At 45.6% G+C, this 144179-nt stretch overlaps 1 protein-coding gene across 2 annotated transcripts; it reads left to right on the top strand.

Moving 5' to 3' along the window:
* The first annotated feature begins 38170 nt into the window (after positions 1–38170).
* LOC141230288 (caspase-1-B-like) lies at positions 38171–141914 on the top strand. 2 transcript variants are annotated; one of them, XM_073667583.1, is made up of 10 exons: positions 38171–38312; positions 90029–90289; positions 91016–91066; positions 93243–93260; positions 96920–96984; positions 99004–99183; positions 102869–103124; positions 108801–108935; positions 110160–110269; positions 139626–141914. In XM_073667583.1, the coding sequence occupies exons 1-10, from the start codon at positions 38306–38308 to the stop codon at positions 139713–139715; spliced, it is 1173 nt and encodes a 390-aa protein (XP_073523684.1). In that variant the 5' UTR covers positions 38171–38305; the 3' UTR covers positions 139716–141914. The 2 variants fall into 2 exon arrangements, with proteins under 2 accessions (XP_073523684.1, XP_073523683.1); XM_073667582.1 differs by lacking the exon at positions 38171–38312 and adding an exon at positions 73401–73503.
* Positions 141915–144179: the final 2265 nt, after the last annotated feature.

Here is a 144179-nt window from a genome sequence, read left to right as displayed (position 1 = left end):
TAGTGTCTCCCTGATTTTTCAGACACAAATATATCTGTTGAAAATAGTCTGGTGTAGGCCCGAGAAATACAAGTGTGGTTTTGCAGTTCCACGGTACAAACCTCTGTATTATCCACTTTTGGGCCATTTGTATCTAAAAAAAACAGTTTGAGTGTGTCGCTCACTGTTCAGCCGCAAATATATATATATTTTAAAAAGCCTGGTATACACCAGTAAATTATTACTGTGGTTTTGATGTTCCACGGTAAAACATCTCTATTATCCTGTTTTTGGCATTTTTTGCTGTATAAAAATAATAATAGTGTCTCCCTGATTTTTCAGACACAAATATATCTGTTGAAAATAGTCTGGTGTAGGCCAGAGAGACAGAAGTGTGGTTTTGCTGTTCCACAGTAAAAAATCTCTATTATCCTGCTTTTTGAATTTTTTGCTGTAAAAAAAAAAAAAAATAGTGTCTCCCTGATTTTTCAGACACAAATATATCTGTTGAAAATAGTCTGGTGTAGGCCCGAGAAATACAAGTGTGGTTTTGCAGTTCCACGGTACAAACCTCTGTATTATCCACTTTTGGGCCATTTGTATCTAAAAAAAACAGTTTGAGTGTGTCGCTCACTGTTCAGCCGCAAATATATATATATTTTAAAAAGCCTGGTATACACCAGTAAATTATTACTGTGGTTTTGATGTTCCACGGTAAAACATCTCTATTATCCTGTTTTTGGCATTTTTTGCTGTATAAAAATAATAATAGTGTCTCCCTGATTTTTCAGACACAAATATATCTGTTGAAAATAGTCTGGTGTAGGCCAGAGAGACAGAAGTGTGCTTTTGCTGTTCCACGGTAAAAAATCTCTATTATCCTGCTTTTTGAATTTTTTGTTGTAAAAAAAAAAAAAATAGTGTCTCCCTGATTTTTCAGACACAAATATATCAGTTGAAAATAGTCTGGTGTAGGTCCGAGAAATACAAGTGTGGTTTTGCAGTTCCACGGTACAAACCTCTGTATTATCCACTTTTGGGCCATTTGTATCTAAAAAAAACAGTTTGAGTGTGTCGCTCACTGTTCAGCCGCAAATATATATATATTTTAAAAAGCCTGGTATACACCAGTAAATTATTACTGTGGTTTTGATGTTCCACGGTAAAACATCTCTATTATCCTGTTTTTGGCATTTTTTGCTGTATAAAAATAATAATAGTGTCTCCCTGATTTTTCAGACACAAATATATCTGTTGAAAATAGTCTGGTGTAGGCCAGAGAGACAGAAGTGTGCTTTTGCTGTTCCACGGTAAAAGATCTCTATTATCCTGCTTTTTGCATTTTTGTTGTAAAAAAAAAAAAAAATAGTGTCTCCCTGATTTTTCAGACACAAATATATCTGTTGAAAATAGTCTGGTGTAGGCCCGAGAAATACAAGTGTGGTTTTGCAGTTCCACGGTACAAACCTCTGTATTATCCACTTTTGGGCCATTTGTATCTAAAAAAAACAGTTTGAGTGTGTCGCTCACTGTTCAGCCGCAAATATATATATATTTTAAAAAGCCTGGTATACACCAGTAAATTATTACTGTGGTTTTGATGTTCCACGGTAAAACATCTCTATTATCCTGTTTTTGGCATTTTTTGCTGTATAAAAATAATAATAGTGTCTCCCTGATTTTTCAGACACAAATATATCTGTTGAAAATAGTCTGGTGTAGGCCAGAGAGACAGGAGTGTGCTTTTGCTGTTCCACGGTAAAAAATCTCTATTATCCTGCTTTTTGCATTTTTTGCTGTAAAAAAAAAAAAAATAGTGTCTCCCTGATTTTTCAGACACAAATATATCTGTTGAAAATAGTCTGGTGTAGGCCCGAGAAATACAAGTGTGGTTTTGCAGTTCCACGGTACAAACCTCTGTATTATCCACTTTTGGGCCATTTGTATCTAAAAAAAACAGTTTGAGTGTGTCGCTCACTGTTCAGCCGCAAATATATATATATTTTAAAAAGCCTGGTATATACCAGTAAATTATTTCTGTGGTTTTGATGTTCCACGGTAAAACATCTCTATTATCCTGTTTTTGGCATTTTTTGCTGTATAAAAATAATAATAGTGTCTCCCTGATTTTTCAGACACAAATATATCTGTTGAAAATAGTCTGGTGTAGGCCAGAGAGACAGAAGTGTGCTTTTGCTGTTCCACGGTAAAAAATCTCTATTATCCTGCTTTTTGAATTTTTTTGCTGTAAAAAAAAAAAAAATAGTGTCTCCCTGATTTTTCAGACACAAATATATCTGTTGAAAATAGTCTGGTGTAGGCCCGAGAAATACAAGTGTGGTTTTGCAGTTCCACGGTACAAACCTCTGTATTATCCACTTTTGGGCCATTTGTATCTAAAAAAAACAGTTTGAGTGTGTCGCTCACTGTTCAGCCGCAAATATATATATATTTTAAAAAGCCTGGTATACACCAGTAAATTATTACTGTGGTTTTGATGTTCCACGGTAAAACATCTCTATTATCCTGTTTTTGGCATTTTTTGCTGTATAAAAATAATAATAGTGTCTCCCTGATTTTTCAGACACAAATATATCTGTTGAAAATAGTCTGGTGTAGGCCAGAGAGACAGAAGTGTGCTTTTGCTGTTCCACGGTAAAAGATCTCTATTATCCTGCTTTTTGCATTTTTTGTTGTAAAAAAAAAAAAAAATAGTGTCTCCCTGATTTTTCAGACACAAATATATCTGTTGAAAATAGTCTGGTGTAGGCCCGAGAAATACAAGTGTGGTTTTGCAGTTCCACGGTACAAACCTCTGTATTATCCACTTTTGGGCCATTTGTATCTAAAAAAAACAGTTTGAGTGTGTCGCTCACTGTTCAGCCGCAAATATATATATATTTTAAAAAGCCTGGTATATACCAGTAAATTATTTCTGTGGTTTTGATGTTCCACGGTAAAACATCTCTATTATCCTGTTTTTGGCATTTTTTGCTGTATAAAAATAATAATAGTGTCTCCCTGATTTTTCAGACACAAATATATCTGTTGAAAATAGTCTGGTGTAGGCCAGAGAGACAGAAGTGTGCTTTTGCTGTTCCACGGTAAAAAATCTCTATTATCCTGCTTTTTGTATTTTTTGCTGTAAAAAAAAAAAAAATAGTGTCTCCCTGATTTTTCAGACACAAATATATCTGTTGAAAATAGTCTGGTGTAGGCCCGAGAAATACAAGTGTGGTTTTGCAGTTCCACGGTACAAACCTCTGTATTATCCACTTTTGGGCCATTTGTATCTAAAAAAAACAGTTTGAGTGTGTCGCTCACTGTTCAGCCGCAAATATATATATATTTTAAAAAGCCTGGTATACACCAGTAAATTATTACTGTGGTTTTGATGTTCCACGGTAAAACATCTCTATTATCCTGTTTTTGGCATTTTTTGCTGTATAAAAATAATAATAGTGTCTCCCTGATTTTTCAGACACAAATATATCTGTTGAAAATAGTCTGGTGTAGGCCAGAGAGACAGAAGTGTGGTTTTGCTGTTCCACAGTAAAAAATCTCTATTATCCTGCTTTTTGAATTTTTTGCTGTAAAAAAAAAAAAAAATAGTGTCTCCCTGATTTTTCAGACACAAATATATCTGTTGAAAATAGTCTGGTGTAGGCCCGAGAAATACAAGTGTGGTTTTGCAGTTCCACGGTACAAACCTCTGTATTATCCACTTTTGGGCCATTTGTATCTAAAAAAAACAGTTTGAGTGTGTCGCTCACTGTTCAGCCGCAAATATATATATATTTTAAAAAGCCTGGTATACACCAGTAAATTATTACTGTGGTTTTGATGTTCCACGGTAAAACATCTCTATTATCCTGTTTTTGGCATTTTTTGCTGTATAAAAATAATAATAGTGTCTCCCTGATTTTTCAGACACAAATATATCTGTTGAAAATAGTCTGGTGTAGGCCAGAGAGACAGAAGTGTGCTTTTGCTGTTCCACGGTAAAAAATCTCTATTATCCTGCTTTTTGAATTTTTTGTTGTAAAAAAAAAAAAAATAGTGTCTCCCTGATTTTTCAGACACAAATATATCAGTTGAAAATAGTCTGGTGTAGGTCCGAGAAATACAAGTGTGGTTTTGCAGTTCCACGGTACAAACCTCTGTATTATCCACTTTTGGGCCATTTGTATCTAAAAAAAACAGTTTGAGTGTGTCGCTCACTGTTCAGCCGCAAATATATATATATTTTAAAAAGCCTGGTATACACCAGTAAATTATTACTGTGGTTTTGATGTTCCACGGTAAAACATCTCTATTATCCTGTTTTTGGCATTTTTTGCTGTATAAAAATAATAATAGTGTCTCCCTGATTTTTCAGACACAAATATATCTGTTGAAAATAGTCTGGTGTAGGCCAGAGAGACAGAAGTGTGCTTTTGCTGTTCCACGGTAAAAGATCTCTATTATCCTGCTTTTTGCATTTTTTGTTGTAAAAAGAAAAAAAATAGTGTCTCCCTGATTTTTCAGACACAAATATATCTGTTGAAAATAGTCTGGTGTAGGCCCGAGAAATACAAGTGTGGTTTTGCAGTTCCACAGTACAAACCTCTGTATTATCCACTTTTGGGCCATTTGTATCTAAAAAAAACAGTTTGAGTGTGTCGCTCACTGTTCAGCCACAAATATATATATATTTTAAAAAGCCTGGTATACACCAGTAAATTATTACTGTGGTTTTGATGTTCCACGGTAAAACATCTCTAGTATCCTGTTTTTGGCATTTTTTGCTGTATAAAAATAATAATAGTGTCTCCCTGATTTTTCAGACACAAATATATCTGTTGAAAATAGTCTGGTGTAGGCCAGAGAGACAGAAGTGTGCTTTTGCTGTTCCACGGTAAAAAATCTCTATTATCCTGCTTTTTGCATTTTTTGCTGTAAAAAAAAAAAAAAATAGTGTCTCCCTGATTTTTCAGACACAAATATATCTGTTGAAAATAGTCTGGTGTAGGCCCGAGAAATACAAGTGTGGTTTTGCAGTTCCACGGTACAAACCTCTGTATTATCCACTTTTGGGCCATTTGTATCTAAAAAAAAACAGTTTGAGTGTGTCGCTCACTGTTCAGCCGCAAATATATATATATTTTAAAAAGCCTGGTATACACCAGTAAATTATTACTGTGGTTTTGATGTTCCACGGTAAAACATCTCTATTATCCTGTTTTTGGCATTTTTTGCTGTATAAAAATAATAATAGTGTCTCCCTGATTTTTCAGACACAAATATATCTGTTGAAAATAGTCTGGTGTAGGCCAGAGAGACAGAAGTGTGCTTTTGCTGTTCCACGGTAAAAAATCTCTATTATCCTGCTTTTTGAATTTTTTTGCTGTAAAAAAAAAAAAAAATAGTGTCTCCCTGATTTTTCAGACACAAATTTATCAGTTGAAAATAGTCTGGTGTAGGCCCGAGAAATACAAGTGTGGTTTTGCAGTTCCACGGTACAAACCTCTGTATTATCCACTTTTGGGCCATTTGTATCTAAAAAAAACAGTTTGAGTGTGTCGCTCACTGTTCAGCCGCAAATATATATATATTTTAAAGAGCCTGGTATACACCAGTAAATTATTACTGTGGTTTTGATGTTCCACGGTAAAACATCTCTATTATCCTGTTTTTGGCATTTTTTGCTGTATAAAAATAATAATAGTGTCTCCCTGATTTTTCAGACACAAATATATCTGTTGAAAATAGTCTGGTGTAGGCCAGAGAGACAGAAGTGTGCTTTTGCTGTTCCACGGTAAAAGATCTCTATTATCCTGCTTTTTGCATTTTTTGTTGTAAAAAAAGAAAAAAATAGTGTCTCCCTGATTTTTCAGACACAAATATATCTGTTGAAAATAGTCTGGTGTAGGCCCGAGAAATACGAGTGTGGTTTTGCAGTTCCACGGTACAAACCTCTGTATTATCCACTTTTGGGCCATTTGTATCTAAAAAAAACAGTTTGAGTGTGTCGCTCATTGTTCAGCCGCAAATATATATATATTTTAAAAAGCCTGGTATACACCAGTAAATTATTACTGTGGTTTTGATGTTCCACGGTAAAACATCTCTATTATCCTGTTTTTGGCATTTTTTGCTGTATAAAAATAATAATAGTGTCTCCCTGATTTTTCAGACACAAATATATCTGTTGAAAATATTCTGGTGTAGGCCAGAGAGACAGGAGTGTGCTTTTGCTGTTCCACGGTAAAAAATCTCTATTATCCTGCTTTTTGCATTTTTTGCTGTAAAAAAAAAAAAATAGTGTCTCCCTGATTTTTCAGACACAAATATATCTGTTGAAAATAGTCTGGTGTAGGCCCGAGAAATACAAGTGTGGTTTTGCAGTTCCACGGTACAAACCTCTGTATTATCCACTTTTGGGCCATTTGTATCTAAAAAAAACAGTTTGAGTGTGTCGCTCACTGTTCAGCCGCAAATCTATATATATTTTAAAAAGCCTGGTATACACCAGTAAATTATTACTGTGGTTTTGATGTTCCACGGTAAAACATCTCTATTATCCTGTTTTTGTCATTTTTTGCTGTATAAAAATAATAATAGTGTCTCCCTGATTTTTCAGACACAAATATATCTGTTGAAAATATTCTGGTGTAGGCCAGAGAGACAGGAGTGTGCTTTTGCTGTTCCACGGTAAAAAATCTCTATTATCCTGCTTTTTGCATTTTTTGCTGTAAAAAAAAAAAAAATAGTGTCTCCCTGATTTTTCAGACACAAATATATCTGTTGAAAATAGTCTGGTGTAGGCCCGAGAAATACAAGTGTGGTTTTGCAGTTCCACGGTACAAACCTCTGTATTATCCACTTTTTGGGCCATTTGTATCTAAAAAAAACAGTTTGAGTGTGTCGCTCACTGTTCAGCCGCAAATATATATATATTTTAAAAAGCCTGGTATACACCAGTAAATTATTACTGTGGTTTTGATGTTCCACGGTAAAACATCTCTATTATCCTGTTTTTGGCATTTTTTGCTGTATAAAAATAATAATAGTGTCTCCCTGATTTTTCAGACACAAATATATCTGTTGAAAATAGTCTGGTGTAGGCCAGAGAGACAGAAGTGTGCTTTTGCTGTTCCACGGTAAAAGATCTCTATTATCCTGCTTTTTGCATTTTTTGTTGTAAAAAAAGAAAAAAATAGTGTCTCCCTGATTTTTCAGACACAAATATATCTGTTGAAAATAGTCTGGTGTAGGCCCGAGAAATACGAGTGTGGTTTTGCAGTTCCACGGTACAAACCTCTGTATTATCCACTTTTGGGCCATTTGTATCTAAAAAAAACAGTTTGAGTGTGTCGCTCATTGTTCAGCCGCAAATATATATATATTTTAAAAAGCCTGGTATACACCAGTAAATTATTACTGTGGTTTTGATGTTCCACGGTAAAACATCTCTATTATCCTGTTTTTGGCATTTTTTGCTGTATAAAAATAATAATAGTGTCTCCCTGATTTTTCAGACACAAATATATCTGTTGAAAATATTCTGGTGTAGGCCAGAGAGACAGGGGTGTGCTTTTGCTGTTCCACGGTAAAAAATCTCTATTATCCTGCTTTTTGCATTTTTTGCTGTAAAAAAAAAAAAATAGTGTCTCCCTGATTTTTCAGACACAAATATATCTGTTGAAAATAGTCTGGTGTAGGCCCGAGAAATACAAGTGTGGTTTTGCAGTTCCACGGTACAAACCTCTGTATTATCCACTTTTGGGCCATTTGTATCTAAAAAAAACAGTTTGAGTGTGTCGCTCACTGTTCAGCCGCAAATATATATATATTTTAAAAAGCCTGGTATACACCAGTAAATTATTTCTGTGGTTTTGATGTTCCACGGTAAAACATCTCTATTATCCTGTTTTTGGCATTTTTTGCTGTATAAAAATAATAATAGTGTCTCCCTGATTTTTCAGACACAAATATATCTGTTGAAAATAGTCTGGTGTAGGCCAGAGAGACAGAAGTGTGCTTTTGCTGTTCCATGGTAAAAAATCTCTATTATCCTGCTTTTTGAATTTTTTTGCTGTAAAAAAAAAAAAAATAGTGTCTCCCTGATTTTTCAGACACAAATATATCTGTTGAAAATAGTCTGGTGTAGGCCCGAGAAATACAAGTGTGGTTTTGCAGTTCCACGGTACAAACCTCTGTATTATCCACTTTTGGGCCATTTGTATCTAAAAAAAACAGTTTGAGTGTGTCGCTCACTGTTCAGCCGCAAATATATATATATTTTAAAAAGCCTGGTATACACCAGTAAATTATTACTGTGGTTTTGATGTTCCACGGTAAAACATCTCTATTATCCTGTTTTTGGCATTTTTTGCTGTATAAAAATAATAATAGTGTCTCCCTGATTTTTCAGACACAAATATATCTGTTGAAAATAGTCTGGTGTAGGCCAGAGAGACAGAAGTGTGCTTTTGCTGTTCCACGGTAAAAGATCTCTATTATCCTGCTTTTTGCATTTTTGTTGTAAAAAAAAAAAAAAATAGTGTCTCCCTGATTTTTCAGACACAAATATATCTGTTGAAAATAGTCTGGTGTAGGCCCGAGAAATACAAGTGTGGTTTTGCAGTTCCACGGTACAAACCTCTGTATTATCCACTTTTGGGCCATTTGTATCTAAAAAAAACAGTTTGAGTGTGTCGCTCACTGTTCAGCCGCAAATATATATATATTTTAAAAAGCCTGGTATACACCAGTAAATTATTACTGTGGTTTTGATGTTCCACGGTAAAACATCTCTATTATCCTGTTTTTGGCATTTTTTGCTGTATAAAAATAATAATAGTGTCTCCCTGATTTTTCAGACACAAATATATCTGTTGAAAATAGTCTGGTGTAGGCCAGAGAGACAGAAGTGTGCTTTTGCTGTTCCACGGTAAAAGATCTCTATTATCCTGCTTTTTGCATTTTTGTTGTAAAAAAAAAAAAAAATAGTGTCTCCCTGATTTTTCAGACACAAATATATCTGTTGAAAATAGTCTGGTGTAGGCCCGAGAAATACAAGTGTGGTTTTGCAGTTCCACGGTACAAACCTCTGTATTATCCACTTTTGGGCCATTTGTATCTAAAAAAAACAGTTTGAGTGTGTCGCTCACTGTTCAGCCGCAAATATATATATATTTTAAAAAGCCTGGTATACACCAGTAAATTATTACTGTGGTTTTGATGTTCCACGGTAAAACATCTCTATTATCCTGTTTTTGGCATTTTTTGCTGTATAAAAATAATAATAGTGTCTCCCTGATTTTTCAGACACAAATATATCTGTTGAAAATAGTCTGGTGTAGGCCAGAGAGACAGGAGTGTGCTTTTGCTGTTCCACGGTAAAAAATCTCTATTATCCTGCTTTTTGCATTTTTTGCTGTAAAAAAAAAAAAAATAGTGTCTCCCTGATTTTTCAGACACAAATATATCTGTTGAAAATAGTCTGGTGTAGGCCCGAGAAATACAAGTGTGGTTTTGCAGTTCCACGGTACAAACCTCTGTATTATCCACTTTTGGGCCATTTGTATCTAAAAAAAACAGTTTGAGTGTGTCGCTCACTGTTCAGCCGCAAATATATATATATTTTAAAAAGCCTGGTATATACCAGTAAATTATTTCTGTGGTTTTGATGTTCCACGGTAAAACATCTCTATTATCCTGTTTTTGGCATTTTTTGCTGTATAAAAATAATAATAGTGTCTCCCTGATTTTTCAGACACAAATATATCTGTTGAAAATAGTCTGGTGTAGGCCAGAGAGACAGAAGTGTGCTTTTGCTGTTCCACGGTAAAAAATCTCTATTATCCTGCTTTTTGAATTTTTTTGCTGTAAAAAAAAAAAAAATAGTGTCTCCCTGATTTTTCAGACACAAATATATCTGTTGAAAATAGTCTGGTGTAGGCCCGAGAAATACAAGTGTGGTTTTGCAGTTCCACGGTACAAACCTCTGTATTATCCACTTTTGGGCCATTTGTATCTAAAAAAAACAGTTTGAGTGTGTCGCTCACTGTTCAGCCGCAAATATATATATATTTTAAAAAGCCTGGTATACACCAGTAAATTATTACTGTGGTTTTGATGTTCCACGGTAAAACATCTCTATTATCCTGTTTTTGGCATTTTTTGCTGTATAAAAATAATAATAGTGTCTCCCTGATTTTTCAGACACAAATATATCTGTTGAAAATAGTCTGGTGTAGGCCAGAGAGACAGAAGTGTGCTTTTGCTGTTCCACGGTAAAAGATCTCTATTATCCTGCTTTTTGCATTTTTTGTTGTAAAAAAAAAAAAAAATAGTGTCTCCCTGATTTTTCAGACACAAATATATCTGTTGAAAATAGTCTGGTGTAGGCCCGAGAAATACAAGTGTGGTTTTGCAGTTCCACGGTACAAACCTCTGTATTATCCACTTTTGGGCCATTTGTATCTAAAAAAAACAGTTTGAGTGTGTCGCTCACTGTTCAGCCGCAAATATATATATATTTTAAAAAGCCTGGTATATACCAGTAAATTATTTCTGTGGTTTTGATGTTCCACGGTAAAACATCTCTATTATCCTGTTTTTGGCATTTTTTGCTGTATAAAAATAATAATAGTGTCTCCCTGATTTTTCAGACACAAATATATCTGTTGAAAATAGTCTGGTGTAGGCCAGAGAGACAGAAGTGTGCTTTTGCTGTTCCACGGTAAAAAATCTCTATTATCCTGCTTTTTGTATTTTTTGCTGTAAAAAAAAAAAAAATAGTGTCTCCCTGATTTTTCAGACACAAATATATCTGTTGAAAATAGTCTGGTGTAGGCCCGAGAAATACAAGTGTGGTTTTGCAGTTCCACGGTACAAACCTCTGTATTATCCACTTTTGGGCCATTTGTATCTAAAAAAAACAGTTTGAGTGTGTCGCTCACTGTTCAGCCGCAAATATATATATATTTTAAAAAGCCTGGTATACACCAGTAAATTATTACTGTGGTTTTGATGTTCCACGGTAAAACATCTCTATTATCCTGTTTTTGGCATTTTTTGCTGTATAAAAATAATAATAGTGTCTCCCTGATTTTTCAGACACAAATATATCTGTTGAAAATAGTCTGGTGTAGGCCAGAGAGACAGAAGTGTGGTTTTGCTGTTCCACAGTAAAAAATCTCTATTATCCTGCTTTTTGAATTTTTTGCTGTAAAAAAAAAAAAAAATAGTGTCTCCCTGATTTTTCAGACACAAATATATCTGTTGAAAATAGTCTGGTGTAGGCCCGAGAAATACAAGTGTGGTTTTGCAGTTCCACGGTACAAACCTCTGTATTATCCACTTTTGGGCCATTTGTATCTAAAAAAAACAGTTTGAGTGTGTCGCTCACTGTTCAGCCGCAAATATATATATATTTTAAAAAGCCTGGTATACACCAGTAAATTATTACTGTGGTTTTGATGTTCCACGGTAAAACATCTCTATTATCCTGTTTTTGGCATTTTTTGCTGTATAAAAATAATAATAGTGTCTCCCTGATTTTTCAGACACAAATATATCTGTTGAAAATAGTCTGGTGTAGGCCAGAGAGACAGAAGTGTGCTTTTGCTGTTCCACGGTAAAAAATCTCTATTATCCTGCTTTTTGAATTTTTTGTTGTAAAAAAAAAAAAAATAGTGTCTCCCTGATTTTTCAGACACAAATATATCAGTTGAAAATAGTCTGGTGTAGGTCCGAGAAATACAAGTGTGGTTTTGCAGTTCCACGGTACAAACCTCTGTATTATCCACTTTTGGGCCATTTGTATCTAAAAAAAACAGTTTGAGTGTGTCGCTCACTGTTCAGCCGCAAATATATATATATTTTAAAAAGCCTGGTATACACCAGTAAATTATTACTGTGGTTTTGATGTTCCACGGTAAAACATCTCTATTATCCTGTTTTTGGCATTTTTTGCTGTATAAAAATAATAATAGTGTCTCCCTGATTTTTCAGACACAAATATATCTGTTGAAAATAGTCTGGTGTAGGCCAGAGAGACAGAAGTGTGCTTTTGCTGTTCCACGGTAAAAGATCTCTATTATCCTGCTTTTTGCATTTTTTGTTGTAAAAAGAAAAAAAATAGTGTCTCCCTGATTTTTCAGACACAAATATATCTGTTGAAAATAGTCTGGTGTAGGCCCGAGAAATACAAGTGTGGTTTTGCAGTTCCACAGTACAAACCTCTGTATTATCCACTTTTGGGCCATTTGTATCTAAAAAAAACAGTTTGAGTGTGTCGCTCACTGTTCAGCCACAAATATATATATATTTTAAAAAGCCTGGTATACACCAGTAAATTATTACTGTGGTTTTGATGTTCCACGGTAAAACATCTCTAGTATCCTGTTTTTGGCATTTTTTGCTGTATAAAAATAATAATAGTGTCTCCCTGATTTTTCAGACACAAATATATCTGTTGAAAATAGTCTGGTGTAGGCCAGAGAGACAGAAGTGTGCTTTTGCTGTTCCACGGTAAAAAATCTCTATTATCCTGCTTTTTGCATTTTTTGCTGTAAAAAAAAAAAAAAATAGTGTCTCCCTGATTTTTCAGACACAAATATATCTGTTGAAAATAGTCTGGTGTAGGCCCGAGAAATACAAGTGTGGTTTTGCAGTTCCACGGTACAAACCTCTGTATTATCCACTTTTGGGCCATTTGTATCTAAAAAAAAACAGTTTGAGTGTGTCGCTCACTGTTCAGCCGCAAATATATATATATTTTAAAAAGCCTGGTATACACCAGTAAATTATTACTGTGGTTTTGATGTTCCACGGTAAAACATCTCTATTATCCTGTTTTTGGCATTTTTTGCTGTATAAAAATAATAATAGTGTCTCCCTGATTTTTCAGACACAAATATATCTGTTGAAAATAGTCTGGTGTAGGCCAGAGAGACAGAAGTGTGCTTTTGCTGTTCCACGGTAAAAAATCTCTATTATCCTGCTTTTTGAATTTTTTTGCTGTAAAAAAAAAAAAAAATAGTGTCTCCCTGATTTTTCAGACACAAATATATCAGTTGAAAATAGTCTGGTGTAGGCCCGAGAAATACAAGTGTGGTTTTGCAGTTCCACGGTACAAACCTCTGTATTATCCACTTTTGGGCCATTTGTATCTAAAAAAAACAGTTTGAGTGTGTCGCTCACTGTTCAGCCGCAAATATATATATATTTTAAAGAGCCTGGTATACACCAGTAAATTATTACTGTGGTTTTGATGTTCCACGGTAAAACATCTCTATTATCCTGTTTTTGGCATTTTTTGCTGTATAAAAATAATAATAGTGTCTCCCTGATTTTTCAGACACAAATATATCTGTTGAAAATAGTCTGGTGTAGGCCAGAGAGACAGAAGTGTGCTTTTGCTGTTCCACGGTAAAAGATCTCTATTATCCTGCTTTTTGCATTTTTTGTTGTAAAAAAAGAAAAAAATAGTGTCTCCCTGATTTTTCAGACACAAATATATCTGTTGAAAATAGTCTGGTGTAGGCCCGAGAAATACGAGTGTGGTTTTGCAGTTCCACGGTACAAACCTCTGTATTATCCACTTTTGGGCAATTTGTATCTAAAAAAAACAGTTTGAGTGTGTCGCTCATTGTTCAGCCGCAAATATATATATATTTTAAAAAGCCTGGTATACACCAGTAAATTATTACTGTGGTTTTGATGTTCCACGGTAAAACATCTCTATTATCCTGTTTTTGGCATTTTTTGCTGTATAAAAATAATAATAGTGTCTCCCTGATTTTTCAGACACAAATATATCTGTTGAAAATATTCTGGTGTAGGCCAGAGAGACAGGAGTGTGCTTTTGCTGTTCCACGGTAAAAAATCTCTATTATCCTGCTTTTTGCATTTTTTGCTGTAAAAAAAAAAAAAATAGTGTCTCCCTGATTTTTCAGACACAAATATATCTGTTGAAAATAGTCTGGTGTAGGCCCGAGAAATACAAGTGTGGTTTTGCAGTTCCACGGTACAAACCTCTGTATTATCCACTTTTGGGCCATTTGTATCTAAAAAAAACAGTTTGAGTGTGTCGCTCACTGTTCAGCCGCAAATCTATATATATTTTAAAAAGCCTGGTATACACCAGTAAATTATTACTGTGGTTTTGATGTTTCACGGTAAAACATCTCTATTATCCTGTTTTTGGCATTTTTTGCTGTATAAAAATAATAATAGTGTCTCCCTGATTTTTCAGACACAAATATATCTGTTGAAAATATTCTGGTGTAGGCCAGAGAGACAGGAGTGTGCTTTTGCTGTTCCACGGTAAAAAATCTCTATTATCCTGCTTTTTGCATTTTTTGCTGTAAAAAAAAAAAAAAATAGTGTCTCCCTGATTTTTCAGACACAAATATATCTGTTGAAAATAGTCTGGTGTAGGCCCGAGAAATACAAGTGTGGTTTTGCAGTTCCACGGTACAAACCTCTGTATTATCCACTTTTTGGGCCATTTGTATCTAAAAAAAACAGTTTGAGTGTGTCGCTCACTGTTCAGCCGCAAATATATATATATTTTAAAAAGCCTGGTATACACCAGTAAATTATTACTGTGGTTTTGATGTTCCACGGTAAAACATCTCTATTATCCTGTTTTTGGCATTTTTTGCTGTATAAAAATAATAATAGTGTCTCCCTGATTTTTCAGACACAAATATATCTGTTGAAAATAGTCTGGTGTAGGCCAGAGAGACAGAAGTGTGCTTTTGCTGTTCCACGGTAAAAGATCTCTATTATCCTGCTTTTTGCATTTTTTGTTGTAAAAAAAGAAAAAAATAGTGTCTCCCTGATTTTTCAGACACAAATATATCTGTTGAAAATAGTCTGGTGTAGGCCCGAGAAATACGAGTGTGGTTTTGCAGTTCCACGGTACAAACCTCTGTATTATCCACTTTTGGGCCATTTGTATCTAAAAAAAACAGTTTGAGTGTGTCGCTCATTGTTCAGCCGCAAATATATATATATTTTAAAAAGCCTGGTATACACCAGTAAATTATTACTGTGGTTTTGATGTTCCACGGTAAAACATCTCTATTATCCTGTTTTTGGCATTTTTTGCTGTATAAAAATAATAATAGTGTCTCCCTGATTTTTCAGACACAAATATATCTGTTGAAAATATTCTGGTGTAGGCCAGAGAGACAGGGGTGTGCTTTTGCTGTTCCACGGTAAAAAATCTCTATTATCCTGCTTTTTGCATTTTTTGCTGTAAAAAAAAAAAAATAGTGTCTCCCTGATTTTTCAGACACAAATATATCTGTTGAAAATAGTCTGGTGTAGGCCCGAGAAATACAAGTGTGGTTTTGCAGTTCCACGGTACAAACCTCTGTATTATCCACTTTTGGGCCATTTGTATCTAAAAAAAACAGTTTGAGTGTGTCGCTCACTGTTCAGCCGCAAATATATATATATTTTAAAAAGCCTGGTATATACCAGTAAATTATTTCTGTGGTTTTGATGTTCCACGGTAAAACATCTCTATTATCCTGTTTTTGGCATTTTTTGCTGTATAAAAATAATAATAGTGTCTCCCTGATTTTTCAGACACAAATATATCTGTTGAAAATAGTCTGGTGTAGGCCAGAGAGACAGAAGTGTGCTTTTGCTGTTCCACGGTAAAAAATCTCTATTATCCTGCTTTTTGAATTTTTTTGCTGTAAAAAAAAAAAAAATAGTGTCTCCCTGATTTTTCAGACACAAATATATCTGTTGAAAATAGTCTGGTGTAGGCCCGAGAAATACAAGTGTGGTTTTGCAGTTCCACGGTACAAACCTCTGTATTATCCACTTTTGGGCCATTTGTATCTAAAAAAAACAGTTTGAGTGTGTCGCTCACTGTTCAGCCGCAAATATATATATATTTTAAAAAGCCTGGTATACACCAGTAAATTATTACTGTGGTTTTGATGTTCCACGGTAAAACATCTCTATTATCCTGTTTTTGGCATTTTTTGCTGTATAAAAATAATAATAGTGTCTCCCTGATTTTTCAGACACAAATATATCTGTTGAAAATAGTCTGGTGTAGGCCAGAGAGACAGAAGTGTGCTTTTGCTGTTCCACGGTAAAAGATCTCTATTATCCTGCTTTTTGCATTTTTGTTGTAAAAAAAAAAAAAAATAGTGTCTCCCTGATTTTTCAGACACAAATATATCTGTTGAAAATAGTCTGGTGTAGGCCCGAGAAATACAAGTGTGGTTTTGCAGTTACACGGTACAAACCTCTGTATTATCCACTTTTGGGCCATTTGTATCTAAAAAAAACAGTTTGAGTGTGTCGCTCACTGTTCAGCCGCAAATATATATATATTTTAAAAAGCCTGGTATACACCAGTAAATTATTACTGTGGTTTTGATGTTCCACGGTAAAACATCTCTATTATCCTGTTTTTGGCATTTTTTGCTGTATAAAAATAATAATAGTGTCTCCCTGATTTTTCAGACACAAATATATCTGTTGAAAATAGTCTGGTGTAGGCCAGAGAGACAGGAGTGTGCTTTTGCTGTTCCACGGTAAAAAATCTCTATTATCCTGCTTTTTGCATTTTTTGCTGTAAAAAAAAAAAAAATAGTGTCTCCCTGATTTTTCAGACACAAATATATCTGTTGAAAATAGTCTGGTGTAGGCCCGAGAAATACAAGTGTGGTTTTGCAGTTCCACGGTACAAACCTCTGTATTATCCACTTTTGGGCCATTTGTATCTAAAAAAAACAGTTTGAGTGTGTCGCTCACTGTTCAGCCGCAAATATATATATATTTTAAAAAGCCTGGTATATACCAGTAAATTATTTCTGTGGTTTTGATGTTCCACGGTAAAACATCTCTATTATCCTGTTTTTGGCATTTTTTGCTGTATAAAAATAATAATAGTGTCTCCCTGATTTTTCAGACACAAATATATCTGTTGAAAATAGTCTGGTGTAGGCCAGAGAGACAGAAGTGTGCTTTTGCTGTTCCACGGTAAAAAATCTCTATTATCCTGCTTTTTGAATTTTTTTGCTGTAAAAAAAAAAAAAATAGTGTCTCCCTGATTTTTCAGACACAGATATATCTGTTGAAAATAGTCTGGTGTAGGCCCGAGAAATACAAGTGTGGTTTTGCAGTTCCACGGTACAAACCTCTGTATTATCCACTTTTGGGCCATTTGTATCTAAAAAAAACAGTTTGAGTGTGTCGCTCACTGTTCAGCCGCAAATATATATATATTTTAAAAAGCCTGGTATACACCAGTAAATTATTACTGTGGTTTTGATGTTCCACGGTAAAACATCTCTATTATCCTGTTTTTGGCATTTTTTGCTGTATAAAAATAATAATAGTGTCTCCCTGATTTTTCAGACACAAATATATCTGTTGAAAATAGTCTGGTGTAGGCCAGAGAGACAGAAGTGTGCTTTTGCTGTTCCACGGTAAAAGATCTCTATTATCCTGCTTTTTGCATTTTTTGTTGTAAAAAAAAAAAAAAATAGTGTCTCCCTGATTTTTCAGACACAAATATATCTGTTGAAAATAGTCTGGTGTAGGCCCGAGAAATACAAGTGTGGTTTTGCAGTTCCACGGTACAAACCTCTGTATTATCCACTTTTGGGCCATTTGTATCTAAAAAAAACAGTTTGAGTGTGTCGCTCACTGTTCAGCCGCAAATATATATATATTTTAAAAAGCCTGGTATATACCAGTAAATTATTTCTGTGGTTTTGATGTTCCACGGTAAAACATCTCTATTATCCTGTTTTTGGCATTTTTTGCTGTATAAAAATAATAATAGTGTCTCCCTGATTTTTCAGACACAAATATATCTGTTGAAAATAGTCTGGTGTAGGCCAGAGAGACAGAAGTGTGCTTTTGCTGTTCCACGGTAAAAAATCTCTATTATCCTGCTTTTTGTATTTTTTGCTGTAAAAAAAAAAAAAATAGTGTCTCCCTGATTTTTCAGACACAAATATATCTGTTGAAAATAGTCTGGTGTAGGCCCGAGAAATACAAGTGTGGTTTTGCAGTTCCACGGTACAAACCTCTGTATTATCCACTTTTGGGCCATTTGTATCTAAAAAAAACAGTTTGAGTGTGTCGCTCACTGTTCAGCCGCAAATATATATATATTTTAAAAAGCCTGATATACACCAGTAAATTCTAACTGTGGTTTTGCTGTTCCACGGTAAAAAATCTCTATTATTCAGGTTTTGGTAGTTTTTTCCGTAAAGAAAAACAGTAGTGTCTCCTGACTGTTGTGACACAAAAATATATCTGATGAAAATTGTCTTGTGTAGGCCCGACATCCCAGTGTGGTTTCGCAGTTCCACGGGTCAAATCGCTGTACTATCCAGTTTTGGACCTTTGGTATCTAAAAAAAAAGCAGTTTGAGTGTGTCGCTCACTGTTCAGCCGCAATATCTCTATTTAAAAAAGTATGGTATACCCCAGTAAACAATAACTGTGGTTTTCCTCTTCCACGGTTCTAATCTACTCTTTATTACCCTTTTTCCATTGATAGTGCAAGTGTAAGCTATTTTACTTCATTTACAATGGGCAAGGCGCGTGGCAAGGGACTTGGAAGTGGACTTTCTGGTGATGGTTCGTGCAGAGGACGGGGCCGTGGCCAAGGTGAAAATGTGCCACAACCAACAGCCACATCTTCTCGCTCCCACTTCTTGACCGAATTACTAGGGAAGCACAGAACAACACCAGTATTGAGAACTGATCAGTGTGAACAGGTTATTAATTGGATAGCAGACAATACTTCCAGTTACCTGGGCACCACCACCTCCGGTCTGTCTTCCACACGGTCAACTCTTAGTAGCCGTGAGTCTCGACCGCATACTCCTCCTCACCCTGATGCTCCTTCCTCCCACCATGCCGAGTGTCGTCAGACAGCAAGTGATCCCACACTTGGACACTCTGAAGAGCTGTTCACTGGTCCATTTCCATATTTGGGCCCCTCGCCTGATACGCTTGAAGTGGTGGAAGAGGAGATCCCATGTTGCGATGCCCAAATATTTGAACAGCCACGGCCATAGGAAGTCGACGTTGGCAATCTGTCACAAGAGGTGGACGATGACGAGACACAATTGCCAGGAAGTGAGGAGGAGGATCGTGGTGCGCAAGTGGAAGAGGAGGAGGTGGTGGATGATCTAGTAACTGACCCAACGTGGAAGGAGGACATGCAGAGTGAGGCCAGCAGCACACAGGGGGAGGGAGGCAGAGTACCCCAACAGGCAGGAAGAAGCAGTGTGGTGGCCGCAGACAGAAGGCAGGCAACCGTTCCCCGTAACACCAACACGAGGGACGTTGCCAGTGCAAGCGGTAGGTCTTCCAGAGTCTGGAATTTTTTTAAAGACTCTGCTGATAACCCCAAAAAGGCCATATGTTCCACCTGCCATGCCAGCATCAGCAGGGGTGACAAAACTACCAGCCTGACCACCACCAGCATGATCAGGCACATGGCAGCAAAGCACCCGACTTTGTGGGGCGAACCCCAGGGTCCACGACCAGTGTCAGCGGGTGTCACCACTGCTTCTTCCACTGTTGTGCGTGCAATAGAACCCCCTGTTGTGTGTGCAAGGCAATCCCCTGTCCATACTGCATGTAAAGATGCCCCCTCCTCTCAGTCTTCACTTGTTATGGCAGTTTCTCAAGAAACAGCATCAACGTCCACGTCCACGTCCCACCGCAGCGTTCAATTGTCCATATCCCAGACCTTTGAACGAAAGCGGAAATTCGCAGCTAACGCCCCACAGGCCACAGTCCTAAATTCGCAGATTTCACGACTGCTTGCATTGGAAATGCTGCCTTTTAGGCTGGTGGAGACGGAATCCTTCCGCAATCTTATGGCGGTGGCCGTCCCTCGGTACTCGGTCCCCAGCCGACACTATTTTGCCCGGTGTGCCATCCCCGCATTACACAAGCACGTGTCCCAAAGCATCTGCCGTGCCCTCAACAACGCAGTTACTGGGAGAGTCCACCTGACAACGGACACGTGGACAAGTGCTTGTGGCCAGGGACGGTACATCTCTCTGACGGCACACTGGGTAAACATAGTGGAAGCTTGGACCCAGTCGGACCTTGGGACGGAACACATCCTCCCCACACTGAGGATTGCGGGCCCTATGTCAGTCAGAGTTGCCCCCACAGGGCACAGCTCCTGCGCATCCTCCTCTTCCTCCTCCTCCTCATGTTCAGCCTCCATCTCAGATATCACCACATCAGTTACAAGCTGGAAGCATTGCAGTACTGCCTTCGCCAAGCGGCAACAGGCTGTGCTGAAACTCATAAGCTTAGGTGATAAACCTCACACTGCTTGTGAGTTGTGGACAGCTGTGAAAGAGCAGGCAGATCTGTGGCTGAGACCGCTGAACCTACATCCCGGCATGGTCGTGTGTGACAATGGCCGTAACCTGGTGGCGGCTCTGAGGCGAGGTGAGATCACACACGTACCATGCCTGGCTCATGTGCTTAACCTCGTAGTTTAGCGGTTTCTTAAATCGTACCCCGAGTAGCCAGATCTGCTCGTGAAAGTACGCCGCCTGTCAGCTCATTTTCGCAAGTCGGCTACAGCTTCCGCCGCCCTTGCTGTGTTGCAGCAGCGTTTGCAGCTTCCGGCACACCGACTGGTGTGTGATGTCCCCACACGTTGGAACTCTACCCTCCACATGTTGCAAAGGATTTGTGAGCAGAAGAGAGCAGTTGTGGAGTACCAGCTGCAACAAGGCCGTCGATATTCAGGTCAGACTCCACACATAAGACCTCAGGAGTAGACCTGGATGTCTGACATATGTACCATCCTGACAAACTTTGAGGAGGCCACCAAGATGGTGAGTCTGGCCTGCCCTGCCGCTAGCGTGTTATCGGAGTGTGTTTTTAGTGCCGCTGGGGGAATTATAACTGATAAGCGCACTCGCCTGTCAACTGACAATGCTGACAAGCTGACCCTTATCAAAATGAACAAGGGCTGGATTGGGCCAGACTGCTCATCACCACCAAATGACAGCAGAGTAACATAAAGTCAAATCCACTGTGTTATTTCGGGAGGTGTATTCACATGCACCGCTTCACACCCACACATGGGTATACGCTTCCTCGTTTCGGCTGTTTAATCTTCTTCTCCTTATCTTCAGCCTCCACCACCACTATACCACCAGGGTGCCAGCATTGCAAGTTCCTCCGTCCTAATTTTTGGCAGCTTTTGCTGGGAAAGCATAAGCAAATACCATGGGACACCCACTCCCCAATAATGGGACTTGTGTTTGTAATATGCTGTACTGCATGGCTCTTGTAAGGGGCATTGCAAGTTGCTCCGTCCTAATTTTTGGCAGCTTTTGCTGGGAAAGCATAAGCAAATACTATGGGAGACCCACTCCCCAATAATGGGACTTATGTTTGTAATATGCTGTACTGCATGGCTCTTGTAAGGGGCATTGCAAGTTGCTCCATCCTAATTTTTGGCAGCTTTTGCTGGGAAAGCATAAGCAAATACTATGGGAGACCCACTCCCCAATAATGGGACTTATGTTTGTAATATGCTGTACTGCATGGCTCTTGTAAGGGGCATTGCAAGTTGCTCCGTCCTAATTTTGGGCAGCTTTTGCTGGGAAAGCATAAGCAAATACTATGGGAGACCCACTCCCCAATAATGGGACTTATGTTTGTAATATGCTGCACTGCATGGCTCTTGTAAGGGGCATTGAAAGTTGCTCCATCCTAATTTTTGGCAGCTTTTGCTTGCAAGGCATAAGCAAATACTATGGGACACCCACTCCCCAATAATGGGACTTATGTTTGTAATATGCTGTACTGCATGTGACGCGCCCCCTGGGCCGTGTGTACACGTGTGTGGGATACCCGGTGCCGGGTCTCTGCGGTCTGTAGTCTCCGTGGCGGTGACCCGGTCCCGTGGCTCAGGCTGGTCAAACCAGTGGCAATCTTTCTTAGGTTTTGAGGTTAATTGTCCGACTGCGCCACCCGTGGATTGCGGTCAGGGAGTACCACCGCTGCGAGGCAGACCGCTGAGGCTGGTGTTGTGTGCGCAGCATAAAATGGGATAACTCCCCTCGGGAGGAGTATAGCCTCAGGGCAGTGAGTGTGGATGATGGGGGTGATGGTGCACGAGCGCAGCAGGAATGACTCAGAGTCTTTGCAGTGCAGTTCAGGGTCTTTACTGATGATTATAAGGTAGACCCTCCCGGGAGTACTGGCTAGCATAAGAGGCCTGGTCAGTCTGTGAGCAAGCAGGAGTTCCCCTGGCCAGGTGGAGTTGTAGGCCTCCCCGTCTGTCTGCACTCTTCCTGGCTACCTTGCTGTAAGCGGGTAGAAGTAGCCCACGTCCCTGAGTGTACCGTGTAGTGCTCACCCGTATGGCTGGTGACTTGGGGCCTTCTGTTAGCCTCCGCTCCACGACGGCGGTGCTGGTCCCTTGCTTGTGACTGAGCCTCCGGGCTTCTATGGCCAGAGGACCTGAAATCCCCTGCCGGCTGGTTTCTGCTGCTGGATATATAAGTCCTCACAGCTTCGGACTCCTGTGTCCGGTTCCTATTGTCTTCTGCCAGGGCGAGCTCTGCTCAGCTTCCAGCCCCTCGTCTTTAGCTCCTAGCTCCTACAGAGCTCCTTGCTGTTACTTTCCGTTGCTCTCACTCTGACTCTGACTGTTCTCTGTTCTCTGACTCACTCAACCCCACCCCAGATCCAGTTTATAAGGGCAGAATTCTCCCCTCCCAGGACTGGGGCAGGAGGATGTTGCATGTTTAAGGGATCCTGACCAGGAAACCTCCCACTTGCTCTCCGACGTAATCTCTATTACTGTGGTGACCAGACCCCTGGGGTGCCACACATGGCTCTTGTAAGGGGCATTGCAGTACCTCATAATTTTTGGAAAGCATTCCATTCACTGCTTAGGCCAACAGTGCACAGGAGACCCAGTTGCTATAAATGGAAAAAAAGGTTTAGTTAACGCCCTCTGACCTCCATGTCATTTCCAAGGGGCATTGGAGTGCCTCGAAATTTTTGGTAGGCATTGCACTCACTGTATGCCCTATAACTGTGTAGCCGAACCGCTCCTTTTGTTACAGAAACATATCCTACAAGACATATCTGGTTGACTGGCCTGATATTGATGTGAATGGTCCCTGTTCCTCCTGCTCTTTCTCCTTTGCCACTACCTCATCCATCATTTATCACCTGAAGCTTTGTTTTAACGGGAGTCATAGAACTTGGATAGTAGCAGGAAAACATCCAGCAATCCTCGGAGGAGGTAGGATATGCGCCAAAACGCTGACCTCCTCAGGCCTAGCCGCTACTACATACATGCGCTTGCATTACAACAAAACAAAGCAGATGCTAACTTCTATCATCCTCATCATGCTCCTCACCTTGGCACTCTCAACTCCCCTGATGGAGAAGCCAGGGCCCACCGGAGGAGTCTGATAGTCCGGTGGGCTCGGCCAATGCTGCCCTAAAGCAGGCCAGGCTAAGAAAAGTGTGGGAAAGGTTACCGGTACAAATAGGGGTGGCTGGGGACCGAGTATGGACACCCAGCCACCCCCTGGAGGCTGGGGAGCAAGCGGGGACACCCGGCCACCAGGCGGCTGGGGACTGAGTATGGATACCAGGCCGCCGACACAGCCATGGCGTGGTGGCCAGATTCCGCCTCTACATGCCTAAATGGCCCAATTTAAAGTGCAAGCAAGCAAGCAGTATGGTATTGCAGCCTGGGGGTGGGTGGGTGGCAGGCTGCATACTTGCGCTTGCATTGCAAGGAATGGGAGAGGTACAATTAAACACTGCCCTGGGACAAGGACTTGAATGGGGATAGTTGCAAGTCTGCAACGACAGGTGCAAGGTGGGAGGCATCTTTGCATGTACCATGAACAGGGGTTTGGCATGCACACACTACAGCGGAATAGGCTCTCCTTCCCACTAAATGCACTGGGGAGGGCACAGGTAATGTTTTGGTATACGCGCTTAATCTTATGTATAAGGCACACCAGGACAAATAGGGGCGGCTGGGGACTGAGTATGGATACCTCGCTGCCGAAGCAGCCATGAGGTAGTGGCCAGCTTCGGCCTCCTCTAAACTAAAAGGCCCCATTTCAAGTGCAAGCTAGCAGTATGAATTGCAGTCTGGGGGTGGGTGGGTGGCAGGCTGCACACTTACACTTGCATTAAAAGAAAACATAGCAGATGCTAACTTCTGTCATCATCATCATGCTCCTCACCTTGGCACTCTCAACTCCACCGATGGAGAAGTCAGGGCCAACCGGAGGAGTCTGGTTCTCTGGTGGGCTCGTCCAATGCTGCCTAAAGCAGGCCGGGCTAAGAAAAGTGTGTGCGGGGATGTTCCAAGGAGAAATGGGGGCGGCTGGGGACCATTTATGGACACCCGACTGCCCCCAGGCGGCTGGGGACCGTGTGGACACTCGGCCGCGGGGCGGCTGGGGACTGAGTATGGACACCCGGCCGCCGGTCGGCTGGGGACTGAGTATGGATTCCAGGCCGCCAACACAGCCATGACGTGGTGGCCAGATTCTGCCTCCACATGCCTAAAAGGCCCAATTTCAAGTTCAAGCAAGTAAGCAGTATGGTATTGCAGCCTGGGGGTGGGTGAGTGGCAGGCTGCATACTTGCGCTTGTATTGCAAGGAATGGGGGAGGTACAATTGAACACTGCCCTGGGACTAGAACTTGCATGGGGATAGTTGCAAGTCTGCATCTTCTGATGCGGCAAGGATCACTTATGATGGGCACACTTTTAGACAGTGACCTGGAAGTCAGAGATGCTTCCAGGGGTCTTCCCCATGTTGTTCCCATGTCTTTTCAGCACTTCATGCATGTGTCACACAGCACATGGCCAGATAAGGTTGTAAAATGTTAAAATGACATTTCCCGGTGAATGCATTTGTCATAGTTGAAAGCAATACAAAAGTGCAAAAACGCATAAAAAATGCTACTTGTGAACATAGCCGAAGGTGTGGAGGAGTATTTTTGTTTTTGGTAATTTATTTTAACTTATACACAAGTCTTTTCCCTGGAAAGGATGTTCCTTAACATATTTCACAGGAAAAAAGTTTCACTTTCGTTTTATTGTGAGCCTGTAAAAGTGGCTTAATACCTCTGACCACGCTGTTGACAGCAGTGACCTGGGGGTCAGAAATGCTTCCTGGGGCGATCCCCATGCTGTCCCCATGTCATTTGAGCACTGTCACTATCGTTTTGGGCACTTGTTAGGCTTTTAAAAGACTGCCGGGGGTGCCACCGCAAAAATGCTCGAGTCTCCCATAGACTAACATTGGGCTCGTTGCTCGGGTCGAGCACCCGAGTATCACGGCGAGCTCGGCCCGAGCTTCGAGCACCCGAGCATTTTAGTGCTCGCTCAACACTAATTATAAGCATTAGCAGGTTATTACAAACTGAAATCAAACAGTTTCCAACTCAAAACTTTATTCTAGGTGATGTTACATTTGCACATAGGACCCCTTGTTCGAAAGGAGCTTCTGAACTCTCTCGTCCATTGAATGTCAGGTTTTGCATGGTTTCTGCTTCCAATTGTTTTGCATGAGGACAGAATACCCTCCCAGAGCTGTTGCTTAGATGTGAACTGCCTCCCGCCATCATAGACACTCCTTTTGATGATGCTCCAGAGGTTCTCAATGGGGTTGAGGTCAGGGGAGCATGGGTGCCACACCATAAGTTTGTCCCCTTTTATGCCCATAGCAGCCAGAGATGCAGATGTGTTATGTGCAGCATGAGACGGGGCATTATCATGCCGCAGTAGCATGCGGCCTCAGATAGGCCAGGGGCCATTGAACGTCACTGCTATGCGCCTGGGCACTGACATCAGTGCGCGGCGCATAATAGTGACAAAAATTGGCCGCTGGCCTATCAGAGGCCACACACTGATGCGCACAGCCTTTGATAGGATGGCAGTCATTCAATGTCATTGCTATGCACGGCGCACTGACGTCAGAGCACAGTGTTATGTTCTGCTACCAGAGCTAAGGAAAGAGAGGAAATCTGTCCCTACGATAGAACTCAGCTGAATCCCTACGATGTAACAGGGAACCTGATCCTGCGATCAGACCTGCTAAAGTCCTAAGCTAGTCTGTACGGAGACCTATAGATGTGGGGAAGGAATCCCTACAAGTACTAAGGACTGGGAGGAAAATGGGACACCTCCTAACAGAAATAGTAGCAGACAGACAAACAAACAAAATATATAGAACACTGAGGTCCGTAGACCAAGCAAACTAACAGAGTTAGATACAGAGCACAGGCTAGCTAGAAAGTAGTTATACAATGAAGTCCAGCAAAGCCAGAAGGGCGGAGCAGGATTAAATAGGCCAACGAGGTCATGTGACCAGCAGAGGAAAAAACCTAAGAGCAAGGTTCTAACAGTACCCCCCCTTCTAAGAGGATCCTCCGGATCCCCTAGGACCAGGCTTATCAGGAAATCTCCTGTGAAACGCTCTGAAAAGTCTGGACGCGGAAACATCATCTGACCTCACCCAAGAGTTATCCTCGGGTCCGAAACCTTTCCAGGCCACCAGATACTGCAAACTACCTCTATACCGTCTAGAGTTAAGGATGCGAGAAATTTCATATTCCCCGTCCTCCACCACCGGAGGAACAGAGGCAGAGGCGTCACCATCCGACACAACAGCTTTTTTTAACAGAGAGACATGAAATACCGGATTAATTCTCCAGGAGGTAGGAACCTCCAACCTAACAGCAGATTGGTTGACAACCTGAAGCACCTTAAAGGGCCCTACAAACTTGGGACCCAATTTCTTAGAAGGAATCCTCAACCGCAGATTCCTAGAGGACAACCAAACCATGTCACCAACAGCGAACAAAACCTCCTGTCGTTTCCTATCAAAGTAGTCTTTAGATTTTCTGTTGGCCTCCTGAAGATTACCACGCACATCCGTCCAAACTCTCTCCAAATCACCGGAAAAATTCTCCTCTTCAGGCACGGCAGATCCCAACTTGGAGAACGACCCAAACGACGGATGTCTCCCAGAACAACAAAAAAAAGGCGAACAACCAACAGTAAGTCCAGCCTGCAAATTCTCTAAGGAAAGATTTTTCTGTTCCATCATGGTGTCGGTTCAGAATTTGGCTCATCGCCTGCAGGGACTCTCTCTGGAGGTGGTCGAGCTCCGTCAGCACGTGAGTAACTGTCCTGGAGCACATTTCTTGGAGCCTAAGGTATGTTTGCCGGATTTATTTTTTGGTGAACACCGAGAATTTTTTTCATTTAAAAATGCTTGCTTATTGTATTTTCATTTGAGACCCAAGTCCTCTGGGGATGAATCCCAGCGCATAGGGTTCATAATGTCACTTTTGCGCAAAGAGCCTCAGGAGTGGGCCTTTTCTTTGCAACCTAGTGATACATGCTTCAGATCAGTGGATAGTTTTTTTTCTGCTTTGGGACTATTATATGATGATCCTGACCGTGTCGCATCAGCTGAGACTGAGTTAAGACGTTTGAGACAGGGATCAGGTAATGTGGAAAAATATTGTACTCATTTCCGTCGTTGGTCTACTCAAACAGGGTGGAACGATTCTGCTCTGAAAAGTCTATTTCTTGCTGGGCTCAATGAAAGGGTTAAAGACCTGCTAATTGCTTATCCTACACCTGAAGATTACTGTTATGTTCTGCTACCAGAGCTAAGGAAAGAGAGGAAATCTGTCCCTACGATAGAACTCAGCTGAATCCCTACGATGTAACAGGGAACCTGATCCTGCGATCAGACCTGCTAAAGTCCTAAGCTAGTCTGTACGGAGACCTATAGATGTGGGGAAGGAATCCCTACAAGTACTAAGGACTGGGAGGAAAATGGGACACCTCCTAACAGAAATAGTAGCAGACAGACAAACAAACAAAATATATAGAACACTGAGGTCCGTAGACCAAGCAAACTAACAGAGTAAGATACAGAGCACAGGCTAGCTAGAAAGTAGTTATACAATGAAGTCCAGCAAAGCCAGAAGGGCGGAGCAGGATTAAATAGGCCAACGAGGTCATGTGACCAGCAGAGGAAAAAACCTAAGAGCAAGGTTCTAACACACAGCTTCTGATGGGCCGGCGGCCATTTTAATGACTGCGCTGGATATAAAGCCTCAAGAGGACGCCGGGGGGGGTGCAGGAAGGTGAAAATAATCTTTTTTTCCCCTCCAGGATAGTGGACATAGGGACTCAGGACGGGGGAAACACAGGGGCCCAGGATGGGGCAACATAGGGACCAGGATGGGGGAACATACGGGTGTAGGACGGTGGTACATAGAGGCCCAGGACAGAGGGACATATGGGTCCGGGATGGGGAACATAAGATCCTGAGACGGAGGGAAATAGGGGCCCAAGATGGGGGAACATAGGGGCCTAGGCTGGGGACATTATTAAATAAAGGGGCCTAAGATCTGGGACATTATTAAATAAAGGGGGCCTGGATGGGGGACATTATTAAATAAAGGGGACAGGATAGGAATTATTATTAAATAAAGGGGTGCCAGGATGGGTGATATAATTACTGTACTGTGGCCAGGATGAGGAACATACATTATTGGTTTATGGCAAGTGGGGGACATAAATACTGTAGGGGTCAATCAGGGGACAATATTACTGCTGTAATATAATTTGCATTTGAGGATACTGTTTTCCATCGGGGGGACAAAATGGAGGTCCTGTTATTATGGAGGGTGGCACTATGTCACTTTTTTTCTTGATCTGACGTAGTGTAGAAGTCGTGAAAAAAATGGGGACTGTGCCCTGAAAGAGATCAGCTATAGATATCCTGGAAGGAAGAAGTGATAGAGGTCTGCGCCGGATGAAGAAGAAAAGCGAATATTAATTACTTCAACTAGAGACGTCACTGGTGAATCAGTGTATTACACGTACTGTACATGTGTATAATGTCACTGGTGATCCTTGTATTACCTGTAAACTGACACTATATAGAGATCTCCTGTGTACTGTATATTGACATTATACACAGGAGCTCTGTATATAGTGTACAGATAATACAGTGATCACCAGTGACGGTATACACAAGAGCTCTGTACATAGTGTAATGTCACTGGTGATCACTGTATTACCTGTACACTGATACTATATACAGAGCCCCTGTGTATAATCTCACCAGTGGTAATATTAGTGTTATTAGCATTGTGTTTTTTATTAATGATCAATTTTGTACTATTTTTCAGTCACTAAGAGGTGGTAACATGTAGTCTGGTCATGGTGTGGCAGTATTTGTCTCTTATATGTGGTATTATTCAGTCACTATGTGGTGGTGATATGCGGTCTGGCCATGGTGTGGTGGTATTTGTCCCTTGTATGTGGTATTATTCAGTCACTATGTAGTGGTGATATGCGGTACGGCCATGGAGTGGCATTTGGTATTATTTAGTCACTATGTGGTGATAATATGTTGTCTGGTCACGGTGTGGTGGTATTTCTCCTTTGTATGTGGTATTATTGGTTTTGGTATAGTGGATTGTATTGTGTATGGAGGTCACTTGTTCTCTCTGATATTAATAAGAAAAGATTTTTTATTTCCAATAGAGATTAATTACTTGAACGTTTAACCCCTTCCTGTCCTGTGTCTATTACACAGTAGCAAATATGCACTTACAGAGGTTCTCTGGTGAAAACAAGTAATCGCCTATCCTAAGGCCACGTGCACACGTTCACAAGTATTTGGTCAGTATTTTAGCTCAGAATGTGTAAGCCAAAACCAGGAGTGGGTGATAAATACAGAAGTGGTGACGTGTTTCTATTATACTTTTCCTTTGATTGTTCCACTTCTGCTCTTGGCTTACAAATACTGAGGTAAAATACTGACCAAATACTGAACGTGTGAACGTGGCCTAACTATAAGTGATAAGTTTTTGATTGGTGGGGGTCCAACTGCTGGGATCCGCACCGATCAGCAGAATGTGCACCATTTATCCCATTACTATGGAGCGGCATGTAAGACTCGACCACTGATCCATTCATTCCCTCAGTGGCTGCGAGTGCTGCACTTGGCTTTTTCTGGAAGCCCCAAAGAGGATGAATGGAGCTGCGGACAGATGTCCCACCTGCAGCTCCATTTTAAAATGGGGATAAAAGTGCCCTGTCAGGGATAAAAGTTCCCATTCTTCCGATCGGTGCAGTTTCCAATGGTCGGATTCCACCGATCAATAAGTTATCACCTACCTAACCTGTGGATTGGTGATAACTTGTTTTCATCAAAGAACCCCTTTAGTGCAAACTACCATAATTGTGCATCCCAGTTATGGTGTGCACACAGTAGATGTGCAGGATAGTCCTGAGTTTTACAGTCAACGCTCCACTATAAGGCCACGGCTCCACTATCAGTATTTGGTCAGTATTCAGGTATTCGGTCAATATTTTTTCTCAGGAGTAGGAGCCAAAACCAGGAGTGGGTGATAAATGCAGAATTGGTGACTTTTTTCTATTATACCTTTTCTCTGATTGTTCCTCACCTGGGTTTGTCTCCCACTCCTGAGAAAAAATTCTGACCGTATACTGACCAAATACTGATAGTGGGGCCGTGGCCTTACAGGGATAACGAATTACAGGTATTTTCATATAGCTGTAGGGTGGGCCCCTAGAGTCAATTCCTCCTGTGGGCCCCAGACACCCCAGTCTGACCCTACACACTTGTGTAAGTACTAATGGTGCACTGTGCAGACCTCTCTGGATTCTCCATATTTACTGGAGAGAGCTATGTGCAGACAGGAGTCAGAAGACCGCAGCGTCTTAGTTCACATACTCCTGCATTGAATCGAAGCACTTCTCCCTCGTATTAAATGGTGCTAGTTTCTTTCAGCAGCGCAGGAGTTAATCTGCTCAGTTTTGGGTCTCTGTAGCTTCTATTTGGAAGTTCTCAACTGAGCAGCATCAGCCACTCCCCTCTCCTTTATAGTCTCTGCTCTGGCTATCTGGGATTGCCAGTGAAATGTCTCGTACAGGCTGGTGAGGAGTGGAGGATTCGGTGTTTGGTAGAGGCGTTTAAGGAAAGTTTTTCTGTGACTGTTTCTTGGAGTTTTGGTTCTGTGCATAGTCCCATCCTCTTCTATTTTTGTTTACCTTCCTAATCCCTGTGAGTGTTTCCCGTTGTTGCGTGTGAGTGCATATTTTGTATGTTTGGTATTTTCATTTGTCCCTGTATGTACTTCCTTGTTTGTCTGGTTTGTGTATATACATACACTATTCCTCCCAACTCCCCTGGGTGGGGGAGGGGAAGGATAAGGGCTGATTCAGGAGAACAGCAAGGTACGTGGCCCCAGCATCTTCGCCATGTGAACTAACCTGGGGAACAGGGATAGATAGGGCGTCCCTAGTGTTAGGGACAGGGTAGGAGCCCCTGGTCCCGGGTTGTCAGACAACAGCAGCATGACAGAACCCATTCAAGTCCACAGTTATAAAACGTGTTTAAATATTGCACTGATGTAAATGCATTTAGATCCCAGTGCAATTTCTTGCAGAATTTTATGCAGTGTGCATATACAGTTGCTTCCCACTAAATTAGAATATCATCAAAAAGTTCATTTATTTCAGTTCTTTAAGACAAAAAGTGAAACTCATATATTATATAGAGTCATTACAAACAGAGTGATCTATTTCAAGTGTTTATTTCTGTTAATGTTGATGATTTTGGCTTACAGCCAATGAAAACACAAAAGTCATTATCTCATTAAATTAAAATACTTTATAACACCAGCTTGAAAAATGATTTTAAAATCCGAAATGTTGGCCTTCTGAAATGTATGTTCAGTAAATGCACTCAGTACTTGGTTGGGGCTCCTTTTGCATCAATTACTGCATCAATGTGGCGTGGCATGGAGGCGATCAGCCTGTGGCACTGCTGAGGTGTTATGGAAGCCCAGGTGGCTTTGATAGCAGCCTACAGCTCGTCTGCATTGTTGGGTCTGGTGTCTCTCATCTTCCTCTTGACAATACCCCATAGATTCTCTAAGGGGTTAAGGTCAGGCGAGATTGCTGCCAATGAAGCGCAGTGATACTGTTGTTTGTAAACCAGGTATTGGTACTTTTGGCAGTGTGGACAGGTGCCAAGTCCTGCTGGAGAAAGAAATTTCCATCTCTAAAAAGCTTGTCGGCAGAGGGAAGCATGAAGTGCTCTAAAATTTCCTGGTAGACGGCTGCGCTGACTTTGGTCTTGATAAAACACAGTGGACCTACACCAGCAGATGACATGGCTCCCCAAACCATCACTGATTGTGGAAACTTTACACTGCACCTCAAGCTGCTTGGATTGTGGCCTCTCCACTCTTCCTCCAGACTCTGGACCTTGATTTCCAAATTAAATGCAAAATTTACTTTCATCTGGAAACACCTTGGACCACTGAGCAACAGTCCAGGTCTTTTTCTCCTTGGCCCAGGTAAGACGCTTCTGGCGTTGTCTATTGGTCATGAGTAGCTTGACACAAGGAATGCGACACTTGCAGCCCATGTCCTGGATACGTCTGTGTGTGGTGACTCTTGAAGCAATGACTCCAGCAGCAGTCCACTCCTTGTGAATCTCCCCCAAATTTTTGAATGGCCTTTTCTTAACAATTCTTTCAAGGCTGCGGTTATCCCGGTTGCTTGTGCACCTTTTTCTACCACACTTTTTCCTTCCACTCAACTTTCCATTAATATACTTGGATACAGCACTCTGTGAACAGCCAGCTTCTTTAGCAATGACCTTTTGTGGCTTATCCTCTTTGTGAAGTGTGTCAATGACTGCTTTCTGGACATCTATCAAGTCAGCAGTCTTCCCCATGATTGTGGAGCCTACTGAAACAGCCTAAGGGACCTTTTCAAATGCTTAGGAAGCCTTTGCAGGTGTTTTTTGTTAATTATTCTAATTTACTGAGATAATGACTTTTGTGTTTTCATTGGCTGTAAGCCATAATCATTGACATGAACAGAAATAAACACTTGAAATAGATCACTCTGTTTGTAATGACTCTATATAATATATGAGTTTCACTTTTTGTATTGAAGACCTGAAATAAATTAACTTTTTGATGATATTCTAATTTTGTGAGAAGCACCTGTATATATGTCTGAAAGCACCAGCGTATATTCTCTCATCCGAGAGAATCAGGTTGATTATACAATCCAATTCTCTCAGTTGACTAGAAGATGGAAAAAAATTCAGTCCATGGAAATCGGACTGCACTCAGATGTAATCCGAGTGCATTCCGATGTTCTCCATTGACTTGCATTAACAAGTATGATATTCGGATCAAACTTGGGCATGCTGTTGTGGCGCCCAGCTGCGCTTGGTACCACAGATCCTAGAGGGTTGCATAGAAGGATTTCTCCACAAGAGGCCCCCACAGCATACACACACCTCCACCTTCCACCTCAGACCACCAGAGGGAGCCCGTTAGGGATATAAATAGGGAAAGTGGAGCTAGGCAGTTCAGTTCCTAGCCTGCTGGAGTACAGAGCTGCTAGGGAGTTCCTGCTCAGACACAGAAGGAGTCAGTGCAGTTGAGCCAGAGCCTAGCAGTTCCTGCAGAAAGAGTTCAGTACAGTCTGTAGAGTGAGTCCAGACTAGAACTCACAGAGCTCAGGATAGAGAGCTAGGAGTGTGCCGACGCTCTGAGAGCGGCGAAGAAGAGCAGCGTCCGGGCTGCAGTGTGTGTAGCCTAGTGAGGGCCCGAGCGGGGCCGAAGGCGAGTGGAAAGTGAGTAATATAGGGGGGCAGAGGAGCTTAACCAGCTCACCCCGAAGCTTATACCGGACACCGGGTCCGAAAGTCTACGTGGATCTTCATGACCAGTAGAAAACAACCGGAACCCCTGGCAAACTACATGTCCCAGGATCACCAAAAGCTGATACGTACCAGGTTCAGGAATCACGGAGACCCCAAAGAATAGGGAGAGTGATCTCCAACAGAAGGCCCTATCACCAAGTCAGCAGGTGCAGAACAGAAGCCAAGTTAGGCCTAGCTCCAGGCAGGTCAGAAACTTACTACAGAGAGGCAAGAGACAGGAGGCCCTACACCCGCTCACTGGGGAGAATCCAGACGTGCACCCCTCACCCTACAGTGCTCCGGGACGTGCCTGAATTTCCATCAGTAAAAGGTACTGAAGTGACTTTCGTGTCTGTCCCTGTTCTTGCTCTGACCCGGCTGGGTCTCGCCTGTCCTGCATCCCCCTCTGTGTACGCTGCCCTGAGGCCTAGCCCCACCTGTGGGGAGCTATACCATCGAGCTGCCTTATCACCGGCCTCAGTGGACTGCCGAAGCGCTGGTAATTCTCACCAGAAACCACAGGTGGCATCACGAACTTTCATAAAGTTAACCAATGATCCCCTTTTAAAAGCTGACCCCAGGGTACGGGCCCGGGAGCCGTCCACCGCGACATCCCCAAAGGCCAGGCAAAGGCCCGGGTACCGAGTCGTCCCCATTCCCCTGGACTAGTCATCTTTCCTGGCGTCACGGACAGGATCCCGTGCCCGCTGCAACGACGGAGTGTTATGCCCGTTGCCACCGGGTACTGTGCACCTTTAATTAAAAACTGCGTATGTTAAACTGTGTTGAAGATTGCCGCCATTGTTGGGCCGCCGAGCGAGAAGAAGGGCGTAACCGCGGGAAACTGAGGGGCGTACCTGCAAAAGCGCACGAAGCCCTGGACACGCCCCAAGCCTCGACGTCAAATCAGGAAGCGCCAGGTCCTGGAAGGAGCGTCCCTGAACGCTCTGACGTAGGACACAAGCGACGAAAGGTCCTGAAGACGACCGTCACCTGCGGAGCTGCGGATTACCGGAAGAAAAGAAAAGAAGGTAGGCCACGGTTCACTAGGGGGGCGCCAGAATGTCCGAGGAACAGCACAGCGCCGGAGCACCGGTTCACCGCCCTGATGTTCAACCTGAGCTCGGCCCCGAGCAGGCCTAAGCGGCCGCCCCATCAGCAGGACCGGTAACCCCTGTCATACCCATGGCCCTGAATGTCCACAAGGTGGGGGAGGAGAGCAAACCCCCGCCATCTATGGCTGATGACCCAGCTGGGCCAGCCTATCATGGACAGGTGCTTCCCCAGAAGGAGCACCATTATTGAACTGCTGAAAATGTTTTATATGTTTATAATGTTTTTGTTATGCAACGTTTAAGAAATGTGCCTCCCATAAAGGGAAGATTGTTAATGTTTATTGTTTTATAAAATGTACTTCAGCCCAGGAGTGCTGAGCTTTGCTAGGGGGGAATGTGGCGCCCAGCTGCGCTTGGTACCACAGATCCTAGAGGGTTGCATAGAAGGATTTCTCCACAAGAGGCCCCCACAGCATACACACACCTCCACCTTCCACCTCAGACCACCAGAGGGAGCCCGTTAGGGATTTAAATAGGGAAGGTGGAGCTAGGCAGTTCAGTTCCTAGCCTGGTAGAGTACAGAGCAGCTAGGGAGTTCCTGCTCAGACACAGATGGAGTCAGTGCAGTCGAGCCAGAGCCTAGCAGTTCCTACAGAAAGAGTTCAGTACAGTCTGTAGAATGACTCCAGACTAGAACTCACAGAGCTCAGGATAGAGAGCTAGGAGTGTGTCGAAGCTCTGAGAGCGGCGAAGAAGAGCAGCGTCCGGGCTGCAGTGTGTGTAGCCTAGTGAGGGCCCGAGCGGGGCCGAAGGCGAGTGGAAAGTGAGTAATATAGGGGGCAGAGGAGCTTAACCAGCTCACCCCGAAGCTTATACCGGACACCGGGTCCGAGAGTCTACGTGGATCTTCATGACCAGTAGAAAACAACCAGAACCCCTGGCGAACTACAAGTCCCAGGATCACCAAAAGCTGATACGTACCAGGTTCAGGAATCACGGAGACCCTAAAGAATAGGGAGAGTGATCTCCAACAGAAGGCCCTATCACCAAGTCAGCAGGTGCAGAACAGAAACCAAGTTAGGCCTAGCTCCAGGCAGGTCAGAAACTTACTACAGAGAGGCAAGAGACAGGAGGCCCTACGCCCGCTCACTGGGGAGAATCCGGACGTGCACCCCTCACCCTACAGTGCTCCGGGGCATGCCTGAATTTCCATCAGTAAAAGATACTGAAGTGACTATCGTGTCTGTCCCTGTTCTTGCTCTGACCCGGCTGGGTCTCGCCTGTCCTGCATCCCCCTCTCTGTACGCTGCCCTGAGGCCTAGCCCCACCTGTGGGGAGCTATACCATCGAGCTGCCTTATCACCGGCCTCTGTGGACTGCCGCAGCGCTGATGATTCTCACCAGAAACCACAGGTGGCGTCACAAACTTTCATAAAGTTAACCTATAATCCCCTTTTAAAAGCTGACCCCAGGGTACGGGCCCGGAAGCCGTCCACCGCGACATCCCCAAAGGCCAGGCAAAGGCCCGGGTACCGAGTCGTCCCCATTCCCCTGGGCTAGTCACTGTGATTTTACAACCGCACATGTGCACGATGATGTACGCAGCCCCATAGAGTAACATTGGTCTAAGTGCGATCCCAGGTTTTGTCTGATCGCACGTGAACCAAAAATACGGCCATATGCACGAACAGTGTGGTTTATATTCATTCAGTGTTTTTTTCCATAGCTGGCCCAAAAGAAACCATGATAGCAGACTTTTTCCACTTTTTCGGCCACATCAGGTAACTGGAGCTTTGCGGATAGTCTTCGCTTGTTTCCTGGGAGCTTTCCTGCCATGCACATACGTGATGAGATTATTGCCCATTGTGTCTGAAAACATTTATTGTTCTCCTATAACAGTGCTGGCGAACCTATGGCACGCGTGCCAGAGGGGGCACGCAGAGCCCTCCCGGTGGGCACGAGCGCCATCGATGCAGCAGTAGCGCTACTGGATCGGGCCCGGCGGGTGAGGACTCTGAGCCCGCTGAGTGCCGATGCCAGCCCATACTTCAGCTAGATGTGCGTTCTCGGACACACATCTAGCTGAAGTGTATTGCAGCGCACGAACTTGCCAGGCCCGTGCGCCGCAATACACGCTGCTGGCCAATCAGAGGCCAGCAGCTAGCAGCTGACGTCAGCGTACAAGCGACTGGGCGCATGGCAGTGACGTCATGCGCCCCCGTCGCTAGGACGCTGGAGTCAGCTGCCGGCTACAGGAGAGGACGCTGCGTGGGAGAAGAAGGAAGGTGAGTAGGAGTGTTTATTATGTTTTTTTTTAATATGCGATGAACAGCGGCGCTAGCAGGATGGTGGGAGCATATACACATGGACTGGGGGAGGGAATATATATATATGGACTGGGGGGGAGCATATACACATGGACTGGGGGAGGGAGCATATATACATGGACTGGGGGGAGCATATACACATGGACTGGGGGAGAGCATATATACATGTACTGGGGGAGGGAGCATATATACATGGACTGGGGGGAGCATATATACATGGACTGGGTGGGGGACATATATACATAGATTGGGGGAGCATATATACAAGGATGAGGGGAGGGCAGCATATATACAAGGATGAGGGGAGGGCAGCATATATACAAGGATGAGGGGAGGGCAGCATATATACAAGGATGAGGGGAGGGCAGCATATATACAAGGATGGGGGGCAGCATATATACAAGGATGGGGGGAGGGAAGCATATATACAAGGATGGGGGGGCAGCATATATACAAGGATGGGGGGAGGGCAGCATATATACAAGGATGAGGGGAGGGCAGCATATATACAGGGATGGGGGGCAGCATATATACAAGGATGGGGGGAGGGAAGCATATATACAAGGATGGGGGGGCAGCATATATACAAGGATGGGGGGAGGGCAGCATATATACAAGGATGGGGGCATATACCAAGGTGGTGCTGAGCACATTCTTTATTTCTGCGGTCTCATAACCCTGCTCCTTCCCGTGGCTGCTCAATGCTGCCCTCGCCTGCTCTTTGTATCAGTTGTTATTTCTAAACTAAAACCTCAATATTAAGGTTAAATTGCTGTGTTGGCACTTGGCGATAAATAAGTGGGTTTTGGATTGCAGTTTGGGCACTCGGTCTCTAAAAGGTTCGCCATCACTGTCCTATAGTTTTGCACGGCTTCCATACATTTCCATTTGCTTCTTCTGACTTTGCTCTGATACATAACATATGGTTTTACTGTTCTCCTCCTTTATCTTCCAGTCCATGTAAGGAAATCCTGTAAAAGTGAAACTGCTGTAGCTGAGGTGACGCCTCTCCAGGCTCTTCATGTACAGTGTATTTCCTACTTCCTGGTCATTGTGCACACACGCACACACACACACATACACGGCTCAGCTGTGCGCTGCAGAGTGGACATTGCTGCTACTCCTTTCTAAATGGAGGGTAACGTATCCTGTTTAGAAGTCCAAGCACTAACATGCCTACAATAGCTGTAAATTAATGTCTCACTTGGCCCTCAGTTTTTGCTACCCACCTCCTGATATACATACACACTCCCCTCAGCCAAGTGTGCATGTGTTCTCTATTGGGAAAGAGCAGTAAGTTGTTGGACATCTTTGGAGACGGCTTATCGCTCTGGAGAACAAGGGATCAAGCATGTAAAAATGTATGATGCCTGATCAGGGGTTGGGGTACCATCAGAAGGCCACTTAGACATAGGGTAGTTGGCTGAGTTATATGTATGAAGCATGATGAATTTTATATAAATTTTGCACAGTTGACGCACTCCGTGGGCCGTGTGTGTGTGGGGATACCCGGAACCGGACCGTTTGTTGATGCTGGGGGTTGTAGTCACCGTGGCGGTGACCCGGTCCCGTGGCTCAGGGTGGTCAAACTAAATGGCAGTCTATAAGCTGAATGTCCGACTACGCCACCCGTGGATTGCAGTCAGAGTGTACCGCCACTGCAGGGCAGACCGCTGAGGCTGGTGTTGGGAATGCAGCAGAGGATAGTATAACTCCCCAGGAGGAGTATAGCCTCAGGGCAGAAAGTAGGGATGTTGGTGGTGATGGTGCGCGGGAGCAGCAGTAACCACACGGAGTCTGTCATGCAATTCAGGGTCTTTACTGTTGGTGGTATTAAGGGACCCGTCCGAAATACAGGTTAACAATGGAGGCCTGGTCAGTCTGAGAGCAACTGGGAAATCCCGCTGGTCAGGGGGAGTTTGTAGGCCTACCATGCTGACTTCACTCTTTCTTGGCTATCCTGCTGTAGTGTAGTGGTAGCCCACGTCCCTGAGTGTACCGTGTTGTTCTCACCCGTATGACTGGCGACTCGGGCCTTCCGTACTTCTCACCCCTCCGGGGCAGTAGTGGTCCCTCTCGTGTGGCTGAGCCTCTGGGCTTACTTGGGCCAGAGGACTTGAAGTCCCCTGCGTGGTGGTTTTCTGCTGCTGGGCTTATAACCCTCACAGCCTCGGACTCCAGTGTCCGGCTTTGTAAGTCTCTAGGCCGGACGAGCTCTTCTAGCTCCCCTCCTGGCCTCGTGTTCCTCCTCTGCCTACAGGGATTCCTCAGCCTGCTGCTGACCTGTCCCTGCCTTGTCTCTGGCTTGTCTCTCACTGGTCTAACCCCGCCGCAGATCCAGTTTATAAAGGGCAGGTTTCTCCCCTCCCTGGACTGAGGCAGGAGGTGCTGCATGCTAATTGTCCCCAACCAGGGAACCTCCCACCTGCTCTCAGACATGACATTGCTGCCACTGTGGCGACCAGACCTGGGGTGCCACACAGTCACTTCTCCATTGTAGTGTATGTAGTTTCCATAGTTGCAGAAAGCAAACAGTTTAACTTACGCGCTTAGTATAGTGTGTCAGGTTTGTGGTATTTAGGCCATCGGTTTCCTCTTAGGCTACATTCAGTTGAACTTGTGATGAGCGAGTGTATTCGTTACTATTCGCTATTCGCACAGATAATACGGTATTCGGGTTACTCATTATATTGCGAGTATTTGTGTACTCGCCTCGCTATATTCGGATGTCCCACCCTGCCGTTTTGGCACTTCCTTTACAGCCACTGAACATGCTGGGCTTCTTAACCAATCACAGTAATGCCGCAGACATCTTGGTTGTGGAATTACTGTGATTGGCTGGCTGCCCAGCGTCATAGGGTCTTTTTAAGCCCTGCTGCCGCCATTTTGTGCACATTGCGTCCGGAGCCTGCGTTCTATAAGCATAGGGAGAGATCACTGAGCTGCTAGGGCGAGTGTTTATGCCTCGTGATAAAACAAAAGCCCTTTTAAGAGCTACCTGCAGTGTATACTAGTTCAGTGTAGAGTAGGGAGGGAGAGATACTTGAGTAGGGACAGTTTAAAGGAGCCGCTCACTAGCCCCATAATAACACCAAAAAATAGCTCTTTTCAAAGCTGAAGACACGCAACAAAGTCAGAGTACAGAGAGAGAGAGATTGTGTATTAGGTAGGGAGAGGTTAAAGTGTTCTTCCAATGTCCATCTTAAAACAGCTCTTGTCAGAGGCAAAGCAATATTTTTCCAGCCACAGAGTAGTAGCATTTTGTGCTGCCTTTTTTTTTTTAAAGCACTGGTTTATTTTCCCCACTGTTTAGGGGTCAGAGCCTGCCTTCTGCTGTCCACGTTAGTCCACTTAAAAAGGCAGTTAGTGCCCAACGCAAAGCAGTTCCTACTGCCTGCTGCCAAGCACGCACCAGGCCATTTTACCAACTATTTTGGAAGCCACCATCTCAAAGGCCACCAATCACAAATAGTAGTTAGGCTGGAGTAGGAATACTGTCCTGGTTTGTCCACTGCACAATGTGCATAGGGTTTGTAAAAATTAGCCCTATGGGCTGAGTCATTGCTGACGAAGGAAACAGGTTTTTATGGGAAGGGGGTGACGTTAACCGCAGTAACATGAATCTGCAGTAAATCTGTCTGCATTTTCCATGGAGAGGCGTGTGCATCTATCAGTGATAATTGCCCCAGGGGAACTGAAAACACGCTCTGACACCACACTAGCAGCCAGACAGGCCAGCACCTCCAAGGCATGTAAGGAGAGATCGGGCCAAGTGTTCAGCTTAGACACCTAATAATTAAAGGGAACTGAAGCGTCTGAAAGGACACACGTATGGTCATTTAAGTACCCCTTGACCATGTTCTGCAACTTATCCCTCCTTGGTATTGTTACAGACACAGATAGCCCTTGCTGTTGTGCTGGTTTATTGAAAATTGCCCAATTTGGGCACATTTTGCCCCCACCTCTGTTGGAGCTGGTGTTCGTGTCTCTCCCCATTATCCCTTGGTGTTGAAAATTGCTGGTACCTCTGCTACCAGCATTGTCTGAGGGTGATGTTTTCAGCAATTGATCCACAATGGCCCTCTTGACCGATTCCATTGTAAAACTCTTTGGTGACTCCAAAAGGAGAGAAGGAAATTTCTCCTTGTACCGTTGATCGTGAAAGGTGGCCAACCAGTATAGGTCGCTCTTGTCACCTGCACCTTAAAAACATCTCCAGAATCCGACCTTTTCTCACCTTTGAAACTGTCGCTCTTATTCACTCTCATCTGGACTACTGCAACTCTCTTCTGATCGGTCTAGCTCTTACCAAACTTTCCTCTCTCCAATCCGTCCTGAATGCGGCAGCCAGGGTCGTATTTCTATCCAGCCGCTTCACCGATGCCTCCATCTTGTGCCAGTCATTACACTGGTTGCCTATTCGCTACAGGGTCCAATATAAACTCATCACTCTCACCCACAAAGCTCCCAACAGTTCTGCACCGCCTTATATCTCCTCTCTCATCTCTGTCTATCGCCCTACACGTGCCCTCCGTTCTACAAATGGCCTAAGACTAACATCCCCCATAATCGGAACCTCACACTTCCGTCTCCAAGACTTCTCTCGTGCTGCACCAGTTCTCTGGAATGCTCTACCCCAGACGATGCCTAGCCCCCACGTCTTCAAGCGCGCTTTAAAAACCCATCTCTTTAAACAAGCCTACCACCTCAATTACTCAGTAAACCATTTTTCCCCTGTTCCCTCCTTTTAAATATTATTCAGAATCTGCACCCTACTATTCATCTGTCTCCACACCCTCCATGCACACGATAACTGCACTCAATACTTGATTATTGCACTTAATCATACTGGCTGATGACCGGATCATGCAGCTTTATATGAAAATCCCTACTTATAATTGCCAGACCTGAAATAACAAGCACTTTTCACCTATTGTGTCCACACATTTCCTTGTAGAATGTAAGCTTGCGAGCAGGAACCTCACTCCTAATGTAACTGTTTAAATTGTCTTACCTTGTATTGAATTTATTGTATGTACATGTCCCCGCCTAATTGTAAAGTGCTTCGGAATATGTTGGCGCTATATAAATAAAAATTATTATTGTTGGATAAAATGTGTATCACGCGAGGGTCTTGCCACAGACACTTACACATGAACTGTGCCATGTGGGCCAAGCTGCAAAAAGGCAAATGTTCTGTGTCCCCAACAGTAGAAACAGTATCCGTCCTCTCCTCACGCTGACTCGCCTAGTCCTCCTCCTCCACCTCCTCCTCTCCAGCCCATCCAGGCTGGACAGACATGAAGCTTGGGTTGGGTGTCCCCTCTGTAGCATTACGAGTCCCCTCGGTAGCACAGAAAAACAAGTCCTCATCCTCCTCATCACCCAATGTTGCCTCAGAGTATTGGCTGGGCTGGGTAGTATCACCCATTGGGAAATCTGACTCCATACCAACATGCTGGGCACTCAAAGCTTCCTCTTTGAGATTATGCAGTGATTGTTTCAAGAGACACAGCAGCGGGATGGTTACGCTGATAATAGCCTGATCACCGCTCACGAGGTTGGTGCAGTACTCAAAGTTCTCAAGAACCTCACAAATGTCAGCGATACACACCCACTCGACAGTTGTTATGTGTGGTGGCTGACTCTCAGTCTGACGGGCATGTTGAAGCTGGTATTGCCCTCTGCTGTTCACCAATCCTCGCCAACATATGATAGGTTGAGTTCCACCGCGTGGGCAGGTCGCAAGTGAGTTGGTGACTTGGCAAATTCAAGCACTTTTGCAGCGCTGTAAGAGCAGCAAAAGCTGTAGAGGAATGGCTGAAATGGGCGCTAATACGGCAAGTCACAGTAAGTTTTCAGAAATTTCTGAACAACTAGGTTCAGCACGTGAGCCATGCATGACACGTGTACCAGCTTGCCGACGTTTAAAGCCGCCACCAGGTTACGCCCATTATCACAGATGACCAGACCGGGTTGGAGGTGCAGCAGAGAGAGCCACTGATCGGTCTGTTGTTTTAAAGCGTGCCACAGCTCTGCTGCAGTGTGTGCTTTCTGACCTAAACAGATCAGCTTCAGCAGAGCGTGTTGACGCTTTGCCGATGCGCTGCTGCACAGGTCCCAGCTTGGCAGTAATGGGGAGGGTAATTCAGATGAGAATGAGGAGCAGGAGGAGAGGAGAGAGGAAGTGGAATATGAAGAGGCGGAAACCCTGACAGAAGTTGGGCCCGCTATTCTTGGCGTGGGTAGGATGTGTGATGTTCCAGTTTGCACCTTTGCCCCACCCTCCACCAGGTTCACCCAGTGTGCCGTGACAGAAATGTATCGTCTCTGTCCACAACAACTTGTCCAGGTGTCTGTTGTTAGGTGGACCTTCCCGGTTACGGCATTGGTGAGAGCACGGTTCAGATTGTTTAACACGTGCTTGTGTAACACAGGGACGGAACACCGGGCAAAATAGTGGCGGCTGGGAACACTGTATCGTGGGGCAGCCACAGCCAAGAGATCACGGAAAGACTGTGTTCCCACAAGCCTAAACGGCAACATCTCCACAGCTAGCAATATGCGAGTTTAGTATTTGTGCCTGTGGGTGTGTGGCTGGGTCTTTACGCTTTCTTTCCAAGCTCTCAGGCACGGACAATTGGACACTTCGCTGGGACAAAGAAGTGGATGTGGTTGTTGTGTGTGAGCAACCGCAGCTTGTGGGCAGGAGGTATGAGCGCCTGCTTCCTGAACAGCAGATTCAGAAGCACATAGCCCAGGCGACATGGCATTGGTTTGACCCGCAAACGCAGATTTGGTACCCTAGTGTTCCGCCCACCTACTCAGGTGCTTGGCTGCCATGTGGTTTCGCATACTGGTGGTGCTCAGGTTGCCTTTGGCCTGGCCTGTGCTCAACTTGGCATGGCAGATGCTACAGACTACAATGTTTTTCTCTGAAGGACTTTCGGAAAAAAATTCCACACAGCAGCTGAACGCCCCCTTGACCTGACTTGGCGCACAGCAGGGGGTACTCTTGGGAACAGTTGACCCAGTTCTCACTCTGGGCAAACCACAACCCCTTGGTGCCTGTGTTGGTACTATATATCGATCTTCCTCTGTATTGCTGTCATGGCTATGCGTGCCAACGGTCCAGGTCGGATCAGTGGACTCATCATCGACCACCTCGTCTTCCATCTCATCCTCCTTTCCAGTTGACATTGTAGGCTGACCTGATGGCAACCGTGTCTCATCATCATCAGCGTCCACCTCTGGAGACAGTAAATAACGTTCCTCCAAGTGGCTTTCTTCTGGCCATAGGTCCTCAAATACTTGAGCATCAACGCACGCCACCTCCTCTTGTCCCTCTTCAATGCTGCACGGTGATAGGCCAGAGCCAACTAAAGGATATGTACCAAACAGATCCTCGGGGTGGCCAAGCTTGGGGTCATATGTCTAATGTGACTGATAATGGCGGGAGGAAGGAGAACCAGCTTCAGGATTGGTTGGGCTAGCCTTCTGTGTATCCACAGTAGACTGTGTGGTCATGAAAGATTTGTTGCTGCTTGACAAATGCGTAGAGGCCTTGTCAGCTATCCAAATAGGAAAAGAAAAAAAGCAGTCTATGGAGCACTGAATTAATCACGGGGGAACAATATTTAGGGCTAAAAAATATATTTAATAAGCCCTCTTCACAACGTGTTTCGATAGCCAAACTATCTTCATCAGTTGGTACCATAAAGATGAAGATAGTTTGGCTATCGAAACGCGTTGTGGAGAGCGGTTATTAAATATATTTTTTAGCCCTAAATATTGTTCCTCAGTGATTAATTCAGCGCTCCATAGACGGCTTTTTTTCTTTTCTTATTTATCCCTCTCTTAGGGTTGGTGGCAGGAGCAGCTGTTGACCACTCTATAATTATCCACACAAGTCCCATCCAACTTCTTTGAGGACCTGCAGCGCCGGAGCTGCTTTCTCTAACTTTAAAGGACCTGCGGTGACGCGCCTCCAGCTTCCAGTCACATGGTCCGTGACCAGTCACGTGGTCCGCGATCAGGAATGCGGAAGTAGCGGTGGCACACCGTGGGAGCACCAGTCTCCAGTGTGCGGTGAGAACCTCCATCTCCTTGCCTCAGTGCAATCAACGGGGTTGTGCAGCGGTGCACAACTCTACCAGGTGAGTGGCCCTTCGGCCGTTCTCATTTTAATTCATCCATCTGGTCCTTCACACAACGCGCATTTTCTCCTCTCTCTTATCTGCTATCCAAGACAGAATCTGCTCTCGCTCTTCTGGCTTCCACACCTGTTTACGTTCCAGACCGGGAAATTTTTCCAGGAACATAGTGGATGCATCAAGCTTCTTCTGACCTGACACAGACTGAGTGCCTTCTCGCGCACCACTGACAACACCACGTCCACGTCCCTTAACAACAGGCTTTTTTGGCATTTTGGGTTTTGTTGACAGATTTTCAGATGTTGATGGCACAAGCCAAGCTAGCTTTCACATCCAAAATAGTGAGTCAACCATGACTCAGCCCATAGGGCTAATTTTTACAAACCCTATGCACATTGTGCAGTGGACAAACCAGGACAGTATTCCTACTCCAGCCTAACTACAATTTGTGATTGGAGGCCCTTGGGATAGTGGCTTCCTGCATCAACCATGACTCAGCCCATAGGGCTAATTTTTACAAACCCTATGCACGTTGTGCGGTGGACAAATCTGGAATGTACAGTGGTCCTACCAAACTAATATTTGTCATTGGAGGCCCTTGTCACAGGTTGTGCCACATTGTGACTGTGATAGGGGATACATGTTCAATAGAACTGTACTGTCAGTCACCTATTTGGCAAAAAAACATGCCTGGCTTGTGCCACATTGTGACTGAGATAGGGGATACATATTTAATAGAAATTTACACTGACTGTTGATGACCGACTGATGGCTCTCTGAAAACTTGAATTGAGGGCCACAACTACTACAGTACTCCATTGTAGATAATGTTTGTCAAGGGAGACCCTTGTCATGGAATCTTCCTGCACCTATGACACAGCCCCCAGCCCCAGGAGTCATTTTTGGAAATATGATGCACATTCTGCACTGGACCAAGTAGTACAGTATCAAGAAGTCTTCTCTTGCTATATAATCTGGGGAATATTGACAATCAAAATCTATGAGCCATTTAGAGAAGCTTCTCCAACCCATCCTGGAGGGGGCACCATATATCCTTTGTCCATTGACTTGCACAAGTGATATATTTGAGCTCGTCATCCAGTTGACTAGTGCAGCTTTATTTTTCTGGTTCACAGAGTTCAGCCATACCTAAGAATCGCAGGCCGCACTCACTGCTACCTTCTAGTTCTCCATGTCTCTTGGCCTTTTTCTCTGCAGTCTATGCCCTTAAATGAGTTAAATAATAGAGTGAGGGCCCTACAATATGAATAAGTGAGGGCACTCTCAAATGTACACAAGAGGCACCTCCAAAATTTCTAGAGGAGGGCACTTCAAAATGTATGTTACAGGGCCACACGAGGGCTCTCACAAAACTCAGCTTTCCTGCCTACTGCAGGCCCTCTGAACATTTGAATTTAGGGCCGCAGTATCACATGGTGGTGGAGGAGGAGGAGGAGGGTCAAGCCGAATGCTACAATGGGCACATTGTAAACTGCTATTGAATATATATTCCACTATCTGAGTGTCAATGATGGAGGGACCGCCCAAATGTCTAAGTAACATCTGTCCCTCCAAAACGCATGTTACAAAGCCACCTGAGGCCTCTCAGGTCAAAGATCAACATACCTACTGGTACGTTCTAGCTGTGCTTGTAAAGTGCTGGGGAATAGCGAACTAAAAATGATGTATGACAGAGGGACCTATAAAATGTAAAGTCAGGGCCCTACCAATGAACAAACGCTAAAAGGGATATTTTTTTGGTTTCTCTGGTTTATTTAGCCTTATATACAAGTGGTTATGCAGGAAAAAACTGTTTCTTAACCTTTTTGTCCTGTTAAATGCAATTTAGGTTAGGTTTGGTAGTTGTTCTTGTGTGTCTGTAAAATTGGCGAAACACTGCGACAAACTTATTCCCAGAAACCATATGTGAGTCAGAAATGCATGCAGGCATATTCTCCAGGCTCTTCCCATTCTGTTTCATCACTTTCCCATCCATTTCAGCCTTTTCCTCAGGCCCCTAGACCTCTTTGTACAGTCCAGCAGAAAATTACTCGCATTTCCCATTGACTTATATTGTACTCGCTATTTGGAACGAATACGCGATTATTACAAAGTACTCATTACGAGTATAGCGATTACGAATATTACGGTACTTGCTCATCACTAATCTGAACATGTTTTCGGTCAGGGTGAGGTCTGTGTGCACAGCAGGCGGCACATGGACAGCACACTGACCAGCGACAATCCGTGTGCTATTATGGTACGAATTTGTTTCGTCCATTGTACGTGTATTGATTGTCCATTATCCGGACGAGCGCACAGAGTAGCAAATGGATGCAGTAACACATCAAACCTGACTTACCGAAGAATTGCAACAGTTGTCTGAATGTAGATTTAAAAAAAAAAACTGCTGCATTTATAAATTGCGACTACAGATTTTTATATGTAGTACCAAAAAACAGTAAATGCATACAGTACAGACCAAAAGTTTGGACACACCTTCTCATTTAAACATTTTTCTGTATTTTCATGACTTTGAAAATTGTACATTCACACTGAAGGCATTAAAACTACGAATTAACACATGTGGAATTATATACTTAACACAAAAGTGTGAAACTACTGAAAATATGTCTTACATTCTAGGTTCTTCAAAGTAGCCACCTTTTGCTTTGATGACTGCTTTGCACACTCTTGGCATTCTCTTGATGAGCTTCAAGAGGTAGTCACCGGAAATGGTTTTCACTTCACAGGTGTGCCCTGTCAGGTTTAATAAGTGGGATTTCTTGCCTTATAAATGGGGTTGGGCCATCAGTTGTGTTCTGCAGAAGTCTGGTGGATACACAGCTGATAGTCCTACTGAATAGACTGTTAGAATTTGTATTATGGCAAGAAAAAAGCAGCTAAGTAAAGAAAAACGAGTGGCCATCATTACTTTAAGAAATGAAGGTCAGTCAGTCCGAAAAATTGGGCAAACTTTGAAAGTGTCCCCAAGTGCAGTTGCAAAAACCATCAAGCGCTACAAAGAACCTGGCTCACATGAGGACCGCCCCAGGGAAGGAAGACCAAGAGTCACCTCTGCTTCTGAGGATAAGTTTATCCGAGTCACCAGCCTCAGAAATCGCAGGTTAACAGCAGCTCAGATTAGAGACCAGGTCAATGCCGCACAGAGTTCTAGCAGCAGACACATCTCTACAACAACTGTTAAGAGGAGACTCTGTGCAGCAAGCCTTCATGGTAAAATAGCTGCTAGGAACCCACTGCTAAGGACAGGCAACAAGCAGAAGAGGCTTGTTTGGGCTAAAGAACACAAGGAATGGACATTAAACCAGTGGAAATCTGTGCTTTGGTCTGATGAGTCCAAATTTGAGATCTTTGGTTCCAACCACCGTGTCTTTGTGCGACGCAGAAAAGGTGAACGGATAGACTCTACATGCCTGGTTCCCACCGTTAAGCATGGAGGAGGAGGTGTGATGGTGTATCGGTGCTTTGCTGGTGACACTGTTGGAGATTTATTCAAAATTGAAGGCATACTGAACAAGCATGGCTACCACAGCATCTTGCAGCGACATGCTATTCCATCCGGTTTGCGTTTAGTTGGACCATCATTTATTTTTCAACAGGACAATGACCCCAAACACACCTCCAGGCTGTGTAAGGGCTATTTGACCAAGAAGGAGAGTGATGGGGTGCTATGCCAGATGACCTGGCCTCCACAGTCACCAGACCTGAACCCAATCGAGATGGTTTGGGGTGAGCTGTTTGGGGTGAGCTTAGCACTTGTTGGCAAAAGGGCCAACAAGTGCTAAGCATCTCTGGGAACTCCTTCAAGATTGTTGGAAGACCATTTCCTGTGACTACCTCTTGAAGCTCATCAAGAGAATGCCAAGAGTGTGCAAAGCAGTCATCAAAGCAAAAGGTGGCTACTTTGAAGAACCTAGAATATAAGACATATTTTCAGTTGTTTCACACTTTTTTGTTAACTATATAATTCCACTTGTGTTAATTCATAGTTTTGATGCCTTCAGTGTGAAAGTACAATTTTCATAGTCATGAAAATGCAGAAAAATCTTTAAATGAGAAGGTGTGTCCAAACTTTTGGTCTGTACTGTATATGAAAAATCCAAATTGTATTTGTTCAGGAATCTGCTGTGTTATTTGCAGAGTTTCCTGCTACGGTTTCGCATGCAAATTAGCTGCATTCAATGCGACTAATCTGTGTGCCATTGCCTGCTGTGGATTTCAGGTCCTTAGTACGGTGTCAGAATGAAAAATAGGACAAGTTTTATAAGTGTTTTACATGCCTAACTTTGTGATCATATCCTATCCTGTGTGATCATATCCTATAACTCTACTCATTAAATAAATTTGATATCATAATTTAGCAGGGCTCTCATAGATTATGCAAAATTGTAGATATAATAGTAAATATTTTAAATTACACAACACCCAAGTTCAAAAGTGCTTCACTAAAGAAAAATGTATACAGTGGTGTGTAAAAGTGCTTTCCCCCTTCCTTATTTCTTATTCTTTTGCATGTTTGTCACACTTAAATGTTTCAGATCATAAAACAAACTTAAATATTAGACAAAGATAACAGAAGTAAACACAAAATGCAGTTTTTAATTAAGGTCTTTATTATTAGGGAAAAAAAAATCTAAACCTACAGGGCTCTGTGTGAAAAAAATTATTGTCCCCACCCTTCTCTTTAAAACATAAATTAACTGTGGTTTATTGCATCTTTGGGAAGCTGAGTTCAATTTCCCTAGCCACACTCAGGCCTGATTACTGCCACATCTGTTCTCAATCAAGAACTCACTTAAATAGGACCTGCCTGACAAAGTGAAGTAGACCAAAAGATCCTCAAAAGCTAGACTTCATGCTGCGATTCAAAGAAATTCAGAAACAATTGAGAAACAAAGTAATTGAAATCTATCAGTCTGGAAAAAGTCATAAAGCCATTTCTAAAGCTTTGGGACTCCAGCAAACCACAGTGAGAGCCATTATCCACAAATAATGAAAACATGCAACAGTGGTGAACCTTCCCAGGAGTGGTCGGCCGACTAAAATTATCCCAAGAGCGCAGTGATGACTCATCCAAGAGGTCACAAAAGACCCACAACAACATTCAAAGAACTACAGGCCTCACTTGCTTCAGTTAAGGTCAGTGTTCATGACACGACCATAAGAAAGAGACTGGGCAAAAATGGCATGCATGGCAGATTTCCAAGACAAAAATCACTGCTGATCAAAAATAACATAAAGGCTCGTCTAAGTTTTGCCAGAAAACATCTTGATGATCGCCACGACTTTTGGGAGAATACTCTGTGGACTGGCAAGCGAGACAAAAGTTGAACTTTTTGGAAGTTGTATGTCCCATTACATCTGGTGTAGAAGTAACACAGCATTTCTGAAAAGGAACTTCAAACCCACAGTAAAATTTTGTGGTGGTAGTGTGATGGTCTGGGGCTGTTTTGCTGCTTCAGGACCTGGAAGACTTGCTGTGGTAAATGGATCCATGAATTCTGCTGTCTACCAAAAAATCCTGAAGGAGATTGTCTGGCCATCTGTTTGTGACTGAAGCTCACTTGGGTTATGCAGCATGACAATGATTCAAAACACACCAGCAAGTACACCTCTGAATGGCTTATGAAAAACAAAATTAAGGCTTTCGAGTGGCCTAGTCAAAGTCCTGACCTTAATCTGATTGAGATGCTGTGGCATGACCTTAAAAAAGTGGTTCATGCTCGGAAACCCTCCAATGTGGCTGAACTACAAAGATTTTGCAAAGATGAGTGGCCCAAAATTCTTCCAGAGCGTTGTAAAAGACTCATTGCCACGTGTACATGTACTCATTGTATGTGTATTGATTGTCCATTATCCGGATGAGCGCACAGAGTAGCAAATGCTTGATTGCAGTTGTTGCTGCGAAGGGTGGCCCAACCATTTATTAGTTTTAAAGGGCAATCACTTTTTCACACAGGGCCCTGTAGGTTTGGATTTCTTTTTCCCTTAATAATAAAGACCTTCATTTAAAAACTGCATTTTGTGTTTACTTGTGTTATCATTGTCTAATATTTACATTTATTTTGTGATCTGAAACATTTAAGTGTGACAAACATGCAAAAGATTAAGAAAACATGAAGGGGACAAACACTTTATCACACCACTGTATTACACTAAAGCTAATTGATAGCATTTATATTGAATTTGGTTTTAGATATAATAATGGATATTTTAATGTTGCACATCGCTCAAATTCAAAAATATTTCACTAATGATAAATGTATAATCAGAGCCGGGAAAGGGTACTTCAGGACCCTAGGCAGGTGAAGCCGATGGTGCCCCCCCCCCCATCCGCACGAACCCTCAGCCCCCATGTAAAGGAATGGATCAGAGACTAAGGTAACTGGACCCCTAACGCACCCCACCTCCCCCTCCGATGGGTCAGGTAACAAGCTTCGACGACCATTTCTACTAGAATTATTACCTGTTTCACCATAAAATACCAGCAAAACTTAAAAAAAAGTGTACTTTAGAGGTGAGGCTAAACAGGGAGTGTGTTTTCATCGTTAGATATGGAATCATTCATTGCTTGCAGACCATTTACACGATATCAGGGAAAAACAGTCATGGAAATTAGTGTTACTTAACAATAATGGGGGCCGTTTGGTTTCAGTTAAGGTGTGCAGCATTTGGCGGATACCTGAATGGAAGCTAAACAGTCCCCATTATAAAGGGATACTTATGATGGTCTTTATATCCATCATGCAACAAATACAGTTTGCAACAAAACTGATGGTGGTTCTGGTGCCGTATTCCTGTATGGATATTGGTTCTGGTGACATATTCATGTGCTGATGGTGGTTCTGGTCTTGTATGCCTGTACTGACGGTGATTGTGGTGACATCTTCATGTAGTGATGGTTGTTTTGGTGCTGTATTCATGTACTATTGATGGCTTTGGTGATGTATTCACATAGTGATGATAGTTCTGGTGCTGTATTCATCACCAGAACCATCATCAGTACATGAATAAGAAACCAAAATCATCATCAGTACATGAATACATCACCAGAGCCATCAACAGTACATAAAAACGGCACCAGAACCATGATCAGTAAATTAATAGGTCACTAGCACCACCATGAGTATATGGATACATCACCAGAACAACCATCAGTAGATAAATGCATCACCAGAGTCACTATCATTCATCACATTAATGCATCACCAGAACCTCCAACAGTACATGAATACTGTAACATCCCTGGCGGCATGCTGGCATGGCTTACCATCTCCCACCATGCAAGACCGCCAACTTACCTATCAGTCCAGGCTGCACACTTTGTTCCATTACTTGCTGTGTGCATGTCTCTTGTCTGATTGCTTAGGGCGGCGGCCCTGTTACTTCCTGATTCTTAATGTTACAGTGTGAACAGTCCTAATGCTTCCCCAGCCTATTGCTGTGAGTCACTGGATACTTAAACCCCCTCCACCCAGTAGGAGGGGCCTGATCTACGCTTTCTTTCAGTGTGTTCTGTGCAACTGAGTTGCCAGGTCCTCTCCTGTATCTTGTCTGTTTCCGCCACCCTGGGGGCTGAGTACCCAAGCCCGTTACCTGTATCTGTGACTTCTAGTCTGTTTCCGCCACCCTGGTGTTAGAACCTTGCTCTTAGGTTTTTTCCTTTGCTGGTCACATGACCTTGTTGGCCTATTTAATCCTGCTCCGCCCTTCTGGCTTTGCTGGACTTCATTGTATAACTACTTTCTAGCTAGCCTGTGCTCTGTATCTTACTCTGTTAGTTTGCTTGGTCTACGGACCTCAGTGTTCTATATATTTTGTTTGTTTGTCTGTCTGCTACTATTTCTGTTAGGAGGTGTCCCATTTTCCTCCCAGTCCTTAGTACTTGTAGGGATTCCTTCCCCATATCTATAGGTCTCCGTACAGACTAGCTTAGGACTTTAGCAGGTCTGATCGCAGGATCAGGTCCCCTGTTACATCGTAGGGATAAAGCTGAGTTCTATCGTAGGGACAGATCTCCTCTCTTTCCTTAGCTCTGGTAGCAAATCATAACAGTAAGTCCAGCCTGCAAATTCTCTAAGGAAAGATTTTTCTGTTCCATCATGGTGTCGGTTCAGGATTTGGCTCATCGCCTGCAGGGACTCTCTCTGGAGGTGGCCGAGCTCCGTCAGCACGTGAGTAACTGTCCTGGAGCTCATTTCTTGGAGCCTAAGGTATGTTTGCCGGATTTATTTTTTGGTGAACACCGAGAATTTTTTTCATTTAAAAATGCTTGCTTATTGTATTTTCGTTTGAGACCCAAGTCCTCTGGGGATGAATCCCAGCGCATAGGGTTCATAATGTCACTTTTGCGCAAAGAGCCTCAGGAGTGGGCCTTTTCTTTGCAACCTAGTGATACATGCTTCAGATCAGTGGATAGTTTTTTTTCTGCTTTGGGGCTATTATATGATGATCCTGACCGTGTCGCATCAGCTGAGACTGAGTTGAGACGTTTGAAACAGGGATCAGGTAATGTGGAAAAATATTGTACTCATTTCCGTCGTTGGTCTACTCAAACAGGGTGGAACGATTCTGCTCTGAAAAGTCTATTTCTTGCTGGGCTCAATGAAAGGGTTAAAGACCTGCTAATTGCTTATCCTACACCTGAAGATTTGCAACAGGCTATGCAATTAGCTATACGGGTGGATAGGAGACTGCGTGCAAGGGTTAATGAGAGCAAATCCTCTGCTATGTCAGTTTCTGGTTATGAGAATGTGTGTACTAACAGTGGTGAACCGATGGAGATTGGATCAGTGGCACCTCGCTCTCAAGAAAAAGATCGCAGATTTTCTGAAGGCTTGTGTTTCTATTGCGGAAAATCTGGTCATTTGATTAAAGGCTGTGAGCTTCGTATGAAGAAAGAAAAAAAAATGGTCAGTCATGCCCGTATTGCCTGTTTAAATTCCAAGGGTGTATTTTTAGCTGCTTCCACGATTGCTCAGGAAAAATTAATGGAATTACGGGTGTTTGTTGATTGTGGGTCTACTCTGAATGTAATTGATGGGGGATTCTTGGAAAGACTCAATTTAAAACCCGAACCTTTATCATCCCCCATTGCTGTGGTTTCTGTGGATGGTTCCCCTTTGAAGAATATTACTCTCAAGGTCTGTGAATTTCCTCTCACTATTAATGGTGTTCACCATGAGAAATTGGATTTGGTAGTTTTGAATAACTTGCCTTCTCCAGTAATATTGGGATTGCCCTGGTTAAAATTTCACAATCCTGTACTGGATTGGTCTACCAGTGAAATTAAATCCTTGAGCCATAAATGTTATGACAAGTGTTGTAACGGGCGTATTGCAGCTTTGGATAGGGGAGAATTGCCTGTTCCTATTCAGGATTTTTGAAGAGTTTTTTTCTGAGAAGGAATCGCAGGTTTTGCCTCCCCATAGAGACTATGATTGTTCTATTGAATTTGTCCCTGGAGCGACTCTTCCTAAAAGTCGTTTATTTAACCTTACTATTCCTGAGAGGAAAGCTTTGGAGGAATACATACAGACAAGTTTGGCCGCCGGTCACATTAGGCCCTCTAAGTCTCCTGTGGCGGTTGGATTTTTTTTTGTAAAAAAAAAGGACGGCGGTTTACGTCCTTGTCTGGATTTTCGTGAGATTAACAAAATTACTGTACGCAATCCTTACCCACTGCCATTGATTCCTGATCTGTTTAACCAGTTAATGGGGGCCAAGTGGTTCTCTAAAATTGACCTTAAGGGGGCATACATTCTGTTGCGCATGAAGGAGGGTGACGAATGGAAGACTGCTTTTAACAGTCCTGTGGGTCATTTTGAGAATCTGGTTATGCCTTTTGGTCTTACTAATGCTCCTGCATTTTTTCAGAATCTTATTAATGACATCCTTAGACCTTTGATCGGCAAAAATGTGGTTGTGTATTTGGATGACATTTTGATTTATTCGCCGGATCTGGAGTCTCATTGGCGGAGCGTACGTGAGGTATTACAGTTGTTAATGGACAATTCGCTTTTTGCTAAGCTGGAGAAATGTGAGTTCGCTGTACAGAGAATTAGTTTTTTGGGTTACATTATCTCCAGCGAAGGTTTTGAGATGGACCCGGTTAAAGTTCAAGCTGTACAGGAATGGCCTAGGCCTATTGGTTTGAAATCGATACAGAGGTTTTTAGGTTTCGCCAATTATTACAGAAAATTCATAAAAATTTTTTCTAGTATTGTCAAACCTCTGACCGATCTCACCAGGAAAGGTGCTGATGCGGTTCAGTGGTCTTCTGAGGCCATTGAAGCTTTTGTGTATCTCAAGGAGAGGTTCACCTCTGCTCCCATCCTTATGCAGCCTGATGTGACTAAGCCGTTTTTGGTTGAGGTTGATGCTTCCTCTGTGGGGGTTGGCGCAGTATTGTCTCAGGATAACGGGGATGGATTACATCCCTGTGCCTTTTTTTCAAAAAAAATTTCGGAGACTGAACTGAATTACGATATTGGTAATCGGGAATTATTGGCTATTAAACTCGCATTTGAACACTGGCGCCACTTCTTGGAAGGTGCGGAATTTCCCGTTCAGGTTCTTACGGATCATAAAAATCTGATTTATCTTGATGCTGCCAAGCGCCTGAATGCCCGTCAGGCTAGGTGGGCACTGTTTTTCTCGCGGTTTAATTTCTCTGTTACTTACATCCCTGGTACTAAGAATGTTAAGGCGGATGCCTTGTCTCGCAGTTTTTCTCCCATAGTCGGTGCTGAGAAAGAGGAGAACATTTTACAAGAAGGTGTTGTGATAGCTGCTTTGGATTCCGTTTTGGAAGATGAGATTCTTAAAGCACAGGAGAATGCCCCATCTAACACTCCTCATGGGAGGTTGTTTGTGCCTGGGACCTTTAGGAGAGATTTGTTTGTTGAGTGTCACGAATCTCGGTTGGCAGGTCATCCCGGAATCTCTGAGACCAAGAGACTGGTGGGTCGCAGTTTTTGGTGGCCTGGATGGCAGAAGGAAGACATTAAGTGGGTGCGTCAATGTACTATATGTGCTAGATCTAAGTCCTCACATACTCCTGCTGCGGGGTTGCTTTGTCCTTTGGAGGTTCCCAGTGCTCCTTGGACACATTTGGCTATGGACTTTATAACTGACCTTCCCCCCTCTGAGGGTTTTACTGTCATCTGGGTGGTCGTGGACCGTTTTAGCAAGATGTGTCACTTGGTTCCCTTCGTCAAACTGCCCTGCGCTAAAACTCTCGCTAAGGCCTTTGTCAAGGAAATTGTCAGACTTCATGGCGTTCCTACTGACTCGTCCGGATATCATCCTGAATCTAATGGCCAGACAGAAAGGAAAAACCAGGATGTTGAGCAGTTCTTGCGTTGTTTTGTGGCAGACAATCAAGAGGGGTGGTCTGAGTTTCTGCCACTTGCTGAATTTGCTCTGAACAATCATACATCTTCTTCTGCTGGTTGTTCGCCTTTTTTTTGTTGTTTTGGGAGACATCCGTCGTTTGGGTCGTTCTCCAAGTTGGGATCTGCCGTGCCTGAGGAGGAGAATTTTTCCGGTGATTTGGAGAGAGTTTGGACGGATGTGCGTGGTAATCTTCAGGAGGCCAACAGAAAATCTAAAGACTACTTTGATAGGAAACGACAGGAGGTTTTGTTCGCTGTTTGTGACATGGTTTGGTTGTCCTCTAGGAATCTGCGGTTGAGGATTCCTTCTAAGAAATTGGGTCCCAAGTTTGTAGGGCCCTTTAAGGTGCTTCAGGTTGTCAACCAATCTGCTGTTAGGTTGGAGGTTCCTACCTCCTGGAGAATTAATCCGGTATTTCATGTCTCTCTGTTAAAAAAAGCTGTTGTGTCGGATGGTGACGCCTCTGCCTCTGTTCCTCCGGTGGTGGAGGACGGGGAATATGAAATTTCTCGCATCCTTAACTCTAGACGGTATAGAGGTAGTTTGCAGTATCTTGTGGCCTGGAAAGGTTTCGGACCCGAGGATAACTCTTGGGTGAGGTCAGATGATGTTTCCGCGTCCAGACTTATCAGAGCGTTTCACAGGAGATTTCCTGATAAGCCTGGTCCTAGGGGATCCGGAGGATCCTCTTAGAAGGGGGGGTACTGTTAGAACCTTGCTCTTAGGTTTTTTCCTTTGCTGGTCACATGACCTTGTTGGCCTATTTAATCCTGCTCCGCCCTTCTGGCTTTGCTGGACTTCATTGTATAACTACTTTCTAGCTAGCCTGTGCTCTGTATCTTACTCTGTTAGTTTGCTTGGTCTACGGACCTCAGTGTTCTATATATTTTGTTTGTTTGTCTGTCTGCTACTATTTCTGTTAGGAGGTGTCCCATTTTCCTCCCAGTCCTTAGTACTTGTAGGGATTCCTTCCCCACATCTATAGGTCTCCATACAGACTAGCTTAGGACTTTAGCAGGTCTGATCGCAGGATCAGGTCCCCTGTTACATCGTAGGGATAAAGCTGAGTTCTATCGTAGGGACAGATCTCCTCTCTTTCCTTAGCTCTGGTAGCAGAACATAACACCTGGGGGCTGAGTACCCAGGCTCGTTCCTGTATCTTGTTCCAGGTTCAGTTCCTGTCTGAACAGTGTTCTAGCCCGTTACCTGTTTGTCTCTCTGTCCGATCCTTTCCTTTTCCTGCAGTGTCTGAACCTGCACCTAACTCCAACTCGTTGTCTCTGTACTTCTGTTTGTGAGTTTTGTGTCCACTCGTTACTTCATTGTAAGTACCTTGTGTGTATCTGGTTCTGCTTGTCCCGTTTCCCTGCCTCTGTTTCTACCTCCTGTGTTCTAGCTATCTTCCTGTGTTTCCCAGTCTGTTCCATGTGAACAGAGCCCTGTCCTGTCTGCCTGCACCTTCTGCTCTGCGGTTTCGCTCTGCCCTGTTGTGCCTCGCTTGTCCTCCGCACCTGCGGTTACGCTCTGCTCTGTACTGCCTTGCTTGCCCTCCGCACGTGCTGTTTCGCTCTGCTCTGCTTGCCCCCCCCACCTGCGGTTTCGCTCTGCTCTGCTTGCCCTCCGCACCTGCGGTTTCGCTCTGCTCTGCTTGCCCTCCGCACCTGCGGTTTCGCTCTGCTCTGCTTGCCCTCCGCACCTGCGGTTTCACTCTGCTCTGCTTGTTCTCTGCACCTTCGGTTTCGCTCTGCTCTGCTTGTCCTCTACACCTGCGGTTTCGCTCTGCTCTGCTTGTCCTCTGCACCTGCAGCTTCGCTCTGCTCTGCTTGTCCTCCACATCTGCGGCTTCGCTCTGCTCTGCCTGTCCTCCGCACCTGCAGTTTCGCTCTGCTCTGCTTGTCCTCCTCACCTGTGGCTTCACTTTGCTCTGCTTGTCCTCCGCACCTGCGGCTTCGCTCTGCTCTGCTTGTCCTCCGCACCTACGGCTTTGCTCTGCTCTGCTCGTCCTCTGCACCTGCGGTTTCGCTCTGCTCTGCTTGTCCTCTGCACCTGCTGTTTCGCTCTGCTCTGCTTGTCCTCTGCACCTGCGGTTTTCACTCTGCTCTGCTTGTCCTCCGCACCTGAGGTTCTGCTCTGCTTGTCCACCGCATCTGCGGCTTTGTTCCTGTATCCCAGTCTGTACTGGTCCCTATCCAGCCTGCGTTCCTACCTGCCTGTATCTGCCTGTCTGCATACCGGCCGTGCCTGACAGTACCCACCTGTCTGCATACCAGCCATGCCTGCCAGTACCCGCCTGTCTGCATATCAGCCGTGCGTGCTAGTACCCACCTGTCTGCATACCAGCCATGCCTGCCAGTACCCACCTGTCTGCATACCAGCCGTGCCTGCCCGTTCCTGCATTCCTCGGTGTGGGTCAACAGCTGTGACCGGGGTCTGACCTGGAGTAGCACCTGGGCCCCCTCCCATGTCCCTCCTCAGACCACGGAGTCGATTAAGCCGCCGTGTGTTCGTGGTGGGATCTGGCGAGGCCCCTAGTCACGCCCCTCCAGGCACTCCTCGATTCGTGGCCTAGTGGAACCACTAAACACGCTCATGTCAGTCAGTCCGGGCTTGAGCGTAACAGTTTTCTCAGGCCATGGTCCCCGTTGAGCCTCACGGCCCTTCGCTCTCGGAGACATTTGAATCCTTGTCTGGCGAATACGTGCACCAAGGAAAATTTTTTTCTCAAGCTGAGGTCCAGGCGATTTATGCACCAGCCCAAATGGAGCTATCAGCACTCGTTCCTGCGGATCCACCAGGGTACTATGGGGATCCAAAACAAAGCCGTGCGTTTGTGGAGCAATGCATGCTGCATTTCAAATTCTATGCTCACTATTTTCCCACCGATCGGGTTAAAGTAGCATTTCTGATGTCCTACTTAGCGGGTGATGCCTTGAATTGGATCACTCCCCTATGGGAAGCATGGGATCCTATCGTCTCTGACCTGCAGGCCTTCCTGGTGGCCTTTCTAATGGTCTTCGATGACCCTAACCCTGAAGCTTCTGCTAAAGCTTCCCTTCCCAATATCCTGGAGCAGCCCCGATGGGTGATGCGTGTAGGTAGCCCACCAGTTCCCCAGTCTGAAGAGGCTGCTGCCCATGCAGAATCCACACAGGACGACAATGCTCCGCAGAATACTTCTCTTCACAGCCTCAATAGGCAGTCCAGACGTGCAAGGCGTAGAGGTAAACCGTCACGTCAAGTTCTGTCCTCCCAAAGACCTCCTGTTCCCCAGCCTGTAGAGGCAGCTATCCGCACAGAATCCATGAAGGTTGACCATGTTCATCAGGCAAAGCAGAGGCTGGAACTCAGTCATAAAATCGGATTGCGGACCCGCTGCGGTTGTTTGGGTCATTCTGACGGTCCTTGCCCAGCGAAGGTTGGAGAGTCCCAAGACATTAGGCCTGTAGGAGAGGCTGCCCTTGGCGTTAGTGTTTCCTCTCCACAGATGACCATGACTGTCTCCGTGGCAAGTGAAGTCCTCGGATTAACCGGAAGTTTCGGGCTTAAAGCCTTGAAGAGTCGGTGTCTGATTTCTGTCCGACAACTCCAGAATCCGGTTTGGGCATTGTCAGCGGAGGGACGAGCCCTACTCAGAAACAGTCAAAATATGTCTGTACAAATTAAGCTCCAGATTGGAGCATTACACATGAAGAAGTTCACATTCCAGGTGCTGTCTGGTTTACCCACAGGTCGTCCAGAGCCGAGAGATCTAGTGCCCGCTCAGGTCTGGAGATCCTGCATGGTGTTTCCTGGGGGACTGCTGAGGTACAAGGGGTGTCCAGTCCCCATACCTTCAGGACAGTCAGCAATGTCTTCTTCTTCTTCACCAGATCTGCTAGTCGCTGACTCGCTGTGCGCTGAAGTCTCCGAAGAAAGGGAAGCGGAGGCAATGTCCCCACACTGTCTCGACGATTGTACCAATGATCTGGCTTCAGGTACTGCCCTGCCTCGCAGACGTGTCATCTCAGAAACCAGACTGAAGATGGTCCCTAAGCAAGGATCTTCCATTTCTAATAAATCTGGCAATAAGTCCATCAAGGCGGTGGCTACCTCCAAGTCCCTGCACCCCTCCAACCAGGTGGAAGACCTCCAGTTGTCTCTTGAATCCTCCGGGGTGCTACCTGATAACAAATGGAGAGAGACTTTCCTACACCCTGTACCTGGTACTTCGCCCACTTCATCCAGTAAGCTTGGCAAAGTGTACGTCAAGGCGGTGGTTACCCCGAGTCTCTGCACCCCTCCAACCCGGTAGAGGATCTCCAGTTGTCCCGTGAATCCTTTGGGGTGCTACCCGATATTAACAAATGGAGAGAGACTTTCCTGTGTCCTGTTCCTTGTACTTCACCCACTTCATCTGATGCTGAGGATGGCTCAATGGGAGGAAGCATCCTAGTCACCAAGATGGTGAGACCGGTCTCGTTCCCTCTAGTGGACAGAAGAGGTACTCTTCTTGAAGAGAAGAATGGGCCTCCAAATTCTCTGCAGAAAATCCTTGCAGGCTTGAAGAAGAGGGGGTGTAAAGGGGGGGGTACTGTAACATCCCTGGCGGCGTGCTGGCATGGCTTACCATCTCCCACCATGCAAGACCGCCAACTTACTTATCAGTCCAGGCTGCACACTTTGCTCCATTACTTGTGTATCACCCTGGCCTGGATGCCACAAAATGTATTAAAGCTGTGTCTGAGAGCAAGGGGGAGGTTCTCTAGTCAGGGGAACATTAGCATGCAATGCCTCCTGTCTCAGGCCAGTAGGGGGAGCAGGCTGCCCCTATAAAAGCTGGTACTGGGGGCAGGGTTAGGGAGAACTTGATGGCCTGTCTCAGCATTGAGACTTGTCCCAGAGCAGAACAGGGACAGACAGTTGCACTGCACCTAAGACCTAAGAGGAAGTGTGGCAGGAGGAGAGCCACAAGCCAGAGACAAGAGGCGAAGAGAGCCTGTCTTGGCAGATAACGGACTTAACTTTACCAGACTTTGGTGTCTGAGGCTGGGAGGATTCTACATCCTCCAGCAGAGAACCAGTCCGCAAGGGACTGTATATTCCTTGGCCTAAGAAGCCTGGAGGCCCTGCCACAACCGAAGGGACCAGTAAAGCCGTACAAGGCTGGGAGCAGAAAGGAACCCACGTCGCAGGCCATACAGGCGAGAATACACGGAAAGCTCGGAAACGTGGGCTGTTACCCTATCAGGAGGAGATAGCCAGAAGGAACGCAGAAAGCACGGTAGGCCTACACCCTCACCCTGACCAGGGCCAATTTCCCCGTTGCTCTCAGACATCCAGGTCCCCTCCTAGCTGGGACTGTTTATGGGTCAGTTTACCCGTTTCAGTAAAGACCCTGGACTGCAACCTATTGTCTGTGTGCTCCTTCGCGTCTCCAGCACTACCGGCACTGGGACCCTCACCACCATCACTCCCACCATCCACCACACTGCCCTGGGGCCGCACTCTTCCCGTGGGGAGTCACACCATCCCAGCTGCACACCTCATCAGCCCCAGCGGTCTGCCTTGCAGCGGCGGTACCTAATGACCGCAAATCCACGGGTGGCGTAGTCGGACATTATCAATAGAGCATAGCAGACTACCATTGGTCTGACCACCCTGAGCCACGGAATCGGGTTGCCACTACTACCCCCATCGTTCCCTATTGCCCGGATCCGAGTGCCCCACGGCCCAGGGGGCGAGTCAGCTTTGACGTAGTCGGCAGGATTTCGTGCCCGCAACCACCGGGTACTGTGTGCCTGAAAACGTCTTTTGTAACTTACCTGTGGCGAAGTTTCCCGCCGTCCGGAGTCGTTTCCCGCCATCCGGAGCCGATTCCCGCCATCAGACGCCATCTTGGACCGTTTCCCGCCGTCTTCTGCCGTCTTCCCGCCATCCGCAGCTGCTTCCCGCCATCGGACGCCATCTTCAGGACGCCGCGCGGGAAGAAGAGGGGCGTGGACGTCAAAACCGCGCGAGATCCGAAGCTCCGCCCCACGCACCGACGCTGCGCAAGGTCCTGGAAGGGAGAGAGAGTGACGCTGACATCATCAGGACGCGACGCCAGGTCCTCGTCCAGAGCAGCAGCAGCGGAGCCGCGGCCTACAGAAGAGGATCGTCGGAAGGTAGGCCACGCTTGACTAGGGGGGAGGAAGATGTCGGACACAGAGGCCCCCACTACCACCAACGCAGCTGCAGCAGCGGTGATGCCCTTTTCCCTGCCCTACATCCCTGGAGCGGCCTGGCTGCCCAAGTACTCAGGGGAGCCCCATGCCCTAACTGACTTTAAGGAAAGGCTGTACAGTTTGTTCCAGGTTTACCCCCTGACAGAGGAACAGAAGGTCAGCATATTAACAGGGCAGTTAACTGGCGCAGCCCAGAGGGAGGTAAAATCATGGCCCACTGAGGAGAAAAGGACTGTGAAGGGTATTCTGGCCCGGCTGCGGGGTACCTTTGACACACGTACCTCCACTGAAATTAAAATGAGGTTCTATGGATGTAAGCAGCGGGCACAGGACAGCATCAGAGACTATGCCCTAAATCTGCAGGAAGCCCTGAGGGCTATTCAACAAACTGACCCTGGCAGTGTGCAGGAAACGGATAAGCTGCTAACAGAACAATTCATAGAAGGTCTGCTGTCTAGCGCCCACAGGGCCCAATTGCGCCTCATGTTCTTTCAGAACCCCGACCTGACCTTTGTCCAATTTAAGGACAGGGCCATAAGGGTGCTCCGTGAATCTGCAACCAGTGGCGCTATAAACCCCCGGCGCCCTGCTCTCACCAACCACCAGGAGGCGGCGCCCTCCTCTATGGATCCCGTGGGGGCTGATGCACAGGCCCTGAACCAAGCCCCGTCGAAAGACCTGCACCACCAAGTCCAGGAGCTGACCAGGAGCGTTGCGGCGTTGACCAGGACCGTCCAGGCGTTGCAAGTGGACCCGTCAAGACCCATCGAGCTGGCTTCAAGTCCGGAGGATGTCCCGTGTCGTCGACAGAGGAGGATCCCTTCGTTCCGAGGGAGGCCCACAGACCGCTACGCAGAGGATGGACAGCCCATTTGCCGTCGATGCAACCAGCCTGGACACATTTCCAGGTACTGTAATTTAAACGGGTCCAACCTGGGGCAGAGGGCCAACCCCCAGGCATAAGATCACCAGGCCCTTACAGTTGGCGTAATAAGTACGTTGGGGGGCGCCCGGTTTTACCCGTGGTGCTGGACGGTATCCCCATGAGCGCCTTGCTGGATACTGGGTCACAAGTAACCACTATCCCTTATGTACTTTTTAAGCAGTATTGGACTGATGCTGATATCACACGGGTATCCGGAACAGGTCCTGACAGACCAGGGTCCAGCGTTCGAGGCTGAAATCTTCCAGGAGTTCTGCAACCTCTATGGCTGTAAGAAGATTCGGACAACGCCTTACCATCCACAAACCAACGGGATGTGTGAGAAGATGAACAATATAGTTATTGATCTCCTGAAGACGTTGCCCCTGGAGGAACGCAGCCTGTGGCCAGAAAAACTGCCGGACCTAATAGACCTATACAACAATATCCCGGTGAATGCTACAAACTGCACCCCGGCTTACCTGATGCGAGCTAGACCAGGTAAGCTGCCCGTAGACCTGGAGATGGGAGTCCTAATACCTGAGGACACCTCCCCGGATGCGGACTGGGATACGGAAAGGCAACTGCAGTACAAGAAGGTACAGGAGAGTGTGGAGAAGAGCCTGGCCCAGGTGAGAGAGAGGCAAGAAAAACTCTTCAATCAACACGCCCCTGCTGGTCCCCTAGAACCTGGTGAGCAAGTCCTAAAGCGAAAAAGAAGGCTACATAAGTTGGACGACCAGTGGGAAAGGGAACCCTACACCGTACTGCAGTCTGATCACGACAACCCGAAGGTGTGCGTGATCACCAAGGACGGAGGAGAAACCACTAGTGTCGTCTCCAGAGACCACCTCAAAAGATGCCCCGAGCAACTCCGTAGTGCAGAAGAAGATCAGAGTGACCTTGAACCCGCAGAGGACAAGGAAGAAATGATCAGCACCGTTCTCGGAGAGTTCCCTCAGTCCTGGACTCGCATAAATGATGCCATAGTGGTACCCGTCCTGCATTTCCTGCAACCGGCACAGCAACAACCAACACCAGAGCCGGAAGGTGAAGAGGAGCAAGCGGTTCCAGAGGCAGAAGAGCCTGTACCAGCAGCCCAGGAGAGTCAACCCTCTGCTGACAGTGAGCCTGCCATGCCTGCGGTAAGCCAAATGACCCACAGACAGCTGCCTGCCCTACCTGTACACCCAGCTGGTAGCTGTACCCCTAACGCTAGTGGGGAAAGCCAAGTCGGTCCACCACCAGACAGTGGGCTACGTAGATCAACCAGGAGCACAAAGGGGCAGATACCCGCTCGCTGGAGAATATAGAGCGCACTAAGATTGTAAATGACCTTGTTGCCAAATGTTGAATTGTTTGCCAAGTTACATGCATGTTTGGTAATTCTGTGTTTCAGTTTCTTGCAGCTACCGTAAGGACTCACAGGTTATGGACTTTTTATAACCGGGACCTTGTATGGACTGCGTTCGGAGCCTAACCCAGGAATGAACTAAGACTGTAAAGGACTTGGGGTAGGACAGACCCCCACCTGGTTAAGGCTCCCCGTTGTGTTGGTGATATGGACACCCGGTCACAGACCACACTGTGACCTTAAGAACTCAATTTGTGCGTCGTCTGTCTATTAATGTCTATTAATGTTTTATTGTCTTTGTTTATTGTTTAGTCCCGGAGTACTAAATTTCACTAGGGGGGAATGTATCACCCTGGCCTGGATGCCAATTTCCCCGTTGCTCTCAGACATCCAGGTCCCCTCCTAGCTGGGACTGTTTATGGGTCAGTTTACCTGTTTCAGTAAAGACCCTGGACTGCAACCTATTGTCTGTGTGCTCCTTCGCGTCTCCAGCACTACCGGCACTGGGACCCTCACCACCATCACTCCCACCATCCACTACACTGCCCTGGGGCCGCACTCTTCCCGTGGGGAGTCACACCATCCCAGCTGCACACCTCATCAGCCCCAGCGGTCTGCCTTGCAGCGGCGGTACCTAATGACCGCAAATCCACGAGTGGCGTAGTCGGACATTATCAATAGAACATAGCAGACTACCATTGGTCTGACCACCCTGAGCCACGGAACCGGGTTGCCACTACTACCCCCATCGTTCCCTATTGCCCGGATCCGAGTGCCCCACGGCCCAGGGGGCGAGTCACTTGCTGTGTGCATGTCTCTTGTCTGGTTGCTTAGGGCTGCGGCCCTGTTACTTCCTGATTCTTAAAGTTACAGTGTGCGCAGTCCTAATGCTTCCCCAGCCTATTGCTGTGAGTCACTGGATACTTAAACCCCCTCCACCCAGTAGGAGGGGACTTAGCAACGCTTTCTTTCAGTGTGTTCTGTGCAACTGAGTTGCCAGGTCCTGTCCTGTATCTTGTCTGTTTCCGCCACCCTGGGGGCTGAGTACCCAAGCCCGTTACCTGTATCTGTGACTTCTAGTCTGTTTCCGCCACCCTGGGGGCTGAGTACCCAGGTTCGTTCCTGTATCTTGTTCCAGGTACAGTTCCTGTCTGAACAGTGTTCTAGCCCGTTACCTGTTTGTCTCTCTGTCCGATCCTTTCCTTTTCCTGCAGTGTCTGAACCTGCACCTAACTCCAACTCGTTGTGTCTGTACTTCTGTTTGTGAGTTTTGTGTCCACTCGTTACTTCATTGCAAGTACCTTGTGTGTATCTGGTTCTGCTTGTCCCGTTTCCCTGCCTCTGTTTCTACCTCCTGTGTTCTAGCTATCTTCCTGTGTATCCCAGTCTGTTCCATGTGAACAGAGCCCTATCCTGTCTGCCTGCACCTTCTGTTCTGCGGTTTTGCTCTGCTCTGTTCTGCCTTGCTTGTCCTCCGCACCTGCGGTTACGCTCTGCTCTGTTCTGCCTCGCTTACCCTCCGCACGTGCGGTTTTGCTCTGCTCTGCTTGCCCTCCGCACCTGCGGTTTTGCTCTGCTCTGCTTGCCCTCCGCACCTGCGGTTTCGCTCTGCTCTGCTTGCCCTCCGCACCTGCGGTTTCGCTCTGCTCTGCTTTCCCGTCGCACCTGCGGTTTCGCTCTGCTTGCCCTCCGCACCTGCGGTTTCGCTCTGCTCTGCTTGCCCTCCGCACCTGCAGTTTCGCTCTGCTCTGCTTGCCCTCCGCACCTGCGGTTTCGCTCTGCTCTGCTTGCCCTCCGCACCTGCGGTTTCGCTCTGCTCTGCTTTCCCGTCGCACCTGCGGTTTCGCTCTGCTTGCCCTCCGCACCTGCGGTTTCGCTCTGCTCTGCTTGCCCTCCGCACCTGCGGTTTCGCTCTGCTCTGCTTGCTCTCCACACCTGCAGTTTCGCTCTGCTATGCTTGCCCTCTGCACCTGCGGTTTCGCTCTGCTCTGCTTGACCTCCTCACTTGTGGTTTCGCTCTGCTCTGCTTGTTCTCTGCACCTGCGGTTTCACTCTGCTCTGCTTGTCCTCTGCACCTGCGGTTTCGCTCTGCTTGTCCTCCGCACCTGCGGTTTTCGATCTGCTCCGCTTGTCCTCCGCGCCTGAGGTTCTGCCCTGCTTGTCCACCGCACCTGCGGCTCTGTTCCTGTATCCCAGTCTGTACTGGTCCCTATCCAGCCTGCGTTCCTACCTGCCTGTATCTGCCTGTCTGCATACAGGCCGTGCCTGCCAGTACCCGCCTGTCTGCATACCAGCCGTGCCTGCAGTACCTGCCTGTCTGCATACCAGCCGTGCCTGCCAGTACCCGCCTGTCTGCATACCAGCCGTGCCTGCCAGTACCCGCCTGTCTGCATACCAGCCGTGCCTGCCAGTACCCACTGTCTGCATACCAGCTGTGCCTGCCAGTACCCACCTGTCTGCATACAAGCCGTGCCTGCCCGTTCCTGCATTCCCCGGTGTGGGTCAACAGCTGTGACCGGGGTCTGACCTGGAGTAGCACCTGGGCCACCTCCCATGTCCCTCCTCGGACCACGGAGTCGATTAAGCCTCCGTGTGTTCGTGGTCGGATCTGGCGAGGCCCCTAGTCATACCCCTCCAGGCACTCCTCGTTTCGTGGCCCAGTGGGACCACTAACCACGCTCACACCAGTCAGTCCGGACGTGAGCGTAACAAATACATCACAAGAACAACCATCAGTAAATAAATACAACACCATTATCATCATCAGTACATGAATATGTCACCAGATCCACCATCAGTACAGGAATCACCATCAGTACATGAATACATCACCAAATTTAGTACAGCAATCAATTGTAATGTTAAATCAGACCCATATACATTTGTATCTGAGGAACCTACAGCTCCCAGTATGTCCTTAACAATAGTAAGGAGATGCTGGGAGTTGTTGTTATCGGTCATTATTCGATTGTGGACCATACAGGAACCAAAGTACTGATGAGACATAGTCAGTATCAACATGTAAACATTTACATCCAGGTACCTTAAGGGTGACATCTTCTCTGATTGAGTAGATTCTTTCTTTTCATCTCCATCTTGTCCAGATGACATGGTGACTCTTCTCTGCAGACTTCCCTCTTCTCTTGTGTTCTGCTGCACATCCCAAGATGGTGCCCTTAAAAATAAGAGTGTTATTAAAATGTCCTCTGCATAAAAATATCTTTCCATATTATGACCTAAATAATCGTCCTATGGTATATGGCCTCCACACTGCCTCCCCTTATGAGCTACACCCGCCACACCGTCAGCCTTAATGAGGTATAACCGCCCCACTGTCTGGAATTATTAGCTATAACCGCCACACTATCTGCCAGTATGAACTACGACCTTTACCATGGCTGTTCTTTCTCCACTGTTTTCTCTTACACTCTCTATAGCTCCACACTGTCCCCCTGCCATGCTAACCTCTCTCCATACTGTGCCCCCATTTCACGCTGCCCCCTCTCCATACTTATACTGTGCCCCTTTTTTACACTGTTCTCATCCTGCTCACCACTTTATCCTCTCTAAACTGTACCCCCTCCTCACACTGTCGTCCTACACAGTATGATGGTCACCACAACTGCACATACAGTATAATATCCACAACAGCCCCCAATATACACTATGATGTCCACCACAGCCTTCAATTACATAGTTTGATGGTCCCCACAGCATCCCATACAGTATTATGTCACCGATACAGTATAATGCCCCACTGTCTCTTATATACAGTATAATATCCCCCATGGCACCCCACACAGTATGACATCCACCACAGTCCCCTAATATATAGTATAATATCCACAACAGCACCCAATATACACTATGATGTCGATCACAGCCCCCCATGCAGTATGATGTTCACCACAGCCCCCCATTATATAGTATGATGGCCCCCACAGCACTCCATACAATATTATGGTCCCCCAGTCACCGACACAGTATAATGGTCCCACAGCCCATTATATACAGTAGAATGTCCCCCACAGCACCCCACACAGTATGTTATCCACCGTAGCACCCTAATATATAGTATAATGTCCCGCACAGCCCCCTATACAGTATGGTCACCACAGCCTCCAATATAAGGTACCCAACAGTATGGTCACCTTCTTGTTATGTCCCCACAGCCCCTATTGTAATGTCCCCATAGCCAGCCTCCTCTTGTAATATCCCCATAGCCCGCCCCTTTTGTAATGTTCCCATAGCCAGCCCCTTATGTCCCCATAGCCAGCCCCTTTTGTAATATCCCCATAGTTATGTCCACATAGCCAGCTACTTATGTCCCCATAGCCAGCCCCTTATGTCCACATAGCCAGCCCCTATTGTAATGTCCTCAGAGTCAGCCCCTCTTGTGATGTCCCCAAAGCCCCTCTTATTAATTTCAAAATAGCCAGCCCCTTATGTCCCCATAGCCAGCCCCTCTTGTGATATCCCATAGCCAGCCCCTTATGTCCACATAGCCAGCTCCTATTGTAAAGTCCCCATAGTCAGTTCTTTATGTTCCCATAGCCAGGCCCTCTTGTTATGTCCCCATAGCCAGCATCTTATGTCCCCATACCTAGCCCCTCTTGTGATGTCCCCACAGCCGATCTTATGACCCCACAGCCCCTCTAGTGATGGCCCCACAGCCCCTTTTATGCCCCCATAGTCAGCCCATTATGTCCACATAGCCATCCTCTTATGTCCCCATAGCCAGGGCTGTGGAGTTGGAGTCGGAGTCGGTGTCCATTTTGGTGGAGTCGGAGTCGGAATCTGAGTCGGTATAAAATGGACCGACTCCAACTCCTAAAATATATAATAAATTGGGTACAGTAGCTCAATGCAGTTTGCGCAGAATATTTTTTTCATAAGAATTTGGGAAAGTTATGAAATGTCCTATAAATGTCTGTCCTATTCCTGATCTAAGGGCCTAGACTTTTAGCTGAGATAAATCTGTGCTACAGTAAATTGATCACTTAAACATGAGCCATGTATGAGGGAGTCGGAGTTGGAGTCGGTGTCATGGAAATTGAGGAGTCAGAGTTGGAGTCGGAGGTTTGGCTTACCGACTCCACAGCCCTGCGCCATAGCCACCCCCTTATGTCCTCATAGCCAGCTCCTCTTGTGATGTCCCCACAGCCAGACTGGTCATCTGACAATTCTGGCAATTACCAGATGGAATGGTATCTGGACTGGGCCGCTCTGTCACTTGGTGTCTCCTGGTATCTTCCGCTGTACAGGAATCAATGCAGCACCCCTTTTCCCACTGATCCTACATGATCTCCATTTCTTCACATTCACGTTATGCACGTGAAGGATGAAAGAAGAGATGACGCCTCAGCAAGTCAGCATGATCGTTACCTATGTCTAGCCAGCCTCACATGAGCAGGCTGAGGTACGAAGCTTCCACACACTGAAGAGCAGCAGCACGTTAGTGCAGGAACCTTCCCCCAGTCCAGCTGGTGAGAGCTTTTTCGGTGTGCTGGAGGACGTGTTAGGTGAAACGCTTGTCCTCTGTTCTGTCCAGCAGCTCCTGCCTCTGATCTGCTGCTTGCTACACATGAGCCATGGTGCATGATGTCACTGCTATGTCCTCCAGTCAGGGGCACGCCGATGTCAGCTGCCAGCCTCTGATTGGCCATATATGGCAGCATAGGGAGCAGACGGGTTCCCTGCTTCGCGATACATTTAAGCTGGATGTGCGTTGTTTTCGTGGGACCCCTCCAACTCCGGGCCCTGGTGCAGCTGCACCGGCGATATGTCCGCCACTGCCATTACTGATCCCTGTGATACCCCACTGTTAACTGTGATCCAATCGGAGTGTGTTCCATTAATAACCACTTTCTGTTTCCTATCACTGAGCCAGTTGTTAACCCAGTCACATATATTTTCTCCTGGTCCCATTGCTCTCATTTTATGTGGCAACCTTTTGTGTGGCACCGTATCAAATGCCTTTGAAAAGTCCAGATTGACAATATCCACTGTGTTTCCCTGGTCCAATCTAGAACTTACCTCATAGAATTGTATCAGATTAGTTTGCAGGACAGATCCCTCATAAACATATGTTGATATTGGGAAAGTAGATTATTCTTAGTCAGAGACTCCAGGATAGCATCTCTGAGAAAACCCTCAAAGGTGTTGCCCACAGTAAAGGTTAAATTCCAGGCTCAGATGTTGTCCCCTTCTTAAATATTGGTACCACATTTGATATGCGGCTGTAACACTGGTGGTGAATGTAACGCTGGTGGATGTGGACCCACTACGCCATGGGCCAATACAGCTTGGTGTAGAGTACCTTAACAGAACCTGGTGCAGAGTTCCGTAATACAGCCTGGTGCAGAGTACCCTAAGGCTATGTTCGCACATGTTTTTCAGCGTTTTTTTTTATATAAATTTTCTGCTGTGTTTTACACTACCAGCAAAGTCTATGAAATTTCAGAAATCTAATGCACACAGCTTTGTTTTTTTGTCCTCAGTATTTTGTTAAAGATATTTTTTTTTGCAAAATGCAGCATGTCACTTCTTTCAGCGTTTTTTTTTAAGCCAAGAGTGCAGGTTTTCCTGCAGAAAAATAACGCAGCAAAAATGCCACGTGTGAACATAGCCTTAGGCTATGTGCCCACGATGCAGAAATGCTCTGGATTTTTCCTGAGCGTTTCTGCATCTCCCTGGCAGAAAAAACGCATGCGGATTGTACATGCCGATTGTACATGCCGATTGTACATGCCAATTGTACATGCGTTTTTCCTGCCAGGGACAAGCGGATGTGAAGCGTTCTTCACATGCTTTTCCGCATGCAGGTTGTCAAGCGCTTTCCAAGCGATTTTAGCATCACTTGGAAAGTGCTTGACAACTTGGTCACACTGTATAAATCCATGCAACCGGCATGGATTTATATAGTGTGACCGAAAGAATGGTAAAAAAATAAAAAATAAATATTATACTTACCTTCTGATGGCCTTCTGATGGCCCCCGGTGTCTTTATTCAATGCGTCCTGGCTTGCCGGCAGCTCGCGGTAGACTAAAAGGACCGCGTGACCCATCACATGACTAAATGACGTCATGGCAGGTCCTTTTTAGACCATCGCGAGCTGCCGGCAAGCCAGGACGCATCGCTAAGGACACCGGGGGCCATCAGAAGGTAAGTATAATGTATATTTTTTATTTTATTCTTTTTTTTACAGGTACTATGGTACCCGGGTGTAGAGGAGAGTCTCCTCTTCTCCAAACACGGGTACCATTCGCACATTGAGCCGCATGATATATCCGCATCTACATATACAGTGATGTGGATATTAAGTGATCCAATGCAAGTCAATGGCGGCGAAAACGCAGTGATTCCGCAAAATAATTGGTAGTGCTGTGGATTTATCATTGGGGAACATGACAGACCTTCTACCAAGCGTTTTTTAAGCATTTCTGCAGCGGAATTACTGCTGCGGAAACGCTTAAAAAACGCATAGTGGCCTCACAGCCTAAGAGTGTAATAATCTGCTGGCCACTTTCTCTTTTTTATATGCTGATTTTCTGCATCTCATTAAAGTCTATGGGGAAAACCCGCAAATAAAACACATATTAACTGCAAGAGAAAGTGACGCTGCAGATTTCATAAACTCAATGCATTTCAAATTCTTTAGTGTTATAAAAGGCCCAGGGGTGTGAGATTTACATACATGTCAGAAGCAAAAACATGCAGTGATTAAGACAGTTGTGTGAAACGCGTTGCATAATTTTTTTAATGGTTTTTAGGGATGAAGTTGTGACGTCTTTTCTCTATTTTTGCGCAATAAAGTATGGCTTTAATAGAAGATCCTGATGCTGGATCACTGTTTTTTCCTTTTGCCTACCTCTCGCTGTATTACAAGTCTCTGTGCATGTATCTTCTTCGGGTATATGTCCACGATCAGGATTTGCTGCAGGTTTGAAGTTGCGTATTATCCACCGTCAAACCTGCAGCATCCAGATGTTACAGCATAGTGGATGGGATTTCTAGAAATCCCATGTCCACTATGCGTCTCTGCACCTGCGGATCACCCTCAGAAACTGACATGCGGCGTGTCTTTCAGATCCGCAGTATGTCAATTTCTCTTGCCGGTCTGCATGTGGACTTTCCCCACAGATTAACATCAATGAGGAAGTCCACATGTGAAAAAGAAAAAAATCGCAGCCGCTCTTTTGCATAATGACCAAGGAAGCCGTGCGGCTGTTCTGTAGTGTCAGGGCCGCAGCCCTGACACTACATACCCTTATAGGTGAGCTGACTTTTTTGCCTTTATGATAATATACATGTCATTCACTTTGCTGGTACTGTAATACGCTTTAATATGTTTTTTTGCATGAAAATATGCAGCAGAACTTAGCCTAAATGAGTGCATCTCATACTCAGATTCAGTAGCTGGTTGTGAGTGAGGTGAGGATAGCGAGGCAGTTATCATAGAAGTGATCATATGCTGCCCAGTCTGTCCTGGGGAGGGTGAGGAAAGTACAGTTTGTTTGTTTTTAAAACTGCAACCAGGGGACAAGGGTTTTTGAAATTGAAAAAATCCTTTAACGCTTGTAACCTTGGCTGCTTCACTGCAACTCACACTGTCACATCAGTCAGTAAGGATTTAGGGCACTTTTACATGGTGATAATTTGCATCAGTATTTGTTAACAGACACCAGGAATGGATCCAAAACACAGAAGAGGTGAAAGTGATTCAGTTATAATTTTTCTCTGTTTGTTCCCCTCTGGTTTTTAGCTTACAAATACTGATGTAAATTACTGCCCAAAATACTTACTGTGTGAATGAGGCGGAGAAGCTGCTTGTAATACTGCTGTAATATAAGTCCTTAGGATGAGTGCACACTTGCAGGTGCTGCGCTGTAATGCTTGTCTTCTCTGCTCTATCATACTTCCCAGAGCAGGGGCAACCCCTGGGGAAAAACTGCGGCCTGCAGATGTCCAGTCGTATGATGAATTAGACAGAAGCACAGAAAATAAAAACACGAAGCATTGCAATTAGGTGTCAAACGTTCTCAACTTTATTTAAATTTACATGACACCGAAAAAGGCACAACCCCCAACTCACGAAGAGTCACCCTCCAGCACTCAGGAGAGGAAAACCCCTGTGGAGGAAACCTCTAGAGAACCATGGCTGGAGGATTGCCTTTCCCTTGGGCTTAGAGAGTTAGTGCCGATATATAACAGCTGGAACTGCAGAGTTTTACAATTCGTACATTTTACCAGATTGAGAACGACATAACAAACATAGACTATAAATGTGATAAACTGGATGTGGGAGAGATGTGGCTGTCATATCTGTCATCACATTGACTGCTAGACCCAATTTGGTTGATCTGATAGTCCAGGTGGATGTACTATTTCTTCCTTACAGATCTAGGTCCAAGTCTCAAGAAGTCGGACACTTGGTTACATTTTGTTATGGATAACCCCTAATAGGATAAATACCCCCTCCCCAGTTCCTCCTGCCCATCCCAATTTATCACCCATTAAAGTCATAGATCCGTCCATGAGCTCCCAAAGGAGAGCTGCTCTGTGTATAGAGTCTTCCACTGTGCATAACAGAAGGGGATCCTGTGCTGAGGACCCCCCTCTATTACCTTCCCATGCCCTGGGGGTGTCTAAAGTAGGCAACCCCTCTCCCTGCTAGAACCTCCAAATTACACCAAGGTCGGCACATTACGTGGAGTGGTCAAGCTCAAGGTCCTCAGGTGCATCAGTAATGGTGCTGATCGTGGCATCACGCACTTCTTTTATGGAATCTTCTTTATGACTCTTGTTTATGACCTCATAACAGTTGTCATGGTTACTGCAGGGGCTATTACTGATGCAGGACCCAAGTATTAACCCTTTCATCATTGGTAATTTGCTTTCATTATAGAGACAAATAACTGCACTTGTTATCAAGCAGGCGCCTTATCATTATGGCTTCCCTTAGGCACCATAAGAAATGCAGATTACAGATTAAACGTGCAAGTGTTTCAGGAGTGTTTTGCACTTTTTAGATGCAGAGATTGGGCTTATAACTAGCACTTTACAAAGAAAAAATTAAGCGGAAATTACTTGTAAAATAATATTATAGGGAATTGCATTTCAAGCATTTTCCTAATGTACATTCTACATAGTTACATAGTTATATATGTTGAAAAAAGACCTAGGACCATAAAGTTCAAACTATCTTCAAAGTTATACATTTTCTATTGGTAGATTATTGATAAGGCCACGGCCCCACTATCAGTATTTGGTCAGTATTCGGTCAGTATGATTTCTCAGGAGTGGGAGCCAAAACCAGGAGTGGGTGATAAATGCAGAATTGGTGACTTTTTTCTATTATACCTTTTCTCTGATTGTTCCACTCTTGGTTTTGTCTCCCACTTCTGAGAAAAAATACTGACCAAATACTGATAGTGGGGCCGTGGCCTAACTCACAATGTCATGTTTTGTTAAAAAAGTATCCAGCCCTTTTTTAAATGCTGTTTTAGTGTCGGCTATTACTACCTCTTGCGGTCGGCATTCCACATTCTGACTGCTCTAACTGTAAAGAACACTTTCCTATTGAGCTGCCAGAATTGTCTTTCCTCCACGTGTAACAGATGTTCCATTACCCTTTGTAAGGTCCTGGAAAGTGATAAGTCATGTGCCAGTACTATACATTAACCCCTTAAGGACCCTGGGATTTTCCATTTTTGCATTTTCGTTTTTTGCTCCTCTTGTTCTCAGAGCCATAGCGTTTTTATTTTTTGGTCAATATGGCCGTGTGAGGGCTTATTTTTTGCGGGACGAGTTGTACTTTTGAACGACATTACTGGTTTTACCAGATCGTGTACGGGAAAATGGGAAAAAAATTCCAAGTGCGGTGAAATTGCAAAAAAAGTGCAATACCACAGATGTTGTTTTTTTTTTTTTACCATGTTCACTGAATGCTAAAACTGACCTGCCATTCTTATTCTCCAGGTCATTACGAGTTCGTAGATATCAAACATGTATATGTTCTTTTTTATTTAAGTGGTTGAAAAAAAATTCCAAAGTTTGCTAACAAAATGGCGCCATTTTCAAAGACCTGTAGAGTCTCCATTTTTCGGGATCTGGGGCCGGGTGAGCGCTTATTTTTTGCGTGCCGAGCTGAAGTTTTTATTGATACCATTTTGGGGTAGATCCAATGTTTTGATTGCCCGTTATTGCATTTTATTGCAATGTTGCGGTGACCAAAAAGCGTAATTCTGGCGTTTTGAATAGAGATGAGCGTTGTTCTACTCGAACTGTTCGCCAATCTCAAATTCGAGCTGTTTTGGGCGGTGTTCGAGCCGGTCGGCGAACACGAACAATTTGAGAAAAATTCGGCTGTTCGAGGTTATGTTCGATAACTGTTCGTGCACCAAAATCATAACTGGATTTTTTCTCAGTAATGATGAAAATTAATGTTAATACGCAGTTTGAGTGTACAGCGGGGCGGGGGGAGGGGCAGGGGATGGATCTCTGCAGGAACAATGAAGATCTCCATTTTTTTTTCTCTTTCCCGCATTTACAGTGGGGAGGTGCAATCTGTCAGCCTATCAGCAGCGCACACACGGAGCGAAGTGCTTTTTTTCACACAAGCAAGGGCATGTGTGATTGGCAGTGTATGTCACATGTCCTTGCCCTATAAGACCAAGCCATTTTCCCCGTCGCCACCATTTTCTCACTGCTGCAGCTGCGTGTTAGACGGCACCGCTGTTGCTGTGTGCGCTATACCTTGTTAATTTCAAGCCAATTTTCGCACAAATATACAGATAGCTTGGGAGTAGGGAATAGTTGTGATTGCAGTCCTTTTAAGGACTAGGTTACAGCATTTCCTACGACTTTTATCAGGCAGGTCTGTGCTCTTAAATAGATAGATTGTGGGAGTAAAGACTAATTGTAATTGGAGTCCTTTTCAGGACTAGGTTACATCAGTTCCTATCAGTTTTTGCCAGGCAGGTCTGTGCCAGTGCTGTGCAAGTTTTTTTCACAGCATTTGGCTGAATCTAGCAAAGCTAATCCTTTTTGGCCTATTGCAGAGTGTGTTAGTCAGTGGAGTAGCCTATCTGTGTTGCAAGATATACCACCTGTGTATAGAATACCAATTTTTTTACTGCACCTAGTGAAGTAAAATCTTTTGGGCATAGCATCATTCTATTAGTCCATCTATACTGACCTCCATCAGGTTGCAAACTGAATATAATTTTTTTCTGCATCTAGCTCTGAAAAAATATTTGGGCTTCTAGCAGTGTGTGGGACTTGGTCTATTAGTCCATCTATACTGACCTCCATCAGGTTGCAAATTAAAAATAATTTTTTTCTGCATCTAGCTCTGAAAAAATATTTGGGCTTCTAGCAGTGTGTGGGACTTGGTCTATTAGTCCATCTATACTGACCTCCATCAGGTTGCAAATTAAAAATAATTTTTTTCTTCATTTAGCTCTGAAAAAATATTTGGGCTTCTAGCAGTGTGTGGGACTTGTTCTATTAGTCCTTCTATACTGACGTCCAGCAGGTTGCAAATTGAATATAATTTTTTTCTGCATCTAGCTCTGAAAAAATATTTGGGCTTCTAGCGGTGTGTGGGACTTGGTCTATTAGTCCATCTATACTGACCTCCATCAGGTTGCAAATTAAAAATAATTTTTTTCTGCATCTAGCTCTGAAAAAATATTTGGGCTTCTAGCAGTGTGTGGGACTTGGTCTATTAGTCCATCTATACTGACCTCCATCAGGTTGCAAATTAAAAATAATTTTTTTCTGCATCTAGCTCTGAAAAAATATTTGGGCTTCTAGCAGTGTGTGGGACTTGGTCTATTAGTCCATCTATACTGACCTCCATCAGGTTGCAAATTAAAAATAATTTTTTTCTTCATTTAGCTCTGAAAAAATATTTGGGCTTCTAGCGGTGTGTGGGACTTGTTCTATTAGTCCTTCTATACTGACCTCCAGCAGGTTGCAAATTGAATATAATTTTTTTCTGCATCTAGCTCTGAAAAAATATTTGGGCTTCTAGCGGTGTGTGGGACTTGGTCTATTAGTCCATCTATACTGACCTCCATCAGGTTGCAAATTAAAAATAATTTTTTTCTGCATCTAGCTCTGAAAAAATATTTGGGCTTCTAGCGGTGTGTGGGACTTGGTCTATTAGTCCATCTATACTGACCTCCATCAGGTTGCAAATTAAAAATAATTTTTTTCTGCATCTAACCCAGCCAATAGTTTTGGCCTAATACCACAGTTTGGCCACTCAGCTCTGCTCGGTTACCATCCATTGTTTTTTTGTGCAAACAACTCCAGAGTTGTGAATTAGTTAACCACCAAAATGAGTGGAAAAAGGCCTGCTGCTGGTGGAAAGGGGAATAGGCGTGTTGGGAAGGGGAAAAAAGGTTGTGTCCGTGGGGTAGGTGCAGAAGAAAGACCATCTTCCAGCCAAACTAAAATGTCTACTTCTTTTAGCGGACAATGTGATAAGATCCCTTTCTTACGGCCACGCCAATTGCTACAAATTCCAGATGAGGCACAAAAACAGCAGGTGCTTCAACGGATATCAAGTGCTCCTTTAAGTGGGCTCTCCTCCACATCAACTTCAACATCACAAATACTCCAGTCCTCAAAGGTGTCACCCAAATCGCACTTGCTTCCTCACAGCTCCCAAATCTCCAGCTGCCCGTCTGAGTATGAGGTAGAACAGATGGTTGAGTCTGCAGAGCTGTTTACTCATACTATAGCCTGGGAATCAGAGGTCGACTCCAGCGCTTCTGTGAATCCAGACGAGGAAATGATCTGCACTGATGCCCAGAATCTTTATGAGTCGGATCCAGGACCAGACGCAGAAGGTTCTGACCATAATGTAGACCCTCATTCCCAAACTGTAACTCCTGTTGGTGGAGACAATGAGGAAGACGATGATAAGACTCAAATACCTGATTGGAGCGACAACTTTAGTTTTTTGTCAGGGCAGGAACAGGTTGGCTCTGAGGACGACGGGTGTGATAACGCACAGGGTGATGATGATGAGGTCGGAGATCCCACTTACTGTCAACCCACAGTCAGCCAAGAGATGAGGTCAGCAGAGGAGGTGGAGGAAGATGCTAGTGACGACGAGGTCAGGTTGCGCCTTCCTGGACAGAGACGTAGTACTGGAAGCACGTCAACAACTGCATCCTCAAACACAACTCTGCCTCTCACCACAAGTCGTGGTGGCTCTTCAGGTCGCATGGGTGCTAAGCCTTGCATAGCCTGGGCATTTTTTCAGATCGATAAAGATGACCCAACTCGTGTTATCTGTAACATTTGTCAGCAAAAGCTAAGTAGAGGCCAAAAAATACATAGTTTGAGTACTTCATGCATGAACCGGCACATGGACATGAAGCATAAGTTGCAGTGGGAAGCTCAGTGTGCTACAATGCGGTCTAGCCGGCCGGGCCAACCACCGTCTGCCATATCTTGTGCATCCGCGGCCTCTTCATCCTCTGTGACTGGGGGGACAGCAGTCACACCTGTTTTGGGGCGCAGACCTGCCACCTCTTTACCCGCAACAGCCAGCGTGATTGGCAGGTCATCATTTTCTTTGGAGGTGGTAACACCAGCTGGTCTTGAGCGCTGTCCGACATCGATAGCACCACCTTTGGATCAAGGCAACCTAACATGTCCGCCTGCATCTTCCTCACAGACCGGCAGTTTGCCGGGGACACCCTTATCAACCCCGTCTAAGCACAATAGCCAGCCCTCGGTCCCTCGGATGTGGACAAGTAAAAGACCATTTCCTCCTAGCCATGAGAAAGCTAAGAGGTTGAATTTCACCATCTGCAAGCTCTTGGCTACAGAAATGCTGCCTTTCCGCCTGGTGGACACAGAGGATTTTCGAGACCTTATGTCCGTCGCAGTGCCCCAGTACCAGATGCCCAGTCGGCACTACTTCTCAAAGAAAGGTGTGCCTGCGCTCCACCAGCATGTCGCACACAACATCACCGCTTCTTTGAGAAACTCTGTGTGTGACAGGGTGCATTTCACCACAGACACTTGGACGAGTAGGCATGGACAGGGGCGTTACATGTCGCTGACTGGGCACTGGGTAACTATGGTGACAGCAGGACAAGGGGCTGCTGTCCAAGTCTTGCCGTCCCCACGAGTTGTGCGTCAATCCTCTTTATGTCATTTTTCCTCCACTGCTTCTGCCTCCTCAACCTCCTCTCGGTCTTCCACCTGCACCCAAAGCCTGTCTGGTCATGCCACAAGCTTTCTAACTGCGCAGAAGGGATCCTGCACACCTCCTTACTATGCTGGCAGTAGGGCTCAACGTCATCAGGCGGTTTTTACATTGAAATGTCTGGGAAATGTGAGTCACACAGCTGAGGAGTTGTGGTCAGCTCTGGAGAACCAATTTCATGAATGGTTGTCTCCACTGGACCTGAAACCAGGGAAGGCCGTGTGCGACAATGCTGCAAACCTGGGTGCGGCCCTTCGCCGGGGCAATGTCACACACGTGCCTTGTATGGCTCACGTGTTGAACCTGGTTGTCCAGCAATTTTTAGCCCACTATCCCAGACTAGATGGCCTTCTGCAGAGGGCACGGTCGCTGTGTGCTCACTTCCGCCGTTCGCATCCCGCAGCTCAGCGACTTACATCTCTACAGAAGTCGTTGGGCCTGCCACTTCACCGGCTAAAATGCGATGTGCCTACCCGGTGGAATTCAACTCTGCACATGTTGCAGCGACTGTGGCAGCACCGACAAGCCCTGGTGCAATACGTTCTGACGTATAGCCTGGGCCAACGAGATTCAGAGGTGGGGCAAATCACGCTGGAGGAGTGGTCTCAGATCAGGGACCTATGCACCCTTCTGCACAGTTTTGAAATGGCGACGAAGATGTTTAGTGCTGACGATGCCATTATCAGCATGACTATTCCGGTGATTTACATGCTGGAGCACATGTTAAACAGAATTCGGAGTCAGGTGGTGGCACAAGAGGAGGTGGAGGAAGTAGAGGAGGAGGAGTTGTATGCGGAAGGGCTAACATCTGCAAGGTCCAGACGGTCGGCAGCACCAGGGCGGCAGGCATGTGAGGGTGGGGGAGATGATTTTACCAGGGCGCATGGTAGCAGCCAAACTAGTGAGGAAGGTGCAGGAGCCCAGGAAGAAGTGGAGGACGAACTGATGGAAGACTCATCAGATGAGGGAGACCTTGATCACATTTCTGTTGTGCGAGGTTGGGGGGAGAGGACAGAGGAAGGAAGCATGATTGTTACCTCGCCACCAACACAACAGGGACTTGGTGCTCCTGGATGCGCAACACACATGAGTGCCTTCTTGCTGCACTACCTGCAACATGACCCTCGAATTGTGAGAATTAGAAATAATCCTGACTACTGGGTTGCCACACTGTTAGATCCCCGGTACAAAAGTAAATTTGCAGAAATTATTCCTGCCATAGAAAGGGATGCACGCATGCAGGAGTATCAGCAGAGACTGTTGCAGAATCTTACATGTGCTTTTCCACAAAATACCAGTGGTGCACGTAGTGAATCTCACAGTTCCAACTTGCCAACCGTGGTCTGTATGGAATTGTTCAATAAAGGGCCCAAAATTAAGATAATATAGATGGGAGAGGTCTCTATGAATAGGAATTCCTAAGTATTTGATACCCTGTGAGGGCCAGGCAAAGGGAAAGTTGGACTGGATGGAATCCTATATGGATTTAGGGAGGGAGACATCGAGGGCCTCAGACTTCGCTGCATTGATTTTAAAATTTTACCATGTAACAAAGTGATCTATTTCAGCCATAACAGCAGGGATGGATATATGTGATTGAGTGATATATACTAGGACATCATCAGCAAATAGAGAGCACTTGTACTCGGTGCCTCCCACCTCAATCCACCTAATATTGGGGTTATGGCGAATTGATGAGAGCAGGTGCTCCGTCACTAGGATGTATAAGAGAGGGGACAGAGGACATCCCTGCCTTGTCCCATTGGTGATTGTGAAAGGTGATGAAAATGTTCTGACGCACCCCCTGGGCCTTGGGACACCCGGAGCCGGACCCTTTTTGGTGGATGCTGGTGGTTGTAGTCTTCGTGGCGGCGATCCGGTTCCGTGGCTCAGGGCGGTCAAACCAGTGGCGGAACTATTTATGTGGTTTTGATGTTTAAATGTCCGACTACGCCACCCGTGGATTGCGGTCAGAGTGAACCGCCGCTACAGGGCAGACCGCTAAGGCTGGTGTTGTGGGTGCAGCAGAGCGTAGCATAACTCCCCACGGGAGGAGTATAGCCTCAGGGCAGTGTATGCGGAGGATGGGGGTGATGGTGCAGGGCAGCAGCAGTAACGACACGGAGTCAGTGATGCAGTTCAGGGCCTTTACTCACAGTTCTTATTATCCAGACCACGTCTGCAGGTAACGGCTGCCCACGTCGTACTGTGCTCACCAGGTGAGGGGCTCAGACAACTCCCAGATAACTTTGGAGCGCTTCACAGGACCCCCTTTGTGTGTCCTTTGTCTGGCCTTTCTTACCAACACTTCTGTCCGGCTGCCTCGGGCCTCCTCTTGGTAAACTTGGCGCCAGTTTCCCTGACCCTATGTGGTGCCTTCCTAGCGGGTGGAGCAAGGGGCTGCGCCACATAAAATGTCAGAGCCTCCGGTTTCTAGCTGAGGGTCGTTTCCTGCCTCCACTAGTTCGGGGACCGGTCTCCCCCTTTGGCCTGACCCCTCCACGCAGGTGGATTCGGGCGTGCGGTGGCGACTCGCCCGTCCGCACCCCTGGGATCCCTTCATTCCTCGTTCCTGGAGCCTTCTCCGCTCCTCTTCCTTCCTTCTCCCTCTTGCAGGCCTGGGCCTCTGTTACTAGGCCCGCCTCCGGAGCAGAGCTCATGCAGAGCCCCTGCTCCCTGCCACTTCTGCTCAGACTTCTCTGCACTGAACTAAGATGGTGCCCACCTTTTATACTCCCTTCTCAATGCACCCAGGAACTGCTTCCTCCCTGCTCCTGCACTGCAGGGTTCCCCTTCCTCAGTGTTCCCTCCCCCCACTCCAGCCAGGGACAGGGACTGTCGTGCCCATCTCAGGGGCATATTGGTCGCCCTGCCCCACGGCAATGTGGTGTAATGCATGCAGGTGTCGGGTCCTGATCCACACTCCATCCTTATCTGAGAGTGAGATATCACACCTCTGGGTGAGGTGCAATACGTCTGTAGCAACCGAGCCCTCGGTGCTACAGTTCCATTTATCTTCAGCCTAGGTGACGTATTGTGATACAGGGCCGTGATTTTGGCTATAAAAGGGTCCCCTAGACCCCTACCCCAAGCTTTTTAAGAGAATCATATATGGCGTGCCAGGAGACTCTATGGAATGCTTTCTCAGCATCCAACGAGAGTATCTACTTACAAATTTTTAACTGCATCTAGCCCAGGAAATACTTTGTGCCTAGTAGCAGTGTCTGCTAGTCAGCGGATTATCCCGGCTGTTAAGCAAGCTACACCACCTGTAGTTTGGACACTTAATTTTTTCAAAGGAAATGCTTCGGGACCACGGGATACTTAGTGAAGAGCATCAGGAGGCACCCCAAGGCATAGGGGCTGGGACTGGCACTAGGATGCCTTGCGGTGGACAGCCGAGCTCGATCCTTATAAAAGCTTTTTAACTGCAGCAGCTTTAGTGGACGCTACTGGAGCTGGAATTACGCGGCTGCTGGCATGAGACTTGCCCTCCAATAGATCCTTGTAAATGGATTTAAAGTGTATTCATTCAAATTAGAGGGACAATTTAAATTAAAAAGCTTAGAGCTGCCTCCACCACAGGGGGGCTCTCTCGACCCACCAGCGGACAGGCACCAGTATTGGGAGAGGGGGGCTGGCCGTCAGGGTTCACCGCGGCTCTGGCACAAACCCGGCGACACGGAGGTGGCACGGGCAGGAGCGGACTGGCCGTCTCGGCTTCTCACTTTTTGGATTTTAGAAGGGCATGACATGCCTATATCTGTGTCTCCCCCTCCTTTTACTCCTCTACCTCTTTTCTTTTCGCATGACTATATGTACTTGTCACTTTTCCATGTGTTAGTTGTGTCTTCTGAGCAGTTTGTCAGCTTTTGGACACCTTTGAAGGTGTTTTCTATGTGTTTCTATGTGTTTTTGTTTGCCTGCCATTGGTTTTAACGGTGTTCGAAGGTGTTCGACGAACAGTTCGACGAACAGTTCGGCGAACACACGGATGTTCGACGAACCGAACCGAACTCGAACACTACGGGGGTGGCTCAACACTAGTTTTGAATTTTTTTCTCGTTACGCCGTTTACCGTTCGGATTAATTATTTTTTTATATTGATAGATCGGGCGATTATGAACGCGGCAATACCAAATATGTGTATGTGTTTTTTTTTTAATTATTTTATTTTCAATGGGGCGAAAGGGGGGTGATTTAAACTTTTATATTTTGTTAATATTTTTAATAACATTTTTTTTACACTTCTTGCTTGCTTCTATAGTCTCCATAGGAGACTAGAAGCAGCAACGGTCTGATTGCCTCTGCTACATAGAGGTGATGAGCAGATCACCTCTATGTAGCACAAATGCTCCTGTGCTATGAGCGCCGACCACTAGGTGGCGCTCATAGCGATCATTACATGACAACCACTGTGGTCTGCTGCAGACCCAGGGTTGTCATGCCCACCCATCAGTGACCCGCAATCACGTGACAGGGTCACCCATGGGCGGGGTAAGTGACGTGCTTCTGACAGCGGCAATTAACATATTAACAGCCGCGGGTGAATCGCGATTACACCCGTGGCTGTTGCGGGCACATGTCAGCTGTAAGAATCAGCTGACATGTGCCCGGTTCAGTGTCGGCTCATTGTAGGAGCCCGCACTGTACAGGGAGTGACAGCCTGGTGCGTACTATTACGCCCCAGGCTGTAAAGGGGTTAACTACATACAGTATGTATTTACACATATAAATTAGATCTTGTAGTAATGTAATAATCTAGTTTGAACTGACTCTAAATTCTTAATATCTTGTTTAAAAAATGGAGCCCAAATTGGATCCCATATCCAAGATGTGGCCTTACAAGGTATTTATAAAGGGGTAATAATACATTTGGATCACAGGATTTTATCTGTCTTTTTATACACTCTAAAATCTTGTTTGCTTTTGCAGCTGCTGCCTGACATTGAGTATTGTTCTTCAGGTAACCAGAATACCCAAGTCCTTCTCCTGTTCTGTAATCTCTAATATATTTACATATAATCTATATGCAGCAGTACGATTACTCCCATTGCGGTGCATTACTCTACATTTATTAACATTAAACTTCATCTGCCATGTGTTTGCCCTTGCAGGAATCTTTTCCAGATCCTTTTGTAATGTCAGAGGTTAATAATTGACATATGCAGTTTGGAGGGTGCCTTGATCCATTGGAAAAGATAGGGATATCCAGCCGTTTTTTCGATAACATTTTTTTTCATTTTTTATTGGTTCAATTAAATAAAAACAAAACATTTTAGAAAAGGTCTCACTTTTTTTTTTCTATAGTACGGGGAATGTTCAATTTTTATTGAATTCTACTAATAACATTTTTTGAAATTTTGTATCCAAAAAACAGCTGGATATCTTTATCTTTTAATATTGCTACCACCGAGCTGGAGTGGTTTTTCATTCGAGCTGACGATTCACTGGCTAGTTCAACGTGGATGAGCTGGATCAGTCTCTCTTATGTATTGCCTTGACCCATATTTTTTAGATTCAGAACAGCTGCAAAGTTAAAATAATTTTTACTTAAGGGGAATCTGTCAGCACTTTTTTTGTTATTTCATCTGAGAGCAGCATAATGTAGAAAAAGAGACCCTGAATCCAACGATGTATAACTTAGTTTACTGGGTGCAGCCGTTCTCACACAATCAGAGTTTTTAGATTTAGCAATGCAGCAGAGCTGAGAAAGCTAACCCCACCCACAACACAGCTAACCCCGCTCACACCAGACTCTCATGCACATAGCTATAGACAGTGAGCTGCTTATCACAGAAGTGGACGGAGTCAGACCAGGGCTCACAGGACCAGCTAGTCACAGCAATGTTAATCACAAGGTGATTAAAGCTTCAGTCTAAGTAAACATCAGCACACAGCCGGACATGTGACGCATCTTTGAGTTTACTGTTTTAACCCCTACCTCATGGTGTCCTCAGATTACATAACAAAAACCTGCTGACAGATTCCCTTTAATGCTTACATCTCTGCCGCTTACAGCAGCCGAGGGAAGCAAATTTTAAGGTGATAATTACCTTCATAGAGGGGTTATGATCATTCATAAATTGCTTTCATAGGTTTGATCTCCAGGATTAGGAGGGATTTGGGGTGTAAACATAATAAAAAATTTGTAAAACAGAAAAAAGGTGTGTGATCAAAACTGGTAGGTGAAACCAGCTAGCCCCATATTATACGAGGTCACAACCAGGTTTCGCCTGGAAGACAGCACTAATTAGTCCTCAGGAGCACATAACCCTGAAATATGCAGTGATAAAACACTACCATTATAGAAGTGTCTAATGTGCTACTTACTACCATGTTTTAGGTAAGATGCAAGATATACTTGTAAGGAGAGAAGAAAAAGGTAATAGGGGATGGCATAAATATACTGCGGAATCTATAATATAACCGGGTATGCATGTCTCTGTCTGAAGCCTTTATTGACTGCGTATGCGTTACGTGCAGTCTGACTCCAGACAGAAGACTGCATTCAGCCGTTTCAGGTAAGAGGAGTGTGTATGGCGCCGGAGAATGCGGTATGCGTAGGCACTGAATGCATACCGCGATCTCCGGCACCATACTTAGATACCCACCTGACCGGGAGGAGCGTTGCCGCGGCGCCTCTCTTCGCTGGAGACCGGGGCAGGAGTGAGGCATCAGATCAGCGCATGCGCTATCCGGCGCCATTTTACTGAAGACACATTTGCAGTGTGTCTTCAGCAAAGTGGCGCTGGACAGCACGGTGCTCCGGTGCCGCACTCCTCCCCCGGCAGAACAGGACACAGCAGCGCTGGAGCACAGGGAAGAAAGGTGAGTAAAAGTGTTTATTTTTTTGTATGTGTGTACAGCGTGAAAGGGATGAGGGGGCCGCACATACCAGGATTGGGGGGTGAGGGGACCATGCATGCCAGGATTGGGGGGTGAGGGGTACCACACATACCAGGATTGGGGGGGGTGAGGGGACCATGCATACCAGGATCAGGGGGTGAGGGGTACCACACATACCAGGATTGGGGGGTGAGGGGTACCACACATGCCAGGATTGGGGGGTGAGGGGTACCACACATACCAGGGTTGGGCGGTGAGGGGACCATGCATACCAGGATTGGGGGGTGAGGGGCACCACACATACCAGGATTGGGGGATGAGGGGTACCACACATACCAGGATTGGGGGGTGAGGGGTACCACACATACCAGGATTGGGGGGTGAGGGGACCATGCATACCAGGATTGGGGGGTGAGGGGACCATGCATACCAGGATTGGGGGGTGAGGGGACCATGCATACCAGGATTGGGGGGTGAGGGGTGCCATACATACCAGAATAGGGATGAGGGGTACCATACATACCAGGATAGGGATGAGGTGCACCATGCATACCAGGATGAGGGGTACCATGCATACTGGGATTGGGGATGAGGGGTGCCATGCATACCGGGATTGGGGATGAGGGGTGCCATGCATACCGGGATTGGGGATGAGGGGTGCCATGCATACCGGGATTGGGGGTGGGGGGTACCATGCATTTGGGGGTGAGGGGGTGCCACGCATGCCAGGATTGGGGGTGGGGGGATGCCACGCATACCGAGATTGGGGATGAGGGGTGCCATGCATACCGGGATTGGGGATGAGGGGTGCCATGCATACCGGGATTGGGGGTGGGGGGGGTACCATGCATTTGGGGGTGAGGGGGTGCCACGCATACCGGGATTGGGGGTGGGGGGTGCCACGCATGCCGGGATTGGGGGTGGGGGGATGCCATGCATGCCGGGATTGGGGGTGGGGGGATGCCACGCATATCGGGATTGGGGATGAGGGGTGCCACGCATACCGGGATTGGGGGTGAGGGGTGCCACGCATTCCAGGATTGGGGTGAGGAGTGCCACGCATACCGGGATAGGGGTGAGGAGTGCCACGCATACCGGAATAGGGATGAAGGGTGCCACGCATACCAGGATAGGATGGTGGAGACAGGATGGGGACAGCGCAAATACCAGGAGGGGGCAGCACATACCAGCATGGGAGACCATATACCAATAAAAATGCTCGCCACCCGGTCGTTGAACGGGTTCAATAGCTAGTTTTATATAAAATATAAGCAAAAAAGAAAGGGAATAATGGCTGCACATCTATTCTCAGACGTATTGTAATCATTCTTTTAAAAAAAGATATTGAGTCTAATGACCTCTAGAATGAGCTCAGCGAGTCCAAACAGTGAGGAGATAAGAACATGATGGCCCAAGGAGAGAAAAAGCAAGACTCCCTAAAGTAAGGCTATGCTCACATGTGCAGTAATCATCAGAACGGATCCAGCAGTGATCCGTTAACAAAAAACAGTTAAGCAGACAGAACCGTTTTGTCTGGCTAAAAAAAACTGGTTTCACCTCGATCTGTTTTTTTTTTTTTTTTATAATGAAGTCTATGGAAAACTGATCAGTTAAACAGTCCAGCACCGATGAAGAATCTTTATGTCCTGATGAAGAAGCTATATGCTTCGAAACTCGTTGACAATTAAACCATTTACAATTAGATTCGCATCTGTCATTCTTCCTACGGCAGCGCAGTGACAAATAGCTGAAATCAGGGTCTCTGTCCCTACATCATGATGCTGTCACATGGGGTAGCAAAAACTTGGTGTGAGATTCTCTTTAAAAAATGCTTGATATTTACTGAATGCAAGCCACTCTCTCTTTATTCTCACTGCCTCTGAGCTTGGCATACTGTAACAGTATTGTACTTTTTTCCACCTGATCAGAGCTGTGAATAATTATTAGAGTGGTAAGATCACTTTTTCTATCTTGCCGTTATTACCACTTGCAGGATGTCAGAGCTGGCTACATGAGTCTGTCCAACAACACAAACATAGCATATGATTGAGCATGCCATGATTTTTTTTAATTAGACAGAAAACAATTTAGAATTATAACCTACTGATAGGGAATATAGATTGTGAGCCCCAATGGGGACAGTGATGCCATTGTCTGTAAAGTGCTGAAGAATATGACGAAAGCAGGTCCGAAACGCGCGTCAGGGTTGGCGCGCTTGTGTATTGGGGTCCCTGTGTGTGTGGTTCTCCATATCAGGTAATGGATTCTTGATTATGCATGATACTATATAACTTTACCACATATATATGTATGGTGAACCCTATTCCCATTGGGAGACATGAGATGTCTATACTTTGATATTTAATGCTATCTCTGATATTATATGAGATAGTTGCCACATTTGGCCTTGCCCGTTCCTTGCGCGCCTTGTTTCCTTGTTTTTGTGTTCAATTTTTCACGTGTGTTTCCCTGTTCCCCTTTTCCTGTTTTTAACCATTTAATAAACTTTATCAATTTTAATATTTTGGACTCTTTGATTGTCTTTCCCTTGTGTTTTTTCTGCTATATAAGCAAAGCATAATAAGTAGATAATATTTACTGAATGTCTATAATGGGAAATAATAGACATCTGCATAAAGTTTTAATATACTATTACAAGTGTGGATAATGATCTATTTTCCTCTAACGTTCTTTCATTTTGAATTGTATTCTCCAGATAAACTCAGAAAAATCCGACCTCAGTTAGTAGAACGATGCAGTTCAGCACTTCTACAAGAGTTGCTAGATGATTTGCTTCATATAAAGATATTAAGTGATGCAGAGGTGGAACATATCAGGGAAGCTTTCCCAGAGCGCAGAGACAAATGTCGAACACTGATTGATATAGTGATAAAGAAAGGAGATCAGAGCTGTAAGATACTACTCCAAATAATCAGAGAAAAGGATCTGCCACTAAGTGAAAAACTTGGAATAACAGGTAAATATGTAACTGTGGTACATTGCTTCCTAATATAGTAGGAATGGAGTGCTGCCAGATAATCCCAAACATCCTTTCCCAGGGAAAGCTAGACTAGATCACATAGAAAGTTTTCTTCTTGGGGTGAATGGATCCATTTGTGTCCTCTTAATCCCCAATCACCGGAATAGGGATCCTGAATTCTCCTTTAATCTGATGGCAATAGCGAAGCACTGCTTGACTTTGAATGGAGGCATCGAGCATGTGCGACCACTGCTCCATTAATACAGGGGGAACGGGACCCCTGTTCTGGTAATCACTTGTGGTCTCATTGTCTGGGCTCTCCTCAATATAGTAGATATCACCTATTCAGTGGATAATTAATAACCTGTTATTACTATCTTAGTTCTTTCAAGAGAATTTGATCCTTCACATTGCTAAATTTGTCATATGTGTTTGCAGAAGGTCAAACTTCAAAAGAACTGCAATGATACACTACCCGCTAATGGAGTAGGACCAAATAAACTGGTACAGTACCACAGAGCCTTTTAATGAAAACTGTCCAAAGTCAGAAGACAAAACGCTCAGTTTAGAAGCCGCTTCTTCTCCGCCATATCATTACTTGTTTGAAAGAGCACTAACAATGCACATGCGCTTTCCACAAGTAAATAATGTAATCTGACTGATCCCATATTTCCAAGTAACATATTACATGAAGATTAATCCGAATTCTTCTTCTGTTTACAGCAACACTTCCATTACCAGTACAGGAACAAAACAGAAATTATGCCCAACCAGGTAACACTTACGGCCATCAGGTTATTTTATGGTGTGTAGTCTGTGTGATAATAAATTGGAACGATGTGAAAGATTCTCGACAATCCTAAAAGAGTTGGCAAATAGGAATGCTTGTATCTGCCACTTCTGGGGTATATGGCCCTTTAGGGGGTAGTTAAAAGCATGCAAAAAGTATCTAAAGCTGATTTCATCAATATCGATTTCTTTTTTTTTTAAAGGGAATCTGTCACCAGTTATTGCCATGTAATCAGAGACCCTGATTTCAGTGATGTATCACTTGCTGGGCTCCTTAGTGTAATTTAAAAAAAAACTCACTGTTTAATCAGCAGGATTTGGGTTGCATTAACAAAAGCATGGAGTCGAGATCACGTGAAGTAATTATCCCCTCTACTCCTCTTTGGTCATCTGGAATACTGTGTTCGGTTCTGGGCAGAACATTTTAAAAAAGACATCGAAAAACTGGAGCAAGTTCAGAGAAGAGCGACCAGAATGGTGAGCGGTCTACAATGTCCTATGAGGAAAGGTTAGAGGATTTAGCTTGCAAAAGAGAAGACTGAGAGGAGACTTAATAGCTGTCTACAAATATCTGAAGGGCTGTCACACTGTAGAGGGATCAGCTTTATTCTCATTTTCACAAAAAAAGACTAGAAGCAATGGAATGAAACTGAATGGGATGAGATACAGATTAGATATTAGAAAAATCTTTTTGACAGTTAGGGTGATCAATGAGTGGAACAGGCTGCCACGAGAGGTGGTGAGTTCTGCTTCAATGAAAGTCTTCAAACAGAGGCTGGACAGACATCTGTCTGAGATGGTTTAGTGAATCCCGCATTGAGCCGGGGGTTGGAACAGATGACCCAGGAGGTCCCTTCCAACTCTACCATTCTATGATTCTATGAGATTATCATTAGAGGACTAGTAAAACTGCTGCCAGGTAGTCAAACATATTCATGAGCTCTGTATAACCCCGCCCCCAACACTGATTGGCAGCTTTCTGTGTACACTTTGCACAGGCAGAAAACTGCCAATCAGTGGTGTGGGCGGAGTTATACAGAGCTCAGCATGCAGAGAACTGCTAGATCTTCAGAAGATCAGTGTTTTTATCAAAATGACAGTAAGCAGCTCAGTAAGTGACACATCGCTGGAATGACCTGGTGACAGACTCCCTTCTATATAAATAAAGGTAGAGAGCTGCACATTTGTAGCATCATAGGGCCTTTTCATGACATAGATGTAGATCCCAGCATCTGTCATTTATTATTGGAATACTCTGTGGATATGTTATAAATTTAGGAGATGATAAAACACATATAATTCAAATACAGAACAGCAGCATCTAGCTTGTAAAATGACAACCAAGATTCCAGACCTGGCAGTAGCATGGCACACTCCAACGATATATGACAGCCTCTCATTTAAGGGACATTGCTGAGATCAGAGGTAGAACAATATACGGTAAGGGAAGTGAACAGTGATCTCCTTAATTATAAATGTGGATTGGGCTGCATGTATCAGCTTTCAGGTTCCCTTTAAAAACAGGCAGGGAAATGTACTGTATTACCTCACAGAAAGCAACAGATCCCATGCTGTCCTGTCTGTACAATCTTTTGTGTCCTCCCCTGCCCAGGAGATGTGGTATGATCAGACCATGTTCCTGTATGGTCAGACACCGCCATTATACAGTACACAGCAGGGGCACATTTATAAGATTATCTCAGCACAGGAATATTTTTTAAGACATCCCTTTGTGGAACTTATTTTTACACCAAGATCTACTAATGATTAATATGTACAACCCCTTTAAGTATAAATCCAAGCAAAAATCACGGACAGACACATCTATGGGAAAACATAAAAGTTATAGTCTTTCCTGTGCTACTGTATATCAGACTTCGAGTAAAAACAGTTGCAGACACTTGTTCCATATAAAATATATTAATATCGGTCTTAGTTTATTAATATTCCCTTTAATTTGTATCTTGCAATTTCCACATCCCTGTCTATATTCACTCTCACAATTCCCCTCTATATATTTTCCTTTTTAATAATTTTTTAACCCTTTATAAATTATGTTCTTATATTACGAGATGTCTTTGCTTTGAGGAATAAATAAAGCTCCATAACTAATTGTTCTTTTTTTCTTTGCACCTGAAAAATCTCCACTCTTCAAAAAAAGGAAACCCCAGCCAACAAGGTAATGGTCCGAGAAATGTAAGAGTAGAATGCAAGAACTGTGACTGAAATGTGTGCGTAGTATTTATTCAGAGATTGGTAAGATTGGAATACTATATTTCGAACCTGTAAAACTCTGCTTCTACTGACAATCCACACTGTAGGGCCGGCATCATGACTGTGGACACATTTAAAGAGGACCTGAGTAGTTAGTAGTTAGACCTTACAATGACCTTGTGACCTCATTTCCTGCTACTGATCACCAGAAATCATTCGATTGATTTTGAGACATTTAGGCTATGTTCACACATCATGTCTCACAAATCTGCTGTTAAACTTGATCTTCAAGGACATTTTGTTCAGGATTTTTCTTGCAGTTTTGGTGTTTTTTTATGCGTTTTTGGTGCGTTTTTTCAGCTTTTTTTTCACTGTCCTTCAGTCTCTTTTTAAGCATGTACATAAAGTTGTGTGAAAAAAAAGAACCCCATTCTATTTTAGCATCAAAAACGCTGATGCAAATTTTGATGCGTTTTTCATGCTTTTTTTCAGAGTTTTTTCACCACTCATTACTTCCTATGGTGGAAAAAAAACACTGTAAAAATGCTGAAAGAAGTGACATGCTCTATTTTCCAAAATAAACATGAAGGCACGAAATCCTGAACAAAAAAATACCATGATGTGTGAACAAAGAATTCAGGTTTCTCATAGACTTTGCTGGTACTGCAAAAGGCAGCTGAAAATTTACATAAAAAACTGCATCAAAAACGCTGAAAAAAAACATGATGTGTGAACATAGCCTTAATCTTGAACATGGATGTCCACTTGGTGGGGTTATCTGATTACCTCCCTGTCACAAACACCGCCCGCTCTCTGCTCACGCGACTCGGATGTGGCTGTAAAGGGGTACTTCACTGATATGGTCTGATAATACACTGGCGCACATGCACCCAGCTTTCCCTAGCACCTGCTTGCACTCAGGGTAACACAACCAGGCTATTATTTCCCACTTTAGAGTTGTGTGTACGATTAGAGCAGCAAAGAGCAAACTTATGACATGTTAGATTTGATAGATGAAAGAAAGGTACAATGCTTACAAAAATGACAAAAAGATGAAATAATAAAATGCCATACACACAAGGCAAAACAGTATAACACAAAAAGGGATAAATAAATCCCTTACAGACTGGAATCCATGAGCAATTCTTTGCAAAGGAGATCATCGCAGAAATTAGGGAAGATCTACAATTAATGTTGTCTCTCCTCCTGTATCTGACAGGTTTTCTGAAGGAGACATTATATAATCCTCACCCCTCCTCATGGTCAGGTGAGAGGAGGATGGCTAATTGTATGCACAGAAAGATGGGGTAAAGACATAATTCTAAAGTATGTGGTCACAGGAACCTCCTAGTAGAATAATATGCCCGCCATATTTCTGCTCATACTTTCACCATCCTAGACACATCAAACATGACCATGGTATATCCATAATTTTGGTTGTTATCACATTTCTGTGGTTTCCCAAGGCCAAAAATCCTTTCACTTAAACCCCACAGAAGCAAATATGTTCCTCAATCTCAGATATATCAGGGGATGATGTTAATAACAGGTTATTATTGATATGGCATGGAAATATTGCATTTCCATTGCCATGTGACCAGTGGTGGATTAAGAGTAGCAAGGGCCCCGGGCAGTTTAGAAGGCACGGGGCCCCCCCCCACACACACACCTGATGTATCACGTGTCATGTCACATGATCCTCTGTGATAGATCATGTGATAGTTCATGTGAAATTAATTTGGCACAATATTAATATATTAATTATAATAATCTTTTTTTACATGAATTGTATGACTTAATATTGAGCACAATTAAGTATGCTGACATCCCCTATAAACAGTATGAGACCCTACACACAATATGAGCTGCCACAATCCTCCCATACACAGCAGGAGGCCGCACGTAGCCATCTATACACAGCGGGAGGCCACACGTAGCCATCTATACACAGCGGGAGGTCGCACGGTGCCATCTATACACAGCAGGAGGCCGCACGTAGCCATCTATACACAGCGGGAGGTCGCACGTAGCCATCTATACACAGCGGGAGGCCGCACGTAGCCACCTATACACAGCGGGAGGTCGCACGTAGCCATCTATACACAGCGGGAGGTCGCAAGTAGCCATCTATACACAGCAGGAGGCCGCATGTAGCCATCTATACACAGCGGGAGGCCACACGGCGCCATCTACACACAGCGGGAGGGCGCACGGCGTCATCTATACACAGCGGGAGCCCGCACGGTGCAATCTATACACCGCAGGGGGCCGCACGGTTCCATCTATACACGGCAGGAGGCCCCACGGTGCCATCTATACACAGCAGGAGGCCGCACGGTGCCATCTATACACAGCAGGAGGCCACACGGCGCCATCTATACACAGCGGAAGGCCGCATGGTGCCATCTATACACAGCGGGAGGCCGCACGTAGCCATCTATACACAGCAGGGGTCCGCACGGTGCCATCTATACACAGCAGGAGGCCGCACGGTGCCATCTATACACAGCAGAGGGCCACACGTAGCCATCTATACACAGCAGGTGGCCCGCACGGCGCCATCTATTCACAGCAGGAGGCCGCACGGCACCATCTATACACAGCAGGGGGCCGCATGGTGCCATCTATACACAGCAGGGGGCCGCATGGCGCCATCTATACACAGCGGGAGGCCGCACGGCACCCCCCCAGAGACAGCAGGAGGCCGCACGGCGCCCCCCCCAGAGACAGCGGGAGGCCGCACGGTGCCCCCCCAGAGACAGCGGGAGGCCGCAAGCAGTCACGCGCACACACACAAACATATACAAACATATACAGTACATACATACATGCATAAACACATTTGAAACACAAAAATACATATAAACAGACATCACACAATGATATCTGCGCACACATTCACACACACACACTCACCATCCCCCGGCTCCCGTCGTCCAGCTCCTCTCCGGTGGTAAGTAGAAGTGCAGGGCGCGCACTGAGTGACGTCACACTAGCAGACACGGCCGTGCACAGGGAAGTTAACAAGTGCAGTGCTGGCCCGGCCGAAGAAGAAGCAGTGGCCGTGCGCCGTTGCTGGGGGAGCGGTCCGGGGGCCCCCCCGCCTCTGACTCCCGGTATGTGTCGCGGCCCCGCACATATTATAATGAGGGCAATCTGGCCATGGACCCCCCTGGAGCCCCGGGCCCCCTGGAGCCGCGGGGCCCCGGGCGGTAGCCCAGATTGCCCTCATTATAATCCGCCTATGCATGTGACGTCTCTGCGTCTCTGATATGGGCTAAAGACGAATTGTCTGCCTTAGGGGAAATTATCTTAACCTATGATGTAACACCTCTTAGCTAACGAGGAAGTACACAGTAAAAGTTTGCTATACAAGTCAGCTACTTGATAATTAATTGATCTACACACAGGAGATGCTGCCAGGTATCCAATGATATCTGATTTATTTATATAGTCTATAACACAATCCATAATAATGGATTATCACTGATAATCTATATTATCAAGGGGCAAAAAGATTTTATACATTTTGAATTGCCTGTAAGTCTTGTGAGAAATACCAGTTTGGTTCAGTCAACACTTTATTCTTAGAGGTTAATTTATTATTGTGGTTTTTTTTTTTAGAAATGAATGAAATCATCAAGTGCTCAGAGGAAGAATTTAGAGAAATAACCACTAAAGAATCAGAGGTGAGGTGATTCAAGGGAATCATTCAGTCATGAATACTAAACACTGGCATCTTTTTTGTATAGCAACAAATATGGAGAGTGATGTATGACTTCCAGTGAAATTAACCTTTTATTATCTCATGCGACGGTTCAGCTCCAGTGAGCTTTTCTCAAGGTCCAACTGAGTGAGAAAGAAAAAGGTGGCATTCACCGCCCCTTAAAAATCCTTTTTATTCCAAAAAAGTTAAAATGGTTGAGGAGTACATGGAACATGTTATAGACGATGGCCGTTTTGTGCCTTCAACAGGTCCTTGACAAGCGCAGGAAGGCACAAAACGACTGTCATCCATAACGTGTCCAGTGTACTCCTGCAACCATTTTAACTTTTTTTGAATAAGAAGGACTTTTAAGGGGCGGTGAGTGACACCTTTTTCTTTCTCACTCAGTTGCATTTTTTGGCCTCACATTGGGATGGCACCCGGGATCCCATACCGGAGGTGTATGTCCCATTGAATGTTGCTGAGAATAGAACGGGCATATGGTGCTGGACTCTCTCACCTGAAAACACTTTCTCAAGGTTCATTTAGCTGGATGTGCTGCCTAACTCTCCATATATGTTGTCTGATGGTGATGGTTGGACCGAGTCCTTAGAGACATACACCCCCTCTTTCAAGTGCTACTGCCTTATTATTTTTTCACATGGTAGATATTAGCCAAACTGCCCCTTATATTATATTTGCAGACTCACTTTCATTACATGTTTTGTAAAGTTTCTTGACCCAAAGAGGTTAGGGTTTATTCACATGTTCTGAGCATTTCGCATTTTGTGAAAATCAGTGTTACATTAAAGGGACTCTGTCAGCACTGAATGATTGTTTAAACCAAGTACAGGCGCTCGGTGCATCATGGCGGGAGCCAATCATTATACACCTTCTCACCTGCTTGGTTTCCATCGATCTCCTCCCTTCTCCGGCTCTCTGAAGCCAGAGCTGTCAATCAAATAAGGGGGGTGAAGAAAGAGGGAAAACCAGCAGGTGGGAAGGTGTATATAAATGATTGGCCCCGCCATGATGCACTGAGTGGTGGGACTTAGTTTGAACAGTTGTCCTATGCTGACAGAGTCTATATAATAAAATGATTCACTATTACTTTGTACACTTCTTGTATGGGCTCAGTGACTTTCTATTGCGCCTGTACACCATTGTGTGAGCATGCTCATGAGTGCTGCCGCCGCTAACTGTGCTCAGCAGAGCAGTGTTTTAAGTGATCGGTGGAAGTCTCAGGACACGTCCCCCCACCGATTTGCTGCACGTTAGCAACAGACTAGGTTATTACATAAAGCATGAAACAATAGGTTCCCTTTGCGTTATGGCAGAAGTGCTGGGGGTCCAAACACTGAGACCACAACAGATCACATCAAAAAAGAAGGGACAGTTTTTTTTAGAACAAAATAGTACAATGGGAAAACTAAATACATCAAATATTCAGATTAGCATTGATCCAGGTTGAGGCCATGAGGCCAGGAGAATTTTTTTTTCTTTTCAGACCATGTCCTATTTTTCTTTCTTTCTGTAGGATTCTTTTTTAATTAGCTTTTTCTTCATCAGCTCCTTTCTTTTCCCTGACTGAACTTCATTGACATACTAAATGTCTTACTGTAACCAAAAATGTAAACTATTTGTGTACGCTGCTTAAAATACACATTGTTATAATTGCCAATATATATATATTTTTTAGGTTGCAGATATGTAAAAATGTATTAACTGTTTATTTATCCAAAACTTGAAGTGTTCTGTATTACAATGCAGCAATACTCTCCAACCTGAGGCTCTCCATTTGAAAATGCAGCTCTCAGTGGGATGCGAGGGTATGTTGGGAGTAGTAGTTGTGCATCAGCGGAAGAGCCACTTATTGGAGATCACTGCAGTGCCGCCTACTAACAACTTGTTTTTACTGTTTTCATGGCTGAACAGTGTTTATTTTTTTTGAGATCGGGATACCTGATTTATCTACATCAAATCTTTTTGCTTATTCCTCTAGATTTATCCGATTTGTGAGAAGAGTAAACGCAAACGTTTGGCTTTGATTATTTGTAATATTAATTTTCATGATAAAAATGTTGGAGAGCGCGCAGGGGCACAGTATGATCTTACAGGAATGAAGGATCTATTAGAAGGACTTGACTACAATGTACAATGGAAAAGGAATCAGACTGCTGCGGTAAGGACTAGTCCTATGAAATTTAGGATAAGAGTCTAAGGGGCTAAATGTGTACAATTATGACTGTGTGTGCAATGCTATAGTTGAAAGCAATATAAGGAATCAGTGTTGTATTTTTACTTACAGCATAGTCACACATCAGCGGAACATAAGGACCCGTCCTTATGGTGGCCACACACTTTATGGCGCATTTAGATGTGCTGATTTCAGCTCATCAATGTATCTTAGCGAGCGCTGATCCACTATATACTATACAAGTCCATCAGCGTTTGTTAATCGGCCTGTTTACACGGGCTAGTGAGTGATGATGAGGACAGAGCAATTGCTAACATGATCCTTCTGTGCCCATACAACATCACATTATCGGCAGCACATCTGACTGTTTACACATGGTGATGTGCTGCTGACAACAATGACTTTATTTGGCAGCATAAACAATCTGATCACTCAACAAATGAGCATTTCTTTTTGTTCGTCAGGTGATTGCTAACATGTTTACATGGCTGGATAGTCAGTGATGAGCATTCTTCCGAATGCATGTTCCAAAATTATATTCAAATGTACCTTTAGATAGAATAACAACTATCTCTGACGACCGCCTATACAGATGCACACTTGGGTCAGCAAAGTTCACATATATTTTGTAAGGGGAGAAGGAGTAGACAACTGAGGCTGTGCTTATCTCTAGGAAGAACATTGGGGTGTTTAAACTTAAAACACGACTCCAGCATTTTTTTAAATGCAGTGTTGGAGTGGTGCTACTAATCTAACTTCCCTGCCCCCGTCTTATACCTACCAGTCGCCGTCTTCATCTGTTCTCGTGGCCACTCCGATCGGTTTGCAGCAGTTTGTGACCCACCGGATTCTTAGCTCCAGTGTTTGTTGGAGTGATCTGAAAGTCACAACGTAAGTCTACACTAATCCAACAAGAGAAACTGGCCAATACAATGCAGCACTTGAAATAACAAACAAATCCGAAAAAAAGAAAGTCAAAAACCTGCTTAGATTCAGAAACCAATAAATCTTTATTAAATACAATGGTAAAATATTAAAATAAGGAGAGGTAGCAAAGAGACCCCACACATCCAGGTCCATAGATGGAAATCTAGTACATAAGCACATATATAAAACTGCTGCAGACAGAAATATTATGCATATTGCAAAAATTGTATTCCCAAGTGGAAGGAAGCTATCATTGTGAAAAACTATGAATATTCAACTGTACAACCTGGTTAGGGTGGGGACAGGATCCCCAACGCGCGTTGTAAGTGGATTACGCTGATAGGGTGAAAAGATTTCCTCTTTCCGTATTAATAGCTATGAATGACTTATCTTAGGGCTGCTGAACCAGTACTCTATGTCATTTATGGCACTGTTTGCTACCATTTTATAATTTTCTATTTTTATGTGAATGATGCCAGTCCTATAAGATACTCATATGTCTCCCACTTGGGAATACAATTTTTGCAATATGTATAATATTTCTGTTTGCAGCAGTTTTATACATGTGCTTATGTACTAGATTTCCATCTGTGGACCTGGATGTGTGGGGTCTCCTTGCTACCTCTCCTTATTTTAATATTTTACCATTGTATTTAATAAAGATTTATTGGTTTTTGAATCTAAGCAGCTTTTTGACTTCCTTTTTTTTCAGATTTGTTTAATGTAAGTCTATGAGAGGCAGGACAAGGCTCTCTTAGACAGCGTGGAAGAGCTGAAGACAGTGGCTGGCAAGCATAAGACTAGGGTCCGGGATCATACGTTAGTATCACCACTCTAGCTCTGAAATAAGAAAAAAAACGCTGGAGTGGTGCTTTATTAAACTGCCCAATCCCCATGTCCCCCACACAATCCCATCTCCCATGCCTAGATCACTGGGTTTTGCTCACTTTACTCTAATTTGTAATATACTGTAGATACAGTGGTGGCCAAAAGTATTGGCACCCCTGCAATTCTGTCAGATAATACTCAGTTTCTTCCTGAAAATGATTGCAATCACAAATTCTTTGGTATTATTATCTTCATTTAATTTGCTTGCAAGGAAAAAACACAAAAGAGAATGAAGCAAAAATCAAATCATTGATCATTTCACACAAAACTCCAAAAATGGGCCAGACAAAAGTATTGGCACCCTCAGCCTAATACTTGGTTGCACAACCTTTAGCCAAAATAACTGCGAACAACCGCTTCCGGTAACCATCAATGAGTTTCTTACAATGCTCTGCTGGAATTGTAGACCATTCTTCTTTGGCAAACTGCTCCAGGTCCCTGATATTTGAAGGGTGCCTTCTCCAAACTGCCATTTTGAGATCTCTCCACAGGTGTTCTATGGGATTCAGGTCTGGACTCATTGCTGGCCACCTGAGAAGTCTCCAGTGCTTTCTCTAAAACCATTTTATAGTGCTTTTGGAATTGTGTTTTGGGTCATTGTCCTGCTGGAAGACCCATGACCTCTGAGGGAGACCCAGCTTTCTCACACTGGGCCCTACATTATGCTGCAAAATTTGTTGGTAGTCTTCAGACTTCATAATGCCATGCACACGGTCAAGCAGTCCAGTGCCAGAGGCAGCAAAGCAACCCCAAAACATCAGGGAACCTCCGCCATGTTTGACTGTAGGGACCGTGTTCTTTTCTTTGAATGCCTCTTTTTTTTTCCTGTACACTCTATGTTGATGCTTTTTCCCAAAAAGCTCTACTTTTGTCTCATCTGACCAGAGAACATTCTTCCAAAACGTTTTAGGCTTTCTCAAGTAAGTTTTGGCAAACTCCAGCCTGGATTTTTTATATCTCGGGGTAAGAAGTGGGGTCTTCCTGGATATCCTACCATACAGTCCCTTTTCATTCAGACGCCGACGGATAGTACGGGTTGACATTGTTGTACCCTCGGACTGCAGGGCAGCTTGAACTTGTTTGGATGTTAGTCGAGGTTCTTTATCCACCATCCGCACAATCTTGCGTTGAAATCTCTCGTCAATTTTTCTTTTCCGTCCACATCTAGGGAGGTTAGCCACAGTGCCATGGGCTTTAAACTTCTTGATGACACTGCGCACGGAAGACACAGGAATATTCAGGTCTTTGGAGATGGACTTGTAGCCTTGAGATTGCTCATGCTTCCTCACAATTTGGTTTCTCAAGTCCTCAGACAGTTCTTTGGTCTTCTTTCTTTTCTCCATGCTCAGTGTGGTACACACAAGGACACAGGACAGAGGTTGAGTCAACTTTAATCCATGTTAACTGGCTGCAAGTGTGATTTAGTTATGGCCAACACCTGTTAGGTGCCACAGGTAAGTTCCAGGTGCTGTTAATTACACGAATTAGAGAAGCATCACATGATTTTTCAAACAGTGCCAATACTTTTGTCCACCCCCTTTTTTAGGTTTGGTGTGGAATTATATCCAATTTGGCTTTGGTACAATTCTTTTTGTGTTTTTTCATTGAAGACAAATTAAATGAAGATAATACCAAAGAATTTGTGATTGCAATCATTTTCAGGAAGAAACTGAGTATTATCTGACAGAATTGCAGGGGTGCCAATACTTTTAGCCACCACTGTATGCTGTACTTATCTTCTTATATAAAAATAAAGAATACAAACCACTCAAACCTCTATAATATTATTTGTAATTATGTAATCTTCAAAAAAAAATACTGAGTTATAATATTTTCATCAATTTTTTCTTTTCAGGAGATGCGGACCACGATGAAGAATTTCGCTAATGACCCAGATCACAAGGATTCTGACAGCACCTTCCTGGTTTTTATGTCTCATGGAGAAAGAGACTTTATTTACGGGACTGATTTCAAAAGAGAAAATGTAGAAGGTCGGGAAAGAGTAACCGGCGACCTCCGTGTTGATGATATGTTCAATACATTCAATAACAAAAACTGCTCAGGACTGAGGGATAAACCCAAAGTGATAATTATCCAGGCTTGTCGTGGAGGTACGGTAAAGGGATATAACATGAGACTTGTTATACAATGAAAAAAGGAAAATGAATTACTGTTCTCCCCATTTTTTGCTTCTTTTTAACCTATGCTTTCACTAAAATGTCATAGTAAAACATCTGTAATGAAGGAGCCTGTCAATGATTCATTCTACCCATGGTTCAGACTGGTTCCCTTTAATAACTGTAAGGCAGCGCTAGTCATCATGCTGGGGGACACTCGCTGCACCGGGTCAATTAAAGCACACCAGCCACGTTTTCCAGTATTTCACAATCCAGCAGTTTATTACACTTGATAACTGCTTATAACCGAGTCCAACTCAGTGGCTCGCCGACGTATTACACATATAATGTCCAGGAGCCTTTCAAGTGGCAGACAGGCCCACTGGGCTCCAGTTACAACCTTCAGCAAAGTCACTTATATCAACGTCCACATAATGCAGTATTTTACCTTTGCTGGGTTTTAGCTGCTTCAGGTTTGTTCTGCCACAGCTGTGGCTTTACGGCTTCCCAGATGGGGGTCTCCAGCCCTCGTACCTTCAAAGGCTACTGGTATGTTTTCACACCTAACATCCAGGCTCTGCCTTCCAGGACTCTTGCCTTCCAAGCCTTTTGCCCTCCAAGACTACTGGCATCGCTTACACATAAGGATCCAGCCTCTACCTTTCAGGCTTCACCAGGCTTCACTAGGCCTCACACTCTAACGGTGTCCCACACGGGAACAGGCCTCACGCCTTTCACACCCTGTCTCAAAACTACCAGGGTTTATATATCCTCCAGTGCACACACAGGACCTGTGCTGATGTCACAGTCATGTGATCAGTCACCTGAGGGGGAGGTACATGGTCAGCCAAAACACACCCTGGACCATTACGGTAATGCCGCAAGCCGCTGCATTACATATCCCCCCCTCTGTTCAAACTTGTGGGGTTGAACACATAATATACACAATCACATTATAACCCACAGTTTACACAGAGACCATGTACTTGACAATTGTGCTGCTCAGCCCCTGGAACATTACTCAACGACATTAGCCCCTTCCTTAGGGACCTACCATCTGTCATTGTCACTGACTTCGTCAAGTCATATTTCCGGGTCGTAACCTTGTCAGACCTCCCCCGCTCCCAGCGGTCAGTCATAACCTTGTCAGACCTCCCCCGCTCCCAGCAGTCAGTGGTAACCTTGTCAGACCTCCCCTGCTTCCAGCGGTCAATACAGCAGGATGACTCACACGCCCTGGTATCTAAGGTCCGGTTAGACTCCGTACTGTCCTGTACTCTATTGGGTCGTTTGTATGGGCCTCTCAAACCTGAGTTACTGGAGGTCTCACTACCTCTAAACCCACGCCCACTACTCTCAGGACATCTTGAAAGGTCCCTAACTTCAGCTGTAGCTGTTCTGTTATTTAGGGGGCCCTTTCTCTGTCTGGTCTCACAATTTCTAGACCGCTGCCATCTTCTGCTGCTCAGATGATGCTGTCTATCCACTCGCAGTCTAGCGAGATTCAACTGTTCTACCTCTCGCAGGTAGGTCACTCGGTACTCCATCAGCATGCGTATATATGCAAGACTTTCTTCCGTTCCTACAGCGGAGAATGACACCATGCCGTCTTCATCTGGTATCCAGTCCTGACGATCACGTGGACTGCTTACTTTCATCACACCAGACTTCTTTACCATCATCTGCATGGCTCGGCCATTTCTCCCAATAAGCTTTCTTACCAGAGCCTGAGGCACCCGGATGACCTCTTCATGCTGACTTTGAGCTTTTCTCATAAGCTTCAGTTGTCTAACGGCTTGTTCCGTCTTCAACCGGAGAAATCGCTTTGTGCGAATATTTCGCCAGTGCATGTCACTTAGGATAGCCACCCTCTTCACTGTGACTTCGGTTATGGACAGGACCAGCAGCTGTTTAGCTTCTGAGATCGAGTACACCTTACAGGCTCCCACGGCCTTCTTAAACTCTTCATGCACGGACTCACTGGTGCATTCTTCTCTCAAATCTATGAGGCACTTGTACCGAGAGGTTTCTGTCTCACCAGTGGTCTCCAAAAGATCATCTAGCTCAGGTTTCAGGGGCAACTGACTTTCAGCTTCTTCACCCTGTATGCTTCCCCTGAGCTGAATCACAGCTACAAATTCACGAATTTTCGTCTTGACCACTCCCATTTCATACTTATCTTCTGTTAACACTCTCTTAGCGCTCCTCAGGTCCACCTTCTCATGGTATAAAGGAGTAAGTGCAACTTTTTTTCCCTTTTCCTTCTCCAAGGAGGCCTCGTTCACTGAGTGATACTTTACCAGGCGACCTTTGAGCTCGAAAACTTCTTCCTCTAGCTCCGCTACTCGCCTCTCAGCAGCCCATCTCTGAAGCTCTTCCTGCTTCAACTGCTCCTTTAACAGTAGAGTTCTCTCAGACCTCTCTGTCTACCATGCGCCCACTCGGCTCTCAACAGCCAGTCTCTCAAGCTTCTCTTGCTTCAAATGGGCTTGGAGCAACTCCTTGAGCTCCGTGATCTCGGCTCTTACATCCACCGAATCACCCGAGCTTGTATTATTCGAGGAGGTATCTGTTTCATACCTTCTATCTCCAGTGGCCAACTCCTGGCCGTGGTCTGTGGCTTCTCCGATAGACTCCTCCATCTGTTTCCGCTCAGCTTCCATCTTGCTGATTCTTTCCTTAAGGCACGACTCTGCCCTCTGGAGATTATCACAGAATGTCTGCAGCTCCTTCACCTGAGCTTCCAGACCTAGGGTCTTTCTGCGGAGATCATCATTTTCATCACGGTTGTCCTGCAGAGTGGTCTCAACCACTTGGCGCATGTGCTCTGCATCCGCCTTATCCTCTAGTTTTTCTTTAACCCTGAGGAGATCCTCATAGTCGCTCTTAATTTGTTGCAGTTCCCCACTGCGTTCACCATATTCCTTCTGTCTCAGTACTGTACCAGAGGTTGCTACTGGCAAAGTCACCTCCTCTTCTGCCTCTAAAGGAGGATCCACACTTGGAACAAAGGCATACAATACTACATTTTCTTTATTTTCACTTGTAGCCAAGACTACAGGAGCAACCTTTTTGTGGCCTTTGCGCCGTCGACGACGAGAGGGGGACTCTCTCCCCTCGTCTAGCCCCTCCTGACTGAACTCTCTTTCTACTTTCATATTGTCACCGTCAGTTGTGGGGTCTGTGTCACTCCTCATGGTGTCGTGGACCAACAAGTCACCTCCCACCTTGACGTCAACCCCTTCTACTGGAGCTACCCCGTTATCAACGGTCAAATTGTCATTTTTAGGCGGTGCCAACCCACAACCAGTAACAAATTTTGGTTTTCTAGACTCCACGCTCTTGTGAAAATCCGCCCCTTTTTTAGACTCCGCCCCCTTTTGAACAACCACACCGGTAGGGGAATTTTTACAAAAAGAATCAGCAATAGTCTTAGGACCCAGTTCACAACATCTCTTACCACCTCCCCGGGCACTCTGGGACAATACTGGCGCCCCCGGAGAGTTCACAGAATGGTTCACTGCTGCCATTCTATACTTTGCCCACAGCTCCTGCCGTTCCTGCACCATGTCCTGTAGACATTTCTCAATGTTGCGTTTTTTTTTTTTTTTAAATCAAATATTTTTTATTGTTAAAACTTTTTTTTGTAACACAACAGTAAAACAAATAAAGCAACCCAACCAAAGAAGGGACCCAGTCCCTATTCTATCCCTCCCCCCACAACACATCGACCTGTTGCGGTTTTAACCGGCACTTTAATCGCTCAATAGCTTCATTTTCTTTTGCTGCTCCGTTCACAGCCATCGCGGTACACTATTCACACTAGACACTTCACACCGCTCTCCCCGGAAAATTTTTGTGGCCCCGCCGAGCCACAGCAAACCAGGTTTGAGTGCGAGGACAATTTTCGTAACCCCGCCGAGTTACAGCAAACCAGGTTTGAGTGCGAGGACAATTTTCGTAACCCCGCCGAGTTACAGCAAACCAGGTTTGAGTGCCAGGACAATTTTCGTAACCCCGCCGAGCCACAGCAAACCAGGTTTGAGTGCGAAGACAATTTTCGTAACTCCGCTGAGTTACAGCAAGATGCTTTAATCTTTGTGACCCCGCCGAGCCACAGCAAGATGCTTGTATCCACACTCGTCGTCTTGTGCAGTTGCCCCTAGCAACCGGGCTGCAGTTGCCCCTAGCAACCGGGCTGCAGTTGCCCCTAGCAACCGGGCTGCAGTTGCCCGCATTCTCCAACCACATGTAAGGCAGCGCTAGTCATCATGCTGGGGGACACTCGCTGCACGGGGTCAATTAAAGCACACCAGCCACGTTTTCCAGTATTTCACAATCTGGCAGTTTATTACACTTGATAACTGCTTATAACCGAGTCCAACTCAGTGGCTCGCTGACGTATTACACATATAATGTCCAGGAGCCTTTCAAGTGGCAGACAGGCCCACTTGGCTCCAGTTACAGCCTTCAGCAAAGTCACTTATATCAACGTCCATATAATGCAGTGTTTTACCTTTGCCAGGTTTTAGCTGCTTCAGGTTTGTTCTGCCACAGCTGTGGCTTTACGGCTTCCCAGATGGGGGTCTCCAGCCCTCGTACCTTCAAGGGCTACTGGTATGTTTTCACACCTAACATCCAGCCTCTGCCTTCCAGGACTCTTGCCTTCCAAGACTTTTGTCCTCCAAGACTACTGGCATCGCTTACACATAAGGATCCAGCCTCTGCCTTTCAGGCTTCACCAGGCTTCACTAGGCCTCACACTCTAACGGTGTCCCACACGGGAACAGGCCTCACGCCTTTCACACCCTGTCTCAAAACTACCAGGGTTTATATATCCTCCAGTGCACACACAGGACCTGTGCTGATGTCACAGTCATGTGATCAGTCACCTGAGGGGGAGGTACATGGTGAGCCAAAACACACCCTGGACCATTACAGTAATGCCACAAGCCGCTGCATTAGATAACTAAATGACCACTTCTGCTGTCCGTTGAAGTATAATGACCACTTTTAAATTGTAATTAAAACTTTACAATCCATATTTAAACAGAACATCTCAGAAAAGAACCTCATCCCATGTGGCCATCCTATTTGCAGTTGAAAAATCTGCTGCAAATTACTGATGTCATGGCAGTAAAAATATTGCATAAAATCCACACGTTTTTGCCTGCATTTATGATGTGTTTTTTTTTTCCATTCATTAAAATGGGTGAAAATGCTGCAAAAAAACACTGAAAAAATAGACATGGAAAAAAATAAGCAGCGTATGCATGAGATTTCAGAAAAACAGTAAAATGTTGCATTTTGTACTGCAAAAATGTGCAGGGCCGAAGCAATGTCTGAACATAGCCTCAGTCTTCTTTTTTTTTAAAAGTATCATCACTTAAAGGATATCATCTTTGTACTATCTTTCCCCTGCCTTACTAAAAAATTGCATGAGTGCATGCACAGAGCGGGTTATTGGCATGCAAGCAATATAAAAAAAGATAAGTACCCTTCACAAGAAAATGAAATTATTCAAAACCGTACAAAAATATTTTACATTTAATAAGAAAATAAAGCAAAGTTCTGTAGATTGAGGGAATGGAATCTGCTGTCTTGTGCTAAACACTGTTTGTAAAAGTAAAATCAAATATTTCTGACTAAGAAATAAATATTTTTATGCAGTAGAGAAAAGTTTGGTACTGGTCAGTGATGGTGCTCAGCCACCCCCAAACATCCAACAAAAAGATTTGGAAGATGATGCTGGGACCAGGGTCCAGAAGGAGAGTGACTTCATCTGCTTCTATTCTACAACACCAGGTACATAAATGTATTTAAAGGGGTTGTCTTCTGGGAGCGGGCTGTCATGCATACTTCCGTCCACATTCTGACTAGACGTGTCTGGCCTCACTCAGTACACTTACATTCAGTGAGTCCGAGCACGACTAGTCAGCATGTGACCACTTGTAGGCTAATTGCATACTTGCGGTCACGCGCCCATCGCCGGTACCGGAGAATCCTCACAGCGTGCAGTACGCACAATATGAGGATTCAGAAGTCTACAGTTACATAGAGTGGATACGGTTTATGCAAAGTGGATAGTTTGTATATGCCGCATCAACTCTGGGTTAGGAATAGGAGGAGTACACTGTCCCATTTCATTAGGGTATGCCTTCATGAAGTTTTCTTAAAGGCATTTTGCAAGAGTCAACCTTGAAGCCCTATCCCAAATGTGCCCATCGACATTAGACTAAAGTTGTAAAAAATGAACAATTGGTTCTGTATCTCCCAAAAATTCTTTTTTTCCTCGAATGTTCTTTCTTTGGAAGAATGTTCCCAGAATGATCATTTGTTACTGTAATGGCCATATGGTTCAAAATGTCTATGACTGTGTCAGCAAAACGACTATTCAACATCAACCTTGTTTATAAGGCTGCATTTGAATTAGGCCATTATTGCTTGATCAATGGAGGTCCAAGTCCCATGTTACTGACCAGTCAGTATTGACGAGCTGCTCTACTAGGTAAAGAAGGAAGAGGCCCATTAATTTTGCCAATGATGGGTATACAGTATACAGGTCTTAAGAGATCAAGCATGAATGGCTTATCGTAAAAATAAGCCATCAGGTTTTTAGGGGTCCCTCCAGATCCTTTTTTATTCCCTGGAGATAAGCTGCCACCAGAGGTGTTATGGCAGAGCAATTCTCCTCTGTCTATTGAGAACTCAGCACACTCATCCACACTGAGCGTTCATTTGTATAGGGGCTTCAGAGGGAATAGCTGTCAGCCAACAGGAGGAAAACCTGAAATAGCACAACATAAAGTTCCAAAAAAAAGATGCTGCCGAAGTTTTACTTTATGGGTAATAAATATAATAATAAATATTTTGTAAAGTATTTATTAAAACCACAGTGGAGTGGTGATAACCTAGGTACAACCACACTACCTTTATCCTGAATTTTGTGTGTCTGCACCCAAGTATTGTGCTGGTAATATTGTTCTAGGTTTCTGACATACAGATGTTTGGTTCTTTTTTTGTCACCAGATACCGTTTCCTATAGAGATCCCAAGTCCGGCTCCTTGTTCATTAAACAATTGATTCGCGACATGAAAAAAGATGCTCACAATTTACCTATACAGGATATCTTCCAAAACGTAAGTCTTCATAGAGAATTTGTAGATGTATCTAATGACAGTGGTCAGCATACAATTTTGGGCTTTTAAATTAAGTGTAATATGTCGTGAACACCAATTTGTTAATTTGAAGTTAACCCCTTAATGCCCCACAATGGATATATCCATCATGGAGAGAGTCGAGGCGTGTGGAGTGGTCTCATGAGATGCATCATTCAAACTGTGCTGTCCTATCCGGTATCTGTTCTGCCGGGCACCCATCGTTTCTCCCCGCCACATGAGACCATGATTAGGACTATATATGGCAATACTGAAATAGTACAGTATGTAGTCCAAGCGATTGAATGATCACAAATTCAGATTCCATATGGGGACTAACATAAAAAAAAGAAAAGTAAAAAAAAGTTGTTTTTTATAAACATGTAAAAGATATACAAATTTGAATTACTTGCCTTTTCTACAGTTAAAATTAATGATTTTTTTTTTTGAAATATGAATATTTGGAATTGTTGGTTTCATAGAGAACTGTCTAGTAAAACATAAAATTGTTAAACCCATATGGTAAATGCCAATCAATATAGCTATAGGATGCAAAGGAAATAGAAAAATAACGATAAATCAGTGGTTAAATTGAAAAGTACAGCTACAGTCCTGCTTATTCTTATTGGCACCCATGAAGTTTAAGTACATAATGTGGAATATCTCCTGAAAAAAATGAATCACATGAAACAGTTTTTTGTATAGAGACTCGTGTTAAATACAAAAAAGCAAATGATAAACAATAATTTAAAACAAAAACCAATGGGAGGGAAAAATAGAAAAACCTAAAGCTTGCTGTGTCACTGGTATTGGCACCCTTTGCATTAATTCAGTATGGAAACACATTTTGACTCGCCTGTGGTACAGGTGCATCTCACAAAATTAGAATATCGTCACAAAAGTTACTTTATTTCAGTTCTTCAATGCAAAAAGTGAAACTCATATATTATTATATAGAGTCATTACAACCAGAGTGATCTATTTCAAGTGTTTATTTCTGTTAATGTTGATGATTATGGCTTACAGTCAATGAAAACACAAAAGTCAAAAGTTAAAAAGCCACATGGTAGGCACTGTTCCTTTGTCACAATGGTGAAGACAAAGGAGCTGTATGAGGACATCAGAACTGTTATTATTAGCAAAGAAAAGACTTCCAAACAGTATAAGGCCATATCCAAAGACATTGGTATCCCAGTTTCATCAGTGCACAGTGTTATGAAGAAGTTTGCCAAACATGGAACCGTGAAGAACCTCCCTGAATGTGGGGGAAAGAGGAAAATTGACAAGAGATGTCTTTGATGGTTGGTGCGAATGGTGGAAAAAACACCAAGTCTAACATCCAAAGACCTGAAGGCCAACCTGGAACAGTCTGGGGTCATGGTTTCAACAAGTACCATACGCTGCACACTAAACCAAGCAGAGCTTTCTGGGCGAAGGCCCGGGAAGAAACCATTGGTGAAGAAAAGACATAAAAGGGAACGACTGATCTTTGCCAAAGAGTACCTTGGCAATCCACAATCCTTCTTAGAAAATGTTCTGTGGACAGATGAAACAAAAATAGAGCTTTTTGGCAATGCAAAGCAACAGTTTGTTTACAGATGGCGCAATGAAGTTTATAAGGAAAAGAATACCTTACCAACAGTTAAGCATGGTGGAGGATCCATAATGCTGCAGGGTTGCTTTGCTGCGTCTGGTATTGGAGGCCTTGACCATATCACAGGAATCATGAAATCAGAGAATTATCAAGAGATTTTAGAGCAAAATGTCCTACCCAGTGTAAAAAAAAACTTGGTTTAAATCGAAAGAAGGGTCATCCTCCAGCAAGACAATGACCCAAAAAATGGACTGTTTTAAAATGGCCAGTAATGAGTTCTGACCTCAATCCCATTGAAAATCTTTGGAGTGAGCTGAAATCTGCCATTGGGAAAAAGAACCCTACAGACATTCAAGAATTTGTACAAACTGCAAAGGAAGAGTGGGAGAAAATTCCAGCTGAGAAGTGCAAGAAGCTTATAGATGGCTACAAGGAATGTTTGGAGGCTGTCAGCAATGCCAAAGGGTGTACAGCCAAGTATTAATTAGGGGTGCCTTTATTGCTGCACATGATGTTTATTCTGTTTCTTTGTTTTTCAATTTGCATGTTGCAATTTCATGTTTTATTGTTGTATTACTTTGGACCACTAAGTAAAAAATCCTGTGGATATAACTTTGGTACATTTCCATTTATTTCTGATGATATTGTACAGTTTATGAAAATAATGAAAGGGTGCCAATAATGGTGAGCAGCACTGTAAATAAATAAAGAAGCACTGAGGCGTGAGAATTTAGACGCGTCTTATTTCTCATTCTTCATTGTCTCTGTTTATTTGACATCTAGCTGTACCTTTAACCATTACATTTTGCTATTTTTGTAGTATATCTCCTGGTCATCCAATTAGTGTGCAAGGTACTACTGTAAATAATCTTTTTCCAGGTGTCCCTCTCTTTAATTCTGTACTTGTATCGCGTCCCACTTTTTATTGTGTCTTTTGCATATTACAGGTGCATCTCACAAAATTAGAATATTATCAAAAAGTTAATTTATTTCAGTTCTTCAATACAAAAAGTGAAACTCATTTATTATATAGAGTCATTACAAACAGAGTGATCTATTTCAAGTGTTTATTTCTGTTCATGTCGATGATTATGGCTTACAGCCAATGAAAACACAAAAGTCATTATCTCTGTAAATTAGAATAATTAACAAAAAACACTTGCAAAGGCTTCCTAAGCATTAAAAAAGTCCCTTAGTCTGTTTCAGTAGGCTCCACAATCATGGGGAAGACTGCTGACTTGACAGAAGGCAGTCATTGACACTAAGTAAATGCAAAGTAAATTTTGCATTTCTTTTGGAAATCAAGGTCCCAGAGTCTGGAGGAAGAGTGGAGAGGCCACAATCCAAGCTGCTTGAGGTCTAGTGTGAAGTTTCCACAATCAGTGATGGTTTGGCGAGCCATGTCATCTGCTGGTGTAGGTCCACTGTGTTTTATCAAGACCAAAGTCAGCGCAGCCATCCACCAGGGAATTTTAGAGCACTTCATGCTTCCCTCTGCCGACAAGCTTTTTGTAGATGGAAATTTCATTCTCCAGCAGGACTTGGCACCTGTCCACACTGCCAAAAGTACCAATACCTGGTTTAAAAAGAACAGTATCATTGCGCTTGATTGGCCAGCAAACTCACCTGACCTTAACCCCATAGAGAATCTATGGGGTATTGTCAAGAGGAAGATGAGAGACACCAGACCCAACAATGCAGAGGAGCTGAAGGCTGCTATCAAAGCAACCTGGGCTTCCATAACACCTCAGCAGTGCCACAGGCTGATCGCCTCCATGCCACGCAGCATTGATGCAGTAATTGATACAAAAGGAGCCCCGACCAAGTATTGAGTGCATTTACTGAACATACATTTCAGTAGGCCAACATTTTGGGTTTTAAAAACATTTTTCAAGCTGGTGTTATAAAGTATTCTAATTTACTGAGATAATGACTTCTGTGTTTCCATTGGCTGTAAGCCATAATCATCAACATTAACAGAAATAAACACTTGAAGTAGATCACTCTGTTTGTAATGACTCTATATAATACAGGGGTCTCAAACTCAGCTGGGTATATGGGCCGCACACGGAAAAACATTTAATTTGGGGGGCCACATTATTTGCATGACAAAGTGACATTTTTAGTGATACCATTTTATTTTCTATACACCTTTTGAACTGGTCCTCATCTTGCAGGCATGTCCCCCATCCAGGTCCCCATATTGCAGACATGGTCTCCCATCCAGGTCCCCCATATTGCAGACATGGTCTCCCATCCAGGTCCCCTATATTGCAGACATGGTCTCCCATCCAGGTCCCCCATATTGCAGGCATGGTCTCCCATCCAGGTCCCCCATATTGCAGGCATGGTCTCCCATCCAGGTCCCCCATATTGCAGGCATGGTCTCCCATCCAGGTCCCCCATATTGCAGACATGGTCTCCCATCCAGGTCCCCCATATTGCAGACATGGTCCCCCATCCAGGTCCCCCATATTGCAGACATGGTCCCCCATCCAGGTCCCCCATCCAGGTCCCCCATATTGCAGACATGGTCCCCCATCCAGGTCCCCCATATTGCAGACATGGTTCCCCATCCAGGTCCCCCATCCAGGTCCCCCATATTGCAGACATGGTCCCCCATCCAGGTCCCCCATATTGCAGACATGGTTCCCCATCCAGGTCCCCCATATTGCAGACATGGTCTCCCATCCAGGTCCCCCATATTGCAGACATGGTCCCCCATATTGCAGACATGGTCCCCATATTGCAGACATGGTCCCCCATCCTGGTCCTTATCTTGCAGACATGTCCCCCATCCAGGTCCCCATGTTGCAGACATGCCCCCCCATACTGCGCACAGGGTACCTCCCCATACTGCGCACAGGGTCCCCATCCCCCCCATACTGCGCACAGGGTCCCCCCCCATACTGCACACAGGGTCCCCGTCCCCCCATACTGCGCATATGGTCCCCGCCCCCCCCATACTGCGCACATGGTTCCTGTCCCCCCATACTGCGCACATGGTCCCCGTCCCCTTATACTGCGCCCAGGGTCCCCGTCCCCCCCCCATACTGCGCACAGGGTCCCCGTTCCCCCCATACTGCGCACAGGGTTCCCGCCCCCCCCATACTGCGCACAGGGTCCCCGTCCCCTTATACTGCGCCCAGGGTCCCCATCCCCCCCCATACTGCGCACAGGGTCCTCGTCCCCCCCATACTGCGCACAGGGTCCCCGTCCCCCCCATACTGCGCACAGGGTCCCCGTCCCCCCCATACTGCACACAGGGTCCCCGCCCCCCCCCCCATACTGCGCACAGGGTCCCCTTCCCCCCATACTGCGCACAGGGTCCCCGTCCCTCCCATACTGCGCACAGGGTCCCCGCCCCCCCCATACTGCACACAGGGTCCCCGTCCCCCCCATACTGCGCACAGGGTCACCGCCCCCCCCCCCCATGCTGCGCACAGGGTCCCCGTCCCCCCCATACTGCGCACAGGGTCCCCGTCCCACAAGAAGCAGCCCTGATATAATATACAGTGGTGGCCAAAAGTATTGACACCCCTGCAATTCTGTCAGATAATACTCAGTTTCTTCCTGAAAATGATTGCAATCACAAATTCTTTGGTCTTATTATCTTCATTTAATTTGCTTGCAAGGAAAAAACACAAAAGAGAATGAAGCAAAAATCAAATCATTGATCATTTCACACAAAACTCCAAAAAAGGGCCAGACAAAAGTATTGGCACCCTCAGCCTAATACTTGGTTGCACAACCTTTAGCCAAAATAACTGCAAACAACCCCTTCCGGTAACCATCAATGAGTTTCTTACAATGCTCTACTGGAATTGTAGACCATTCTTCTTTGGCAAACTGCTCCAGGTCCCTGATATTTGAAGGGTGCCTTCTCCAAACTGCCATTTTGAGATCTCTCCACAGGTGTTCTATGGGTTTCAGGTCTTTTGGAAGTGTGTTTTGGGTCATTGTCCTGCTGGAAGACCCATGACCTCTGAGGGAGACCCAGCTTTCTCACACTGGGCCCTACATTATGCTGCAAAATTTGTTGGTAGTCTTCAGACTTCATAATGCCATGCACACGGTCAAGCAGTCCAGTGCCAGAGGCAGCAAAGCAACCCCAAAACATCAGGGAACCTCCGCCATGTTTGACTGTAGGGACCGTGTTCTTTTCTTTGAATGCCTCTCTTTTTTTCCTGTACACTCTATGTTGATGCTTTTTCCCAAAAAGCTCTACTTTTGTCTCATCTGACCAGAGAATATTCTTCCAAAACGTTTTAGGCTTTCTCAGGTAAGTTTTGGCAAACTCCAGCTTGGCTTTTTTATGTCTCGGGGTAAGAAGTGGGGTCTTCCTGGGTATCCTACCACACAGTCCCTTTTCATTCAGATGCCGACAGATAGTACGGGTTGACACTGTTGTACCCTCGGACTGCAGGGCAGCTTGAACTTGTTTGGATGTTAGTCGAGGTTCTTTATCCACCATCCTCTCAATCTTGCGTTGAAATCTCTCGTCAATTTTTCTTTTCCATCCACATCTAGGGAGGTTAGCCACAGTGCCATGGGCTTTAAACTTCTTGATGACACTGCGCACGGAAGACACAGGAACATTCAGGTCTTTGGAGATGGACTTGTAGCCTTGAGATTGCTCATGCTTCCTCGCAATTTGGTTTCTCAAGTCCTCAGACAGTTCTTTGGTCTTCTTTCTTTTCTCCTTGCTCAATGTGGTACACACAAGGACACAGGACAGAGGTTGAGTCAACTTTAATCCATGTTAACTGGCTGCAAGTGTGATTTAGTTATGGCCAACACCTGTTAGGTGCCACAGGTAAGTTACAGGTGCTGTTAATTACATGAATTAGAGAAGCATCACATGATTTTTCAAACAGTGCCAATACTTTTGTCCACCCCCTTTTTTAGGTTTGATGTGGAATTATATCCAATTTGGCTTTAGGACAATTCTTTTTGTGTTTTTTCATTGAAGACAAATTAAATGAAGATAATAATACCAAATAATTTGTGATTGCAATCATTTTCAGGAAGAAACTGAGTATTATCTGACAGAATTGCAGGGGTGCCAATACTTTTGGCCACCACTGTATGAGTTTCACTATTTGAATTGAAGAACTGAAATAAATGAACTTACTGATGATATTCTAATTTTGTGAGATGCACCTGTATGATTTAATAGTGATTTATCCTTATTTTTCTATTTGCTTTGCATCCTTCTGCTACATTAGTGATTTCCTATGGTGATGCTTTTGGACAGTGGCGTACCGCCAATAGCGGCAGGCCACGCGACTGCTATGGGGCCCGTGAGCCTGGGGGCCCCATAGCAGTCGCCTGCACCGTGTACCTGCATCGGGGTTCCCGCCACCCTTGTATCCGGCCCCCCCCTGCTCCTGCCCCCCTGATTCGCTGGCGCTGCAGGCTGCAACTAGATTGCCGATACTTCCTCAGACATAGCTGCGCGCTGTGCGGCTGTGTATGGTGGTAATGACACGCAGGGGCGACACTGCACCTTTAATTGTGCTTGTATGTCGCCCCTGCCGCGTCATTACTAGGAGACACAGCCACACACAGCGCGGCTATGTCTGGGGAAGTACCGGAAGACAAGCTGCGGCGCCAGAGTGAGGTCCTGGCTGTACAGATGCTGGGGGAGCGGCCCGGACCCAGACGGTGAGGGGACCCCCCTGATGGTCCAGGGCCTTGATGGTGAGGGGACCACCCTGATGGTCCAGGGCCCCGACGGTGAGGGGCCCCCCTGATGGTCCAGGGCCCCAACAGCGAGGGGGCCCCCCTGATGGTTCGGGGCCTCGACGGTGAGGGGGCCCCCTGATGGTCCAGGGCCCCGACAGCGAATGAGCCCCCCTGATGGTCCAGGGCCATGTCTGTGATGGCCATCAGACATGCCGGCGGCGCTGCACAGCTGTACGGGAGACAGGCCGGGGGCAGGTAAGTGAGGCTTGTCGCCAGATTCCCCAATCCCCATTTTAAATATATTTCTAATGTGTCTTGTGTGTGTGTGTGTGTGCATGACTGTGTATATATATTTATGTCTGTTTTATGTGTTTTTAAGAATGTGTTCTAATATGTGTGTATATCTGTATGTGTACATATCTGTGTATGTGTTTGTGTGTGTGCATGTTTGTGTACTGTGTGCGTGCATGTCTGCGTACTGTGTGTGCGCGTGCATATCTGCGTACTGTGTGTGTGAACGCATGTCTGTGTACTGTGTATGCGATTGCATGTCTGTGTACCGTGTGTGTGTGATCGCATGTCGGCATACCGTGTGTGTGTGATCGCATGTCGGGGTACCGTGTGTGTGTGTGATCGCAAGTCTGCATACCGCGTGTGTGTGATCACATGTCTGCGTACTGTGTATAATCACATGTCTGCGTACCGTGTGTGTGATGGCATGTCTGCATACCGTGTGTGTGTGATCGCATGTCTGTGTACCGTGTGTGATCGCATGTCTGTGTACCATGTGTGATCGCATATCTGCATACTGTGTGTGTGATCGCATGTCTGCGTACTGTGTGTGTGATCGCATGTCTGCGTACTGTGTGTGTGATCGCATGTCTGCATACTGTGTGTGTGATCGCATATCTGCATACTGTGTGTGTGATCGCATGTCTGCATACTGTGTGTGTGATCGCATGTCTGCGTACTGTGTGTGTGATCACATGTCTGCGTACTGTGTGTGTGATCACATGTCTGCGTACTGTGTGTGTGGTCGCATGTCTGCGTACTGTGTGTGTGGTCGCATGTCTGCATACTGTGTGTGTGATCGCATATCTGCATACTGTGTGTGTGATCGCATATCTGCATACTGTGTGTGTGATCGCATGTCTGCGTACTGTGTGTGTGATCACCTGTCTGCGTACCGTGTGTGTGATCGCATGTCTGCGTACTGTGTGTGTGATCGCATGTCTGCGTACTGTGTGTGATCGCATGTCTGCATACTGTGTGTGTGATCGCATGTCTGCATTCTGTGTGTGTGATCGCATGTCTGCATACTGTGTGTGTGATCGCATGTATGCGTACTGTGTGTGATCGCATGTCTGCGTACCGTGTGTGATCACATGTCTGCATACAGTGCGTGTGTGATCGCACATCTGCATACCAAGTGCGCACATGTCTGCATACTGTGTGCGTGCGCGCATGTCTGCATACTGTGTGCGCGCGCATGTCTGCACACTGTTTGTGTGCGCGCATGTCTGCATACTGTATGTGTGCGTGCATGTCTGCATACATTGTGTGTGCGTGCATATCTTCATACTGTGTGTGTGCTCGTGCATGTCTATTTTCTGTGTGTGTGCGTGCATGTCTGCATTCTGTGTGCGTGCATGTCTGCATACTGTGTGTGTGCGTGCATGTCTGCGTACTGTGTGTGTGCATGTCTGCGTACTGTGTGTGTGTATGTTTGCATATGTGAAGGACGAGGGGACAACCTGGGCCCTGTGTATTATACCGATATTTCTCTGCCGTATCTGTGCTTCATGAATGGTGGTATGTGCTAACGGGGCCCACTGAGACTCTTTCGCCCGGGGCCCACAAAAACCTGCAGCCGACCCTGGTTGAAATCAATGATGGAGGAGGGAGCATCATGTGACACTCCCTTTCCCATCATTTCTCCTCTGTGTCTGACGCAGCAGCATGATGACGTGCCATGCTGTGTCAGACAGTGGAGCTGGCAGCTGCTGAGGTGATGAGAGAGACGCGCTGCAGAGACTGAAGCAGCGGGGAACGAGGAGCGGTAAGTATGTATTTATTTATAAATCAGTGAGTACTGATAAAACTGGAGGACTGGGGCTGCATTTTACCCTATGGTGGGGGCCACATTTTACCCTATGGGGGGCTGCATTATACTGCGTACAGGACCCCCATGGTTCATTATACTGTGTTGAGGACCATGGGGAGTGCATTATGATGTGTGGAGGAAACATGGGGAGTGAATTAAACTGCGTGGAGGACCATGGGGAGTGTATTATACTGTGTGGAGGACCATGGGGAGTGCATTATACTGTGTGGAGGTCTGGGGGTGCATTATACTGTGTGGAGTACCATGGCGAGTGCATTATACTGTGTGGAGGACCATAGGGAGTGCATTATACTGTGTGGAGGACCATAGGTGTAGCATCGGCGTCTCTGCCCCGTACTAGGCAGAGACGCCGTCCCTCTCACCTCCCCGCTCCTGGCGCAGCGTCCTCCTGCGCTTCTCTCCCCGCTGCTTCCGGCACGCGCTCCTTCCCTGGCAGTGTGCTTAGGGCGCGCGCGCGCGCGCGCTCCCCCTCTCTTAAAGGGACCGCGCGCGCCGTCCTAAGGAGTCCCCGGCCAATTGCCGGAGGACCTCCCATATTTAAGGCACCTCCTCCAAAATGGAGGTGCCCGAGCAATGTTGTTGCAAAGCCTTCACTCTGCTTCAGCCCTCAGGTCCCGTTACCAGTTACCAGCCAGTCACCTGCCAGATTCCTGCTTGTTACCTGCCAGTCACCTGCCGGATTCCTGCCTGTTACCTGCCAGTTACCTGCCAGATTCCTGCTTGATACCTGCCTGATATCCGTTTACCTGCTTGCAAGCCTGCGGTCCGACGGTCTGCTTTCCGACACCTGTCAGTCTGTCTATGGACCAGCCTGCCCGCTCACCTGGGAGCGCTCACCTGCTACCTGCCTGCTAGCCTACCTGGAGGCTCCGCCTCACTTGCCGTGACCACCTGCCTGTCCAGAGACTCTTGCCTGCTCACCTGGGAGCGCTCACCTGCTACCTGCCTGCTAGCCTACCTGGAGGCTCTGCCGTCACTTGCCGTGACCACCTGCCCGTCCAGAGACTCTCGCCCGCTCACCTGGGAGCGCTCACCAGCCACCTGCCTGCTGTCCTTCTACCCAGAGACTGTCCCTGTCACTTGCCGTGAGTACCCGTCCTGTACCCAGAGACTGTCCCTGTCACTTGCCGTGACTACCTGCCCGTCTTCCCTGGGAGCCACCCGCCTCCTTACAAGGACTGCCCCCTTGTATAGTTGCACAGAGGTTCCACCTCCCAGACCCGTTACAGTTTGCTCGGGCCATGGAACCCGGTGGCCCCCAGATCTCCGATCTGCACCAGGAAGTCTTACGTCAGAAAACTCAGCAAGAGGTGGTACTGTCCTATCTACGGTCCGTTAACTCTCGTCTAGGCGCATTGTGTGACTTGTCTATGTCTACCTCTGGTCCAGCCGTGCCCATTCCTGCGGTACCGCAATCCAGTCCCTTCATGGTACCCGACTATGGACTTCGGCTTCTGGCACCTCCACGCTTTGCCGGCGAACCTACTTTAGCTCGGGGTTTCATAAACCAGTGCACCCTGCACTTTGAGCTATTGGCATACCAGTTCATCTCCGACCGGGCCAAGGTGGCCTTCATCATGTCCCATCTTACTGGGGAGGCACTGGCATGGCTAAATCCCCTGTGGGAGAGAGGGGATCCCCTGGTGTCCGACCTGCCGTCTTTCCTCGCTGCTTTCCGGAAAGTCTTTGATGAACCTGGACGGAAAACCTCTTCTGCCTCCTCACTGCTACGTCTCCGCCAAGGGAGTCTCACCGTGGGCCAATATGCCATACGGTTCCGCACCCTCGCTTCTGAGCTTGCCTGGGAAAATGAGGCTCTGGTGTCCGTTCTCTGGGAGGGTCTGTCCGGTCGGATTAAGGACGAGTTAGCTGGTCGGGACATTCCTACCACTCTGGATGACCTGGTGTCACTAGCTACCCGGATTGGCATCCGTTTCCAAGAACGTGCCAAAGAGACTACCTGGGAGAAAGACTTTTCTTGCTCTGCTCCTACTTCCCTGAGACCTGCCTCTCAATCAGTCACTCCGTGGGCGCCCTCGCCTGAACCTATGCAGATCGACCAGACCGAGATGGTCAAATCTCGCCAAGAATCTCGCCGAGCCGAGGGAAGCTGTTTCTATTGTGGCAGTATGGAGCACTTCATCCGTTCCTGCCCAGAGAAGCCGGGAAACGCCAGTGTCTAGGACCGCTCGGAGAGGTCGTCCTAGACAAAAGTAAGCCCTCTCCGTCTCTGACTTTACCGGTCTCTATTGCTTGGGGAGAAAACCGTCACTTTGAACTTGCCCACCTGGATTCTGGAGCTGCTGGAAACCTCATCTCCCAGTCTCTGGTACAGAGATACCGTATTCCCACCAAGTCCCTGGCTGAACCATTATCAGTCGCCTCCGTGGATGGAAGACTTCTCTCGGAGACCATCCTGCTCGTCACTGAACCCATAACCCTGCAGGTGGGAATGCTGCACTCTGAGGAAATCTCATTCCATGTGTTGTCCGGACTTTCTCACTCCCTGTTGCTAGGTCTACCTTGGCTCCAGACACACGAACCCGTATTGAACTGGCGATCCGGTGAAGTACTCTGATGGGGTCCAGACTGCCATAGGACCTGCCTGGTTCCGGTCCGCCCAGTTCGCCCTCCGCCTACTCCAGCTAATTTACCAGGTCTCCCGGCTCCTTACTGGCCCTATGCGGACGTCTTCGGTAAGAAGGAAGCAGAGACGTTGCCACCCCATAGGCCATATGACTGCCCGATCGACCTGGTACCTGGCACCACTCCTCCCCGTGGGCGTATCTACCCGTTGTCTGCAGCCGAGACCCGGGCCATGTCTGAGTACATTGAAGAGAATCTGGCTAGGGGATTTATCCGGAAATCTACCTACCCGGCTGGAGCCGGATTCTTCTTTGTCAAAAAGAAAGACGGCTTGTTACGCCCCTGTATTGACTATAGAGGACTCAATCAGATCACGGTTAAAAATAAATACCCCCTTCCGCTCATCTCTGAGTTATTTGATCGTCTTAAAGGCGCCAGGATCTTCTCCAAGCTGGATCTACGTGGAGCGTATAACCTGGTCCGTATCCGTCAGGGAGACGAGTGGAAAACAGCATTTAATACCCGGGACGGACACTATGAGTACCGTGTGATGCCCTTCGGTCTCTGCAATGCTCCCGCCGTCTTCCAAGAACTGGTCAACGACATCTTCCGTGACCTTCTTTACTCCTGCGTGGTGGTATACCTAGACGACATCTTGGTCTTCTCTCCGGATCTTCCCACACACCGGAGGGATGTTCGTCAGGTCCTGCTTAGGCTCAGTCAGAACCACCTCTATGCTAAATACGAAAAGTGCCTTTTTGAGCAGACCTCTCTTCCTTTCCTGGTCTATGTTATCTCCCAGACAGGCTTGCGAATGGATCCTGAGAAGCTCCCTGCTGTCCTAAAGTGGCCCCGTCCGGAGGGCTTGAAGGCGATACAGCGATTCCTGGGCTTCGCTAATTACTATCGTCTCTTCATTCCTCACTTCTCGTCACGGACTGCGCCCATATCTGCGCTCACCCGTAAGGGAGCAAATCCCAAGGTATGGGAAGCTGAGGAGGCCTTCCTTTCCCTGAAACAAGCCTTCTCCTCTGCCCCTGTGCTGCACCGTCCGGACTGCAACAAACAGTTCTACCTGGAGGTTGATGCCTCCTCCTCTGGAGCCGGAGCGGTGCTCACCCAGAAGTCTTCCTCCGGGAGAATGGTAACCTGCGGCTTTTTCTCTAAAATCTTCTCCTCCTCTGAGCGCAATTATTCCATAGGAGACCGAGAACTGCTTGCCGTTAAATTGGCGCTGGAGGAGTGGCGTTACCTGCTTGAAGGGGCCCTATACCCGGTGATCATCTATACGGATCACAAGAACCTGGCATATCTCCAAAATGCCCAGAGACTTAATCCACGTCAAGCCCGGTGGTCTTTGTTCTTTGCCCGCTTCGATTTCATCCTTCATTTCCGCCCGGCGGACAAAAATGTCAAAGCTGATGCCTTGTCCCGATCCTTCCTGTCCTCCGACCAAGAGGAGGAGCCTATGCACATTATCGACCCCTCCAAGGTGATGAATGTGGCCCCCTTGGATTTGACTCGTCTTCCACCCGGCAAGACGTTCGTGGCGCCTCCAGACCGTGAGAGGGTTCTTCGCTGGGGTCATTCTTCTAAACTAGCTGGCCATGCCGGCCAAAAGAAGACCTTCCTACTCATTTCCCGGCATTACTGGTGGTCTACCCTGCGTAAGGATGTGGTAGACTTCGTCTCTGCCTGTTCATCTTGTGGCCGCAACAAAATTCCCAGACATTTACCAGCTGGTCATCTCCTGCCGCTTCCCATACCTGTTGCCCCGTGGCAACACATCGCTATGGACTTCATTACCGATCTTCCTGTCTCTGCCGGGTGTACTGTCATTTGGGTGGTCGCGGACCGCTTCTCTAAAATGGCCCACTTCATTCCCCTGCCTGGTCTTCCGTCTGCACCTGAGCTGGCTAAGGACTTTATTCGCCATATCTTCCGTCTCCATGGCCTACCCCTCCACATCGTGTCGGATCGAGGGGTTCAGTTTACCTCACGCTTCTGGAGAGCCACATGTAAACTGCTGGACGTCACCCTGGACTTCTCCTCCGCTTACCACCCTCATTCCAATGGTCAAGTGGTGCGGATCAATCAGATCCTTACCAGCTATCTCCGGCACTTTGTTAATGCCCACCATTCTGATTGGGTGGACCTCCTTCCTTGGGCCGAGTTCTCTTATAATAACCACGAGAGCGAATCCTCTTCCAAGTCCCCGTTCTTTATTGTCTGGCCAGCACCTCCGGATTCCGCTCCCTGTCTCCGTTTCTGTGGACAACCCTGCTGCGGAGTCTCTTGTCAGCGAATTTTCTACTATTTGGGAGAGTACCAGGTCCGCTCTTCTTCTGTCCTCTGAGCGGATGAAGAGATATGCTGATAAGAGACGTCTGGATCCGCCTCAATTCCGTCCGGGAGACAAGGTTTGGCTCTCGTCCAAACATGTGCAGCTCAAAGTACCCTCCTTCAAGTTGGGCCCTCGATTCATCGGTCCCTTCGAAGTCCTCAGGCAAATTAACCCTGTGGCCTACAAATTAAAACTCCCGGCCACCCTACGGATTCCCAACTCCTTCCACGTATCTCTCCTCAAACCCGTTGTCTTTAACTCTTTTTCCAATAATCCAGGTGCCCCTCCTGCTCCGGTTTCCGCTGATGATGTCTTTGAGGTAGAGAGTATTCTGGCCTCCAAGAGGGTAAGAGGAAAGACCTTTTTTTCTGGTAGATTGGAAGGGGTTTGGTCCTGAGGAGAGAACTTGGGAACCCAGGGAGAACATCAACACCCCGCTTCTCCTTGAAAAATTTCTTTCTGGCCAAAAAAAGAGGGGGCCTAAGGGGGGGGGTACTGTAGCATCGGCGTCTCTGCCCCGTACTAGGCAGAGCCGCCGTCCCTCTCACCTCCCCGCTCCTGGCGCAGCGTCCTCCTGCGCTTCTCTCCCCGCTGCTTCCGGCACGTGCTCCTTCCCCGGCAGTGTGCTTAGGGCGCGTGCGCGCGCGCTCCCCCTCTTTTAAAGGGACCGCGCGCGCCGTCCTAAGGAGTCCCCGGCCAATTGCCGGAGGACCTCCCATATTTAAGGCACCTCCTCCAAAATGGAGGTGCCCGAGCAATGTTGTTGCAAAGCCTTCACTCTGCTTCAGCCCTCAGGTCCCGTTACCAGTTACCAGCCAGTCACCTGCCAAATTCCTGCTTGTTACCTGCCAGTCACCTGCCGGATTCCTGCCTGTTACCTGCCAGTTACCTGCCAGATTCCTGCTTGATATCTGCCTGATATCCGTTTACCTGCTTGCAAGCCTGCGGTCCGACGGTCTGCTTTCCGACACCTGTCAGTCTGTCTATGGACCAGCCTGCCCGCTCACCTGGGAGCGCTCACCTGCTACCTGCCTGCTAGCCTACCTGGAGGCTCCGCCTCACTTGACGTAACCACCTGCCTGTCCAGAGACTCTTGCCTGCTCACCTGGGAGCGCTCACCTGCTACCTGCCTGCTAGCCTACCTGGAGGCTCTGCCGTCACTTGCCGTGACCACCTGCCCGTCCAGAGACTCTCGCCCGCTCACCTGGGAGCGCTCACCAGCCACCTGCCTGCTGTCCTTCTACCCAGAGACTGTCCCTGTCACTTGCCGTGAGTACCCATCCTCTACCCAGAGACTGTCCCTGTCACTTGCCGTGACTACCTGCCCGTCTTCCCTGGGAGCCACCCGCCTCCTTACAAGGACTGCCCCCTTGTATAGTTGCACAGAGGTTCCACCTCCCAGACCCGTTACAATAGGGAGTGCATTATACTGCATGGAGGACCATGGGGAGTGCATTATACTGTGTGGAGGACCATGGGGAGTGTCTTATAATGTGTGGAGGACCATGGCGAGTGTCTTATACTGTGTGGCGGACCATGGCGTGTGCATTATACTGTGTGAAGGACCATGGCGTGTGCATTATACTGTGTGGAGGACCGTGGCGCGTGTCTTATACTGTGTGGCGGACCATGGCGAGTGTCTTATACTGTGTGGCGGACCATGGCGTGTGCATTATACTGTGTGAAGGACCATGGCGTGTGCATTATACTGTGTGGAGGACCATGGCATGTGCATTATACTGTGTGGAGGACCACGGCGAGTGTCTTATACTGTGTGGAGGACCATGGCGAGTGTCTTAAACTGTGTGGAGGACCATGGTGAGTGTCTTATACTGTGTGGAAGACCGTGGCAAGTGTCTTATACTCTGTGGAGGACCATGGCGAGTGTGGAGAGTTGTGGGGCCATTATACTGTATGTAGGGCCATTATACTGTATGGTGGGCTGTGTTGGGGTCACCCTTGGGGGATCATACTGTGTTGGGGTCACGATACTTTGCCTTGGGAGTTGAGGTGGGGTAAAGTACGGTCATTATACTGTGCATGTGGAGGAATTCACCATGGGGATATCATACTGTGTTTGGGGGGGGGCACTTTTGTTGGCATCATACTTTATGGGGGCAATGAAAAAAGAATCTAGGACTTCAGCAGGAGGAAAATTACTATGTAAAGGCTGGAAAGTTGTAAGGTATGCTCTTCTGTGACCCGACAATTATTTACATTTTTTTTGGGGTGGGGGGGCCAAATTAGAACTTCTGCTATGAGGCCCCATGATTCTGTTATGCACACGCCCGGGCTGAGCGGCGTGTGCGTGTGATTGTAGTGATTCCACTGGACCATGAACCGGAGAGTGCCTGGAGGGGCGTGACTAAGTATCTGGCCGATCCGACCAAGATGGCACGACGGCATACGACGCCAGTGCACCAGGGAGAAACCGGGCAGAGGGACCAGGTGCTACTCCAGGTCAAACTCCGGACACGGGGGTTGACCCACACAGGGATTACTGGATCAGGCTGGTTAGGCTGGCGCACAGACTGGAGGGTATAGGCAGGCACGACTGGTATGCAGGCAGGCGGGTAAAGGCAAGCGCAGCTAGAGTGCAGACAGGGAGGCACTAGCAGGTAGGAACACAGGCGGGATAGGACCCAGTACACACTGGGACTCAGGAACAATACAGGTAGAGGGGTACAGGCAAGCACAGCTAGAGTGCAGACAGGGAGGCACTAGCAGGTAGGAACACAGGCGGGATAGGACCCAGTACACACTGGGACTCAGGAACAGGCAGGTTAGGCTGGCACAGACTGGTGGATATAAGCAAACACGGCAGGTATGCAGATGGGTGGATACAGGCGAGTATGCAGGCAGGGAGGTACTGGCCGAAAGGACGGGCTGGAGCACAGAAAGGTTAAGACCCAGTACAGACTGGGTCACAGAACCGCAGATGCGGTAGACAACCACAGCAGAGAGGGAACGCCCGAAGCGGTGGGCAAGAACAGAGCAGGACGGGGCTGCAGGAGCAGCGAGCACAAGCAGGGCAGGACAGGACTGCCGGAGCAGCGGGCAGAAGCAGGGCAGGACAGGACTGCCGGAGCAGCGGGCAGAAGCAGGGCAGGACAGGACTGCCGGAGCAGCGGGCAGAAGCAGGGCAGGACAGGACTGCCGGAGCAGCGGGCAGAAGCAGGGCAGGACAGGACTGCCGGAGCAGCGGGCAGAAGCAGGGCAGGACAGGACTGCCGGAGCAGCGGGCAGGACAGGACTGCCGGAGCAGTGGGCAGAAGCAGGGCAGGCTAGAACCGCCGGAGCGGTAAGCAAAGGAGTCAGAGCAGGCTAGGCTGAGTAGGGGGGACAGGGCTCTGTTCACACGGAACAGACAGGAAGGGAAAGGCAGAGCCAGACACCCACAGGGTACTAGCAGAGAAGTAGCGAGTGGACCACAAACTCACAAACGGGAGTACAGAGACAACACGCAGGAGTTAGGTACGAGTTCAGACTCTGCAGAAAAAGGAAGGGAACGGACATAGAGGCAAAACAGGTAAAGGATAGGAGAGAGTTCAGACTGGAACTGAGTGTACGGAGGAGACCGACACTGCAGCGGAATACAGGAGCGGGTCTGGGAATACGGCCCCCAGAGAGGCAGGACGAACAGGCAAGGTGCGTGTTCAGACAGGACAGACAAGATACAGGAGCAGGTCTAGGTAATCGGCCCCTAGAAGGCAGGAGGAACAGGCTAGGAGCGTGTTCAGACAGGTCAGACAAGATACAGGAACGGGTCTAGGTAATCGGCCCCTAGAAGGCAGGAGGAACAGGCTAGGAGCGTGTTCAGACAGGCCTGGAAATACAGCCTCCAGGATAGGCAGACAAGAGAACACAGAACGGGACCTGGCACCTTCAGAGTGCAAGCACACACTGAATGAAACACTATGCTCAGGCAGGGATAGATGGGAGCAGCTGAGCTATATACCAGGTGACAGACAGCAATAGGCTGAGGACGCACAAGGGGTGTGACCCACAGCAGGTACAAAAAGCAGGAAGTGATCGGGCGCCGCCCTTAAGCAGCAGAAACAGACACAAACAGACAGCATGGAGGGAAGCCAGAGAGACATTCTGGACAGGAGATCAAGTGCGCGCTCTTGCACAGTGGGAGATGGACCACTATGCAAGGACGCCGCCAGGTATGTTACAGTACCCCCCCCCTTACGCCCCCTCTTCTTCAGGCCTGCCAGAATCTTCCGCAGGGAATTCGAGGGCCAATTCTTCACTTCGAAGAGATCACTTCCCCTGTCCACCGGAAAAACTGGTCTCCTCTGGGTAGCTAGGATGCTACCTCCCATCCAGCCACCCTTAGCAACAGACAAAACGGGTGGAGTACCAGGAACAGCACACAAGGAAGTCTCTCTCCACATATTTTCAGGTGGCACCCCAGAGGGTACAGGAGACAACTGGAAGTCCTCCACCGGGTTGGAGGGGGACAGAGACTTGGGGGTAATCTCTGCTTCGAGGTACATCTTGTCAAGCTCACAGGAAGAAATAGACGGGTTATCAGGTACATAATGAGGAAAAGTCACTGTCTCTTTGTTTTCTGGTGGTACCCCGGAGGATTCAGGAAACAACTGGAGGTCCTCCGCTGGGTCAGAAGAGTGCAGAGGCTCAGAGAAAACATCTGCTTCAGAGTACACTAGGTCGGACTCACTGGACGAAGCAGGCGAGGTATCGGGTACCGAGTATAGGAAAGTCTCTGTCCATTCTCCACCAGGTGGCACCCCGAAGGGTTCTGGAGACAACTGGCGGTCCTCCGCCTGGTCAGAGGGGTGTAGAGACTCACGGGTAACCTCTGCTTCAGAGTACACTAGGTCGGACTCACTGGACGAAGCAAGCGAGGTATCAGATCCAGGATATAGGAAAGTCTCTGTCCATTTACCACCAGGTAGCACCCCGAAGGGTTCAGGAGACAACTGGAGGTCCTCCGCCTGGTCGGAGGGGTGTAGAGACTCGGGTGTAACCTCTGCTTCGGAGTACACTAGGTTGGACTCACTGGACGAAGCGAGCGAGGTATCAGGTACAGAGTATAGGAGAGTCTCTGTCCTTTCGCTACCAGGTAGCACCCCGAAGGGTTCAGGAGACAACTGGAGGTCCTCCGCCTGGTCGGAGGGGTGTAGAGACTCGGGGGTAACTACCACTTTGGGGTACCCATTGTCAGGCTCACAGGACGAAGCGGACAAAGTATCGAGTACCGGGTGTAGAGAATTCTCTCTCCATTTGTCATAGAGTGGTATCCCGGAGGATTCAGGAGGCAACAGGGGGTCCTCCGCCAGGTAGTAGAGGTGCACAGACTCTGAGGTAACCACAGCTTTGGAGCATCCTTGGACATGCACACCGGTTAAAGTGGGTGAAGCATCTGATGCCGGGTGCAGGAAGTTCTCCTGTGTGGAGTCTGGATGGGCAGAAGTCTCTTCGGGCAGGAGAACTGCTGCACTACCCACGCACATTACCCGTTGGGGCTTCTCCGGGATACAGGGAGATGAAGCTTCAGTAGGGACTTCAAGGTTGGGGTCAGGAGGTCTCAGGGAGGACAGACCCTGGCGTGACGGCTTGCCTCTACGTCTAGCACGTCTGGACTGCCTCTTGAGGTTGGGAGAAGTATTCCGGAAAGCGTAGTCACCCTGTGAGGATTCTGGGTGGGCAGTAGTCTCATTGGGCTGGAGGACTATTGCGCTACCCACACACATTACCCATTGGGGCTGCTCCGGGATATTGGGAAGTGAAGCTTCAGCAGGAGCCTCCGGGTTAGGATCATCGAAGACCATTAGAAAGGCCACCAGGAAGGCCATTAGGTCCAGGAGGATCGGATCCTGTGTTTCATATAGGGGGTTGATCCATTCCAAGGCATCACCCGCCAGGTAAGACATAATGAATGCCACCTTAACCCGATCGGTGGGAAAACATAGAGGGTAGAACTTGAAGTGTAGCATGCATTGCTCCACAAATGCACGACTTTGTCTAGGATCCCCATAATAACGTAGCGGATCCGCGGGAACGAGAGCAGATAGATCCATCTGGACGGGTGCGTAATTCACCTGGAACTCAGCTAAAGGAAAAAAAAATATTTATTTATTTATTTTAATGCATGTATTCGCTGGAAAACTTCTCAGAGAGCGAAGGCCGTGGGGCTCAACGGGAACCATGGCCTGAGCATGCTGTTATGCACACGCCCGGGCTGAGCGGCGTGTGCGTGTGATTGTAGTGATTCCACTGGACCATGAACCGGAGAGTGCCTGGAGGGGCGTGACTAAGTATCTGGCCGATCCGACCAAGATGGCACGACGGCATACGACGCCAGTGCACCAGGGAGAAACCGGGCAGAGGGACCAGGTGCTACTCCAGGTCAAACTCCGGACACGGGGGTTGACCCACACAGGGATTACTGGATCAGGCTGGTTAGGCTGGCGCACAGACTGGAGGGTATAGGCAGGCACGACTGGTATGCAGGCAGGCAGGTAAAGGCAAGCGCAGCTAGAGTGCAGACAGGGAGGCACTAGCAGGTAGGAACACAGGCGGGATAGGACCCAGTACACACTGGGACTCAGGAACAATACAGGTAGAGGGGTACAGGCAAGCACAGCTAGAGTGCAGACAGGGAGGCACTAGCAGGTAGGAACACAGGCGGGATAGGACCCAGTACACACTGGGACTCAGGAACAGGCAGGTTAGGCTGGCACAGACTGGTGGATATAAGCAAACACGGCAGGTATGCAGATGGGTGGATACAGGCGAGTATGCAGGCAGGGAGGTACTGGCCGAAAGGACGGGCTGGAGCACAGAAAGGTTAAGACCCAGTACAGACTGGGTCACAGAACCGCAGATGCGGTAGACAACCACAGCAGAGAGGGAACGCCCGAAGCGGTGGGCAAGAACAGAGCAGGACGGGGCTGCAGGAGCAGCGAGCACAAGCAGGGCAGGACAGGACTGCCGGAGCAGCGGGCAGAAGCAGGGCAGGACAGGACTGCCGGAGCAGCGGGCAGAAGCAGGGCAGGACAGGACTGCCGGAGCAGCGGGCAGAAGCAGGGCAGGACAGGACTGCCGGAGCAGCGGGCAGAAGCAGGGCAGGACAGGACTGCCGGAGCAGCGGGCAGAAGCAGGGCAGGACAGGACTGCCGGAGCAGCGGGCAGAAGCAGGGCAGGACAGGACTGCCGGAGCAGCGGGCAGAAGCAGGGCAGGACAGGACTGCCGGAGCAGCGGGCAGAAGCAGGGCAGGACAGGACTGCCGGAGCAGCGGGCAGAAGCAGGACAGGACAGGACTGCCGGAGCAGCGGGCAGAAGCAGGGCAGGACAGGACTGCCGGAGCAGTGGGCAGAAGCAGGGCAGGCTAGAACCGCCGGAGCGGTAAGCAAAGGAGTCAGAGCAGGCTAGGCTGAGTAGGGGGGACAGGGCTCTGTTCACACGGAACAGACAGGAAGGGAAAGGCAGAGCCAGACACCCACAGGGTACTAGCAGAGAAGTAGCGAGTGGACCACAAACTCACAAACGGGAGTACAGAGACAACAAGCAGGAGTTAGGTACGAGTTCAGACTCTGCAGAAAAAGGAAGGGAACGGACATAGAGGCAAAACAGGTAAAGGATAGGAGAGAGTTCAGACTGGAACTGAGTGTACGGAGGAGACCGACACTGCAGCGGAATACAGGAGCGGGTCTGGGAATACGGCCCCCAGAGAGGCAGGACGAACAGGCAAGGTGCGTGTTCAGACAGGACAGACAAGATACAGGAGCAGGTCTAGGTAATCGGCCCCTAGAAGGCAGGAGGAACAGGCTAGGAGCGTGTTCAGACAGGTCAGACAAGATACAGGAACGGGTCTAGGTAATCGGCCCCTAGAAGGCAGGAGGAACAGGCTAGGAGCGTGTTCAGACAGGCCTGGAAATACAGCCTTCAGGATAGGCAGACAAGAGAACACAGAACGGGACCTGGCACCTTCAGAGTGCAAGCACACACTGAATGAAACACTATGCTCAGGCAGGGATAGATGGGAGCAGCTGAGCTATATACCAGGTGACAGACAGCAATAGGCTGAGGACGCACAAGGGGTGTGACCCACAGCAGGTACAAAAAGCAGGAAGTGATCGGGCGCCGCCCTTAAGCAGCAGAAACAGACACAAACAGACAGCATGGAGGGAAGCCAGAGAGACATTCTGGACAGGAGATCAAGTGCGCGCTCTTGCACAGTGGGAGATGGACCACTATGCAAGGACGCCGCCAGGTATGTTACAGATTCCTATGTATTCCCCTGCTTTTGGACTTTGATATATGGATTGTGGTGTAGGTGTTTTTTTCATACGGTAACGGTCATAAATCAGACAAAACTGCCAATTTTAGTCGCCACGCCTCCTACAAAAAATACAATAAAAATGGTACAATTAAAAACTAAGGCTCAGTGTGCAAACAAAGAGTATCAAACTGCCCCATTGAACATTTTTTTTAAAAAGTTAGAGGTTTCAGAAAATAGGGAATAAAACTATTTTTTTCTTAGAAAGTTCAGAGCTTTGTTAAGTAATTAAAATAGTAAAAAATCTATACAAGTTTGGTATTGCCATATTAATACTGGCCTGGAGAATCATATTGCCAGGTCATTTTCACTGTACAGTGAAAGCGTGAAAAAAAAAGAACAATGGAGGAATTGCTTTTTTCACTATTTCATCTCACTTGGAATTTTTTTTCCTATATTCTGAACACTTTTGAAGATTCTCCCAGTCAGGGTGAAGACGTCGGTAATACAACTGCCCGATTCAACCTGGGAGAATCAGTGCCCTCTATAGGTTTTGTCATATTGTTCTCTATTTCTTATGGATAATATAGGTTATTTTTATTGTTTATGTAAGGCATTAATTGTCATGTGTAGGTTTTATACAAATTGACTATTAATTTTTTAAACATTTTTTAGTCCCCTTAGGGGAATTGAACCTACGATTGTTTGATTGCTTATATACAGTGAAATCACGTTTCTACTACGGATTCACCCTGTGTCTCTCTCGCTCTCTCTCATCCCCCCACTATGGGCTATTAAATCAATAATTTTTCTATGCCTCTATTTTTTAACGATAGATAAATTAGTTAATAAAACACATACATTTTAGATGGAAGTGTTAAAATTAGTTTGATAACCATACATTTTACAACCAGAGAGTTTAGATGCTAAATGACGAAAGACTTTTTAATAAATTTGAATGTGGTCATTTAATGGTCCTAACTTTTTATAAATTGGGCTATCAATATATGTTTTGTGTTTTTTTTTTTTTTTTTTTACATGCTCAGGAATCAGACACCGCTCCACACATTGCAGGTGCCAGTTCTGTTATACAGCTTGCAGTTTAACCCCTCATATGCCGATCTTAAAAGCGATCATGCCATTTTATTGGTTAGACAGAAGGGGGCGCTCTCTTTCCCCTCTTACAACAATGAAGCCACAGGTTTAGCAGAGCAGTAAAATGACAATAACTGTATAAATGATGAAGCGCTCAATGGCCTAAGTTCTCTCGTGAACATAAAAAAACAAATGTAAAAAAAAAGAAATTAATAATATGAAAATAGATGTCTAAACATTAAAAACACTTTGTTTTCCCAAATTACAAATAAGATAAAGAAATAAAGCCTTGTGACAACTCTATCATCCGAAAAGTTATTGCTTTTAGAGTATGGCAACACAAATCACTTGGTATATACCGAAACTCAGTACAAAGTTACAGGTCATTTTTACCGCAGCGTGAACGCTGTGACTACAAAGCTGAGAAAACAATGGTTGATTGCTGTTTTTTTTTTAAAATGCCGCCCCATAAGGAATTTAAATGACAATATGCAAAATACACCTTTTTTTGTTTTTCCTTTTTAACATTGTGTTTTAGCGTAGTTTGTTCAATAAATAACATGTTCCACATAAATGACTTATTCTCCCTTGAATACCAGTGCAAAATATGTGTATCCTGTGTAATATTTCACGTTACCATAGCCGGAGGTAGGATAAAAATCCTATTTTGGTTCTAACTTAGATGCAGATGACAATGATCCATGTATGGAAAATTTTAACCAAAGCGGAAAAGCTGCTAAAAATGGGTTACAACAGCCAAATATTGAGGACAATGTGTAAATATTTCATGTTTAGGTTAACATACAGTCATGGCCAAAAGTGTTGGCACCCTTTGAAATTGTTCCAGAAAATTAAGTATTTCTCCCAGAAAATTATTGCAATTACACATGTTTTGTTATACACATGTTTATTTCCTTTGTGTGTATTGGAACAACATAAAAAATTTAAAAAAAAAGGCAAATTGGACATAATTTTACACTAAACTCTAAAAATGGTCTGGACAAAATTGTTGGCACCCTCAACTTAATATTTGGTTGCATACTCTTTGTAATAAATAACTGCAATTAATCGCTTTAAGCATCAACAAGCTTCTCACACCTCGCAACTGGAATTTTGGACCACTCTTCTTTTGAAAGCTGCTCCATTATGTGACAAACATATTAATGCCTGAGCCCCTGACTCCCTGTCTCACGACACTTTTGTAAGATATCCCGGGACTGGGGGCTCCTTCTCTATCCCTAAAGCTAGGGGTGCCCTAGCTATTCCTGTTCCCCAGATTACTTCTGATGGTGAAGACTCCAGGGCCACGTGCCTTGCTGAGGCCCGAAATCAGCCCTTATCTGTCCCCTCCCTCACCCAGGGAAGTGGGGATTAGTAGTATATAAGGATACACAAACCAAACTAACAAGGAAGGCATACAGGGATAAATGAAAATACCAAACATACAAATATGCACTCACAAACAACAGAGTGGAACACCAGGAAGTAAAGGGAAGGAAAACCCAAATAGGAGAGGATGAGGATATGCAAAGGACAGACAAATCACCAAGCAACAGTTTAGAACAACACTCCAAATGCCTCCTCAAACAACAAACACCTCCAACTCCAGAATCAGGCAGTATAAAACTAACACTGGCAATCCCTGATTGCCAGAGGCAAGTATATATAGCAGAGGGGAGTGGTCAACACTGAACAGCTGAGACCATCAAAGCAAGAAAGCTAAGAAGCTCTCAACTGAACAGATTACCCCCTGCACTGCTATAAGAAACCTGCACTGTTTAATATGAAGGTGAAGTGCTTCTAATCAGTGCAGGAGTACATGAAATCAGACACCGCGGTCTTCTGGCCCCTCTCTGCCGCGGTAAACCCATGACACCCTGATTTACCATGTAAAATGGGTGGAACACAGAATTGTATTGGTGCAATTGGGTTTGTAGAAATGTGCACTTCTAGGATATGTGCACACAATGTCGTTTTTAATCGGATTCCGCATGGAGCCCGCCTGATAAAGCACTAAAAAAGTAAAAAATAATGAATATACAGTATGTCAAAACGACTTGCTGTGCACATGTTCCATCTCCTATTATCTTTTTTAACTGTTTCAGGCTTTGAAAGCCGAGAAGCAGCTAAAAGAAGTGACCGGTCCATTCTTCAGGCAGCTTCCACCACTATTTTAGATAAAGAATTTATAAAAAAAAGATGCTGGTGGCAAAGCCTTCCAAAAGCCACTGCAAAAGGCGTCCAAGAAGACATTGGAAAATACGCTTCAGGGAAAACACTACCAGCATTTCCTTGAAGTGCCTTGTTACAGCAAATCTATGTGGGTACGCCGGTGTCTAAAAGATGCTGTGTGCCTATATCTTACGGACTCATTCAGACATTTTACGCATGTTTTGCTCATGTTTAGGATCTAAGGGGCAACGATTCTCCTTGTGGAGAGTGACAAGCCAGGCCTGGCATGTCAGAGTGAGGAGACATATAAGCCATGCATGCTCCTCTGGTAATTTAAATATGGAAATTTGCATATTGCTCATGTTTTTCACGGATATAACTCCTACTCATTATAGTCTAGGGGCTGTTAACACGCTTTTATTTTTTTGTGGACTGTATGTCAGAAGAAAAATCACAGAGACATGTCCATTTATGGATTTATTCACGGACCAAAATCGACCATACAAGTCTATGGGCCTATGAAAATCATGCTATCCGGGAGCAATTCATATGATTCATCATTCTTTATCATTGCAATGGATAGGGGAAACTTTATCAAATTGTATTTTTTTTGCATGGTGAAATTGGACACACTAAACAAACATTGATGAATATTGGTCTGGTTTTTTTTACATTCAAAAAAGAAAAAATGAACATTTGAATTAGGCTCTAAAGGGAGTTTTTTTTAGCTTTGATACGCTTCTTATTGCTTTATTATTGTTTTTCTCTTTTTTTAATTATTGTATTTTTTTTAATTAATTTATTATACAGTCATTTACTTTTTACAATGCCAGCACAGGTTTTAGCAGAGAATGCATAATATGTGTGTTCCCCTATGTCCCACTTTGTTCAGGGAATCCCTAGCAATTGTCCCTATTACAGAAGCTGACAGCATGACGTTAGCAATTTTCTTAGCGTGGGCAGGAAGGGGTTAAGAAGCAAATATTATCTCTATATTATCTAAATTAAAGGGGGTTGACAACTTTACTTTAACAAATGTATTTGGGACATGATTTTGTGCCACCTACTAATATATAAGCAGTAGGTCTCCCGATCCGTGCACGACAGCTTTGTATATTTCTATGAGGATGTCATTGCTCGTGTGGTCTGCGATTGGGCCGAAATCCACAGACGTCTCCACGAGCCCATACAAGTTCTCCTCCTGCACTTCTTAGTGCGGCCATCCTCACAGACTGCACTGCGCTCCTATTCTCATACTCAGACCTGTCCATCAACCTCCTCTAATTAACCCCTTCACTACCCAGCAATTTTCCGTTTTTTTTTCCTCCCCTTCTTCTAAGAGCCATAACTTTTCTAGATTTCCGTCAATATAACCATATGAGGGCTTGTTTTTTGCGAGACAAGTTGTACTTTTGAATGACATCATTCATTTTACCATATAGTGTACTGTAAAATGGGAAAACAATTCCAAGTGCATAGAAATTGCAAAAAAAAAGTTCAATTCCACAATTGTTTTTGGGGTTATTTATTTGCAATGTTAACTATATGGTAAAACTTACTGGGAAATATGATTCTGCAGGTCAGTATGAGTATGTAGATACCAAACATGTATGCTATGTAGTGGCAGCCAAAAAAACCCATAATTCTGGCGTTTTGATTCCTTTTCTTGTTGCAACGTTTACCAGTTGGATTAATTTAGTTTATATTTTAATAGATTGTACATTTCTGAATGCAGCGGTACCAAATATGTGTATTGTTTTATCATTTTATTTAAAATGAGGCAAAAGGGAGTGATTTGAACTTTTGTGGTTTTATTTTGTTTCAGATTTTGAAAACTTTTTTTTCACTTTTAATTGTATTTAATAGTCTCCTTAGGAGACTCGAAGCTGCGACCATCCGATTGCTTGTGCTACACATAGCAGGGCTTCAGTGCTGCTATGTATAGCAGAAATCACAATACCCTATGAACAACGGCCAAGAGCTGGCTTTCAAAGGAGGATCGTAATGACAGGCTGTCATGACAACCATTGGTGCCCCGCGATCATGTAATGACCCGAACGTCTGCCAGCATGTGTTAAATGCCGCTGTCAGATATTGACAGAGGGATGTAAAGGCTTACCAGCCATGGGTGGAGCACCACTCCATCCGCAGCTGTTAAAGGCACATGATGGCTGATTAAATCAGTGACCATATGCGGGGAAAGATGTGGGCTTAGCGTGCGAGCCTACATCAAAGGCAGGGACACGATTTTGATGTACAAGTACATCAAAGATCGTGAAAGGGTTAAAATGAACATGTCACTATGAAATGTCAGTCCAATCTGCAGGTGCCATGTTATAGAGCAGGAGGAGCTGTGCAGATTGATATATAGTTTTGTGAGTAAAGATTCAGTATAACCTGTGTTTTCATCATTGAAACCTCTGTTCTTCCTGGCATTTTGGGTCCAGTGGGTGGGCCTATCAGTGACTGACAGCTTTCTTTGTATAAGTACATACAGAAGTAGCTGTCAGTCACTGATAGGCCCGCCCACTGGACTGAAAACCCCAGACAGAGCAGAGGTTTAAATGATGAAAACACAGGTTATTATATTATATATATTTTTGCCTAGCGGCATTAGATCAATGTGTGATTTTTGAAGGTCCATGCTCTTTTTTCAGCGTATTGCATGATCTGTCCTTTTTTTCGGATGTGCACTCCTCCCGTTTGGCACAATTGATTTTAATTTGCAGGAGACTGCAAAGAGGGTCTAGCCTATTTTTGCTCTCATTTGAAAGCTTGAGGAAGGTGAGTTATAATGCCCCTTTCATGTGGTGTTGGTGCCGTGTGTCGGCCATTGTTGCTGTGGCTTTGTGCTTGTGGGGTGGGCACGGTCTGGGGTCATGGGGACTCAGTCTTGCAGCAGGGGTGCTGTGAGGCACCAGGCCACCCAACCTGTTGTGGCACTGTCGCTTCAGCAGTGATTAGTGCATGGCGCTGCTCCTTTAAGGCAATAAAAGTTAGGACCCACTGAGAGGTTCGCCGTGACGTGGCAGTGGGCTTCATACATTCTGATCAGAATGTTAAACTAAGAACTTCATGTTCAGTTATATATATTTTTGCCGAGAGGCATTAGATGAATGTATGATTTTTGGAGGTGCGGTCCATTCTCTTTTTTCAGTATGTATCAATCTACTCCACTCCACCAGCTCTATAACATGATGCTTGCAGATTGGACTGAATCTTCATGGTGACAGATTCCTTTTAAGAAACACTTCATATAGGAAAGATCCTCCACCAGCAGTCTGCTTATAGAGAAGAGTATTGTGTAGTCTGTAAAAGAGGAGGAGAATATGTAATAATTATATATTAAGTGCCACAAAATCATGTTCCTATCACAATTAAAAAAAATATATAAAGTGGACAATCCATCTACCTCTATACTAAGTATATATTAAAAAAGTGAAAATGTATTTTTGATCTGTATTGCTTATTTCTCATCATAGGTCCAACGCTCATTCAAGAATTGGATCCAGATGCCAACGCAAGAAAGGAACACCCTTGTGAATAAATTTTTCTTGTGCCCCGGGTATTAATATTTTGCAGCAGCAATTCCTCCTTTTTTAACAGTTTTTTATTTGGTTTTCCAAATATATAAAAGTGCAAATGTATGTGCACTGCCTCAATATAAAAGACAGATATATTCAACACAAATCACTTCAATATGGCATAGAACAAAATGAAGAGTTTCCATTGTTTCTTCAAATTTTCTGGTACAGTAACAAATTTAAATTTCAATAGGATATAATCTCAGTTACAGGTTCATCTTAAATAAGACATAACAGAACATTTGTTACTATGTATGTAGGCGAAAGAGCACAAAGAAACATACAGCAGAAACAAAAATTAAACCCACCCTCTCCTTACCCTGCCCGCGAGACTCCGTGAAGGAACAGCCGCATCCTAAGTTCTCCCTTACTTCAGGTTCATCTGTTCAGAGTACCAGCAATGCCTGCACTCAAATACCAAGTACAATTCCTCCTTTACAGAAGCTATCCCAGCATTTTTCCCCTAATTATTTTTAAATATATATGTGTGTGTGTGTATGTGTAACACGGGTACTTTAGATGCAGTGACACAGAAACACAGAGCAGCCAATACGGGGTTAATAAACAGGGAAAGTTTATGATAACAGGGTCAACCTCCACGCAGGGAGTAACAGGGGAAAATATGGGGGAAAAACAAGGGAAGTAGCAGGTAAAAGTTTATTACTGACAGTTCACAGTTTAACTAGATGTAGCAGAGTCGAACCGGTTGTAATCGACAGTTTTTTCACTTAGTTGACTCTTGCTCCTCACAAGGCAGTTGCCAGCTGATGCCGGTGTTGATTTTTTTCAGGCGTCCCCGCCCAAACAATGCTCCGTCTTCTGGCGGTAGCGGGCGGTCTCCAGTTTTACCCGCTGAGCCCCTAGTCCATAACACGGCACCTCACGTGCTCAGCTCCACGGACCCTGCGTCTCTTCTCCCTCTAGTCGGCTTGACTCCTCCGGTCCACTGCACTCGGATCTTGCTCCAAGTACTGTAGCCAGGAGCCTGGACCCTCTCACACTGCTCTGCTGAGCAGGACCCAGCTCCACTTTTCCGCGCAAACATCCTCGTCTCTTCCTCTCTCTAGTCACGCCGCCAGTTCCCCGGTCACCTGACCTCCCAGCTCTCACTCTGGACACGCCCCCAGCTTCCCAGTCACCTGACTCCTGTGCTCGCAGTCTGTCTTCCCCCTGCAACCAGAGGCACGGCCCCGGCAGTTCCAGATCCCTTGCTCTGAAAGTACTTACACCCCGGTCTTCCTCCTTACATATGTACATATATGTAATGTATGTATGAAAACAACGCCAGCACCACAGCAAACACTGCCAGAACTGGCAACGATGAAGAGCAGTCACATAGTCTGGAAGAGAATTGGAACTGTGCTGAACACTGAAGAGGACGTGTTCTTTAAGTGTTTTAATACCCTTACACTAGACTACATACAGTTGTGCTCAAAAGTTTACATACCCCGGCTTGGTTTTTACAGAGCCACTGATTTTCCATTTGTTAATCACAGTTTGAACACTGCTGACTGGCATTATCAATTCCTTGGATATTTTTTTGTATCCCTTTACTGTGTTATACAGTTAATTTATCTTTTCCCGTAGATCCGTTGACAATTCTCTTGCTTTCCCCATGACTCACAATACAGAAACGTCAGTGGCTGGATGAAAGATGCAAGAGTCTGTCTGGATCCCAGAAACTCACTCAGCTTTTATGCACACACATTTATTACAAGCAAACAGGTCACAGGTGAGGATGTTACCTTTAGTAACCATCTCAACCCATTTGTGTCAAATTCTGTGCATGTTATCAGGCCAAAATCACCAGGGTATGTGAACTTTTGATCAGGGTCATTTAGTTGTTTTTGGTTGTCATTAAGATTTATAAAGAGAAAAGACAGTAGTTTGACAATAAATGACTTCACCCAACCAATAACCATGAGTGGAGAAAAAGTTTTTTTTTATTATCATTCATATTCTCTGAAACAAGGCCAAGAAAGGAAAAATTCTGCCGGGGTATGTAAACTTTTGAGCACAACTGTATATATGTCGAAATGATTCGGGTAAACATTTTGCTGGTTTTTAAGAGATTTCTTTCTACCTTCAGTCTTGCCAATTACACTAACAATGGATTACGTTCAAGGACTTCTCTCCTTTTGTCTCATTGTTTATTTTTTATTTGATTTCATTACTTGTCATTTACAACCCCAATTCCAAAAAAGTTGGGATGATGTGTAAAATGTAAAGAAAACAAGGATGCAATGATTTGGAAATCTCTTATAGCCGTATTTTATTCACAGCAGAACATAGAACACAGATCAGAAGGTGAAAGTTAGACATTTTCCATTTCATTTGAAAAATTTTGAAATTGACGGCAGCAAGACATCTCAATAACGTTGGAACATGGCCAGGTCTACCATTGTGTAGCATCCCCTCTTCTTTTTACAAGTCTGTAAATGTCTGGGAATTGAGGAGAACAATTGCTGGAGATTTGGAAGAAGAATGTTGTCCCATTCTTGTCTGATGTTGGATTCTTGCTGCTCCAGAGTCCTGGGTCTTTGCAGGGTTTTGTCATTTCATAATTCACCAACTGGGGCTAGTTCTGGACTACAGGCGGCTGGTTCATCACCCGAACTTTTCTGCTATTTGCATGAAGGAACCATGTCTATTTATAATGCAGCGCCACCTTAGGGCCCATAGTTCACAAGCATCCAATATCGACATGGATTTTTCCAGACTCTGAACATTTTTAGGATATTTTGTACTCTAGATGTAGGGATATTCTGGCTTTATAATTTTACATTCAGGAACATTTTTCTGAAATAGTTTCACATTTTAGACATAGTTGCTTACAGAGGTGAACCTCTGACCATCTTTGGTGAACCTCTGACCAGAGAGACTCTGCCTTACAACATCCCAATTTTTTTGTAATTGGGGTTGTATTTATCTGTTACTTCCATAATTGTAATGTGCTCTAAAATAACGTTGGTGCTATATCAATAGGGATTATTATTAGTTGTAGTGTTATCAGTGAAGTTTTTTAAGAAAGGGTCAACATGAGTGTTATGACGATGATGTCAGGGATAGGGTTAACACTGTTCGGCAATGTTGCTCATAGTTGTAAATTATTACTACTACAATGAATGCAGTTCATAAAATGACTCCAAGATCCCACAGGAATAATCTACACAGCCCCCCCCCCCCCCCCAGGTATATTCATAGACTGGATATAGAAATAGTGTTATACTGTAGACACAGATATATAAGTCCTCTCAGGAATTATTATTATTTATTATTATAGCGCCATTTATTCTATGGTGCTTTACATGTGAATAGTGTCATACAGTGTCTGTAGAAAGCACTCTTAGGAATATTGCTACAGTGAAGGAAATAAATATTTGATCCCTTGCTGTTTTGTAAGTTTGCCCACTGACAAAGACATGAACAGTCTATAATTTTAAGGGTAGGTTAATTTTAACATTGAGAGATAGAATATCCCCCCAAAAAAAATCAAGAAAATCACATTGTATAAATTAGATATTTTTTTTGCACTTTGCAGTGAGAAATAAGTATTTGATCCCCTACAAACCATTATGAGTTCTGGCTCCTACAGACCAGTTAGACGCTCCTAATCAACTCGTTACCTGCATTAAAGACAGCTGTCTCACATAGTCACCTGTATAAAAGACTCCTGTCCACAGACTCAATTAATCAGTCAGATTTTAACCTCTACAACATGGGCAAGACGAAAGTGCTTTCTAAGGATGCCATGGACAAGATCATAGACCTGCACAAAGCTGGAATGGGCTACAAAACCATAAGTAAGATGCTGGGTGAGAAGGAGACAACTTTTGCAGCAATCGTAAGAAAATGGAAGAATACAAAATGACTGTCAATCGTCATCGATCGGGGGCATTATGCAAAATCTCACCTCGTGGGGTATCCTTGATCATGAGGAAGGTGAGAGATCAGCCCAAAACTACACAGGGGGAACTTGTTAATGATCTCAAGGCAGCTGGGACCACAGTCACCAAGAAAACCATTGGTAACACATTATGCCTTAAAGGTTTAAAATCCTGCAGTGCCCGCAAGGTCCCCCTACTCAAGAAGGCACATGTGCAGGCCCGTCTGAAGTTTGCCAATGAACACCTGGATGATTCTGTGAGTTATTGGGAGAAACTGCTGTGGTCAGATGAGACAAAAATTGAGCTCTTTGGCATTAACTCAACTCGCCGTGTTTGGAGGAAGAGAAATGCTGCCTATGACCCAAAGAACACTGTCCCCACTGTCAAGCATGGAGGTGGAAACATTATGTTTTGGGGGTGTTTCTCTACTAAGGGCTCAGAACTACTTCACCGCATCAATGGGAGAATGGATGGAGCCATGTACCGTAAAATCCTGACTGACAACCTCCTTCCGTCCGCCAGGACATTAAAAATGGGTCGTGGCTGGGTCTTCCAGCAAGACAAT

This window comes from Phyllobates terribilis, unplaced genomic scaffold, assembly GCF_046119375.1.
Source record: "Phyllobates terribilis strain yellow unplaced genomic scaffold, ASM4611937v1 Scaffold_2__4_contigs__length_985480577, whole genome shotgun sequence".
Taxonomy (NCBI): Eukaryota; Metazoa; Chordata; class Amphibia; order Anura; family Dendrobatidae; genus Phyllobates; species Phyllobates terribilis.
This window is presented reverse-complemented; position numbering and strand designations above follow the sequence as displayed.

Excerpts from the sequence above, each read along its gene's own strand:
- LOC141230288 (XM_073667582.1), top strand. The coding sequence starts at position 73,434 with ATGACCAAGGAAGCCGTGCGGCTGTTCTGTAGTGTCAGGGCCGCAGCC. Across the intron at positions 108,936-110,159 it reads CTTCTATTCTACAACACCAG|ATACCGTTTCCTATAGAGAT; the intron begins GTACATAAATGT and ends TTTTGTCACCAG. Across the intron at positions 110,270-139,625 it reads TACAGGATATCTTCCAAAAC|GTCCAACGCTCATTCAAGAA; the intron begins GTAAGTCTTCAT and ends TTCTCATCATAG.